General features: G+C 33.9%; 1 pseudogene; it reads left to right on the top strand.

The window, feature by feature from the left end:
• Window positions 1-79,014: 79,014 nt before the first annotated feature.
• Window positions 79,015-139,584, top strand: LOC123775423 (armadillo repeat-containing protein 1-like; annotated as a pseudogene).
• Window positions 139,585-144,179: the final 4,595 nt, after the last annotated feature.

Genomic DNA, 144,179 nt, shown 5'->3' with positions numbered 1-144,179 from the left:
AATAAGCCATTGTTCTGCTATATGAGTATACAATAGTACTCACAAAGAAGACAATATATTTGAATTATGCAGTCCTATAAAGTAGTCGCCTAATGTAGATTGAAACAAGTTCTAACAAAAGCTGAAAAGTTTCACATTAGAGAAATATATGAAAGGTATGTTTGAATAAATAACAAATGTTAAGAATAGTCCAATTCACAATAGTGGGCAATAAAAGAATGACTATATTGAAAAATTAATATCATGTGATTACACATAAATCAAGATTACAATCAGCGTTTGGGATAAGAAATGTCTAAGGATTGCATAATTTTGATTGTAGGTTAACATGACCTATGTTCTACTCTCCATTCTTGTCTAATTCCATGTGATGCTTTCAATTCAGCTCTACCAAATTTATTTCAGTACATCTAATACACCTTTTTCTCCTGTAATTCATAGCAGTAAATCAAAAATTTTCATATTGAATGGCTTTTTCAGAGGAAAAAGTAATGAAATCTTTCCTTGTAAGTGACTTTCTAAATCTGAAATGTATTAATTGTGATGTCATGACTATGGCCAATTTTCAAAAAATTATGGTTATGTGCCACAAGGACTGCATTAGTTAATGTTAATTAAGCATTCTGTTAGCAGGATAATGTATCATGGCCTGTATATTTTCAAATGATATGTCCGTTATTGTTTCAGCATTTTGAAATAGTATACATATCTTATGTTTTTATGGATACTATTTTTTTCCATTAAAATTTCAATGCCTATGTCTGGGAGGAAAGGGCTCTAAGTTCTTTGCTTTAAACATAAAATAAACCTAGAACACTGGATCCTAATTTTATTGTAGATGTGAATCTAAATGTATAAAGACAAGACAATTCACAAGCAAGATGATTTGCACAAACAGCTGAAATGGAGTATGATAATGAATATCTAACAATTGAGCTAGTGACTCAATGACTCTTAGTTTGGTTTCCATTATGAAGTATCATCAAATGGTATTATTTAGTTATTGATTGAATCACATTATGTTCAACAAAAGCACAGTAACCACTACGAAAAACCAATAAGGATGTTCTGAAACAAGTACTTTGTGAAATTTATAGATGTTGTCCACGAAGATAAAAGAGCTCAAGCCACAAAGACATAATTAAGAGGTGTAATATGTGTGGGAAAACAAGGATGCTTTATCTTGTTACCGAGATTCTTATAAATCCAGTTAAAATATTGATAACAATATGCCCACTAAGAAAGCAGAACCTGTAAATACAGAGGACAAACTGATGGTTGCCAGAGGGAAGAGGGGTATGGAGATGGGCAAAATGGGTGAAAGAAAGTAGGAGAGCCAGGCTTCTAGTTAAGGAATGAATAAATCATTAGGAATAAAAGGTACAGCATAGGAAATACAGTCAATGGTATTTTAATAGTGTTGCATGGTGGGGTGCCCTGGGCGGCTCAGTGGGTTAAGCATCTACCAGGTCATGATCTACAGGTCCTGGGATCAAACTTTGAGTCCATGGCTCAGTTGGTTAAGTGTCTGCCTTCCACTCATGTCATGATCTCGGGGTCCTCGGATCAAACCCCGAGTCCTGCTGCCTGCTCGGCGGAGAATCTGCTTCTTCCTCTCCCTGTCCTTTTGTCCCTCCACCAACTCGTTCTCTCTCTCTCTCTCTCTCTCAAATAAATAAATAAAATCTTTAAAAAAATAGTGTTGCATGGTGACAAATGGTAGTTACACTTATGGTGAGCATACCAATAACATATAGAGTTAATGAATCACTATAGTGTACACCTGAAACTAATGTAACATTATGTGTCAACTGTATTTTAAAGAAAGGCAAGAGCAACAATAGGAAATTTATCTAATTAAACCATATCAATGACTTCTAATATTGAAAAACAATAGCATGGCCTTTGTGCAGGATAATAGATGCACTTTGTACAACAGGGTAGAAATATTGACAAATTAGTGTACAAATCAATACTTAGCCTATATGTATTATGTATTCAAAAAAGATTTTTCTTTGCTAAATTAAAAATTATTTTATGAGTTTTGATGATGACTAGAAAAGATAAATAATACCTGCATGCCAATCCATCTTCAGTCCATTCAAAGAGAATTGTGGAGATTAAAAATAACCATGCAATTTTGATCCAGTACTGAAGTAAATTTTGAAAACTTTAATATGAATTAACTGCTTTGTATAATTTTTCAACAACCAAACACACACAAAAAATGGGCAGGAACTGCAAGACTTGGCATTTCCGTTCTAAATTTAACTATATTAAGGCAAAATGAGATAAAAAGGTTATGATTTTGTGTGTTTTAAGTAAGGATATGAAAAATATTTCTTAGCAAAACTGATAATGTCAGAAAAGACTACATCTGTCAGTATAAAACCTTTATCAAGTGAACACAATGGAAATGTTTTTAATATTTTAATAGCTTTTAATTAATAGGCATAACATCATATTTGTATGTAGAATGAGAAATTTTTTCAAAATAAATTTGAATATTTAGTACAAGATAATAGGTTTTTAATGATAATAATTAGCAAATGCACAGCCTTGGAATGTGTTATGCCTCTGCTCCTAGTGTGTAATTTAACCTTAATTCTTAGGAAAGACTAAATCCCTACTTCCTCATTGCATATTTCATCTCCCATATCAAATAACTTTTGCTATTTTTAGACATTTATAATTCTTTGATGGGAATTTTTAATTTTCTCCAGAAAAAGAATAAGAAAAACTCAGGGCACCTGGGTGGCTCAGTTAGTTAAGTATCTGACTTCGGCTCAGGTAATCATCTCAGGGAACTGGGATTGAGCCCCACATCGGACTCCCTGCTCAGCGGGGAGTCTGCTTGTCTCTCTGCATCCTTCTCCCCATTCATGCTCTCTCTCTCTCAAATAAATAAATGAAATCTAAAAAAAAACAAAAACAAAACAAAAAAACTATTGGTATATGTAACCTGATTTACAGCTTAAGCCATTTACTGTGAAACAAATCATTTGTGCTTACTACAAATCTTGTCATTTCTCACCATGTTATTTAAAAAAAAACCCACCAGTATCTTTACAAATGATGATTTTATTTCAGTTATTAACATTTCTGAGTATTCGAGATGCAATTTACATTACATTTGATGAGTTAATGTGTAGCAATGTTGGTAATTTGAAAACTTTCCTCCATGACAACATGTCTATGCTCCTTCTGGGAGGATGAATGGCTATGTGAGGAAACACCAGTGTGTTTATATGCTCAACCTTGTATCTTAAAATATTTCTTTGAAATGGCAATATTTGATCCATTAATTTAATGTTTGAGATAGATTCTAACTCTATATGTGTATCTGGAATGTGTGATAAATTTTATTTACATACGAAGTGGAAATTTTGTGTCTTAGATATTTTAAAAATCAGGATTAACTGAATGAACCAGGAGCTTGCATAATTCATAGAAGACTGTACACCACCAGTAATATTTTCTTAGAAGCCTTTGACTTCTAGGAAGTTGACTGGCTCAGGGATTTATTGGCCCTCTAATAATGTCGGAACAATTTCTGACATTCACTTAGAGGGGAAGTTATTCAGAAAAAGAGGCTTTCTGGGATTTGAACATTATGACTTTCTCTAACGCACTCCCATTCTCTTACCTAAGTATTTTCTCTGTATTATTTTAGAGATGAAATTAGTGCTATTGTCAAGCGTTCATAATTGAAGTGCCATTGTTATTCAGTGTTTATATTATACCCAAAACAATGATGAAAGATTAACTAAGGGTCAAGGCAGAGTAGGTTGGAAAACACACACACGTACACACCTGGCAATTAAAGTTAGAAGCACATAATAAGTGGCAAAATTCCTTCTTCGTGATGAAGTATATACGGCAACTGAATGTAAAAATCAAAAGTGATAGTGACAGAGATTAATTTTGTTTGTATCACGAACATTTATAGCAAACACAGCACCAGGCAAGTTCATAGAGTCAAAAAATTGGAAACACAAAAGACTTATTAAAGCCATCAAGTTCATCTCAGACCCAGGGAAAGCTTGTTTAGGGCAAGAATGATGGATGGTACTCATTCTCAGTCTTCTCTAGTTTGGAATATTTTGAGAAGTGAGGCTTTTGCTCTTCCTCATTTCAGTTCATTACAATCTTAACACATTGCTTTCAGCACACACATGCCCTATGTGTGTACTCAGAGCTCTAAAAAAAAAAAAAACCAAAAACGGATCCCTCGAGCATAATCAGTTCTTTTTGTGTGCCTGTGCCTTTACATAGCTTTTCATACAGTTGGTGTGGCCTCCCCGTATTTTCCATAGAGTTCTTCTAGTTTTTCTAGGTCATCACTAAGGCCATCACTTTCATGAAACATTTCCTCATCTCCTAAATAATTTTTGTTTTATTTTTAATTTTGAACTATTATTTAAACGAATTTTAGACACAGAAAAGTTGCAAAAATAGTAAAAACAAACCATCCCACAACTTCCTTTATATCTTTCCCCCCATTTTTCCCAGTCATAATGTTTTGATTAGCCATAGTACAATTATCAAAAGTAGGAAATTAATATCATTACAATACTATTTAAAAACTTCAGACTATTTAAATGTTGCTAGTTTTTTCCCACTATTGTCCTTGTGTTGAGTACCTGTAGCTAGATATATGACACTGGAATTTTGGAGGACATCATGAAGGAAGTGAGTGCAGATAGAAAATAAGATATAGAAATACTAAATACTGGGGTGATGGGTATTAAGAAGTGCACCTGTTGTGATGAGCACTGCATGCTATATGTAAGTGATGAATCACTAAATTCAACTCCTAAAACCAATATTACACTATATGTTAACTAGCTAGAATTTAAATAAAAACCTGATAAAAAAAAAAAGAAAAAAAAAACCCTAAATACTGGAGGCATTCATCATTTAGAAACTGGGAAGATGAAAATTCTCCAAAGAGACAGAAAAGGACTATCTCATGAGTGCTGGTGTTAACTTATCAGGTACACAGAGAAATGTTGATGATTCAGGAAAGGATTGTTAATTGAAAGAAAGAGGTCCCTGAGTAGGAAACGTGGTATTTGATCTTATTTATACAAAGTATAAGCAGAATGTTCGATCATTTTAAAAGAAGAAAAGGTTGTATTTAAGGGTACAGACCCCAAAAAATCAGTAAATACTAGTTTCGGTAACATGAACATAGAAATTTTCTTCTGTTAGCTTTTATTTTTTTTCACAGCAAAATAAAAAAGTAAAATTATCAACTGAGAGTACTGGGAACGAAGTTGTGAAAATAAAGATATTTAATGCAAGCGATTTTAATGATCACACTCTAATCTCAGAGGCTTAACACAGGGAAAGGCTTTTTTTTTTTTTTTTTTTTTTTTTTTTTACCAGTTGTTGGAATAGTCTTGTTTAAATTAATCTACTGGGTAGATCTCCTCCAAATGGCTTTTGGATCTAGCTGCCCAATATTTAGCCCCATAGACTTCAACATGAGGCTTCATCTAGATTGTAGGAAGAGTCCACAGAGCGAGTGTAGAGAAGGAATTTAAGTTCTTAAGTGCCCTAATTTCATAATCCCAATCACATTTCATTGTCAAGAAGGAGTCTTTTGGAATGTCTCCACTGGACTGTGACAAGGCCTAGCAGCATAGTTTAGGTCTATAACCAGGTATGGGAAATGGCTTTTGTGAGCAAGTAGGGTAGGGTTGAAGGGTTGAGGAGGAAAAAAAAAGGAGGTAGTATACTATTTTAAGTCATTAGGAAAATAAAAATTACTAGATATAGGAAAACTGCTGAGCAGAACTAAAGTCCTCCTTAAGATTTATAGCTTTAAGGTGAGACTATTTAACACAGTGTAATATTAGTTCTTAAAATTATGTTTCATGGTTTTAAAGTTAGAGTAGCAGTATTGCTATGAAAAATTATTGTTATAAAAAATATTGCAATATTTTGGCCTGGGGGGAATAGGAAGAAAGTTGGATGTAATCATATTAGAGTTTTGCTTGGAAGTTTCCAGTGATGGAGGCAAAAGACTTTAAGGAATAAGTAAAGGAGTGATTGTAAAAGTGATCATGGAATTCAAAGAAAGAATGTAAGAATAGAATGTGTAACAATAAAAATATTGTAGAGTTAACAGATTGACGGTACTATTGTGATTAAAAAAAAAAAAAGTTTTGAGTCAGAGACCAGAGGCAATGAGATAGAAATGCAGTTGTGATCAAGTAGTGATTATAATTGGACAATGAGAGGGGGTTCAAGGAAAGGATCATCAGAAATGAAGATATTGGAAATTTCTCTACAGGAATATTGAAATACTATGAATTATGACAGGAGAAATAGAGTGGTAGTGTTGTGGGGGGTGCTAATCTTCAAGTTATGAAGAGAATAGACTGGGGACTGCAGATAACCCTAACTTTCAAAGGAGCTTGGAGTTTTATACACTAGAGAGGGTCATCCAGAGTGACAAAAATGGTGAGGAAGATGCCTATTCCACTTCTAAGTAGCAATACGTTTGAGAGGAAAAACACCCACCATCAGAGCACTGCAAGGAAAGCAAAGTCTCAGGGTACAGTAGCAATTTTGTTTACAAGATGGTGAAGGTACACTGTAAATAAGGAATTTTGCTGATGAAAAAGTATGAGTTCAATGGACAAATGAAAGAGTCATTATTGGCCAGAGGAGTTAAATTGGGTCAGATGAGAGGATTTGCAGAGTTATTTCAGGATGAGAGCCTTGTTGATGAGGGATGATATTAGGGAAGTAATTAATTCTAGCAGCTTTAATCAGTTGATTGTTATTTTACATTTTTTATCAACTATCCCTGGAGCACAATCCCTTTGGTTAAGACAGTGGTTTAACCCCACAAAGCTACACACACACACACACACACACACACACACACACAAACACATAACGTGAAGAAACAAAGGAGATATGCCCTGGGATAGAAATAACATGTTTAATACTTGAGAGGCCAGAATGTCAATCAATAAAAAAGCCAAGTGCATCATAAAGGCCAAAATATTTTACAAAGGGAAGAAATTTAATTTATGTAAGTAATAGAGGATCTTTGTGTGTGTGTGTTTTTGTTTTTGTCAATGGTCTTATTGTGAAGGAGGATAAATTATTATCTAAAATCAAGTGAGTCCTTTTCTTGTAATTATAATCATCACTATTTGGAAATACTAAGGGATCCTCGCAGTGATTTAAAACTTAGAAAATTATAATAGTCTTGTTAAATTTACTAACTGCTATCATAGCCAAAAGAAGAGACAACTATGGTTCAAATAAATGAAGGACTGGTATCATGGATATATAACCAGGGCTTTAATTAATGTTTGTGCTATTTGATCTTTATTAATTGGGATGATGAAATATGGCGTGATAATTAGATGCAATAAGAATAAATATATATACATATTTTGACATAATTTAAATCACCCAATACGGGATGATACTGTACGTTTTAGTGGTTGCAATCATGGCCAGTTCTCTTTCCAGATATAATCAGTTGTGCTAAAATGTTTGTTTCGAAAATGTGAATGGTTCCAACTTGATTGATATAGTAAGGAACTATTTGAACAAAATGAGGATTTTGTATTTGCCTATGTGCAAACTCATCACGAGAACACTAGGTGAAAACAGTACTCAGGTGCTTCAAGCCACACAGGGATTGTACAAACTGCACATGCCTTCCAACATCCCTACCACCTGCTTCTGTTCACTGTGTGTGTGAGAACTTCCCAGCCCATTTCCAGTAACCCTCTTTCCACTGTTTTGCAATAACTCCAAGACATGATTATTCTGACTCTCATTTCCACAAGTCAACCTTAGATCTGGTTCAAAGGGAATGCCACTATTTCTTGTGGTATTTATAAAACACTACTACTATTTTTATTCAGTTCCTATGTTATTTTTTAATTATGTGTCATTGATAAATTTTTGAATGTCATTCCCCTAACCTCATTTCTTTATATAAGGTCTGTGATTTGTGTATCGTGATTTTATGTAGTGTGGTTATTTTGGGGAAGAACTGACTATCCTGGAAATTTCATTCCTCAGCCTCCTTTCAGTGTCTGACTTTGCCTGCTGGGCTGCGAGCAAGCATTAGTAACAGGTAACTTGTGGGACAAAGTGTAGAATTGCAAGCAAACAACCCTCCAACGGTCTCGTAGCCCCCTCATCAACATGGCAAGTAAAGTGCTCCAGACAGCGCCTCTGCAGGAGGGAGGAATCTCTGTCAACGACATCATTTTGTCTCTGCATGAAGGACATTTTCTTTCAAGAAATTTTGGAACAGCATCAGACTTTATATAAAAGAAAAATAAGCATTTATAATGTAAGGCACTGAGATTTTGAGCTCATCTCTTATTGAAACATAACTGTAGTATCTTGACTTTCACAGAAGTAAAAATCAATTGCATGAGCTTCATGTACAGAATGTTCCACCATAGGCTTATTTGAGTTTTTAATATTTGTTTATTCATTTTATCTTGAATGTGTATGAGGTGCTCTGTATCAGAAGTGTTCTGTTGTTCTTATTAAAAACATCACAGTAAATATTAAGCATCTCCCCATCCTACCTTTCCTTAGCTCTTGTCCTTACTCTTAAAGCACTAAATGAGAGCCAGATCAGTCATCCTGTGCAAATCACTGGACAACTTATAGGTGAGGAATGAGGAAAATGATTTTATTTTGTTTATAAAGGAAAAGAGATAGCTGTCCCTCTCCCTTCCTGAGAATCTACTCCTTACTCCAGCTCTTTGGTAGAAAAATAAAATCTCACCAGAAGCCAGATAGCCCCTAGTTCTCTGCTTTCATCCCCTAGCAAGGTCTCTAACTTCCCTGACCTCATTGCTCCTTGAAGTACAAATACCCAGAAGAATAGCATCTCCAGTCTTCCTGGCACTTTGGAAGTTTAACCTAGGTGCCTCCTCTGAGATGTAACCATGGTCCCTCTCCTAGAGATAAGAGAAGTTTTATTATCCTTTTGGATAAAAGCAATTAACTAGACAAATGGCTACAGAGAGAATTCTCATGGTTTGTGAAGAATCTTAGGAGGTTGGGGCTTTTTACAGAAAACACTGAGAAATCCAGGATTTTTTTTTTTATTTCTTCATACCTATTAATGCAGCAGAGTATTATCTCCTCTTTTATTGCCTGTTAACAGATCGCCACAATTAATTTTAGAGCCCAAATGGACTTTTATACTTGTTTCTGATAAAGTTGACAAATTATGTTTTTACTAACATGGGGTTAAAAATTTTGTGCTCCAGAGAAAAAAAGCAAACACTACCAAGGAATTGTTTCTAAATTTTCAAAGAATTACTTCTAGTTTCTGACTTAATATTAATACATATGGCTAACAGCTTTCAGACATGAACTTTGGAGCAGGCACTATTGTAAATGTTATATTATATTATATTAACTTCTTTATTTCCACAACCCAGTAAGGTAAGTATCATTAACAGCCTCATTTTACGTGTAAGGAAACTGAGGAACAGAGAAGTCAAGAAATTTTCCCAATGTCATACAGCAGGTGATGTAGTTGCAATCTGATCCTAATTCTAAATCTAAGATTCCATTCTCTTAATTATCATGCTCAACTTCTCTTACTATAGTACGGTAGTGTGCACCACTGATTTTCTCCCATGGCCATCCAACACACAGCGTTCATTTGAAATGAGATGAAGATTAATGGATCAGTTCAGTTAACTACAATTTTGAGAGTGACAAATGAAAACAATTTATATAAATGTATAATATTGGCAAAATAAACTCAATGAATGGGTTCAAGAGCAAAACAAATACAGGGTGAAAAAATAAATCAGTGAGTTAGAATATAAACCTAGGAATTCAATCAGAAAGTATTAAGAGTACATGAAGAGAATATGTTAAAGTAAAGTAACGTGACATGGAGGATAGAAATAGATGTATTCATTTACATGTAAAACGAGTTTAGAACAAAAGAAAAATAAAATATATGTTCAGGCACATATATTTGAAAAAATCATGACATTTTATTGCCAGAAAAGGAGAAAGGTGTAAGTCTTCATATTGAAAAGGTTGAAGACATGCCAATGAGTGTAGATAAGAAAAAAAATCATGGCTAAAAGTAATAGAAGCCAAATTAGAAAAAATATCAAAAAAATAGATCAAAGGCAAGGGGTAAGTAAAAACTATAAATAATAATTATATGACACTTCTCAGCAAAAACTTTGAATATACAAGGATAACGGGATAATATTTCCAAAATGTCAAAGGAAAATAACTTAAGCCTAGACTTTCATATCAGGTAAAATTATAATTTAAATATGAGGAAAAGAGAATATAGTGAGCATTAAGGGTCTAGAAATTTAACCAAACAAAGAATCTTTTTGAAAATATACTTCAAGAAAATATTTTAACAGAAGAGGGAAAAATGCATAAGGACATTATAAAACACAGGTAGTGAGGGTGACTAAGTAGCTAATCAAGTTTGCTATTATACGAATAAGCAGTCACAAAAAAAGTAATATATATATATATATATAGAGAGAGAGAGAGAACATACTAAATAGGATATATATTATATAAATAGGATATATATTACATACTAAATAGGATATATATAATATATATAGTAGATAGATAAATAGATAGATATGATATATAAAGTAAGGTATTGGCTCACATGATCATGAGAATTGATGTTCAGCTCAAGTGACCAGGCAGAGCAAGTTAATTGTTCCTTTTTGTGCTATCAGGTCCTCAGTGGATTGGAGGATGACCACCCACATTGAGGTCTACAATTTCAAATGTTAATTCTGTTCTGGGAATACCCTCATTCACAGACACAGCAAAAAATAAATTTAAACACATTTCTGGGCATCCCATGATCCAGTCAACTTGACACATAAAATTCACTAAATATAATCAGTAAATATAAAAACACTGAAGATAGATTCTATGTGATAATAACATAATGAGTTTGGGGTTTGTCTTAGTTCATTTGGGCTGTAATAACAAAATGCCATAGTCTTGGTTTAAAAAGTTATTGCTCACAATGCTGGATGCTGGGAAGTCCAAGACTTAGGTGCTAACAGATTAGTGTCTGGTGAGAACCCTCTTCCTGGTGTGCAGACAGCCACTTTCTTGCTGTATCCTTTTATGACAGAAAGAAAGGGAGCTCTGCTCTCTCCCTCTTCTTATAAGGACACTAATCCCATCATGAGGTCTCTACTCTCATAACCTCATCAAACCCTCCCAAGAAACCCACCTCCCAATACCATCACTGGGGACGAGGGGTTCAACATATGACTTTTGGGTGGGTCACAAGCATTTGGTTCATAACAAGGTTAGAGTACGTATAGGGAGGTAAGAATGTGATCACATAACATGTTTATGGAACAAATGTAAATTAATATGGGATAATTACAAATTAACTTTAATTCTTATTTAAGAAATTAGGAAGTAAATTAAAAATCAGTATGTATATAAAAATAAATATATAATATCAATTTAACCACATCTCAAGAATAAAATTTAAAACTATTGATATGAAAAAAGCAAATAAAAAACTAAGAAAGACACAAAAATAAATTATAGCAATACTTTTAATAATAATAGTGATAGAAAACATGACTTCAGATGGATGAAATCTCTGACTAAAGTATTCAATATAATAAATGTAAATGTTTTAAACTCATTGTTAAAAAAGGAGACACTCAAAGCTTGGGACGTATCAAACGAGATCCAATAATAGGATTTTCATAAGAGACTAATTTAAAAACAAAGGATTCATAAATGATGGAAAATGTGTCAGGTAAATATGGTAAAAAAATGCTGTGGTGAAATTTTAAATAAAAAAAGATCTAGACTCACCAAAAGCCCTCAAAATGGGCAAAGAGGGACCCTATTTATCATCAATCGGAAAAATAAGTTAAGAAGGTATAATCACCATGAAAATAAATGTACCAAATAAGATATCTTCTAAATATATCAAGCAACAATTGAACAATCATGGGGAGAAGCAGACAGATGCAACTGCAAATTTTAGCATAGCGCTCTCAGTAGGAGATATAGGAAGCAGGCAAAACCAAGCAATTAAAAAGATTTGAAAAATGGGAGTAATTTGAAGTTCTTCTTTAAGTCTCTCTATGGTATGTCAGTGTGTGTGTATTCTTTTCAATAAGAAATAATAATAATAGAATTTTTCCACCAATAACATTGCTGCTAAGCGAAGTTCATCTAAAGTGTTATCTTCTTATAACTAGGGAACTCCTAATGATTTATATATGTGAGATCTTAAAAAACAGTGGTGATATTTTTGCTTTCAAGTCAATCTAATTAATCACAATGAAAGAAATCAGGTAAAGGCTGTGAAACAAAGGAGATGTATTATGTACTTAAGACAACCAAAATAACAAGAAAAAAATGTCTAAATACTTGAGAATGATATACAGCTCATCCTAATCTGATGATTAATTCTTTAATGTATTTGGTCCTGAAATGCCCGAGTATAAAATTACATATTTTTATTTAAAGAGTTAATTTTGTTAGAGTGTTTCCAACTCTCTCAAATAAAAGGGTATATAAAAATAACAACTGGCAATATAAATTTTAATATCAAGGAATTTGGGTACATTGTAACCTTCCACAAAATATAAATAAACAAAGATTTTACGTTTAGCATAAAAAGTGTTGCTTGGTATCTGTAGTTTTTAAAACTGTCATTGTTTATAAGAATGGCAATAGATAGGACCCATGTTTCTTCCTTATTTTTGACTTCTTTTAGACTTGGCTCCAGTTAACCTTTGCAACTTGTTCAATGAGAAACTCCAGTGAACTGTATCAGCATACACAATTAATGGTTGAGAGGTCTATAATAAATGAAAATGCCACCACTGCTTAGCAATTAGCTTATGGATCATCTCCAACCACTTAGAGACTCTTCCGTCTGCCCCATTTAAACATGCTGGGTGATTTAAATTATACTTAAAGCGAGCAGCAATATTCAATTACCAGTGGGTTCATTGTGTGGAATTGTCACCATTATGATTAACAGCCCTTATGAAAAACAATTAATTTGGTGTCTTGTTGCTAGGTCAACTATAAAAGCTAATTCCCTTGAGGAAAAAATTATGTTTATCAGTTACATACCCTTTTATAATGCTTTGATCTAAAACATTAAAATGATCCCTTTAAGAAGAAGTTGCAGAACTTAAATGTGAAAATATATCTTCAACATTAACTTACGAGGAAGAAAAACTTAGTCATTTATTTTTCTTGATAAGAGAACATAGTGACAGGTAAAAGGAAACAAAAGCTTCAACTGACACAGAAATAAGGTATATTCTTTCATATTTTAAATCTATCTTTGGGAACTCAATTACTGACATTCAAAGGGGGAATGGCAATTGACAAAGGCATTTGACTTCTTATAAAAGAGTTCAAGTACCAAGGAGATATGTTTCATTTTAAATGCATAGCATAAAAAACAAATAACGATATCGTCCTACTAAACCACTGAGTTAAAAAGAAAACAAGAAACAAAGCAACCAGCCTTTTTCAGCAAATGTTTTCAATAGGTATTATAAAAGAGCTGTTCTTGACTTCTTTATAATCCTTTGGATGAACTGAGAGAAAACACCACTGTGTTCTTCAAAAAAATCACTGTATGTTAGTATTTACTCTCTTCCCTGAAAGATGTAGAATTTAATACTATTCTTTCTATGAAGCCCTTGGAATCAAGCCAGTGAATTGGATGGCTTTACAGTGGATGTATTTGTTACATTTATATGTGTGCTTATTTTATTTGAAGGCAGTTATACCTACAAGCAATCTCAATGGGTCTATTTGGGCAATGTCTTAATCTTTCTAGTGTTCACTTATTTTCCAAAATTATTGTCTAATCTTGTTACTTAACCCTTTATGGTATATCTACATCATGACTAATTTTTCTTTTTCCATTAATTAACTTCTTTATTTGGGTCCATACAAAGGTTTCATACATCATGAATTGTTATTGGTATGCATTTCTTATGTGTCTTGACAAAAAAAGAAAGAAAATTTAAAAATTCATAAAACTACCAAACTGGAAGGGAAGTTGAAGGACATTGGGTTTATCCATTACATACATGACTATCTAATACCACTTTGGGGAAATTTTGTGATGTAGTTTCACATGGCAATTTGTTGTCTGTCTTGATCTTATTGAGAAATCTAATCACAAGAAAAAGCCAGTCTCTCACACTGCGTTGTAATTACATCTATGAATGACTCTGGTTTCCATTAGGAGAACTTAAGAATAGTAACTGTTTTTATTTATTTTATTTTATTTTATTTTGTCGTTTCAAGTTTTTGTTTAAATTCTAGTTAACTAACATATGGTGTAATCTTGGTTTCAGGAGTAGAATTTAGTGATTCATCACTTACATATAGTGCTCATTAGAAGTGCCCACCTAAATACCCATCACCCATTTAGTTCATTCCCCCAGCCGCCATGCCTCCATCAACCCTGTTTGTTCTCTATAGTTGAGTCTCTTATAGAGGTTTGTCTCCCTCTATTTTTTCCTCTTCCCCTATGTTCATTTGTTTTGTTTCTTAAATTCCACATATGAGTGAATCATATGGTACAAAACTGTAGCCAACAAGACAGTATGGTACTGGCACAAACACACACACACACACACACACACACACACACACACACACACACATGGATCAATGGAACAGAATAGAAAACCCAGAAATGGACCCACAACTATATGGTCAACTAATCTTTGACAAGGCAGGAAAGAATATCCAATGGAAAAAAGACTACCTCTCAAACTGGATAGCAACATGAGGAAGAACAAAACTAGATCACTTTCTTACACCATCCACAAAAATAAATTCAAAATGGATGAAAGACCTAAATGTGAGAGAGGAAACCATCAAATACCTAGAGGAGAACACAGGCAGCAACCTCTATGACATTGGCCATAGCATCTTTTACTAGACACATCTCCAGAGGCAAGGGAAACAAATGTAAAAATAAACTATTGGGACCTACCTCATTAAGATAAAAAGCTTCTGGGGGTGCCTGGGTGGCTCAGTGGGTTAAGTATCTGCCTTTGGCTCAGGTCATAATCCCAGGGTCCTGGGACTGAGTCTGGTGTTGTGTCAGGCTCCCTGATGAGAAGGAAGTCTATTTCTCCCTCCCTCTCTGCCCCTTACCCCCATTTGTGCTCTCTCTCTCAAATAAATAAATAAATAAATAAATAAATAAATAAATAAATGAAATCTTAAAAAAAAAAGAAGATGGAAAGCTTCTGCACAGCAAAGGAAAAAAATTCAACAAAACTAAAAGGCAATTTATGGAATGGGAGAAGATACATGCAAATGACATATCTGATTAAAGGTTAGTATCCAAAATCTATAAATAACTTACCAAACTCAACACCCATAAAACAAATAATCCAGTTAAGAAACGGGCAGATGCTTCAACAGACGAATGGATAAAGAAGATGTGGTTCATATATACAATGGAATATTACTCAGCCATCAGAAAGAATGATTACCCAACATTTGCAGCCACATGGACGGGACAGGAGGAGATTATGCTAGGTGAAATAAGTCAAACAGAGAAAGATAATTATCATATGGTTTCACTCATTTGTGGAACATAAGGAATAGCAGGGAGATCGGTAGGAGAAGGAAGGGAAGAATAAGGGGGGTTAAACAGAAGGGAGAATGAACTATGAGAGATTATGGACTCTGGGAAACAAACTGAGGGCTTCAGAGGGCAGGGGGGTGGGGGATTGGGATAGGCCAGTGATGGGTATTAAGGAGGGCACGTATTGCATGGAGCACTGGGTGTTATACCCAAACAATGAATCATGGAACACTACATCTAAAACTAATGATGTACTGTATGGTGACTAACATAACATAATAAAAAAATTAAAAAAAAACAAATGGGTGGAAGACATGAACATTTTTTCCAAAGAAATAACTGTTTTCATATTTCTTATTTTTATATAGTATATGACCAACAAATATTTGCTAAATGAATAAATGAATGAATTCATAACTGTTATTCATTTTATTCAGCAATTATATTGAGAACAGAATTGTTCTATGAGATGTACACACAGTGATAAAATATCAGGGTTCAATAATACTGTCCGATAACACTTCCTACTGATAATACTAGGATATCTGAAAATCCATATCAGTATGACATAATAAGACTCAGAAGCCACATGGCTTACTCATAGACCAATTAGTCTGACCAAAATCCAAAAATAGATTTTCAGGTATTTGTGGATGTAAATCAATCAGTGATAGCATTAGGTAGGTTACTAAAAAGAAAAAAAAAAAAAACTAAAAGAAAAAAAAGAAACTACCCCTTTCTCTAATATATAGAACAATATGGTTTATATAATATATGTGGGAATGATATTTTTTTGACACTCAGAACTTTATAAAAATAGCTTGGTTTGTTATACCCAAGTTAGAGTCCAAGAAAGTAATTCTCAAAAATTTAAGGGACTTCCACAATGTAGTACAGAAACTTAAACCAAGAGAATTCTACAGCCTTGTCAAAGTACATTCCTTGGATCAGTGGCATCAATCAGCATTATCTGGGACCTTACTGAAATGCAGATTCTTGGATCTTGGCCATGTAGAATCAAAGTCTGCCTTTAAATGTTTCTCAGATGACAAATATAAACGTATAACGTAACATTTGAGAAGTGCTGGTTTAGTTCTCTGTATACTACATCATGTCTACCGTTACATCAACTTCTTAGACGTGATATAAAATGCTGTGACATGTCTAGAAATGGCAAAGACTGAGGGGTAAAATGCAAATCTGCACACATACAGCTTGGTGAGCAGAAGAGAACAAGGAGTTTATTTGGGAGTGTTTGTTTTACTAGTTTTATAAAGAAAGACGTTTTGGGGTGGAATAGGAGACTCAAAATGAATGACAAAAAATAATGCAGGGAAAAGTTAAGGTTCAGTGTTTTGATGAATTGAGTATATAAAACTAAGACAAGGATTATAAGCTTAAGTGATTTGGGAACTCCTTAAAGATGCTGAATGCAGCTTCCTTCCTTTTTGTCCTTATATACATTCAGACATTTATAGCAAGTATTATATTTGTTTGAAGAGAATTTGCTAATTGCGGCAATTAATTAAAAATACAAAAATGAAAGTGTCAGAGAATATCATTCTGCAGCATGCACTAGAAATTGTAATGTACATGATTGCATTAGAATTTTGTGTGTCACACCAAAGATAGGATACACTGAAGTGCGAGGCCATTTATAAGGGTTTTTGGGTTCTATTTATTTTGTCATTTATGTTGATTATTTTTTCTTTCCCATGTTGATCCTTAATGTCAATATTGTATAACATCTCAGAAGAATATTTTACATAAGAAAATATAAATAAATATAGAAGCATATGCTTTAGTTGGAGTTGCCCTCTATTGCTTCTAGTTTTCAAAATGGGACCTAAAATGTGTGAAGTACACAAAAGAAATTCCCTGTGTGAACTCAAACAAATGGCTGAATCCTATAGAAGGTGAATAAAAGGTTCCTTTTATTCCATTTGGGTGGGGAAAAAGATTCAGAGATCCTAAATGTCTGAATGTATAGATAAGAAACTCCTCCTTTGGCTACAAATTCATACTAAAGTTTCCCCTGGCCCTTTGAGACTCATTTATTCTTGATATTGGTAGATTGTACTAAATCTCTACTGAAAAGTCTGTTCTCAAACAGAAAACAGTGTATTCAAGGAGATAAATTCTAAACCTCTCTATACCACTGTCACCAGCCTTTAATGGCCTAAGGTTGAACTGATCAATCCACAAACAATAATCTAAAAAGTAGCTGGTGCGTAACTTTAAAGGGGGTTTAAGAAGAAACGCATCATGAGACACGTGCTGCAAAAGAACATCATGATACAGCGAAAATCATTTCAGGATGTTAGCTTCCACCTGGTGAGCATGGACTGGAACATTGGGAAATTTACAAGATTCCCATGTCTCATTTTAAAATGACAGTAAAACGATTTATTCTTTTATCTACTTCCTCAAAAAATGTTTACTGAATGAACAGAACAAAGAAAATCTTCACTTTAACGGAAGGTGGGCAGTTTAATGGAATGCTAACAAGTAAAATACATGTTAATATCTAGTAAAAAGGTCTACGAAAAAATTAAATGAAAATGAAGTGATAGACCCAGAGGTTATTGAAAATTATTTACATATGAAAACTAGAAAAGCCACCTCTGAGAAGGTAGTGTTTGAGCCAGGAAGTAAAGGATGATAAGACAGGGAGGGGACTGGGAGGCTTGATAAGTTGGGCATCTGCCTTCAGCTCAGGTCATGATCTCAGGGTCCTGGGATCCAGTCCTGCCTTGGGCTCCCTGCTCAGTGGAGAATCTACTTCCCCCTCTCCTTTTACCCTTCCCCTGCTAGTTCTCTCTTTCTCAAATAACTAAATAAAATCTTAAAAAAAAAAAAAAAAGACAAGGCATGAATCACTGGAAGATCCAGGAAATAATATCCAAATAATATCCAAGGTAGATAAGATAACTCCTTTCAGAGGTGTGAAGATTATGACTCACACACACACTCACACACACACACACACACACACACACACACACACACACACACAGTATCATCTATTGAGTGTCAGGTAGTTAGCCTTTACTTAAAAGTTTATATCTTTCCTGCAATATTATCTCATATATGTTTTAAACAACCCTGAGAGGTATGTTTATTATTTCCATGTGCCCATTTCACAGATAAGAAAACAGAGTTGAGAATTTAAATAACTAAGTGACCTTGAACAAGTAAATAAATGAGCTGACCATTGATCCTAGGTATGTCTAAACGTGAAAAGCCTCTCTTTCTCTTACCAAACAAGTTTCAAATAAGCATTGTATAAATTGTAAGTGCTATAGGAGAGTGTAAGGAAGAAGTTTAATCTAATTCATCCACATATTTCTCTAAATCAAAGTATTTGTAAAACATTTCTCTTTTAGCTTTAAAAATTATAAATAGGAAACTATATATCAAACTAAGTATCGAACATTATTTTATTTGCAGTATGCCAACTCCCTGTTATATTTATAAATCCTAAAGATAATTTTTGATCATTGCATTAAATTTAAATATTTTTCCTATTAAAGAAAAAGAATTTAAAAGCAAAGAGAATAATAACAAGAAACTGTGGTATTGATTATATATCCCTTTACATACAAAAAATTGTCAATGAATTTCTCAGCATTTATTAATTTAAATACTATATGATCATCACTTAATCATGAGGACACACAGAAATGGCATGCTCTCTGTTGTAAAATATACATTTACAAAACACCAGTGTAGGTGGGTGAATGCCAGCAAAATGAACAGACTGTTTCCAAAAAATGTACTGACTTTATAAATTTAGCTATAGTTTCCTTAATGAGGTTGATACTGCCAAACATTCAATACATAATATCAAAAAAAAGAGAAAAATATAGCATCCTAAAGTTCATACATTTCTATATAGATAGAAAAGACAAAATAAAAGTTAGTCCTATAATTAAGTTTTGACTCTGTAGCAGCAATCTTCACAAAAACAGGCCTATCCACTAGTATTTATTGATTCACAATTGCAAGATGTCCAAATGAATGCTATGGAATTATTAGTTAACTGTTGAACCATCCTTATTTGCTTGGAAGAGATGGCAAAGACTATCTGGTCCACTTTCTTAACTTACAGAAGATTGATTAAAAGATCTCACATATATGTATGTATCAATCAATAATATTATGGATCTTGAGGTCCCTAAATGAATACTGGACAACTGTTTGCCTTTAAGGACCAAATAATTTAGTTAAACTCAATAAAATTATTTAATATTATGATTAACATGTTAAAAATAATATATATTTGCTTTTAAGCCTCAATATTTTGTGTCAAAACTTTAAAATAGTTATTTTGCAATTTTCTTTTACAATATCATGCTATAATATAGGAAACACTAAGAAAGCACCATTAATTTCAGATAGTTTGTCATTATATATTAAAAAAAGCATAACAAAATTAAATATAACTTTTTACAATGGAAAATAAAAGGAATTCTTACTGTGGGAATATGAGGAGAATGAGAAAAGACTGCTCTGAAAGGTTGCCTATAAACTGTTAACTGAAATTGTGCCCGACTGAGGAGAGACTCAGATCAAATATATGCATCATGTATAATTTATAGAATTCTGTAATCTATGTTTTCCTTCTCTTGGAATTTTCAGAAAAAAAAAAGATTAAGAATTTTCTTAATTTTGAATTTTACTATGAAGGGTTAGGACCTGGATAGAGAATTCCCTCATGCTTTCGGGAAATTAGACATTATTTTCTGAATAATATTTTTTTCTGTAGTCAAATGATATCCAAAGTTTTTGTTTGTTTTTTGTTTGTTTTTTTTACTAGAGTCACATTATTTTCAATATCATCTAAGATGTGTTATTTCCGACAAAGGACTCCTGGAATTTTATTGTGGCTTAAGGCAACAATGTAGCACAGTTTATTGATTTTTACTGCATGCAGAACATACATTTACACTCTATTCATTAACCTTATAAAGATATTTGACTTAATGAAAACACTTGGAAATGTTTGTTGCTGCATTTGTTATCAACATATCATCCAGTGGGAGGACTCACTAAACCCAAATGATTGCTTGAAATGAGGCAGAACATAAATTGTAATATTTTATTTCAAGAACATAAATTACTTCATTTGAGAAGAAAATGTGTCTACATTATAGAATGTATCTGTATTAGCCATGTCCTTTATTTTCTGCTTTGAGACTTTGACATCTGGGGTCTTGTTGACCCTGGAGGGACTACCCCTCACAGGGTTGGCCAATTCCTAGAGATAGTAAACAACCCACCCATGAGAGCACTTTACAAATCCAAACCAAACAGCCCAGAGTTCCTTGCCCAGCTACCCCCTTTATCAGGCTCTCACACTCTGGGCACAATCCACCAGCCCTACCCACCCCCAAGCAGCCAGAGGACTGTCCCTATACTCCTGAGCCCACTGAAATGATTCAAACTATCCAATACTAAACCCGTTTACCCTGCCTCACTCATTTATTCCCACGGAAACCACATATAGGCTCTTACCAGTTACTCCCCTTCCCCTGACTTCCGACCCACCTGGTGTTTCTCAAGTGACCCCTTAAGTTGTGATGGGCCCCTTACTCTTGGGATCTGTGAACACAACAAACTGTATTTTCAATGACAAACACATTTTCTGATCTGTTGACCTTACCATACCTAAATAATAATAAAATATTATAATATATTGTTATATAATATAATAATATATTAAAACTGTATCATGATTATATTTTGAGGCTATAAAAGTATATTACTATATTTTTAAATTTAAAGAGGTCCTGAGTTACTAATGTTGTGTTGATGTTGCTGTGTTTTAATAGAAATATTTAAGTACTTTTTCTTTGTTTGTTTTGGAGTACGAAAAAGCTAAGTGAAAGATACATTTCTTAAATTCTTAAATTCCACACATGAGTGAAATTGTATGGTATTTGTCTTTCTCTGACTGACTTATTTCACTTAGCATAATACACTCTAGCTCCATTTAAGAAACAAATCAAATGAGCTAAGGGGAGAAAGAGAGAGAGAGAGGCAAACCAAGAACAGACTCTTAACTACAGAGAACAAACTGATGTTTATCAGAGGGGAGGTGGGTAGGGGGATGGGTTAAATAGGTGATGGGATCAAGAAGTGCACTTATGATGAGCCCTCGATGTTGTGTGGAACTGTCGACTCACTATATTGGACTCCTGTAACTAGTATTACGTTGTAAGTTAACTAATTGGAATTTAAATAAAACTTAAATAACCCATTTACCTCAAATTAAGCTAAAATGGCACAGTATACTACAATTTGAGGTCAAGAAATGGGATCCTATTAATATATCACAAACCATTGATGATCTTGTTTCCTAAAGCTTAGTTTCAGAAGTTTTTTTCTCTATTTATTTCACTTATCTGTAACTTTTGTCTTTATGTACCTTTCCTAAGTTTCCATCTGTCCTGTTACTATCTGGTGGAAGTTCAAGAGAGTGAAGATATCATTTCACCTAAAATCAATGCATACCAGAGAGAATTCAAAATGGAAATCTGGAATAAGGCATTGTATTCACAATCTCCAAATAGAACATATTCTTCTTGATCCTATTTCTGTAAATCATGGGGGAAAGAAAGAAAGAAAGAAAGAAAGAAAGAAAGAAAGAAAGAAAGAAAGAAAGAAAGGAAGGAAGGAAGGAAGGAAGAGGAAAGGAAGAAGAAAGAAAGAAGAAAGAAAGAGAGGAGGAAGGGAGGGAGGGAGGAAGGGAGGAAGGAAGATGGAATTAAGTGAAGACAGACTATTTTTTCTTTGAACTTGTTTAAAATATAAATTTGTTAAGATGCTTATAATTTACAATCAAGATTTAATTATTTACAAATTAATACTTTTTTCTGTTGCATAACATAAAGCAAAAGCTCTTTTTCAAAATTTAATAATTTAGTAATTTACCTTTGAGATAGAGTGTGACGTTTACTGGAATGTTAGTAGAATGCCTTAGAATTAGGAAAGTGATAATTATTCAATGTTTTGGCCTATTTGTTACAGAATCACAGTGGTTTTAAAACACCTTTCATGGGCACTTGGGTGGCTCAGTTGGTTAAGCGTCCTCCTTCAGCTCAAGTCATGATCTCAGGGTCCTGGGATCAAGCCTCACATCAGGCTGCTTCTCCTTCTCTCACTCCCCCTGCTTGAGCTCTCTCTCTCTGTCAAATAAATAAATAAAATATTTAAAAAAATAAATAAAAATAAAACTCCTTTCATAAGTCTATTGGTACTTATTTGTTAAGAAAATAAACATTTCTTGACATTTTTTACTCTTACAAGAAAATTGAACCTTCTAGCTATTAGAGGGTACATTAAAACATTAATTTGCCAAGTAAATGCAAATTTCTTAAGAAGGATATACTTAGGGAGAATAAAGTAGAATTTTTATCTTTTGATATATGATGTGGAAGTTAAAAATCATAATTTAAGTATAAAATGTTAATTATTAACAAAACAGAAGATTATTTATAAGCATAGGCCTTGTGTTATATTTTACAGCATCTTACACATGTTACTTTGCCTCACAACTTAGCCAAGGAAGGTATCATTTAACTGAAGTAATTTACTGGTTAGTTACTCTTAGTAGGTCTTAGAAACATTCAGTTTTTTCATAGGAAGTCATTTATGAAAGTGGCTAATAATCTCTTGCAAGGGCTCATTAATTCTGAAATCTCAAGGCAAATTTATGAGTTTGAATTTTAAGGGGCAGTACCTGTGAGTTCTAATTGTATTTTGTACAGTAAACAACATTGTTATATTCATGTTTTCTTCTGTCCCACTAAATATTTATACTTCCAGTATTGATGAAGAAATTTATCTTTGTCTGTAACTACCTAGATTTTTCTATGCTTTTGAATAAAATGGTCCTAAGCACAGAAAGCATTAGTATTTATTATAATCACGTACTTTTAAAATCACCAATTTTTTTGGTGGTTTTTACTATGACGGTTTTGGGAAATCACTTTGGGTTTTCACTATGAATTACAATATTTTCTCTTATAAAACAGTATATTCCTTTTCTTTTTTCCTGTAAGTCAATATTTAATCCTAAGGTCATCTATAAAACTGAAGAATTCAAAGGCAGAAGAGATCTCTAGTGACAACCTGGAAACGGCTTCTTGCTCTAACGTGGTCCCGAGTCACTGATACATATGGAATGTTTCAATGGTTGTTGTTTATTATGATAACCACTTAAATTTAACTCTGAACACTCTGGATACAGGTACCTTCAGGATAATAAGAGGAATGCCAAAAGATACTAAATCTGGGGAACACATTTGGCATATCTTAATGAAATACATATTTTATTCCGAATTTTTTTCAGTAAGTATTTAAATTTGCAAGTTATTTAAAAACATCAGTGTTGGATTCCAGTTTCCCTTAAAACAGGTAAAGAGCTTGCAAGTCATTATTTCTACTCACAACAAGAAAAAGAAAACTGAACAAACTGAAATACAATAAATTTCCTTAGATCCATCAGAGAATTGAGGTCACGGTGCAAGCCGCCACCTGAAAACTGGAGAGACATGTGAATTCAGGGAATACATATCAGCTTACCTGAAGCAGAGGTTACTGGAGCCTCTGAACAGAGACTTTAATGAATTGCTGGAAGCTGAGTGTGGACTAGCTTAAGAGTGCAAAATTCTTGGTTGCCCAGCTGAAGACGGTGCCCTATACTTGGGAGTTTTACTCCAAGAACTCTATCAAGTTTTCCCAATGAAGAGCAGGGAAAAGTCCTCTTTTGTTTTGTCAAGGAAAGGGGAGAGATAACCATTCTTCAGTATATCCACGGGAAAGGTAACCATTTTGAAATAAATCCCAAGTGTCCTCCATAACAAAGACCTATGCAGGAAGAGAAAAGACCTCACCAAAGCCTTATCCAACCTGGGGAAAGGGAAATTTCTCAACTCCAACCCCCTCCAGCCTTCCTAGCTCACCTAAGGAGTGGGATGAAAGCTAAGAAGCACTTGTGAGACTTATAAGACAGGGAAATAGATCCACAGAAAGACTGAAACCTCATATGGGTTTACTTGAATACTTTCCCTCCTTAATACCTTAGCAGTACATCACTCCTGTAGAATAATGGGGGCACAGAGCTGAAAGTGTTTCAAGGCTCACACTCTGTTTAAGAAGGAGTGCCTAGGGAAAACCAAAGACAACAGGAAGACAAGAAAGGACACTGAAGAAAATTGAAGCCTCTGACATCTACAGGTCCAGCAAAGAGTAAGCATAGCCTACCTGCTAGTCAGATGAACAAAGCTTCACATTATAAGACTATCTATCTCAGTCCTTATTACTTGATACATCATGTACAGCTTTCAACAAAAAAAAAACACAAGTCATGAGAAAAGGCAAAACATGCACAGCTACACATATATACACAGAAATACACATAAAAGCCACATACAATTGACTTTAAAGGGAACATTTTTTGATCTTGGAAATTATTTGAATATTAAGTATCATTTTCTAGAAATGTAGGACAAAATTAAAATAAGCAAAAAAATATGTGGGGATTACTACAACCTTAAAAAAAACAATCACTATGTTTGTTTTTTGTTTTTCACTATTATTATTATTATTATTATTTTTTTACTTAACATATTGAAGAATACTTGGCAATTGTAAGCAATACATCATTCAATTTTAATTTATTTTGATACAAGAGTTAGGCCAAATCCTTTTGGAATGGCACATCTGTATAATTATTCAATGCTTTATAATTCATAATTTCTCTACCATCGGTATAGCTAATAGGATGGACAGAAAGAAATAATAAGAATAATCATCTTCATCACTGTCAAATGTACAAAGGCTATAACATTGCAGAGACATTTTCAGTCTAGATTTTCAACTTACTGTTGCTTTTTGCTACAATATCCAGATATCCATCTTCCAGATAAACAGTTTGGAACCTTGCAGTCAAAACCAATAAATGTTTTGAAATACTTTTATTTTAATGCTGTACAATGAGCATTAACATTTTTCAGTTTTAGTTTGTTGAAAAGAAAGTTTTGAAACCATTAAGGAAGATAAAAACACAAGCCAGTCAGGCTGACAAGTATAGCCAAACAGTATGTTGAAAAATATCTACTCTCTACATTCAACAGAAACCCTGAATAATGGGCACTGTTTTATTCTCATGCTTAGTTTCATGGATGATAAAAAATATTTAAGAGATTGAGAGTTTCCAGTCACATTTTGACTTGCCTCACAGTTAATTAGAGGCTACCACTAAATCAGAGTGTAAGGGAAATAACAGTTTTTGTAGTTGTTTGGTTGATCTGTTTTATTGTGTTTTTCTAGGAAGGTCAGAGAGGTTTCTCAATTGCAAAGTACATTGTATAGAAAATAATGAAAGACAGCCACAAGTTTTCTTAGAATTTATCGAACAGCTTTCTGTTGTCTATCATTATGTGCTGTGTATAAAAAACTCAATTCTTATCACTCTTCATCCCATTATCAAGGTCATATTCCTGATATGTACATAGTCATATCACAGATTATTTCAAGTTTTATATGGTTTTGAGTATAACAACTACAGTTATAGTAGTTATCAAAATATTTCTTTGTGAATGATACGTATGGGCTTTGAGGTGTCTTTGGACATGCAGAAATTCTCTGCCCTCATGAAGACATCTGTAACTTTCAAACTGCTTGTATACTTTTACAAAATTAAGTCTGTTCTCCACAAAGATTTCATTGTCTGGGAGTCTTCTGTGGTCAAATTTGAGTTTAGTGTGTCCCAATGAAGTACAATTGTACTTTGAGTGTACAAATGCATTTTTAGTTAATGGGGATAAGTACACAGTGGTTTTAACCTCAATTCTGGAGTCAGACAGACGAGAGTAAAATTGGAGATCTGCCATTTGATTTTTTTATATAATATTTTTTTATTATATTATGTTAGTCACCATACAGTGCATCCCTAGGTTTTGATGCAAAGTTCCATGATTCATTACTTGCATATAACAATTTTTCTTTTGAAAACGCTTCAAACTTTTCAAAAGTTTTGAAAATATTTCTTAGCTTCGCTTCATCCGAGACTTTATGTTTTGTAAAATATAAAGATAATGCCTCATAGAACTGTAAAGAGAAGGGGCTGGTAAATTTTTTCTGTAAAGGGCCAGACAGAAAACATTTTATGCTTTGTGAACTGTAGGGTTTTTATTGCAACGACTCGGTTCTGCCATTGTTGCACGATAATGCACGAATAGGTATGGTTATGCTCTTATGAAAGTGTATTTATAAAACTAGTCAGTGAGCCAGGTTAGTCCCACTGGACATAGTTTGATAATCCCTGTCTAGAGAAAAAAGTTGTTTAGAATTATGACACCCACCTCCCACTTCCAAATATATACTCACTAAAAAACAAAAGAAAATACCACACACACAAAGAAGAAAAAGAAGAAGAAAAAAGAGAGAGAGAAAAGAAAACTTAGAAGAGTGGACTATGTCACGGGGGGTGGGGAAGAAACTGCTACAAGTGCCAAGAAATGCCATGAGCGAAATCAAAGGCAAAAAAAATTAGAAAAATAGGTTTGAAACACACATCACAGTAGTAATTGTTTTAACAGTTAAAGCATAGTTTTTTTTTTAATAAGCCAAAGATCTACTCAGTAGAAAAATCAGCAAATTATACCTACAGATGTTTCACAAAAAATGAAAAACAGTGTTGTCCTTAGATATATGAGAAATGCTCATTTCATTCATTATAAGATGTTAGTTTGTCAAATTGTCAGTTTATTAGTATAAATCAGTTTAGTTTTAAACAAAAAATACATATTTATCTATACATTTAGTATAGAGATAAATACATACGTACTGTAGTCAATTAGTCTTACAAAATGCTAAAAGCCATAGGCCAGGCTATGGACAAATAGGCACTTTGATTTATTGTTGACTCAAAAATAAATTGGCACAAAAATCTGTGGGTGACAATTGGGAATGTCTCCCAATTATACTCCTAAGTATTTAGCTCACAGATATAGTCGATATGTGTAAAATAATGTGTGTACTAGAGTTGAAAGTTAGTGTAGTGATTTTGCTATTGTTTTTTGTTTTGGGGTTTTTTTGCTAATAGTAAAAGTTTATAACACGAATGTATTCAATAAATTATGCTATATCAATACAATAGAATGCAATCATCTTAAAAACTAAAAAAGCTTCGTATGGATTGATATGGATAAATATATAATACATAGTTAATTTCAAAGAGCAAGGTATAATTTCAAAGAGCAAGAATGGTGTGTATAGAATACAATTTAAAAAAATAGAATATAATTCTTCATAAAAAAGAAAAATTATATATACTTTAAAAGTTTCTAAAGAGACATATAATTGATAATAGGCAGTGATTACAAGATCAAGGGTGGGAGGAAGATATTACTTTTCACTGATTACCTTTTAATTCTTATTGAAATCAAATTATAGGTTGGACATCAGGGGTGAGAGGGAGACATTATTTTTCAGGGATTAAATTTTAACATTTATTGAATTTAAATTATGTATATGTAACCAGCTAAAATATTAAATTAATTAAAAATAAAAGTCTACATATACACATACACAACTCATCAACAAATCAAGGTAATTATTTATTCACGTCTGTGTCTAAAATCATATCTTAGACACTGATGTGAACAAATGAAGAAATTTAGATCTCAATAGATTGTAATTACTGAATGCAACAATTACAAATTCTACTGTACTGGAAATTTTCTCATGTATTTCTATGTAGCAAACAGATACCTAAAAAATGAGCTCCTACATTCTCCCAAAAAGCCTAACTTTATCAGGGGAATTGATAAGGGAAGACAGATTTTATTGCATTAACTGGCCACAACAATAACACAAGCCGTAAGTTTTTAGTCTACATTCTGGGACAAAAGTGCCTAGCTTAGGGGCGCCCAGATGGCTCATTTGTTAAGCGTCTGCCTTCGGCTCTGGTCATGATCCCAGGGTCCTCAGATCCAGCCCCCCTTGGAGCCCAGGCATCGGGCTCCCTGCTCAGCGGGAAGCCTGCTTCTCCCTCTCCCACTCCCCCTGCCGGTGTTCCCTCTCTGTGTGTCTTTCTCTGGCCAATAAATAAAATCTTAAAAAAAAAAAATGTCCAGTTTGTTTGACTAATGAATAATAAATGAAGTGGCTTAAATTTAAGAATGTCTAGGTTATAAAGAAAATGAACAAAGAATATACTTTCTTGTCAATGCTAATAATTACTTGAAATGTTATTAGGTAAAAGAATAAACCATGATGTCTGTTATCACTTCAATCACTGAAAAACCTAAGGAACTTTTGTAGTGGAAGGAGTACAGAACGGAAATTCCAAAACCATGATTAAAATCTTAGCTCCACCATGTGGGAAGTGCTGATTAACTTCTCTGGATTATTGTAATAATTTATAACATTAAAAATATTTTTTTGTCACAGAATCACAGTTAGATTTAAATGCATGATGGATATAGAAGTGCTTATCGCCACACGATGCACTCCGCAAGCATTAACTGATATTAGTTGACTTTGAATCAGCATCTATATACATGTAAAGACGGCTTTTTTATAAACTGCTCTGTTACAGTTCCTAGCCAATCAGAAACCAAGACTATATAACCTGAGAGATTATTTGGGCATTTTCTTTGACAGAATCCTTTACTTTTAATGAATATATTTCATTAAGCTTTATTCACTGGTTGTCGATTTCATTCCTTTCCAAAACATTTTTGAGAAATAGTATGAAGAGAGCCTGTATCTCATTTCTGAACTAAAAAGCACAGGGATTCAACCTGAGATTGTAAGGCACTCACCCATGCCACTAATACTCTTACCAGAATCAATAGGCTTACATTTGAAATATTTTCTGCCACTTAAAATACAACTTATTCTTGTAATTCTTAAACATAAATGTCTGTTCAGTTTGCTAAAAATAATTACTACAATAACAACCACCACAAATAATTATACTTTCTTTTCCTAAATCAGAAAGCAAGTCTGGGGGCACCTGGGTGGCACAGCGGTTAAACGTCTGCCTTCGGCTCAGGGCGTGATCCCGGCGTTGTGGGATCGAGCCCCACATCAGGCTCCTCCACTATGAGTCTGCTTCTTCCTCTCCCACTCCCCCTGCCCTCTCTCGCTGGCTGTCTCTATCTCTGTCGAATAAATAAATAAAATCTTAAAAAAAAAAAAGCAAGTCTGATAAATGGTCCCTCTTTATCCTCCATCTATACCCACTACCTTAAAATTGTTGTCTATTAGATAAAAATATATGATCTGTATAAATATTTGACTCTACATAATATAAATATGTAGAATCAATATAAATATAAATATAACTGTAATACATCATCTATATAGAAAGATCTGTCAATGCCAAAAAGAAAATTGAATTCTTACAATATACCAGAATTTAATATATACAATAAATACCAATCAATAAAGCTGTTTATTACTGGCACATAAGTAGACAAAATAATGGAAAAGGAGAATCACTTTATAAATGCACCTGTATTTATACCAAATATGTATTTTGATATATATATATATATATATATATATATATATATATATATATAGTATAATACCAAAATGTATTTGCCAATTTAGTATATATTTAAGGTATTAACTCAATATGTGGGAATGAATGATGTTGGGATGACTAATGGGCATTGTGGGGGAAAAAAATGAACCAAATCCATAACTTATGCAGCAAAAACTCTAAAACTAGTCAAGTATTTAAACTAAAAATTATGAACTATAATAGACTAGAAGAAAGTTCAAGTGACTTCATTTATACTGTTGGAGAGAGGAAAAAAATCTCAAAGCCATGAAGAAAAGATTGAAATGTTCTTTCAATATCTATAGATATAGATACAGATACGGACATTGGCAGAAAAATAGTACTGTAGTAACATTTGCAAAGAGATATATGCAAAGAGATAATATATTCCTAAATGTAAAGATCTTTTACAAATTGATTTTAAAAATTTAAAGAACAAGCAAGGAGTATGAAAAGACAGGCTTCAAATAAGGAAAGATCCGTTAAACTTAGAACAAAACACAGTATATTACTCAGAATAACACAAAGACACTTTAAAAGTACATTGAGATAATGATTTTTACCTATCAGCTTCGTAAAAGCCGCATGTTCAATAATACTTAGCGTGTGTGAAGTGTGAAGAAATAGGCTAATAGGAACATAAATTGGGAATCAGTGACAGAAATTTTATATATTTCCATACATAGAGTAATTTTATTATATATGTGTATATGTATCTATTTATATGCCTATCTCTACATTTATATCTTTACATCTCTATTTAGATTTAGGTCTGTATCTAGGTATATATCTACATCTATGTCTATGCATACCTTCTAACTCCACTATTGGGGATTTATTCTAGATCTACGAGATGCACATTTCACATACAGGAAAGGAGAGAGGTGCACCGGATTGAAATGACAAGGGTACAAGTTTATTCATCCTAGGATGTTCACAATAACTAAAGCCTAGAATCTACTTAAATGCACACCCCTGGGTACCTGTTAAACAAATTGTAGCACATCTTTAAGATCTAGTAGTTTTTAAAACATTACATACACACACAAATGCACAAATAAATGAAGACTGAAGACACTATGTACAGAAAGGTGAAAACCATCAAAACGTACTGTTAGGTTAAGCAAAGTGACCCACAAAAGGTATACCATCCTATATTTTATATAAAACAGTAAAAACACAAACATATACTTTTGTTATTTAAAAAATACTCTTGGAAGTTTGAACAGGAAACCAGCACAAGTGTTTATCTGTGTTGGTGGGGTTCTTGGTTGGGAGGTAAGATCCAGGAGAACTGAGAACAGGTGTAGAAGCGAATGTTCTTTATACCTTTCACCTGGTTGCTTTATTTGGGTCATGTGGTTGCATTATCTACTTAATGTATAATTTATAGAAAAGAAAAACTACTTAAAACCAAACAAAACTGTACAGCTGGCTCAGTTGCTATAAGTCATTAGTTGCAGAACAACTCAGAGGCTTTGGTGGTTACCCAAGACTACCACTTGCACCTTTGCAGGTTCCCTTGCATAGCAATGGCTGGCCTGAGGGTGTTTTTGTCTTTTCCTTTCTGGACCATTTTTCCCTGGAGCCTTTTTTCAGCTAATGTACAAGAATTTAAACTTCTTCAGTCACAGTCACTATAGATAGAAACAAAAAATTGTTAACCATTTTTTTATAAGCAGCATTTTAAAGTTAATTTATGTCCTTTTAGCATTAAGCCTGCAGGACAGTGGCTCCCTCCAAACACTGCAATCGAGAAATAATGCATAGGGAAGGAGAAACAATGTTCACAAACATTATCTAATTTAATGTTCAAATAAATGCTAAGTTGAATTATTATTCCAAAAATAGAGGTGAGACTAGAGGACGCAACTCATTAAATTGTCTAAGGTCGCTTAGACCTAAGTAAGTGATTCAGGCTGGGTGCTACTATATTATTAATTTCTTACCATATTCTTTCTCCAGTATGTTGCTAGCACAGAAGTCTTTACAGAGAAACTCTCTCTTTAATAGATTAAGTTGGTACTATTAATCACGCACAGTTCTAGATGCTTCTACGGAAATAAATGCTTCTGTGGAAATAAATGAAGACCAAACAAATGAGAACGAGCAAAGACTATAAAGTTGCTGTTGCAAGGGAGTCAGCCACCATCACTTGTGTGTGGCAGATGCTCAAAGGCAGGCAGAGTGGGAAAGCTTTACGGTGAGAAAAGGGAAGGCTTCCAGTCTGCTGTGATCAGAGCTTGTTGGCATGGGAAAGCTGGAGCTGGCTCACAAGAAGCTGGGCATCCTATGTGATGGGTTAGGGGACCATGATGAGCTTTCTCTGGTTGACACTAAGTTGGGTCAGAGTACTAGTTTTATACATGATCTGGCTTTTGTCTCTGTACATTTAGTCTCTCGCTGCCCTCAAGAACACTGTCTACTGCGGGAAACCTCTGATCAAGGGGACTAATCTTTAGATAGCGTTCTGCCTTACTTCCCTTAATTAGAGCATTTACTTCACAAAGTTCTAATTGTAAATTTGTTCCTTTGATTCTAATTCATTTAAAAATCTCCCGTCAGTTTTATAGCCCAGGGTTCTTTCTCAAGGGTTAGGAGCAATCCCTTTTAAATGAAATCATCAAGATAGTGCCTTATCTCGTAGTCTCTGTGGAAGGGTAGGAACTTAACTTCGAAATTCCTTGAGCTCCTGGTACCAAATTGTGAAACTACCTTACTTTTCTTTTGGGTAAGGCTAATTAGCAAACACAGATGGTCTGTGATTTCCTCTAACCCGCTCTTAAAACCTGCCCCACCCTTCATTTCAAGGGAATTGAGTTCAGATTCTCTATTTCAAAAGCCTTGAATAAAGTCTTCCTTACCTGTTTGACTTCATCTGGTGCAAAGTTTGCTTTGTCCCTTACCTATGTTTGCTTTGCCACATAAATTTGTCACATAACTTTATTGTCATAACTTTTCCTATCCCATATTTTATTTTTTTAAAAGATTTATTTGTTTATATTACAGAGGGAGAGAGAGAGAGAACATGAGTGGAAGGGGCAGAGGGAGAGGGAGAGAAAATCTCAGTCTCCCCGTTAACCACGGAGTCCATCATGGGGCTCAATCTCACGACCCTGAGATCATGACCAAAACCAAGAGTCAGTTGCTTAATCAACTGTGCCACCCAGGTGCCCCATCCATATTTTAAAGAACAAAATAAAATAGTTAAATATGGAAGGTAGAAAGACTAAAGCAAAAAACTTAAAAACCATATAACAACACATAAATGAACATTAGATGAAACTCTTAACTAGCAAGTTGAATCTTATTTGAATAACTATTTATTTAAAAAGAAAAAAATAAACTTTGCTTTAAAACATCAAAAAAACCATTATTAAATGATAATTAAATGTAGGAGTATAAAAAACTCAGATTAATGAGCTCAAGTTAAGCCAAATAGGGTCTTTTTTTTTTTTTTTTTTTGACATCTTTCTCAAAAAACTATGGTCATTGTGAGGGTTTTCTGACTGTGTTATCCTAGGACAGTTTTTTTTTTTTTAATATACCTAATTTTTGTTTAACATGACAATAGTTTTTCTGTCATTCTCTACAATTCTCTTAACATAATCATTAACAGAATATGTTGTGAAACAGTTGGCCTGCACAGAGAGGCAGCCAAAACAAATAAAACAGATAAATGATTAGCAGGTCTAAAATCGAACATGTGAATATAGGTTGCAAATTGTAACAAATTGTAACATTCCATCATTATATTTAGATAATTGTACAACCTCCGGAAAAGTCTTCAATTTGGGATGTTTTTAAAAAGATTTTATTTATTTATTTGACAGAGAGAGACAGCCAGGGAGAGAGGGAACACAGGCAGGAGGAGTGGGAGAGGAAGCAGCAGGCTCCCAGTGGAGAAGCCTGATGTGGGGCTCGATCCCAGAACGCCGGGATCATGCCCTGAGTCAAAGGCAGACGCTTAACGACTGACCCACCCAGGTGCCCCTAATTTGGGAATTTATCCAGACATTTAGATATCTTAGGGTTACTCAATCGCACCAACATTTATACAAGCAAAAAGTTTAACAAATCTACGTGTAGAGAGAAAAAAATTACTAATAACGAATCATTAACAAGCAAGCATTCCTATATTCGTAGGCGGATGGTGATGTTATTAGCCAGTGTCTGCTTGATCTGATCTGACTTGTTTTTCTTTGTCTCCCAAAGTTAGTGAGATCTCCATCTATGTATTCATTTAATGCCTGGGGTTCTTCATGGCTTGTACAGTCCTACATCAGAATGGACACATACTTACTTCTTTTAGGAATTTAACATCAATAGAAAAGACAGTTTTTTCTTTTTTGTCTAGAATATCATAAAATCAAAATCTAAACGGAGACTCTTTATCAAATGTTTCAGTATCCATAACTATCTATCTTCTTAATTATACTGGACTAGCAGAGGTCTGAGTCCCTTTAATTCACTCTGTCAAATGCTTGCCACTGTTGTCAATTTCCCAGAAAACAGTTCCTCTGTATCTAATCTGTGTCCTTCAAACTGTTGCAGTTGGAGGGTTCGAACTTCTTATTTTGGGGAAGAAAGAAATTTCCAGAATACTTACAATCTAGGAAAAATTCTCTCAATTAAAAAAAGCCAAATGTTACTAAATGCTCCCCAAGTGTCGAATTTGCACTGACTACAAAACATACAATTTTAATTTTTATAATCCTGTGACACAGATATTATATGATATAATTATTATTGTTCCTCTGATGAGGAAGGTAAGTAAACAGCAGAACCCATACTCATTACCGTTATTTAATATTGACTTCCCATTTCCCTGATGTCCCATGAAGTAATTCCAGTCACTGTTGTGGCTGAGCTGGAATGCAATATGTCCTAGCTCATGATAGCCATGGCCTATGTGTCATTTTTAAGTATAGGGGACCTACCTTCAATCTCTCAGTCTAATAAAGCTGCTGGAAACACAGCCCTTTAATTATACAATATAATCAACATTATAATCTATATGCCTCAAGTGTTCTAAGAGATCAGAGTTAGAATCTCTCAGCAAAAAATAAATTAAAAAACAAAAATTAATATGCGAAATCTAAAAAAGACCAAGTGAATAAACAAGTAAAAAGCAGAATCAGTTCTGTAAATACAGATAACAAACTGATGGTTGCCAAAAGGAAGGGGAATGGGGATTAGGTAAAATGGGTGAAGGGGAGTGGGAGATACAGACTTCCAGTTATGGAATGAATGAATAAGCCAGGGGAAGAAAGGGCACATCATACAGAATACAGTTAATGATACTGTAATAGCACTGTATGGTGACACATGGTGGCTACCCTTGTTGTGAGCATAAAATACCTTATAGAGAAGTGAAGTCACTATGTTGTACACCTGAAACTAAGGTAACATTGTGCTTCAACTAAGATTTTTTAAAAAATTTAAAAACAACTAAAAGTTAATATGGTATTTATATTGTCTTTTGATTTGAATCACTATGAAAAATAGTTCTAAATGAAAATATACAATTTTTTTTATTATTTTAAGGGTTTTTCATGTCTGAGTATTTCTTTGGTATTTTATCTCCTCATATTTATCATATGTATCATATTATAATTGGATTTCTCTCCAAAGGCCCACTGAGGGAACATCTAAATTTATTTTAAGAAAGAAAGCATATTTAAACACATTGACAAAACAGGATACATGAAGTGTTCAGATTATTTTACATCTGTGTGAATAAAATTGTGTGGTATCATAAACCCTGCATCATCTCCAAACTTTTGTTAAGATGCTGTTCTAGTGGAGCTGGTATTTTCCACTTTGCGCAATCATCTGAAGCTTCTCCAGCTCAGTTTCTGGTAAAATTACATCTTGTCCTAGGAAGTAAAAAGACTTTGTTGTTCTTTGTCTCACGGCCTCATTCTTCTTTATAGAAGACTTGGGGATTCATCATCAGACCTTTGAAAAAATACACTTATTAAACTTCTTGTCCATGATCCAGTTCTGAGAATCATACATAAGAAGGCTTGGTTTATAAGGAAGGAAGCAACACTGATTCAAGCAAAGCTGAATGGTAATTGATAAGTAACATCACACCCATACAGAAAGGGCCAAGATGAGAGAATAATCCAAGCGAGAGAATTACAACTTTCTGGGCTGAATTGTGGATGTTTAGATGCTGGAAAAAAGAAAGAAACTGAGAAATTCATGTAAGTAAAAAAATATATACATTACAGCGGGGTAAAAATCTGGTCATACATATATAGAATGGATTGATACATCCAATGTGTGCCTTAGAGGGCTGGTTGTTCCTTTAACATTGCTCACTAAAATGACTATCGTTCCCATTCTTGGGCTGATGATATATAATAGTGTTCTGCAGATTGTTTCTCTTGGTTGAAAACATTACATGGGAAATGGAGATTATATAAAGATTTTAATATTTAATATTATGCTATCTATTTTTATTAATATTTTCATTGGAAATATTCTCATTATGTGTTTACCATATTTTCCTAATGTTCTTCAATGAATATGTATGACTTTTTTTTAATCAGGAAAAATACATGCGACTAAAAATTAGTTAATATATACTTATGTTTAAACCTGATAGATGAAACAAATACTGAAAATGAAAGCATTAAAATAATCTTCTTATTTGGGTAATTTAAAAAATGACTAGTGCAAAATGAAGTTAACCTGGTGATTATCTGTATTTTATACCCCAAGTAATAATTTTGCTCTGTGTGCCTGCATGTGAAGTCACAATAAGTGTGGACTGTTATAATTGTTGAACAGTTCTGTATTCAGTAAAATATTGTGGGACTGGTGACAAATTCTTAAGAAGACGTGGAAAAAAACCTGGCAAAATGAATAACCAAGTGACTGAACACATGAATGGATAATGTATTCAGGTTGTGAATACTTGACTTGAAAATAAATGACGTCATGTATGGGTAGGGCAGAAAGAAGTGTTCCAAATGATTGCATGAATTTAGGGTATCCTGGTGACTGGTCTCAATTCTTCTTTTTTCTTTTTTTTTTAAGATTATGGACTCTGAGAAACAAACTGAGGGCTTCAGAGGGGAGGGGGGTGGGGGAATGGGATAGGCTGGTGATGGGTAGTAAGGAGGGCACGTATTGCATGGTGCACTGGGTGTTACACGCAACTAATGAATCATCGAGCCTTACATCAGAAACCAGGGATGTACTGTATGGTGACTAACATAATATAATAAAAAAACATTTAAAAAAAAGATTATATTTATTTATTTGACAGAGAGAGACAGCCAGCAAGAGAGGAACACAAGCAGGGGGAGTGGGAGAGGAAGAAGCAGGCTCCCACTATCTAATATGTGTATGCTCTAAACCTTTCAGATGCTTAAAAAGAGAAAAAGCAAAACCAAAAAAAAAAAAAAAAGAAGGACTTTATCTAAAATAATAACAGGCTGGTTCTCCATGTGGCACATGCTTCTTCAGTCACTGTGAACCCACCCATCTCTACCCCCATACCTCACAAAGGTAAATTCATCTTCCCTGGAAGCAGTGGCAGATAATGGAGAGCGGCTGTGAAACCATTATAGGAGCCTGGCAGGAGGAAAATGCTGGACCTGACAGACATTTAGGTTGGTAGCAGGACTTGTATTTAGATTACCCAAGAAAATATTGAAGTGATACAAGGTTTAGTAAATAATTATATCTAAACTGAAAAATCCAGTATGCCTCTAAATAGAAATCTATCTTCTAAATAATGGAGTTTAAAGAGGAAGATAACAATTTTTGTGGCTTTAGGAAAAAAGATTTGGAAAATATTCAAATAATAAAAATAGTACTGAACTTTAGAGAGGCTTTTTCATTAATGATTTGCCTGAAAAAAAAAATTGATACATCAGAAATAAGTATATTGGAGAAATACAATTATCATATGGAATTTTAATTACATAATGTGATTGGACTGAAAGTGGCTTTCACAACTTAGAGGACTCTCAGATTAACACATGGCAGAAATTTACGACGAAATGGATGGATGTAGAGGGTGTGAGGCTAAGTGAAACATGTCACACTAAGAAAGACAAATACCATGATTTCACTTATACGTGGAATCTAAAAAAAACAAACAAATGAACAAATAAACAAAAAGAATCAGATCTATAGTATAGAGGACAAATTGATGGTTGCCACAGGGAAGGTGGGTAAGGAGATGAGAAAATGGGTGAAGGGGAGTGGGAGTTACAAGCTTTCATGGAATGAATAAGTCATGGCAATAAAAGACACAGCATAGGGAATATTGTCAATGACACTGTAGTAGCACTGTGTGGTCATGGTACACTTGTGGGGAGTGTAGCATAATGTATAAATAAGCACTACGTTGTACACCTGAAACGAATGTAACATTTTGTACCAACTCTACTCAAATAAAAAATTTTAAAAAATATACAAAATATCTCCAAACTGAAAAGAACAAAGAACTATGATTAAATAATTTTGTTTAAAAAGAACAAACAACCTCCCCAGCCCAAAAAACAAAACACTGGGGCAAAAGCTGAGTGATCATTTATTCAATTCACAAACAAATTAAAATGTATAGAACTGATATGCCCTAAAAATAATCACACCAAATTAACATTTAATGATTTGAAATCAAAGGGTGGCTTTTAAACAGAAAAATCTGCAATTGGTTACTAAAACGGAACACATCTAGGTGGCTTAGTTATTTTCTATTGAATTACACTCTTTATAGTATTTTCTATTTTACATTGACTCACAGAACTAAGAAAGCCAATGCTGTGAATGAAAAGATGCAGAGAAACAAAGTCATCATTATTTCACCAATAGGAGTCCAAGATAATAGAACAAATAAAATAGAGCTCTAGTAGGATGAACTATTGATATGATTAAGGTCTGTAAAAATGGATGCAATCAAGATATGAATAAATCTATTCTCTTAATTCACCTGGGTGCCATTTGCACCATAGAATGTTCTTTCTTTCTTTACTTTTCTTGGTAAAATAAAATGTTCCAATATTAGTTAAAAAATTATAAATGAAAAATAAAGCCTATATGATACCTCACTGCTGTATTTTATACTTAATATTAAATATGATATTTAGACCTGTGCTGTTCACTATTATAGCCAATTACCACATGGCTATTGAGCCCTCAAAATAAGGTTAGTCCAAATTATATGTCAGAAGTGTAAAATACATACAAGATATCAAAGATTAAAAAAAGAATATAAACTATCACTAGTGATTGTCATATTGATTACATGTAGAAAGGATAATATTTTGGCTATTTGGGTTAAATATGTTATTAGATCAGTATTACCTATTTCTTTTTACATCTTTAAATGTGGCTATTAGAAAATTTTATTTTATTTTATTTTTTCACAGTCTGCACAGCTTTTATTTCAGTAAGAAAGTAATCAAACCTATAAATGTCTAGAACGATCTAAATTATATATGTGGCTCGCATATATTCTATCTCTACTGGACATCACTGCTTTACAGTGATAGGATGTTAGTTAAGATGTGTTGTTAGTAAAAATGAAAAAAAAAAGAAAAATTTTTTTTAATTCTACAGTCCATTTGATATGATTCAGGACATAGATCTAATCTGATATTTGGAAATCTTTAATAATATAGCAAAACGTATGGACAACAGTTTGGGTAAGAATATATTTTGAAGTTACCTATAGGGAAACATGCATGTAGCATCATATTACACTAATGTATATATTGTATGAATAGTAAATACAACCAAAACTAGAAACAAAAGGTTTTCAGCATTTGCAATTTAAGTGAAGTACATAATTTTATGGAAATATTGATGATTTCAAAATCTGTGAAGCATTTTCTTCCCAAACCTGACTTCTTAGTTCTGTCTTCTTCAATGATCCATCCTCATGTCAACCACTCATCATCTTAGCCAAAGCTCAGACTTTTTCCATGAAATCATTTCATTACTCTCACCTCATAATTTCAGTTTCATACCTTTTGCTCCCTGACCAGCTCCTTCATCTGGTCCAGTTTCTCCCTCTAGTATCCCAACTCCTACAGCCATTCAACACACTAGAAACTAGAATCATGGATCTTTCCACCCTTTTATACATATGCACTAGCTTTATTTCTTCCCACCTTATACAGCTTAAAGTTCATGATAAATCATTAAAATCACTCTCCTGTTAGTGACACTTTTTTTTTTTCAATAGCTATGAGGAAAGCAAAATCGCCATTACCATAATAATCCCTTATCTGGAAAGCGGCATTATCTAGAGCTTTTTATATTATTACTCACTTAAGGGCTTTAGTTTTTGAAAGAAACATTTTACTTACACATCTTTGATTTTGTTTTTCTTTACTAAAATAGAACTTTAAAAAATCACATTTATTGACACATAATTTTCACATTACTTCCAGCACTAAGTGGTAAATATGACTTCCTTCTCGCCACGTGGTTCATAATGAGCTTCATAAATTAAAAATCAAAGTCCTTGAATTACTCAAGGTAAGAATTTGCAGAGAAATTAAAAATGGTGTTTTATACTTTCATGGAACTATTATGTAAGTAGTTGCATTTATTGAAAGGTTGCTGTTGATTATTTCAAAGGTGGTTTAAACGATTTTAGATAGGGAACATAGCTTTAATGATTTTAGATAGGGGACGTAGGGGGCATAGACATAGATAGGGCACATAGACATAGATAGGAACATAGACATGGGACATATCTACTGATTTTAGACAGGGGACATAGCTTTAGTATTATTTTGTGTGCCATATAACACATATGGAAACTGCCCCCAAGTGGGTCCAGAAGTTTTGCTCATTAACTAGCACATGTAATGCTTGGTGTTACATCCATAAACTCAAACCCATGTTCTTTCACTGACAATTTGTTGTTGCAATGATCTTCATTAATCCAGTATTTTCTTTAAATTCTTTAAATAGCTTTCTTTTAGGACTCATATGCCTAAGAACCAAAAGGTGTTAGCATATTCTTTAATTCAATATAATTAAACTGGTATTTAGAGAGGGATTCTGTGTGGACGTTAATAGGCTAAGTGCTGAAAATGAAGAAAATTACTCTGATCACCCTGGTTTCTCCTCTCAAGGAGTTTATAACCCAGATTGGCCTGGAAGAAAGACACATTTACAATTAGCCTGTGACTTTAAAAATTAAAATACACTGGTTATGTTCAATGAAAAGAAAATGATTTGCCTTAAACTCCTTTATTTGGCAATGCTTTGAGACTATTTATGCATTCAGTTTTTAATAGTGACTCAAATTCAGTGTGGTGCAGAAGAAAGAAAAATAACTTTTGAATTTGGCAGATTTGAGTTTAAATCAGTTTCTGCAAATTGATGTCTGGCTCTGAACAAGATTTTAACTTGCAGTTTTTGTTTGTTAATTTTTAAAGTGTAAATAGATATCGCTCTTTCAGGGTGGCTGTAAGAATGTGTCATGCACAGTGCTTGGAAGACATTTGGCACTCCAAATGAGGCAAACACTTCTCTGACATTTATGTTTAGGTAGTAACAGATGTCTATTGTTAAGATTCTTAGAGACATAGAACTTAATATAGAAAAAAGAAGAGAAACAGATAATGTTCCAAAATCTAATGAAACTGTACCAACGACTACTCAACATTGGAGTGTCTAAGGATACTAGGGTAAAAACAATAACTACAATAGTTCAGATAGAGGAGAGGGGGAAGAAAGGCTTTTCTTAAGGGATTCTCAACTACTTTCTTACTACCTAAAGAATGAAATATAAATCCATAGAAGTCATAGAATTGTAAAGTAGAAATGACTTCATACATTACATAATACAAATTCTTATTTTACAGCTGATTAAACCTAGGTCAAGAGCTTTTGGATTAATTGCTAAAGTCAATATAGTGAGAGAATTGAAGACTTGCTATTTCCCTCCGTTTGCCAAGACTCCTTATAAGACAACAAGCCACTTCCTTAAAAAAGAAAACACACACTCAAACATAGATAGACAACATAAACTGGGGAAAAAAGAGTAAGAATGCTACAAAAAGCTGAAACAAAGAAGCTTAAAGAGAACTTACAGGTAAAATACAGGTAATTATAAACTCCATATTGTTATATTTATCTTTACAACTCTTTCCAAATGGAATTTTCGTAATATTCATCTTAATTATTTGATTAAGATCACTCTATTTTTAAAAGTTATTTACCCTTTTATTAATGTGATATTTTTCAGGCCATTTATTTGGTAACTGCAATTATTTATGCTTAACATATAATCAAAGAACCATTATTCCCTACAGACAAAATCTCAGAATTGCGTCTTCATAACAGTCTTAAAACAATGATTTGCCACACATATATGTCATATTTATAATTAAGCTACACACAGAAATCTGGGTCAGTTTGTTAATGAGGTACTCTATTCAAAACTCCTAAACGTGATACTGAGTATCTGTTTTGTCTGAACTATGGAAAGAGTCAAGTTCATATTCAAATTCAATTAAAAATAACATCTAAATTTAACTTTAAAAAAACCTCCTTTCATCATAATTATTTATAACTAGTAACAATGGGACATGCAATCATCAGTATAATTTTATTGGTTAGAAAATATTATTTAAAACGTGTGTATTTGATATGAAATTCTTTACAAAACTTTACTAGATGTAATTTTAAATTTTAATTTTTGGAGCAGTTTTAGTTTTACAGCAAAATTGAGCAAAAGGTACAGAGATTTCCCATATACATCCTTCCCCTAGATACACACAACCTCCCCCATTATCAACATCCCCCACCAGAGTGGCACATTTTTAGTAGTTGATGAACCTGCATTGACATATCATGATTACCCCAAGTCCATAGTTTACATTAAGGTGTTGTTATTCTATGATTTTGAATAAATGTATAATGACATGTATCTACCATTATAGGATCATGCAGAGTACATTCAGTGTCCTAAAAATCCTCTCTACTTCACTTATTCATTCCTTTCTCCCTTCCAATTTCTGACAACCACTGATCTTTATACTCTTTTCATTGTTTTGCCCTTTTTAGGGTGTCATATAGTTGGAATCATACAGTATACAGACTTTTTCAAATTGGCTTCTTTCACTTAGTAATATATGTTTGAGTTTCCTCTAGGTCTTCCCATGACTTGATAGCTCATATCTTTTTAGCACTGAATAATATTCCATTATTTGGGTGTACTACAGTTTACTTATTCATTCACTTACTGAAGGACATCTTAGTTGTTTCCAAGTTTTGGCAATTATTAATAAAGCTGCTCTAAATACCTGTGTGCAGCTTTTTGTGTGAACATAAATTTTCAAGTCCTCTGGGTAAGTGCCAAGGAGTGTAATTACTAAATTGTATGGTAAGAGTATGTTTAGTTTCATAATAATCTTTTAAGTGAAATAACTTGAACTTATCAAAAGAATCAAAAATAGCATCTCTTAGAAGAGGAGTAATATTTTCTTTTCCTCTTTCTTTTATTCCATCTTATTAAAAAACAAAGACAACAGAAAATGAGATATCCACTTTCCAGAGATGATGAACTTTTATGGTTGACAAAAACACTTGATCTCCTGTCAACCTTATGCTAACAACCAAATTGCTTGGCATTAAAATTGTATGCTATTCTTTTTCTAAGATATAAATCATTTGAATAGTCTCATGGATTAAATAATATTCAGAAGAAAATAGCCTAAAGATAATATATCTTCACCAGGTCCTACTGAAATGTATAAACCAACTATATAATATTTTTAATCCAGCACATATTACACAACAATCTATTCTAATTGAATTTAATGCACTTTAATTTTCAAGAGAATGTTAACTTGCTTAATTGATCTTTGATATATGTGGATATTCTCCAAACTACTCACATGATGTATATGCCTTACGGTAGGTTCTTTCAAGGGAAAATAACCTAGCACTGTATGAATCATAATATAATTTCAGGTATGATAAGTAACACTCATAAAAGATTAACTGAGGAATATGTAATACATTTATTCCTGCAATAGTCTATTTTTATTGTGTAACCTCACTGGACCAAAGAATTATATTATTGATCGACTACGTTATTTTTTGCATCTTTCTCAGATCTGAATTGTTTTAAATTCAGTTTCCAAAAAAATAATAGGCATACTTTTTCTGATGCAGAACCATTCAAATATCCATAAAACTAAAAACTACATCTGCCTTTAGTATGTTATTCAAGATACTGCCCAGTATAAGTATATTTTGGTTTGGAAGATTTATGGAGGGCATTTCTCTCAAAGGTCAGTATTAGAAAAAGCATGGTCTTCCTGAGAAACTTGCGATTACTGGTTAATAACAGGTCTTGTCGACATATAACATTTCACTTTCTAGACTTGTTCTGGAAATCAGTAAGCTCATATTCAGCTTATTTTTCAGCTCAAAAGATATATATTGTGTAGCACCAGATATTACGAATGGATTCATATAATTTACAAATTAATTAGTGATTTTAGCTTACTCTAATTTTATTGTTTCCAAAATTAGAATATTTCGATACTATGATTTTGTAAATCATCTTGATTTTTCTTTATTCAAGACAAGAAAAATGTAATAAATACAATATCAAAATCAAATGGTTTGATCAAAATATGCTTACTCATTTCGTGTCCACAGTAAATATTTTAAGACCGAAACTATATTTTATTTTATCCTTTCAGTGTATATCCACTGACAATTTTGATGAATTATTAAAAATGTTGGACTATTAATCAAATGCTCCTTTTCAAGAAAATAGGACTGGTAGATGAGTCCTCAAATTCATCTCATGCCTGTGTGCCAGAGATTTACATTGACTTATTTAAAAAATCTTGAACTTGCTGAAGCTATATACTCAGTAATGCTTTGCACAAATAAGTGCTTCAAATATTTATTGAATGAAACCCAAAGTGATAAGATAAATTATCTAATTTTAGTTTATTTGAAGATGAGTTTGAGAGAGAATAATCTGTGATATCTAATACATTACAAAAATAACACAAACATTTCACTGGCATATTTGTATATGTTATAAAATTCTTATTCTTTTAATTTTTACCTTACAAAGATTCAGGATGTGTTAAATTCCTAATTATATAACATTTTCAGCAATGAACTTACTTATTTCTTGGTATATTGTAATATAGTAGCTTTGACTCTGTGGATATAATAATATATTTAATGTTTTATGATGATCTTAGCTTTCTTGGTTTTGTATCAAGATAATCATAATAGTCAAAATAAAAAAATATTATAGCAATTATGTATGTTTAAACGGTCAAACTGAAAAATGTTGTGGGGATTATGATGCCTTAAACTGTCTTATAAAACTAAATCAGCTTCTTTGTGCTTAGTCCTGGTGACACCACTAATTTGTATGCTGTGAAAATTGAGCTTTAATGCAAAATTAAAAACCAAATAATGTATTAATAAATACACTACTAATATCTAACCCTCCACTCAGCTATCAGATGAAGTTTTAAACATTATGAAACAATTACACGACTTTTGAAAACATCAAATGACTTTATGCAATGTTGTTGAAATAGCAATCATCCCAACACATGAATCTGGCCAAAAAAAATGTCAAAGGGCATGAGGATAATAACTTGTATGTAAAAAACAAAAAACAAAACAAAACAAAACAAAACAAAAACCAAACCCCTAGTGAAATAATCAAGAAATTTCATCTATTCCTATTTCTTAAGGTAATAGATTTGTGAGGAAAATATATGTTGAAAAGCATTATTAGTTGCTCATGGCTCTCAGAGTTTAGAAAATAACTTGGTTTTTACCCATTGTTTGCTCTGAAATTCAAGATTGGAAATTTTCAATAAACTTTAAAGAGACAAGGAACTAGAAAGGGTAAAGTCTGAGAACAAACAATACATTCAATTATCACTATTCTGGAAGAGCTAAAGTAAACTAAGATCAGAAATGTGGAGGACACTTCACAGAGGTCATCTGAACAGGTTAGGGTGTAGCCTCTGTAATGAATGGAGTCATGGACCATGTTTTTCTCAGAGTGTAATAGTCACTGAAATTACTGTAGCTCAAAACATCTTAATTTATAGATGTGGGCTCAGTGATTATTATTCATGATGTTTTGCTGAATTTATGGCATGTGGTATTTTTGTGTGATATATGCTATAGATCCTACAATTATTAATGAAATTATCATATATGGAGGGATAGAGTACATTGTACAGTGTAGAGAAGTATAGAGAGAGGGTATGTCATAAAGAAGGTTGGATCTTGCTCTTCTCTTAAAAGATGAACGGAAGGTAAAAACAAACCATTACTGCAAAAGAAAACTCTTGGCAAATGTACAGAATTTTAAAAATAAATAAAATCATGTAAAATAAAATAAAATCAATGCATGGGGTTTAAATCTACTATTTGGAACGGGAGAATAAAAGTAAGTCCAGCATGAAGAAAGATTTAGATGCACTGCAAAATCAAACTACTTAAATCATGTTTGAAGAGATCATTTCAAAGGTTTTAGGAGATTTGTCTTTAACTAGTCCTTTAATCTGAGTCTCAAATTATTTTTAAAGCAGTTAAAGTGCTAATTATAAAGATATTATTTGGTTTGTGTAGTGTAGTGTTGAAAGGATACATATTAAAGCAAGTTTGGACCACATTATAAAAAACCTTAATGCCTGGGGAATCTTTCTTTTAAACTACTTTCAATGAGTTCCCATTGAAGGAATTGACCATGTCTATGGCATGATCAAAGTGAAATTTGAAATTTAGTTCAAAGACGAATCAGTCAGAGGCAAATATGTTAAGTGACAATAGTTGGAAACTTAGAGAATTAAAAACAAAAACATTTTAATTAGAATCTGAAGGCCTATGGTTGAAATCTGATCAGTCAATGTGCTATCAGTCAAATTACTTACACTACCTTCTATACAGAGATTACTTTTCTAGCTATTTTATGCTAGCATCAAATGGGCCGATATATCAGAGCACACACTGTACAGTTTATGTTCATATATAAATACAATATATAGTTTTATGGAGGTAGAGAATATATGCATGAGATTTAAAAGATGAGTTTGTTAGAGGGCCCTTATCAATAGAACTTAATAGCTGACTAGATAAGGGAAAGGATAAAGGAAGATGGATAGAATATTAGCGAATTTATCCCCAGGTGTAAAATAGGATCTATAGTTAATACAGTTAGTTGCTTATTCATCCCTAACTACTAAAAATAATGTAATCTGAGGTCAAAATCATATGACAAAATATATGAGATTGTCATTTCCATCAGTATGGTGAGGACATTACTATGGTAATGTCATAATTAGAGATTTTCAGAAAGTAGCTTCCTGGAAGGGAAAAAATAATAATAAACTTGTGCTGACCGTTTAAGAATGCAGAGTGATTTGGGGGATACACTGGATCCTGGAGTTCATTTCACTTGCTTACTCATTCTGTTTCAAGGTGACCTCTTCATGCAGATTTCCTCGATTCACCTTTTTTTTTTTTTTTTTTTTGGTCTGGTAATGTTGGTTTCATTGAAAAAAGAAATAACTTTTTTTTTAAAAGAGAATTATGAAGAACTTTCTTATACTTTAAAAACAACTTTGAATTGTGAAGAAGGTGCTTAAATTGGAAAAGCGGCAATGTACAACAAAAAGAAGATGAAATGCTACAAGAGTAATTAAAGGAAAAAGTCTCTTTAAGTGTTGCTTGGGAGCTATGGGTACTTTGGTTCCAAAACTATGAAATTTCTTGACAGTGAAGAAGGAGGCTCTGGGAAGTGGGGTGGATAGCAGATGGTGCTGGAGGCATGCTCAGATGGGAAGTGCGTAAACTGAATGCCCTTTATGATTTGCTGCTACTTGTACAAAACTAGTTTAGTGGATCCACAAGGTAAGCAAAAAGAAACACTGAATTTTATAACAGATTAGTATAAAATTATAGAACTATGGCTATAAAAAATGTAGAAATACATGAAAATAATTGCAAAGTTTACACTTCACTCTTAATTTCAAAAAAGCATATAATTATCATAATCTGTGAATTTAGAATTTCTTTTTTTTTTAAAGATTTTATTTATTTATTCGACAGAGATAGAGACAGCCAGCGAGAGAGGGAACACAAGCAGGGGGAGTGGGAGAGGAAGAAGCAGGCTCATAGCGGAGGAGCCTGATGTGGGGCTCGATCCCATAACGCCGGGATCACGCCCTGAGCCGAAGCCAGACGCTTAACCGCTGTGCCACCCAGGCGCCCCTAGAATTTCTTATTTAATAAACCTATCATAAAAAGAAACATATATTGAGGTTAGACACACATACGTGTATATACACAATGCGTATATACAAACTAGAGCAAATTGTAGTCTTAAAGCACTACAATTTGCTCTGGTAAAATATTACCATCTACTTCACAGTCAATATTTATCTGACTATAAGGTATAGGATAGGAAAATATATTTTATCATATAGTGATAAAGATTAAAAATACAAAATTATTAAAGAGATTAAAAGTATATATTTGTGGAAAATGTGAAAGAAGAAATTTTGGGACAAGTGCTGCCTCTAACAGATAAAAGCAATAATCTCGTTGGATAATCAAAAGCATTTTGTTATGCAATTGAATACGCCCGATTTATTTTATAGAAATGATGTAGCTTTCCTTTCTGTTTTGAATGAATGTACAAATCAAATAATGGCTCAGTAGTTTGTTTCACTTTGCTTGTACAGGCAAAAGATATGCAAATATGAGGCCCCTATGTAAAACAGCAAAGTAAATTATATCCCTGGTTAAATATTTCATATGTATTTAGTAGCACAATATTGCCATAAGCATTAACTCGGGGACATAATACATATTTTGCTACACAAGAAATAAAGGGGTACGAATGCTCAACACAGAGAAATTTCTAGTTTTGTCATTGCAGAGGATTCTCTACTGGGGAATACGTGTATTTGGCACAATTGTGTAAATATATTAACCAGATGTCAAGTATGAATGACTATTTTCTCAATGACATTGACATTTAAGCAATGAACTTAAAGTATTTTGGAGCAATAGATATTACACCAGAAGTGACAGTTATTTTTTTGCTTTTCTGGAATCTTTCTTATGACAGCAGCAACACATCATTTTAAGTTGCCTATGAAATATATGCACAATATCCCAACTCCAGGCTTCCTGACCCAACAAGTAGAAGGGTTCTGCGGTCTAGTCTACCTTCGCAAAATCATTTACTCAAGCCAGCATTTTCCAACACTTTTTTTTTTTAAATAATACTCCATGAAAAGAAAAAAAATAGAACAATTCGTAAGAATTTGAGAGATATTCATACTCCTTCACCCTTTTGGAAATTTAAGAGGGCGCGCGTGCACACACACACACACACACACACCCAGACCTATAGGTATTTCTAGTTATTATAATTCTAGTTATATATAATTACATGTCTGAACTTATACCGTAAGTTACAGTTATGGTTACATGCATGACTTGTAGGAAGCAAACCTCCTGTATTTTCTTTCATCAAAAATTCTCAAATTTCCTTTAAAGACACATTACCTTTCTGCTACCTCAGAAGTGGCTGAGACCTTTGGTAAATGTTCAAGTAAACATTGATGGACGTGGTGAATCCTCCCGTCCTGATGAAAACGGCAGTTTACATCAGGCCAAAATCAACCAAAGTGGCGAGGCTCGTTGGGGCAAAATCGTACCGAGAAACCGAGGTGGTGTCAGGAGCACAGGAGGGAAAAGCGGGGCACTTCAGCGGTTCAGGAAGTCACCTCCTGCTCCTTGAATCCTAGAACCCTGTGCACAGTGGTCACTAAATTTAATGAATTGCAGTAAAGTATTTGAAACTAATAAATGCAAATAGGCTCTTGAATTTAAGGGATTATTTGCAAAACCCATATATTAAGGAATATATTTTTCACCAAAGATTTTATTAAGTATGAGCACCTGTCCTTCATAGATGAGTTTGATTAAAATCACAGACTACTAAAAAAAAAAAAAATCCTAGTGTTTGGATTTATTTGATTGCGCCATAATACCAATCGCTGATATGTTACATTCTAACTCTGCAAATTATAAAAAGTATTTCCATAAAGAGTCCACTTTCTGCAAGTATTTGCAAACTCATCCCATCCTTCATGAAAGGGAAGCTCTGTGTCGGCCAGCCGTGAGGAGCTGCAGGGAGAGGCTGCCCACTATTGCCGCCCCGAGCTAACTAGGACAGCATCCCTTGATGAGATTATCCTCCTTTGTCAACAGTTCTGTTTTTTCTTACGTCGTTTTGGAAAATAAACCCATGCTTTAGAGCTCCCCATGTGGATAATTTCCTCAACAACTGGAGAATCTCAAGATTTGACTATGTAAGAATCCCTAAATATAAGCCTGAATGTTTGTCTGTGTATATATTTTAGGAGAAAATAATTCCTTTCCCAGGGTATGAATGCCTTCCCTTTAAAAACAGAAGGTGTTTCAGATTTCAGCTTCCATTTCATAAAGGTATGTTATATATGTCATTCTTATTTACAAGAATTTTTCTTTACAGTTCAGTGTGTACTCTTCTCCTGACTACACTGAATAGATGTTGATGAATAAAGAATCTGAAGATGTTGGCTTCAGGGCAAATGAGATCAATCTCATTACACAATATTGTTAAGAAAGCTGTTAGTTTTATACAGGGCGACCATTTTATGTGACATACAGTAGACAAAAGGTTAAATACATATTGTAAATTTTTAAAAAATAAAATTGTTTCAAATTAAAATAGATTCACGAGAGAATGCGTCCTTTCAAGAATAAAAAAAAAAAAGAAAATTTACAAGCAATTTGTGCTTTAGTTTAATTCATTTCACCATATTGAACTTCCAAGATGGAATAAATGGTATTTTTAGCAAATTTAAAGTAAAGCATTAACTCTATCACAGCATTCTTGCTGGAGATTAACTTTCATTGCTCCCATTCATATTCTGAAAGATATGAAATCATCATGGCTTTTATCACAACATGATTACAATAAGATATCATTTTGTAAAAAATCAGAAGCAATTTTCTTTCTTTCTTTCTTTCTTTCTTTCTTTCTTTCTTTCTTTCTTTCTTTCTTTCTTTCTTTCTTTCTTTCTTTCTTTCTTCTTTCAGTAATCTCTACCTCCAACGTGGGGTTTGAACTCATGACCTAGAGAGCAAGAGTCACATGCTCTGCAGACTGAGCCAGCCAGGAGCAACTTAGAAGCAATTTTAAAGCAGTTTTTAAATTTTTCAATTTTATAAGAATCGGTATCTTCACTAAGTTGTCAAACCGTGAAATGTGGAATTATGTGGGTGAATTATTTCATGTAGTTTCCCTATTTATATTGACCAGATTCATACTGTTAAGAGTAAGCAGAAATCAGCTTGACTTTGATTTTATTGATGGAGTTTCAATACATAACTACATTTCTATAAAAATAGAAAATTATTCTGAACCCCAAATACAATGTGTTACATATTGTATATTATGCTAAAATATATTAATATGTATGGTGGATAACATATATGAAAATACAATGAATTATTATGCATTGCACAATATTTTAGGAACATATAACATTAAGGGTGCCTTAATTTTGGAATTGATGTTTTTAGATAAAACAAAGGCATCTACACTTAAAAAATAAGTCTTGTCAAGGATGGGCAGTTCACATTTTTTTTATCTCTTAACTTGCATTTAAACCACTGCATTACACCTGTTTTTGGCACCTGGCATCAGTTTCTTTGTAAAATTGAACTACCTATCATTTTTAAACAAGCAAAAAGAAATGATTTATTAAGCATGATAAAATTCATTCTGTATCTAGATTCATCATAAAATTATAGGTATGTCAATATAAATTTGATGTTGTGAGCTGAAAGGTTTAAATGCCATAAGCTTTCTTCTTGATGTTGAGAAAGAATAACTATCCAGGTGTGGCGATATTTTCAGTTAATGTTTCTGCAGAGGTAATTAAAGGCTTATCAAATTATGACAAAGATGTAATCATATGTTAGGTCACAAAGAACTCATCCAAATCTTGCCTCAAAGAAGTTTGCTAAAGTTATTTTTAATGTGAACTGGTGTTCAAAACTGAGGTTTACCATCTGGGCCATGTCTAGTACCATTTTTTCTTAAGTTCACCAAGCTCTTCGCCATCTATGCTGGCATTTCATAGATATGAGATATATGTTAATGCAATGTGCAAGATAATTCATGTAAGCCAACCATTCACCTACTTCCTTTATATGACTGAAGTTTCTTTTCAGTCTAAATATGTACCTTTCTGTGCTCATTGAATTGCATAGTGAAAATGCAAAATTCTGCTTTGGCTTGATCCTTTCAATGGAAGTTCTTATAGAAGGGAACAAATTACTAGAAGTTAAAAAGGATTAGAATCATTTGAGATAGAATTTGGTATTTATATATTCATTTAAAGCACACTTTTATTTTTATTTTTTAAAAAAGATTTTACTTATTTCTGTATTTTAGAGAGATTGAGAGAGAGAGAGAGAGAGAGAGAAAGAGCAGGCAGGGGAGGAGCAGAGGGAGAGGGAGAGAGAATCTCACACAGACTCTGCGCTGAGGGCAGAGCCCCTATTGGGGCTCGATCTCAAGACTCTGAAATCATGACCTGAGCTGAAATCAAGAGTCTGATGCTTAACTGACTGAGCCACCCAGCCACCCCTAAAGCTACTTCTAAAATGTTGGTTTTATGTTGGACTGCTAGAAAATAGCAGACAGTTCAACTGGACTCAACCTATGAAAGCTCTCTGTGGATAGGATTTGTCACATATCAGGTAGAGATATTTAAGTGAATTGGTGCTAAATAAAGGAATGAGGTAAACTGCCATCTAATATGGCTTCAAAGATGTCTATGTGATGACAAAGATCCTGATTATTCTGAGTAATACTGCAAGACTCAGCTAATTTATCAGAATTTTTCATTACTTGGTATAAAAATACATGTTTTTGGAAACAGCCCTTTATTCTACTGAATTTTTTTCAGTCTGGATTTGAATGTTGAACATCATGTGACTGTACTGGTATAACAGCATAATGAAGCATTTACATAACATGAAGCTCTGGGATTTTTTTTAAAAAAGGAGATAAAATCAATGATTATTTCTGTTGGGGGATTTAGTAATGATTGGAAATTTTAGTTATATCTTCTACTCTAGAGAGCATTCTTGGGAGCTGCAATAATTCCCCAAAGGCAAAATATTATAAGAAGGATGCTCAAATTGGATCCTGTTTGAATCAGAGTTTGATCAACAATATGTCAGAGAGGAGGTCAGTGGATGGACTTTTCTTTGCTTCTCTTCATTTGTACTTGACAGAAATTATGCTCTTAAATAATATAATGGAGATGAGTGTTTCCCAAAGTTTTGGTGCATTAATGTAGGTCTTGAGAGATGATTTATGAAATATACGTAAAATGTGTATGTGCATATATATCATTTGCCATCAATGAGTTTAGGAGACACTCTATGCTATCCTACTTGAAGATTTAAATACACATTAGCATATTAAGTGCTCACTGAAGTCATTCAATAAATTGTTGAAATGCACTTGGGAAGTATTGATGTAGATAATTACACAAAGAATGCAGTTTTTTTGTCAATATTAACTTCTGATATTTATTAAGAAATCATTAGTATTCTAATCTTTTTAAAGTAGATGTCCCATAAACAGCTACCAATTTATAATTATTCCGATAGCAAAGTACCACCTTGAGGCTATATCTTAAATAAAGCCTCCAATGGGGAGTAATACTTGATTTATCTGAATTACACCTGAACAGCTTGGAGACCTCCCATAGTTAAGCAACTGTAACAGCTTGCAGACCTCCTGCATAATATAAAATAAAATATCCAGAGTGCTGTAAAAAAGCGAAATGATGTAAGTCTGTGAACTTCTTCCTATTTCTGTTTTATTTATACTGTTTATAAAAGTAAATTACTTGTTTGAAGTACTACTCTTGAAGCTGCCTGAATCTCTATGGGGAAGTACTCCTGTGAATCCTCTTTTATTAGTATTGGTTGATCTTTAGCTCTGGGGATGAGATCAGCAAGGTTAAAAAGCTTCGCTTTCTAAGGGGAGAGTCAATCTGATTTGAGAATAGAGAGAGACCTAGTAAGAGCCAAACCTGATGGAAATGATCTCTTTTAAAAATAACCCTGCATAGTGTACCCAGGGCAGCTACATTCCTGTAAATAGCTGGATAATGCCGTCCTTTATGCCTCAGCTGCAAAGAACAACTGCGAAGACATCTAACAGGAGTTTGGACTAATTTTGCCATCATAGAGAAAGTCTTTTCTTTTCTTTTTTTTTTTTTTTTCCACCCACTTTCAGTTTTGGTTAAGAAACACTGATGATGTTGGGTCGCCTAGGTGGCTCAGTCGTTAAGCGTCTGCCTTCGGCTCAGGGCTGATCCCGTTGTTCTGGGATCGAGCCCCACATCAGGCTCCTCCACGGGAAGCCTGCTTCTTCCTCTCCCACTCCCCCTGCTTGTGTTCCCTCTCTCGCTGGCTGTCTCTCTCTCTGTCAAATAAATAAATAAAATCTTCAAAAAATAAAAAAAATTAAAAAAAGAAAGAAAAAAAGAAACACTGATGATGTTTATTCTGATGAGTTATCTTAATTCACGAGAGTAATTCATTTTACATTTATAAATAATTTTCCTATTTCTCTTATGTGACAAGAATACATACCTTATTTTCTAATCATCATTTTAACTGGGTCAACATAATGGCATATCTTCTCCTAGGCAATGTCACTGGTTTTTATGTCTTTAATAACACAGAAACAGTAATTTTTAGCCTTGTTGGAAATCCTTACAAGAACTGGATGAAGGTTATGATTATTCGTTCCAAGGAAAAAAATAGATTGAAAGCCAATTTAATGAGTTACCAAAACCTCAAATTAAGAAGCAAGGAGGGGAAGAGGAGAGAGGGTAGCATTAATCCTACTCACCCTATTCTTTCTCTTTCTCTGATGGAAAGAGGATAAATGATAGATGATAGATAGATAGATAGATAGATAGATAGATAGATAGATAGATAATGATCAATGCACACGTACATAGTACTGTGCATACTCACAAATTTTCCTGAGTAATATTTACAATGTTAATTGTAAATACATAACGGAATACTCAGGTCATCTAAGTGTCTGGGATTTAAATGACAGAATTCAACACCTTCAACCAATTACCAGTATGAGTGAGTTTTATGAAATTGATCGTTTTAATGGCAAAATTCTCTTCTATGTGACCAAATTGATCAGTGGTTTTATTTATTTCTTTATGTATTCCCTGTTTTATCTTACTAAGATTTAATACAGACTATACCAGATTGGAGAAAAAACAGAATGATATCTTGAAAGATTTCATTAAAATCCACAAATTATCATTTTTCCTAGGGAAAAAAAATGTTTACCAATTAAAGCTTTGTACATTTACACTGTTTATAAAAGGAAATTATTTGTTGAAGTACGACTCTTGAAGCTGCCTGGGTCTCCATGGAAAGGAGTCCTGAGTTCTCTTTTGCTGGAAGTAGTTGATCTTTAGCTGCAAAGCTCTCATGGAGACATGGCCTTAGAAATAGAGAGAAGGTCAAGTCGACCCTTTTCAAATGAGAAGCATGAAGGATGGGGATGCTATTCTAGATTTTTATTAGTCAAAAGCAACTTAGCATCACCCTCAAATGTCATGTGTGAATAGTTAGTACCTCTCACTCTTCTGATTCTGTGCTTATGTTCTTTCTCTTCCCCCTCTTTCTCTAACTCCTAATTTCCACCCCATCAAATCCTAGGCTTTATGGATCTCAGTTCAATTTGAGCCACTTTGTGAAGGGTTTCTCTGGCAATCCAAAAACTCAGATCGTAATTTTCAACTTATTTTCTGTATTTCTATATAATAATCTTAAAATCTGATGCTTTACACCCAAGTACATATATTCACATATTTTTAAAACAATTTTCCTGAGTGTAAACCTTGTCTGTTCAATGGAACTATAAAGTTTAATAGAGATTATGAGAAAAATTTGCTTTATCGCAATGACTTTGTCACTTTTTGTCATATAAGGGTTTCAAGTCTGATTCTAGAATGCAACCATTGCCATGAACTATGCAAACCTATGAAATCAAATTCTCTATTCCATTTTCTGTGGTGAAGATCCAGTTGGAAAAAAGTTAATGTGTCTCTTTTTCTTTTAAATATTATATTTCTATTCAAATTTTTATATTTAATATAAACTCAAGTACCAAGCAGAGCATTTCCCAATATAAGGAGCTGATTGGAATTTGATGTATGCTATAGAGGTATTTCGAATTCTTTAGGGATTGTTTTCTTTCCTTCTCTTCAACATTGTTGAAGAGTATATCAAAATGTGTTAGTTTTTTTTTAAGGATATATAGATACCTTTGAAAAATGTGAAATGTGAATTCAACAAACTATATAGCAAAAATGAAAGCAATAATGAGAAATTAGATGTAGGTGTCTCTATAAAAACTACCATTTTTAGAGAAAATCTGACACAGAATTTGTTTGAAAAGAAAGTAAAATGTAATAAGGTATTATGAAGAAAGTATAGAATTCAGCTTTTCAGAGATCTGTTTAAATAACTCAATGAGACACTTACCCTTTTTTAAAGTTTTTTGTGACAGACATTTATCCCTATATGATGATTTAGAGTAATTTTCTGTGAGAAATGACTCATTTCACCTCTTTCATATAATTGATATAAAGGACCTTATTGTTTACCAACTAAATGTCTCAGATACTTATAAAACATGTACAATTTATCACACTCTCAAAAAGCAAAAACATTTCTTAGAATAAGTACAACCACACATTTTCTACTAAGGTGAGTAACAGTGAAAGAGATGTCAGCTCATTCAGAGGTGTCAGAGATGATGTCTAGCTAATAGCCTTCTGCCAGACCTACCATCTTGCAAGAAAATATCTCCTTTCAGCCCACCTACACAGTGCCAAAGTGTTATGTTTGTTCAATTAAAGTTATTTCCTAAAACAAATCTGATTATCCTCATCTGCTTCCTTCAGTTTCCTGTTAATTAGCCACATAGGTGTTGAGAGTATTCTTTTTTTTTTTTTAAGATTTTATTTATTCATTTGTTAGTGTGAGAGAGAGAGCACAAGCAGGGGGAGAGGCAGGCAGAGGGAGAAGCTGGCTCCCCACTGAGCAAGGAGTGGGATGGGGGACTCAGTCCCAAGACCCTGAGATCATGACCTGAGCCAAAGGCAGATGCTTAACTGACTGAGCCACCCAGGCATCCCATGTGTTGAGAGTTTTCTTATCTCAATTGTCACTTTCTGTCCCAGGCATCTAGTCTTCTTCCTCCACCTGTGTTCTTGAAGCCATTCCGTCTTAGCTTCTTCGGTGCCTCCTCTAATCCAGCATGGCCTTCCTCTCATCTCCCTCAGAGCCTACCCACTCCCTAGTCCTTAACTCCTTTCCATTTAAAAAACACACCCGTTTCACCTATTTGAAAAAACAAAACAAAGCAAAAACAAAAACATCTACCCTTGATTGTTCTTTACCATGTAGCAACTCTATCTTTTTTCTTTCTCTTCAATACTAGACTCCTTAAAATAGCAGTATCTGGAACTTCTTTCTTTTCTTTTTTTTTTTTTTTTAAAGATTTTATTTATTTATTTGACAGAGATAGAGACAGCCAGCGAGAGAGGGAACACAAACAGGGGGAGTGGGAGAGGAAGAAGCAGGCTCATAGTGGAGGAGCCTGATGTGGGGCTCGATCCCACAACGCCAGGATCACGCCCTGAGCCGAAGGCAGACGCTTAACCGCTGTGCCACCCAGGCGCCCCAAGGAACTTCTTTCTTTTTTAAACCTCCCATTTATTCATTATCCTTCTGAATATGTTTTCCTCTCATCACTGTAGTTTGTTTTAAAACATTGTCAATCACATCTTAATTTAAGTCAAATTTAACACGTTCTATACATGTGACATGACCTCCCTTAAACATTTGACCAATTTAGGCCAGACTCTTAATCTTAAAACTCTTCTGACTTGAGCATCAGTGGAGCTCCAGTTCTTCAATTTGCCTGCTCCTTTGCAGTCTCTGTCTAATATTACTATTCCCAAATATTCTTATTTTAATTTTAACTGTTGTCTTATCCCTGGGTGACTTTTTACTCATAGGCATTTGTATTAGTTCAAACATGCCATTTACCTCTCTAGTTTATTATTTCCACAACCTTGTCCTCTCTACACCCTTATTGGCTCTTTTTCCTAAAATGCATTTACTTACTTTAGGCAACTATAAAAACCTCTGTTTGTAACTTAATGGGGACTATTTTGTTTAAGAATTGATTAGAGTGATGAATATATTATTAAATTGTTGTTATATTTTTCCTTTACTGTTCTTTTGCCCAGAGACTATAACAAATATTCTTCTTCAAAATTTCATTGAAAATACAGTCTTTCATGGATATTTTCTTGATTTTAGTAGGGTTAAAGGATCACATATTTTTTTACTTTATCCTTTAATATGATTTGTTACTGTTTTGCAGTTGTAAGCTTCTAGCAATGAGCCAGCGCAATGATTGAGTGTATTGTGCATTGTATCTGGTTAAATCATGAGACAGTATTTGGTGCTGAAGATTGAAGAGAAGCTGATGGTAATCATGGTAAGTCTTTAACTAACTCACATCCTTGCGTCTCTGAACTAGCCCCAGCTATCTGCTCCAGATTAATAAATTTAAAACAAAGCAAAATATACATCATATGGACTTTAATGTTACCTTTTATAATATTTGCATATTCTTAATTATTTTTAGAGAATGTTCTCATAATTGTGCTGATGTATATGAAAGAAGATAACTATATCAAATTAAAATTCTCAATTCAATTAAGTGAAAACTTTAAGTAACTTTCCTCAGTAGTGGCAAGACTCTCTTTAGAGTGCAACTTCATTGCCTTTCCCTGAATCTATGGTTGCACATGCCCCTTATTACAGATCTTCATTTTATTCCTTAAAATGTATAATGAGAAGGTAATTCACCCTTAATGAAATGCCAGAAAATGTATACCAGAAAGTATTATGAAGGAGAAAGTGTCATTTCAAATAGGTACACCTACTTTCTAAATGACTAACAGTAGGGAACTTCTAACTCTCAGGTAAATCAAAAAATATGCAAATTGCTTTCTTAAATTCTTTTCTTGTAAAATGGATGGTAAATGTCAGAATAACCTTGTACTTGGAAAAAGTGGTACAGGGATAAAGTGTTAAGTTTCAGAGCAACTCGTTTCTAAACATTTCACAGTACATCAGCATGTGTTGGCTTAAAATATACCAACCGATATTTAGCTCTTAATGATACATAGAGTACACTAATAGTGACGGGACAAAACAATGCATAGAATTAAATGTGATTGCAAGGTTCTCTCTCTCTTTTTTTTTTAAATCTTTTTGTAAATAATAGTTAAAATGCTTGGGATTGGAAATGACCTTTAGAGTCAGACAAATAATATGGATTGCAACCCTGTTTCTACCATTTATTAGCCATGTCATCATGGGTTAATATTTCAACTCTTGGAGATTCGTTTTCCTTATCTAGAAAATATGCATAATACCTACGTTTCAGAATTGTGTGAAAATTAGATATTATATACACAAAATATGTGCATGTAGGTCCTCAGAAACTTTCAGTTATTATTATTATTTAGTGAATAGCAATTTCAAGAATAAGTGTTTGTTAGTGAAAATACTTTTTTAAAGAATAACGTGTGGATACCATAAAATTGACAGAAGTAAAGATCACTATTTAATGCACATAGGCATATGCATTTTGAGCAATGTGTGGTTAAAATAACATTCTTAAGGTTTTGGGGAAAACTGCAACTATAGTGTCAATGCTTATCTTTGAAAGGGATTACAAATTTCAAGGTAACAGTTTGTTTAGATTCAGGAAAAATGAAATGCCTGTTCAATCTACCCATAGATACTTGGAATGAAATAGGTTTTTAACAGGAAAAGGATACTTAATAAATGAAATTCACATTGTTTACAATATTCTTACAAAAATGGATTAAACTGGGGCGCCTGGGTGGCACAGCGGTTAAGCGTCTGCCTTCAGCTAAGGGCGTGATCCCAGCAATCTGGGATCGAGCCCCACATCAGGCTCTTCCGCTATGAGCCTGCTTCTTCCTCTCCCACTCCCCCTGCTTGTGTTCCCTCTCTCGCTGGCTGTCTCTATCTCTGTCGGATAAATAAATAAAATCTTTAAAAAAATGGATTAAACTATAAATACAGACCTTGTTGCAGGTTTAGGGAAATATATGTTATTTCATGGACTGGCATATGGGAAATCTAATATAATTATAAACTCAAGCCAGGAAAGTATTCTTGTCAGATGCTGGTGGGGCTTTTCTGTCTCTCCACCATTCCCACCCCCGGTATAAATTACAAATATAGGAATCGAAGGAATTCCAGTAACCAATAAAATCCAACGGATACACCCTTACTGCATATGTTCATCCGCATTCTTCTACAGTATGGTCAGGCAGGAACAAAATTCAACACACAGGATTTACATAGTCTGGTCAAGAGGTCAAAATGTGCATACTTGAAAATGCTAGTTTTGAGTGCTAGGGGTCAATTCAAGCCTGCTTTGCATGTACGTGGGTGCAGATGGTATGGTATGAGACTTTGATACTATACATGTGTAAAAAAAGAAAAAAAGAAAAGAAAAAGCGGTAGAGGCACTTTCCAGAACTCTTCCTCAAATTATAATGTGCCTTGGAAAGTGGGATCCAGTACCTAAGATACTCAAAGTTACTGAAAGATCAGAAGATAAAAGTTGAGATTTAGATAGTATTCATTAAACATCCTCATTGGTGGTTAATTAAGGAGGCGGAATGCTGACTTCAGAGAGGGATAAGTCTACCTAAAAACAAATATATAATTGAAGAATTCAAGGATAGGAAGAGAATGGAACATATAGGGTGATGGGGGAATGATTTCTCACATAAAACTTCTGGGGAAAAAACATTTGCCAAATTATCTACCCATCAAAATACAAAATACATACAAAAAGAGCATTTTTCTGTGCTTACAGCCATGTAAAGGATAACTGAATGCTACTTGTTTAGGTAAACAGAACTATGTATTTTACAAATAAGGCATAACTTAATCATTGGTATTTGAGTTTAAATTCAAAGGTACTGAAGAACTAACCTAAGGGGGGGGGGAAGCATCTATGTCTAAGCTTCTCTTGTACAAATACAGTGCTTCCAAATTAATTTTGTACTTCTGGATGACCCAGTAAATTGTGAAATTGTGACTCAAGTGGTAATTGCTAAAGATAGACAAATTATTGCTTAAAAAGACAAAATAAAGAAAGAAAGAAAAGAAATGCTGTGCATAACATTGGCAAGTTAGAACAGTTTACTAGTTCAGTGCAACTTACAGTAAATTAACCAAAATGGTGGAAGAAATTGAATATGTAAATGCAAATAATTTTGAAAAAATCTTTGCCTTTACTATTATTTATTATGTGAGGTTCAATAAACTTTTCTATGGTTTATTGGGTTATTATGAACTGCCACAGATGAGGAATGATACAGCTACTCAAAGGGGTTACCTTTTAATTGCCAGAGCTTTTTCTATGTTGACTTGGAGTGCAGTCACCATGGCATGAAAATTGGGAAAAGTAGATAAAAAATATATCATGGAGTAGAAATTTGGATTTTTGCACTCAAAATCAATCGATCTGTACAATTTTGCTTTTGGGTTTAGATATGAAAAATTATATAACTAATTGGTTTTTATCCCATTGGAACAATATTATGACCACAAGAGCTGTGATATTAATATGAAGTTAGGTAGGTAAACCATGGTTGAATAAATGTTCCAGAGGTGGAATTTCTGAAGCTGTGGCTCATCATACTGTCAGACAAATGGAGCATATACTTTGATATTTTCCTTATGAAAGTTGTCCACTGGGGCACAGAGTTGTAGTCTTTTATTTCCAGCTATAGAGTTGACCCTATGGTCACATTAACAAACATTTGGAAATAATTGTATCCTGGATTGATTCTTATCTGTATTATAGTTAATTACAACAGTGCTTTTATGATTTTTAAAGATGATGAATATTGTTATTGTTATTGAACAACATGACGGAAATTGTATGTTGTATGTGATATTATGTGGTATGTCCTGTGAAAGAGAAGTGAGGCTGGAAGCTAAGAAGACAAAGGAAAAGAGAGCGATCTTCAAAGAAATAGATGACAAAAGATATATAAAGCAGGTGGAAAGACAATCTTAGACTTCAGAAAATTGATGGCATTTGGAGAAAATTGGAAATTCTGTAATGGAATATTCAATATGTGTAGGAAAATGGTAGCAAATATGTTCAAAATTGCATAATGCTTCAAATGCTGTGTCACTCTGTTCTAAACAGATCATTTTTGTTGGCAATTGGTTCTCCTTTATGTGGTGATGCAAGAACAGCAGATTCTTTCATCTCAAGTGGCTATTATTCCTTTTTTTTTTTTTTTTTTAGGATTTGTTTATTTATTTGAGAGAGAGAGAGAGTGAGGGAGTAGGGGGAAGGGCAGAGGGAGAGGGAGAGAGAGAATCCTCAAGCAGACTCCACACCGAGCAAGGAGCCCGACACAGGGCTTCATCCCAGCACCCTGAGGTCAGGATCTGAGTCAAAATCAAGAGTTGGATGCTCAATCAAGTCACCCAGGCGCCCCTTGAGTGGCCGTCAGCTTTGTTATTATCTGTATCCAGCCCACGGAAGGGGAAAGAATGTGTGAAGAAGTCACACCTATTTCTTGAAAGCTTTGGCCAGAAAAAGCACACCACTCTCTTCATACTCCTTTGGCAGAATTCAGTGTATGATCACACCCAACTTCAGGAGAGGCCGAATCTAAAGTTCAAGAAGACAACTGGATTGTTGGTGAAAGTCTAGCAGTCAGACCTATAGTGACATAAAAAGGGCACATGCCCTGGAGCTATTACAGGAGTAAACTACATCAATGAAGATCACGTGTACCTCTATAAATAAAAAGGGGGAGCATCTTTCTGATATGAACTAGACAATTTAAAAAATAACACAGGTAGAAAAAGGAGCGGGTTTAGTCTGATGACCTGAGTTCAAACTTCACTGTTTAAATTGTTATTTGCTTTTCCAGGTCTTAGTATCTATATGTAACAAAACAGTTTTTCTATACTTCAGAAGTGTTATCCAAGTCAAAACATTCATGAATTCAAGTGTGTTTTTTCTTTAAGTTAAGTGAAAAAGTGATATGTAAAGAGAAAATCTTATTGAAAATAAGGTTTGTGGAAAAATTAATCATCAACAATGTAAGAGCTTGATTTCTCCCTGTCCTGCAATACCAGTATTTCCTAACTAATGGCCTTGAGATAGTCCTGCTTAATATGGATAAATTGGAATGAGAGTAAATTTTGCCTTATGGTAACATGTAGTTTGAAAGTCAGTTGTTTAACCAGTAGCATGATATAAGCTTAAGACGTTCTATTTGCTTGATTTCCCCTGTGCCTATAATGCAGATTTTTATACTATTCCTCACCAAAGAAGCCCAGGGCCTCCTGGGGAGTAGCAAGTCCTGGATTTTGGGGCAGGGAAAAGGATGTGCCTGGGACATCCTATTTCCAGAAGGCAATATCGCTCTAAATAAATACTAAAAAAAAAAAAAAAAAAAAAAAAAAAAGGAATGAGAAAAGATTCTATCTAGAAAACAGATATGAAATGTGATGGAATTGGCAAAGTCTAAAGTGAAAACTAAGTTCAATGACATGTGCTTGAAATATAAGACAGATTCAGATCAAACAGATCCACAAAAATTACAATTCATGCTAATATTTTATGTAAAACATGATGTATCAGAATACAGAAGTTGAATGAATATCTATGTGTGTGTCTGTGTGCTTAGCAGTAAGTAAAGATTATTGGAACAATGTTACTCTTTAAAAAATTGGCTCTAGAATATGTGTGTTCTTAGGAGGTGAAGTTAGTGGAACAGGGCCGACGCAGGACCTAGTCTGACCAACCATCTTGAATACATGACTTTCAAGATTTCCCTACAGTTCATCTCTATCTCAGCTGGTGATAAGGGTAAACAAAAAATGGAAGAGCACATAGGGGAAGCTTAGAGGAGCCAATCCAATCAGTGGCAAACACGATTTCTACTCCCATCCCATTGACTAAAACACTGGAAGGAAGCTGGGAAAGAGACTTACTCTGTGCCAGAGAAGAGAAAGACGTCATAAGCAGCCAGCAATCTCTACCATATAATGTGATTTATAAATTGTAATAATCATAATACATATGTGGTTGGTGCTAGATAGCCAATTAAACATGCCATTGCTAATTATTGGTATTATAAAGAAGTGTTGAATAATATTTCTGGATTTGGGGTTATCAGGACATCATGCTTATGGTTGTAACTCCACAGAGTTAATGTACCTTATCTATTAGGAGTATGAGATGTGAGACAGGGTTTTTCAGAAGCAAATGACAAAACCTTTAAGTAAATTAAACTGTACCTTTGAGAATATAATGACCCAAGATGAAGCAATTTCTGAAAGCAAGCTATGTATTTTTCATCCAACAGAAACAGGTTAATTGTAATTAGGGAATTTCAGATTGCTCATTTATTGGAGAGCAGATTATGTCTTGATATGAAGATCGGGGTGTGGGTGGTAGGTGTTTGCCAGATTGAAGGGATAGGGAGAGCTCCTTAAAATGTGAACTCATAAACTTGCAAGATCCATTTTTGTGAAAATCCTGAAAACTTTAAAATGTTTTCATCCTCATATTTCTCTTTTAATGGAAAGTTTAAGAAGAAGATTACTTTGAATAAATACAGTATCAACATCTAAACCATGTCTATCATCATTTCTGCTTTTATGGAATTTTCGCATACACAGAATGCCTATAAATGACACTTAAATATACACATCTGATCAGCTATGAAAATATATTCCACAATATTCTATTCATTCTTCTTGACATTTTCTGCTCCTTCTTCAGACTGCCAGCATAATCCCTAAATCCCCTTCAACTAGCCCTTGTCATAACTTGTTTTTACCTGCACACATTTGTGTTGATTACTGAGCTCTCTTGTATTCCTAATTAGACCGTAATCTCCTTTAGGCAAAGAAACACATTTCCATATTAATGGATGGTCCAACTATCCAGTAAAATGCTATGAATCCTCAATGATTCCTCTTTATTCTAACCCATTTTTGATAGTTTCCACTGTCATATTATTGACTCAGATTTTTGTGCCCTATTTCTAAAGCTGTCTCATTTTATTTTATCTGAAGAGAGGGAAAAATATGAAACCCTTGTCCTAATGGTAATTATACATATCCCTAATAATACAAAAAAGAAGAAAAAGCTTATAAAAGAAAGAAGTATACAAATGACCCCTAATGAAAATCACAAGTAAAAGTACTTTGTCCTGCGTACTGTCAAGAGAAAGTCATGCTGTTCCTTGAAGTCTTAACCCTATGTCATCTCTGTCAAATTTTTATTATTTTACATCTTTTGATCATTCTATTTGACATAGTTTGATTGACAATGTACACAGCACCCATATTTTAGTCAAAGAATACCTGGATATAAATGAAATCCAAAAAGACCAAACAAAACAAAGGAAGAGTAATTGAATACAAAAATGCGTTCTGTAATTTCTAGTACATTGGTTTATTTGCAAAGTGCTTTGTGACTTCAAATTCTCAAATTTTGTTAGGGAATAACAGAAAAATTAGGATTTGTAATTTACAAATGTGTGATAATTCCATGCCTGCTTTGGTATGTAAGTTTCCATACTTAAATAATATATTGTCATTTCAAATTATCAATATTTTTATTATCAAAATTTAAATTATTATTATTGTAACAATTCTTAGATTAGATGATTTTAAACAATTATCCTTGAAAAAAATTCATCTATAATATCTTACGAAATTAACCAATCCACATATATGTCAGTCAGTGTCAAACCAGGAGACAAAACTATGTTGTAATTTAGACATGTAAAATTTAATATAAAGAAGCTTAACTGTAAAAGGTGGCAGATCATTCAAGGGACAAAAGAGGATTCCCAGGAATAGATAAATAGCACTTACCCACAGCAGCCACTGCCTCAAGAGCTAAGGACAAGTACGGAAGGAACTGAGATTCAGATCTCATTTTAGGGGGCTTGGCTGACCCAGGAACAGGCCTCCTAAGAGGGTGTGGTCAGGGGGGTCCACAGTACCTGTTTCACTGGGAGCAGAGAAATGAATTCGAGGTGGCTAGCAGGGCATAGTCTTTTCACTGTGCCCTTGCTGGGTCAGTACCCATTGCTATATTATGTACCACTTAGCCTCCCATACATCCGTCGCTGACAACTGCGCCGCAGGAGAAAAGTTATACAGCCCACTGATTTGCTCTGGCCTTGGAGTGTCCTTCTAGCGCCCTCTATTGACAAAGGATAACATTTCACAAGTAGGGCAAAGAGAAGTGGATATGAAACCGTGAGGAAATAAATGGAAAATTGGCACAGATCATTCCTTTGGCTGCTAAGTTACTGCATACACTCCTGCATACCCATTTACGTTTCACATAAGTGCTGTCCTTCATACAAGTGAAGAAGCTCTCACACTTCATTGCCCAAGGTGTGAAGACACAGTCCCAACAGTCATTGAATCTGTCTGTGACTATGTTAATTACTCTTCAAATCCAGTCATGGTTTCATTGATTTAAAACTAAACTCCAATAACTTTGTTTACAAAGTAGTAAGGGGAAGAAAGAAAAAGTAAAATAATTAATTTGCAAACATATACACATAACAAGAAAGAGAAAATAAACAAAATCATGTCTTTGTTTCTGAGTTTTTCTACTATCCATTCCATGTTTCCCTTACCCAATTAGGATGTCAGCTGGATTGAACCCAAACTTTCATTCCCAAAGAGTTTGAGTCCTTTATAATCCTGAATTTGAGATTCTGTAGTTTTTCATTAATTGTGATTATTGGACACGGAAGCACCGAGAGGATGTCCATAGAGTTCCTTGGATTCCAGACATTGTCCTCCTTGTCTTTGTTTTTTAACGAACAAGTCAATTTCCTTTGGTAATTGTGGTCAATCCAGCCAGTAGAGTGGTCTCTATTTTGCCTGTTGTTTCAGTAACATAAGGATCTGCAAAAAGCCAGATGGCAATCTCATTTTAAAATTCAATGGAATTGTTCTGAAAAATGTATCAGAAAATCTCCCCCCCACCACCCCCACCATTGGGAACTAAGATGTCCAAGCCAACGGAATGAAAAGTTACCAGGACAGGACTTTTTTAAAAAGGTGTGTGAAGGGGTTATTATGTTTACAAGCTAGAGATACCACTTCCACTTTATTTCTTGATTTCCAGACTTGTTTATTTGGCTATAGATGGGACAATCCTATGTCTCTTTTTCAAAGTAGGTGATGCATTCATAGAACACTATTTTTTTTCAAGGTCTTAATCTCCCAACTGTTTCCACAACTGAGTTTTAATAAACCAGTAAAATTTTGTGTTAATCCAGCAGATTCCGGATTATGGGAATCAAAGAAGAATTTGTTAATCTCATGGACATGTTCCCATCATTGTACTTTTTTTGTTGAGAAATAAATTATTGATCAGAAGCAATGTTGTGCAGATGCCATAACAGTAGAAAAAGCATTCCATCAGTCCATGGAGGGAGCTTCAAGAAGTATGTATTAGCTGTCTATTACTGCTATTGAAAAGTAGCATAAATTTAGTGGTTTAAAACCATGAGTTTATTAGCTTACAGTCTATAGGTCAGAAGACTGATATGAATTTCACAGGGCATAAAATCAAGATGTTAGCAGGTTGTGTTTTTTTCTGTAGGTTCTAGAGGAGAATCCATTTCCGTTCATTCTGGTTGTTGGCAGAATTTGTTTCCTTGTAATTCTTGGACTAAGAGCCCTGTGAAATATTAAGAAATATTCCTATTTCTCAGTAGGACCATCCTTTGTTCAAATGAGGCAACACTAGGTGGTTTCCTGCATGACTCCTGGGTGGGTGCTGGTCACCTGAAAAATCAAACCATAATTAGAAGCTTGAAATTTTCAGCTCCCCACTCCCAACCTCTCCAGAGAGGGGTGAGTAGCTGAAATGTGTTTAATAATTGATCATGCCTATGTGAAGAAGTCTCCATAAAATCCCAATAGTATGGAGTTTGGAGAACTTCCAGGTTGGCAATACATCCACACAAGGAAAGAGTCACACCCCAACTCCGTGGGGATAGAAACTCCCATGCTTAAGACCCTTCTAGACCTCACCCTATATAACTCTTCATCTGACTATTTATCTGTATCCTGTATCACATTAATAAATCAGTAGACATTAAAGAAGTATTTCTCTGGGTTCTGTGAGCTGCGTTAGCAAATGAATCAAGCTGAGGATAATGTTGTTGTGGGAACCTTCGATTTGTAGCCAAGCTGGACAAAAGTTGTAGGTAACCTGGGTACCTACTCTTTGCTATTGGCATCTGTAGTAGCAGGGGGTGGTCTTGTGGAACTAAGCATTTAACCTCTGGGATATGACACTATCTCCAAGTAGATAGCATTAGAATTGAGTTAAATTGTAGGACACCCAGCTGCTGTCACAGAGAATTGCTTGGTGTGGAAGACAAACCTCCACACATTTGGTGACCAGAAGTAACGTGCTTTGTGTGAGTAGTAAATGAGACACACAGGAGAAAGACTCACAGGAGTCTTTTTGTTTTTTTTTCCCCTTAAGAATCCCACTTTCTTTCTAGCTATAAATTGAGAGTTATTTCCATGTTCTAGAGGCTGCCTCCTCCCATGACTCATGGTCTCGTTCTTCCATTTTTAATGCCAGCAATGGTCCAGTCTTTCTCATGTCACATCTTTTTGACTCTTCCATAGTCTCAGACCTCTCTCTAACCTCAGCTGAAAAGGTTCTGGTTTTAAGATCTTCTGTGATTAGATTGATTCCATCAAGATACTCTCCATTCAAAAGCCTATAACTCTAATCACATCTGGGCATTCATTTATGATGGAAAATCCTACCATGATCTGGTAGTAGGTTGACTTTTTAGTTTCTGAAATAAACTTATATGTTTTCTTCTTTTTCATTGAAACTAATATTTTTTTCTTTCAGTCAACTAACAATCTGAGACCTTGTATATATCACTGAGAAAATAGAAGCCATCGAATGTGTTTCTTCATTTAATCACTCACAATTCTACAAAGCCAGCACTTCCACACACACTATTTTGTACTTTTTTTCAGGTATGATGGAGAACATATTGTTCATCCTGGCAAGACATGACCTCTACTTGTGCATTATATTTAGAGACCCAGCATAAACTTCAGATGGTTCAAATGATAAGAATTTATTGATCTACTCTGGGGATCATATTTAAGAAATTGTTAGGGTTCCATTGTTTTGCAGCCAAGTGTTCTAAATCATGTCTCTACCTCTATATCTCTCTTGAGTTTCAGGTTTCTGCATTCAGTCTGTTGTATATATTTTCCTGTTTGTACCCAGCTTGTCCCCAAAACACAGTTTCCATCTTTCTACGAGGTGTGCTGTTCTTCCTGATTCTCCTTTGCTGGGGAGTAATATAATTACATGAGAAACTCAGAAACTTAGTGTAATCTTAGATACTTTTCTTTCACCTATCACATTCAATCAGTCTCCCTCTTGCCCTCCTACATCCAATATTAATTCTAGTTCCAAAATATTTCTTGAATTTATTTGCTTCCAACCATCAATATTAAAATTGTCCTATATTTTGTCTCTGAAATCTCTGGATTGTTGCTATCTCCTTTTTCTTTTCTCCAATACTCATATCCTCAACTCTATCCTTCCCACTTTGTCCGACTGACTATTCTTCTGCTTCATACTTCACAGTAACGAGGCTTATTGCATATTCATCATGGAATTCTATGTTGTGCCATTATTTATTTGGAGTCCTTGCTCCAAGAAAACTGTGCTTCGTCTATTGACCTAACCTACATTCTTCAAGATTCAGTTCTGGTATCATCTTGCAGGTGAGTTTCCCACATAGCTCTCAGATTGGGTAATGTTCCACTAGTGTGAAAAAGTAAAGCATTCCTCTCTTTGCATTTTACTGAAATTTAACATTTAGCTAGCAGTCTCAATACTCTCCACTAGATTATAAACATGATTAAGGAACATGTCTTTTTATATTATATTGCCAGCGCTTACTTTCCCCAAAGTGTAAAGCAACATTTGCTTTGTTAGCTTTTACATATAAAGTTAAAACAAATTGTTGGTAAGCTTAACCAAGCAATGATTTGCATGATTTGAAGAAACTTAAAACCTGAGACTTTCCAGGAAGATCCATAGATTACATAAGACTTGTTTTTCTAGCTCCACATCCAGATTGCACATTTTACAAAAAGAAAAAAAAGTCTCTTAAATAGTATCAATTTAGTGCCTTTTAAATATGTAAAAATTTTTATTGTTAATGTAAAATAGATACTAAAATGCACGTTAGAAAATAAAAGTGTTAACTCTATTCAGAAATATTGGATTATAAAAATTAAGCATCTTATCAAAGCTAATGCTTACATTTTATATCTCATAAATTTTTTTTCTAAATATTGGAACCTGTTACATGATGTTGCTTGACTAATTGCTGATTACAAAAATAGCCTTGTTAACATAGGTCTTGAAATTATGATGGCTTTTATTAAAATAGGAATCTACCTATGTGTGTAAAGACACATATGGAAGACAGAAAAATTACTGGTGATTATTCGTTTTTAAGAAAAATTCCCTACAAAATTATTTCAGCCAATGCAGAGTAAAAATAAAGGTACTAATGTAATTATAATACAATATCTTGGGTAGAAGATTTATTATACTTTATAGAGTTATTTCCTAACATTTTCTCTGGAAAGATCATGTGCAAACAGTATACAATTTCCTGCTTTTTAGGCATATATTTAAGTATTTATCATTTTCCTCCATCTAAATATACATGCAAGTGCTTTAAGCAAAATAGAAATATGCAAATCCAGCTCTTCTCAGAAAAGATAAACCAGGACTGTATTTTTTAAAATAATTCCTAAACTTATAAAATATTAGAAGAATGATTGTTTCAGAATTCACTTTAATATAATTTGATTGGCATAATTTAAATGTCAAAATTTTGTTTAAATATTGCAATTCAAGACTTTTGCTAAAACTAATCATCGTGATAGAGAATGAGTTGTTTGCTTCTCTCTCACCACCTTTTCTTTCTTTCTTTCTTTTTTAATGTGTGGCTCACCCAGTGATTACCTCAAGTCAAAACCAAGGCTTTGAAAAGGGGATTTTTAGGGTAAAAAAAAAATACTCTGTATGATATTATAATGATGGATATATATATATCAACATACATCTGTCTAAACCCATAGAGTAGCAATAGCAAGAGTGAACCCTAATGAAAACTATGGACTTTGGGCGTTTGTGGTGTGTTTATGTAGGTTCATCAGCTGTAACAAATGTACCACTCTGGTGGGGAATGTTGATAATGCAGGATGCTATGCATGTTTGGGGGTAAGGAGTATAGAGACGTATCTGTATCTTCCCCTCGATTTTGCTATGAACCTAAATCTGCTTTAAGGAAAGGGGGAATTCTTTTTATTTATTCATTTATTTGAGAGAGAGGGAGAGAGCACAAGCAGGGGGAGTGGCAGAGGGAGAGGGAGAAGCAGGCTCCCAGCTAAGCAGAGAGCCTGATACAGGGATCTATCCCAGGACCATGATATCATGACCTGAGCAAAAGGCATATGCTTAACCGACTGAGCCACCCAGGCACCCCAAGGAGGAATTCTTTTTTAAAAATGGAGTGAATGTGCTAATATATAAAGAATGAATATAGGCCAAAATGGACATTTCTTTAAAAAAATATACAAATAAATACATGAAAAGATACTCAACATCATTAGTCATGAGGGAAATGCAAATTAAAACAATAATGAGATACTACTTAGGCCAAATCACAATGTTAATTGAATTATTATTATTTTTTTCTTTCTGTTCATCCATGTCCTATGGCTTCTGTATTGGAATTTCCCTTGGCCATCTGGGCAGGATATGCCTAATTGCAGGTCTCTGTTGTCTCCCGCCCAGGATTCGTCCCCCTATCCCCTTTCCTGTGGGACCCAGGTCTCACAAAACTATCTAAGTGCCTATCAGAATATGACCCAGCAATTCCACTTGTAGATACAAACCCAAGAGAAATGAAACATATGCCCACATGAAAATTTATACATGAATGCTCTTAGCAGCATTATTCATCATCGCCCAAAGGTAGAAACAACCCAAATGTCCATCATTGGATGAATAAATAAAATGTAGTGTATCTATACAATAGAATATTATTCAGTTATAATAACAAATGAACTATTTGATACAGGCTACAATATGTATGAATTTGATATCATGGTAAGTGAAAGAAACCCAATACACATGACCACATATTGTGTGATTCCATTTAAATGAAATGTTCAGAGCAGGCAAATCTTTAGATACAGAAAGTAGATCAGTGGTTGCCTAGGGCTGGGGGACTTTGGGGAGAAATGAATGACTACTAATAGTGAATATATGCAATTCAGCGAATGTACTAAACACATTGCTGGATTGTTACATGTGTGAATTGTGTGACACATGAATTGTATCTCTTAAAAAAAAAAAAAGCAAGGGTTTCCCATGGTCCCATGTCTTTCATTGTTCTAATTTTAGTGTTTCAAGCCATAGCATATGATAAATTCACATTTACTTTTGTATTAATTCAGGCCTAAAAACCATGTATATTCACAGGAAGTTGAATTTTTGCCTTCATTTTGACTGAACCATAATTGTCATCTACATTTGTGTCTGTCTGTGAGTTCCCTCCCATATCATATTTCAAATGTTCTTTGACTATAAGTTTCAGAACTCTGCGCATTTGACAATGTTCAGATCTCCTACTTGGCAGGTGTTCTCAGTATAGCCAAGCCTTCAAAAACTAGCAAACTCCTATCACATACGGGAAAGATTTCCCCAGATGTCAGCCTCTTAAAAAACCTTAAGCTCTTACATTGTCTCAGTTGGTCTTACTTGACTGACTTACCTATTTGATTATACCTTCATTTTAAATAATGATATAATCTTCCCTTTAGCCCAATTGTATAAATGTATATGCCATTGGATGTACTGTAACCACTTCTGGGCTTTAAAAATAGAAACAATTTGCATAAAATTATCTACGAGATTTTTTTCTCATAAGAATTTGACATATGCTATCATAATAAAAACAGCATGAGAACAAAGAAAAAGGTTTGTATAGGTCAGAAAACAAAACAGAAGAAAATCTCACTGGAGACTGACATCCAGCTAACAAGTCCCTTCAAGTCTGTAAACACCTCTGTCTTTCGGCTTGCCGATTCAGAATCAGTAAAACTGTGTTCAGTCACTGTGCCTTCTAACAAAATTATTTCAAGCAAAGTACCCAAAGGAGCCAGAGGAACAATAAGGTTATTCTCATAACAAGATTGACTATCAAACCTGAAAGAGAAGGTAAAAGTCTCTAAGTTCGTACTGCAAGGACTCTTTCCACATGCATGTGTACTCCCTGTTGTCCCCTAAATGTCCTCACTACGCAGCTTTTTTTTTTTTAATAGCAGGATTGCCATTAACCTGTCAGCCCCTGAAAACCCTAACTTTGCTTTTTCTGTTTACCCTCTGAGTTTTTATGAAGACAAATTAGAGCAATATAAAACAAATGTATGTGCTTGAATTTAACCAGTTCTTTTCTATTTACACTGCTTCGAATGTCGTCCAGGTGAATTTCACCTTTTTGTGACTATTAAAATCTGCTTACTGGAAGATTTGCAACAGCTACCCCCTCTCTTTTATTTCCCACTATAGAGATGTACACGTGCACATTGCACACACACTCACACACTGATTTACATTTAGAAATTAAAATGAAATGCATTGAAAGTAGCGCCTCTCCTATGTATAGTATTGATTTTCTAACCACTAATAGAAAGTTATGCCAACATGCATTGAAGAAGTTGAAGGAATCCCTCTTCAGGTAATTTGTTTGAAAATAATATATTTGTTTCTAAATATATGCATATGTATTTTTTTTGAAGTGGCAGAGGATTGTTATGAACAACAGTGAGTCAGCATCTTCACTTAGCTAAAAACCACATAAACTTTAAAATGTATTAATCTGCTTGGTTGGATCTCCACAAACACCATAGGCTAGGTAACTGAAACAACAGAAATTTATTTCTCACAGTTCTAAGATGGGAAGTCCCAGATCACGGTGCAGCAGAGTTTGTTTCTGGTCAGGCCTTTCTTCCTGGCTTTCAGGTGTAAGCCTTCTCTCTGTGTCCTCACATGGCCTCTCCTTGGTGTATGAGCATGGAGCCAGATCTTCCTCTTGCTTTATCTTCTTATAAAGTAGTCAATCCTATCAGATTAGAACCCCACCTTTATGACCTCATTTAAACTTAATTATCTCTGTCCCATAACCTCTATCCCAAATACTGTCACCTTGGGGGTTAGGGTTTCAACATATGAATCTTGGGGGGACACAATTCAGTACACAGCAATGTCCAAAAATGAACTTCTAGTCTTCCCACAAAAACCTAGGTGCTCACTATTTTCCACATATAAAATTAATGGCAACTTTAGCCTTCCAGTGTTCTAAGGCTGAAAACTTTGATCCATTGTGATTCTGTCTCTCACACTTTGCATGCCCTCTGTGCAACTCTTATACAATCTTCCCCCAGCTCATCCTGTTCCAATTGTATTGGCTATCTTGCTGTTCCTTGGATATGTAGACAGACCGTTTCCTTAAGTCACTGCACTAAGCTATTGCTTCTGCTGGAAGACATTAGCCAATATTCTTAGAGTATATGCTCAAAGGAAGTTATCTAGACATAGTACTTAACAGGGCAGCTTGTATCCTCCCATATTCATGATCTTTTCTTCCTACTTAACATTTCCTTGGGACCATGGTACTTATTGTCTTCCAGTATGCTATATAAATTTCTAATTATTGTCTAATGTTTCTCATCTTTCTCATCTAATTATCATCTTTAAGAAGATGTCTACCCATCCAAGATTTAAGTTCCGTATTACTGATATACTCCAAGTGCCTAGAAGAGTGCTCAGTACATTAGAGATGCTCATAAAATATTTGTTAAGTGAATGAAAGGTTTCTGATCCAGATGTTCTGCTAACAAAACCCAAACAATTCACTTCTAATTGAAAAGCTGTATTTGTTTTCTATGTTTTATAACATGTAACCTCACCTATAGTGGCTTAAGACAACATACATGTTAGGATTGCTGTGGGTGAGGAGTCTGAGTGCAGTTTAGTTCCATACTCTTCTCAGGCACGCAGGGCTGGGCTGGTTTCTCATCTGGAGGCTTGACTGGGGAAGGATTTGCCTCTAAGTTCATGTGGAATGGGCGCAAAGTTAATTTCCTTGCAGTGGTATGACTGAGTATTCCCATTTGTTGCTTGTTTGGTTGAAATCTGTTCTCCTGTCCTAGAGCCCACTCACAGCCATCCACCAGACAGCCTTTTCCATAGGCAGTTCTAAATTTGGAAGTGTGCATCTTCAAGGTCAGGAAGGATAATGTCTCTCACCTCAGAAAGCCCTAGTCCCTTTTTAATGTGCTTTCACCTTATGTTGTCAGGTCCACCCCAAATAACATCCCTTTTGATGAATTCAAAGTCAAGTGATTTGGGACTTTAATTACATATGCACTATCCTTTCACTTTGTCACAAAGGTAACTTAATCAAGGGAGTGACATGCCATCCCATTTGCCATGTAACAAACCTTAATCACAGGAATGACATCCCATAAGAGTTGCCACATTTTCTTAGCTAGAAAGCAGTCACAGGTACTTTGATCACTCAAGGGGGACAAATATGTGGACATCAGGAGGCAGAAAATCATTGGGGGTCAATGTAGGGTCTGTCTACATGCAAACTAATTGGTTCTTATAAACCAGCTGCAAATTAAGACATTTGTTCTATGTTAAAAATCCTTTTTAAAAATATTTATTTATTTATTTTAAAGGGTGGGGGGTATTTTAAAGAGGGAGAATCTCTAGCAGGCTCCCTGCTGAGTGCAAAGCCTAATGTAGGGCTCAACCCCAGGACCCTGAGATCACGACCTGAGCTGAAACCAAAAGTCAAATGCTTAACTGATAGCCACCCGGGCACCCCTCTATGTTAAAAATCTTAAATGTTTTTAGACACAATGTTTTAATTTGGGTTGTGTACTTGGAAATTTTAATTTATTCTTCTCTCACACCCACAGATGCACTCAACTAAGTAAAACAAAATAAAATTTAACAGTGCATGCATTAAAAATATGTATTGAAAAAGTTGTGGTCTTTAATTTAATTCCCCTGATTACAAATATCCTTAGGTGTCTCTAAATATGCTTATGAGTGATAATTGCTTCCTATTTTTTACCCCCCTTTTAAATTGAATTTTCTATTTGTATGAGCATTTTATCTACTGTACCCTAATTTGCTGTTGGTTATATAGTTTTTATAAATATCTCCTTAAATTTGGTAGCTTATATTTTAATTTTATTAAACTTTTTTGTTTTTTGCTTTCAATGTAGTCAAATTTATTAATTTTCTTCATTAGTCACTGCATTTTGCATCTTTAATTTTTTCCCCTATCCTTAGATTGGAAAGCTATTCCCATTCATTTTAATGTTTTAAAGATTTGTTTTGATACTCTTCATTTTTCTGGACTTGATTTCTTTGTGTGTTGTGAGTTACAATTTTTTTTTTCTTGCACATTGATGATCAATTTTTCCAGTTTCATTTACTGAAGGACTTTCATTTTTCCAGTTATCTGCAAGGGTACCTATGTCATATATCAAAATACAATATACATTTGGGACCATGTCTGGGTTTTCTATTCATTCTATTGGATCTTTTGCTTTCCCAGCACCATATTACTTTAATAACTAAATCTTTGTAATAAACGTTGATATCTATTAGGGTAGTTTTCCACCTATTGCTGTTATTCTTCAAAATATTTTAACTACACTTAGCAATTAAATTTTTTATATATATTTTAATAAAACTTTTCAAGAGCAATAACAAAATAGCAGTATAACCTTGATGGCATTTTCATCAGAGCTGTGTTGACTCTATAGTTCCCTTTGGTAAAATTCTCATCTTTCTATTATTGTCTTTATACCTACAAATTTCTCAATTTATTTAGATTTCTCCATTTATTAAGGTTTTCTTTGTCTTTGAGTAAAGTTTTAATATATGCCATGCACAGAACTTGCATATCTTTTTGCTCCATTTATTCCCAGTTACACTATATATTTTGTTACTATTATAAATAATGCAGTTACCATTATGTTTCAAATTATTTATTTCTGGTTTGTTACTTGAAATTGACTGCTATAGTTTGATCATAAGTTCAGTTCTCTTGTTAAACTTTCCCATATTTGTTGACATTTTTCATTATAAATATTCTTTTTAAGTCTAAAAAAATAATATAAATATTTTAAATTGATTGGATATTGAATTTAATCATGTCCAAGTTGGGACATCATTTTCAAAAACCACTTAAGTAACAAAAAGTAAGAGTCAAAATATCAAATGTTGAGAAAGTGTAGATCATCTGAATTTCTTAAATTTTGATGCTAAAATTTTAAATTAGTACAGCTCTTTTGGAAACATTATTCAACCACTTTAAAAAAGTTATAAACACACATCCAAGAATTTCACAATTGAGTATATTTCCAAGAAAAAAATTAACATCTGAACTCAAAGACATGTATAAGAGGACCCATAAAAGCAGTGTTCATAATAACAATGAAAAAAGCCCCTAAGTTCCCATTAGCTGTATGAAAAAAATTACTTTATATTCACACCATAGATTATAGAGTAGTAAAATTAATGAACCAACATGGATATACCTTAGAAACATAACATATGGGGGAACAAAAAAGAAAAAACTTTCAGAGAGCAACGTGAGTAGGATAATCATTTTCAAAATTTTACAAATAATTGTAACTTTGTAAACATGCAAAAGTAAACAAAATACAGGTGAGAGCACTTGAAAGGGAGCAAGAGAAAGAGAGAGAGGTGAAGATAGGGAGAGAGAGAGAAAGGGAGAGAAAGAATGTGTGAAGATGTGACATTGTATCTACTACTTAATAACTGACCAATTAGTTGAGCTTTGTTCCATACATCAGCAGCATAAGCTGACATATCTAGCTCACGGTGGCCTAGTAATGGAGAAGAACAAGCACATTTTGGTCCTATTCCCTTCTTACCAGAAGAAATTTCATCAGGACAGTAAAAATAGATTTGTAAGTAAGAATATTATTGAGTTGAATCTCTTGCCATGGCTCATGCTTTAATGATTTAGGCAGCTTAACTGGGAAGAGGTGTGCAAGATTGCTACATGGCTGTCAACATAGAAAGCACATCTTTAACACATTATTTGGTTTGTTGTGTAATTATAGAGAAAGTCTGAGTCAACAGAGCTTGTTTGAGTTAAAGAATAAATTCATTCGATTCTGTTAACCGTATAAACTGAGCGTCTTTATGTGCCTAGCACTCTGTTCAACACCCTGAATGGAACACCGCTGTTTGAACCTCTGTCCCCTTCCCTAGGAAACAACAACTCATTTGGCGACAACAAAACATCAATACATAAAACAATTTGAGTTGACCATGGAGCTGCTTTTAATCAGCCTAACACAGTTGCTGGAAGCATCTACAGAATTAGTTTTGCTCAGCCACAAGTTCAATCCTAAAGTTAACATCATTGCCCTTGCTTATGTGGTTCTGGGCCAAGGTAGGCAAGAGGCTAACAAAATTTGTCCAATTTACTCTAAGCAATTTGATTTAACTGGCAGTTGTTACCTTTGTGTCCCATCTCCTGACGGGCAGCTTTAGAGCTCTGCAATATCCAGTCAGGCTGCGTGCCAGGGTGTCAGGACCCAACTGTAACTGCCCTGGCTCTCCCTGCTGTAATCTCTATGAACAGCAAACAGATTAACATTTCACAGTCAAAACACAAGGCAGTGGCTAAAACTCCAAGTACTCCTTTGTGTGTGTAGAAGAAACCCTTCACTCCTTTGGACAACAAACTAAAAGACCTTGCTTGTGCCCCAAGCCTGGCAGGAAGCAACACATTTCTCCTTGAATTCGAAAGGATGGATACAATTTATAAATCTAAATGATTTGTAATTTCCAATGTGGTGTACATAAAAAATCTAAATCTCGCATCACCAATTGTGATGGTTCTGAAGCGGATTACGTTTATTCAGAAGGCATTTGGCTACTAGTGCAAGCCTGAAAATGTACTTGAAATTGTTCAGATGAAATAGTGCATGGTTGATTATTCTTTCACTTAGATGTGTAGTCCTAATTTATGTTTGTCTGTATTTGTAATAAGGGTGGATGTTTTGTTGTATTGTGAAAGCGTGTATCTTTTTTTAAGGATATCTCAGTTCCACATGCATAGCTTACTGATGAAATGATGATAAACCAATACACGCTCTGTGGAACCATTCTTCTTTCCAAAAATTAGGATTGGCTTTCTCATTGCATCTGACTATCGTAAGAATTTGGTCATAAAGATCTATGGATTGGGAACATAGCTACTCAATATACAATTGTTGAGTAAATCACTGAGTAAAGATTTTTGCAACTGCATTTGCCACAGGTTTATAGCATAAACTATGAGAGCCTATTCTGGTATGTTTTTCTTTTCTGACTTTCCTGAATTTTTCTGGCTCAGTCCAGAATTCATATAATTTAAAATTTTTCAATACATATATAAATATATGTACTTTTTACTGTTCTAACCATCAAATAATTGAATGTTAAAATACAAAAGACATTTCAGAAACAGTTCGTCATCAAGAATCATGGTCTGAATTTTGGTCATTATTTTCTTTATTATCTTTATGATATACATACAATCACAATCATTCAAAGACTCCTTTTTTGTTTGTTTGTTTGTTTGTTTTAAGATTTCATTTATTTATTTGAGAGAGAATGAGAGAGAGCCCGAGCAGGGGGAGGGGCAGGGAAGAGGGACAAGCAGACTCTTCGCTGAGCAGGGAGCCTGACTCAACCTGGGGCTTGATCCTGGGACCCTGGGATCATGACCTGAGCCAAAGGCAGATACTTAACGCACTGAGCCACCCAGGCACCCTCAAAGACTCTTTACAAGTGGCAGTGTATTAGTGTCCTAAGGCTTCCCACAAATTTGGTGCCGTTCTGAAGGAGACTTAAAATACAAAATCGAAGTGTCATGGGAGGCACCCTCTCTCCAAAGTCTCTGGCAGGAAATCCTTCCTTGTCTCTTCCAGCTTCTGATAGCTTCATGTGCTCCTTGGCTTATGGCAGGTAAGTCTAATCTCTACTTTTGTTTTCATATGGCTTTCTCCCCTGTGTCTCTGGACCTCAAATCTCCCTCTGTCCTTCTAAGACACTTGTCATAGGATTTAAGGAACACTCTCAATCTGAAATGATTTCATCTCAATTACCTTAGTTTAGTTACATCTGAAAAACCATTTTTACAAATAAAGTCACCTTCACGGGTTACTGGTAGACATATCTTTTGAGGGGCCACAATTCAATCCACTATCGGCAGTAAAGACTATAAAGGGACATCTATTTTATTGGAGGAAGAGTTTTAGTTAGTAGCAAAAAAATGGGCTATGTTAGTAAATTTAGGAAATATCTGTAGGTCAGCCAGACTATAAAGGGAAATGAGGGAAGAACACTGTTGAGAGGGCTATAGGGGATTTACATTCCTGCAGCTGTAAGAATGAGGTGAGCCAAGAACAAGGTTCAAATTTGAATAGATGGAGGGATTCCAACAGTCATTGCATCAGGAACCATTCCTGATTATGTAAGTTACAGGAGCCTTCCTCACTTCTTGATCATGATTATATAAAGAGAAAAAGCATATACAATCAGTTGTAATTACAAGAAAAGCAACATATGGTTTAGCTATCTTAAACATGGAAGCAAATCCAGAGATGAGTTTCAGAGATATGGGTGCAACAAAATATGAGGTCACACGAGAAAGGTTTTGAATAATGAATCTGCTATGAAATTACAAAATTGATCAATCTCCCATTGATTTGGTTTATATTCATTAGAAATAAATGGAATATTTGTGGATTGAAGTTGCCTTCTTTGTCTGATGTGATAATGGACAGAAGAAAAGAAGCTAAAGGAAGATAATTAACTACATATGACAATATTGAACCTGAAAAATTGGTTACAAATCTAGGCCATCCGATCATTTCAAGAAGACTAAGTACTTAGAGAGGTAAGTAGACTTGCACAGCAATCTTGCACTTTCTTTGCACAACTTGATTCATTTGAGAGAAGGCTAATTTTACTGAGAGACTTGTCCTTTTTAAAAGGCATTGTAACAGTCAGATATATTTGTGTATTTAAGTTTGCTGTGAGAGTTGACCCTCTCCTCCACCATTCTGACTGCCACGGTTATAAGAGTTTCTCGATGCAATGCTAGTCCCTGATTCTATTTCAGGGCCTGTAGACCCTTCTCAGAGGAAGGTATTGTGAGAAAGAGAAGAGTGAACTTGTTCTGAAGTACTGGACTGCAACAGAAAAACTCAACAAAGTCTAAAAAGGGAAAGAGATTACAACAGTGTTGTCTCTTATAGCTCAGGATATAAAATCTGTTGTGAAATCGGAGGTCTCAGTCTTTGCGCAATAACTTGCTCAACAATCATGTAATGTTACTACGTACCCAGCCTATGGTGACTGTAAATTGTCACGATAGTCAGATAAAGGGAGAAAACAAAAATCTTTGTTAAGCCTTTGATCATGGATTAAGTCATGCTCTTACAGAAGAACCAGAATTAATATTATTAGTAAATTTAAAAAGAGAGAAATATCAATAAACTTCTATAAATTGATTATTGCTAAAAGAACACGATATGATACAATTTATGCCATGTTAAAAGAACTTATGTTATCCAAATAAAATGAGTGAAAATTCATTAAAATAAATCAGGATTAATCATGACTTTGAAGTTTTAAACAGATTAAGTAATAAACATTATTTGATTTGGAAATGTGAGTTAAATTTGCTTTTCTTTATGGGGCCCTCATTAATAGGAAAATGCATAATACTATTAATTTATTTGAGGTAGGAAATAGTTCCTTGCTGAAAATATCGTCTTTAAAAAAGTGAGAACAAAATATGATCCTGATATCATTTTGTGTTATTAAAATAAATGCATTAACTTATTTATTCATATGATTTCATTCAAAATCTTAATTACAGGCAAGATTTGAGAATCTACTATATTGAAGATAATTGCATTAAGAACCAGGGGGAAATGGAAGTTAGAATTTGGATAAAACTTCTCCTACATGAATATTCAAGTATCTGTACTGCTCTGGACACAGAATAATTTATTATTGGCAAATGAGTAGCATGTATAGTAAGGTACATAAAAATGTGATGACTGCCTAAAGAAATAAAATAAAACATGTTGTCAGAGTAAGACACCCATGTCTATTTTTTGAAAAAAAAAACCAACCTTTCTTTTATATTTCTGAGAAATAAAGTGATTTCTTTCATATAATTAGCATGATAATGCTAAAACATATCAAGTGCAATACACAATGGTTGATTTCCAAATATTTATCAAAAATTACTAAGAACTCAGGTGCTGTCTTAACTGCTTTTCTGCACTGGCATGTTGCTGAAAAAAAAACTCTATGAAGTAAAATTATTTTTCCTGTTTCATAAATGAGGTTAGTGAAAGAACTCACTTGCCCAAGGTTGTACAGATAGCATGTGGAACAGCAAAAAGACGGTGACAAAGGAAAGAAAAAGAGGACACATTTGATAAAGCACAGTGAGATACAACAGAAAACAGGATTTTTTTTAAGCTCTCAGACATTCATTTAAATAAATTAGGTAGGTTTTTCAGTATCTCGTAGGTAGTTATGTTTCAACCTGCCTTTTATTTCTAAAATGAATCCAGCCAAATCAACTAATATAAATAATAACTAATGTAAAATTTTTATAGTAGATCTTACCAGCTTGTATGTACCAGACAACTTGTAGAAACTGAAATAAAAATAATATTCATGGTCAGATATCTGTTAAAATATATGCTGTTCAAAACACATCAAACAAAATTATCAAAATTCCCTCAGGGCTATTTATTATAAGACATTATTTTTAAGAGTTTCAAACCATTTTCTTTTATAGTTACTGAACCTTTGCAACACCCCTTAAACAAAGCAAGGCTTTGTATTCATTTAAAAATGATAAATCTAAACTTACAGAAGGTAAGTGCTTTCCGCAAATCACACAAAACAAAACAAAGAAAACAAACAAGGAAGGACCTAAATGCAAGATCCTTGAATCCATACTTATTCCAGAATCTTTTACACTTAATTCTTCTGAGGGAAAAATGTCTGGCTTTAGCCATGGAAGCTGCTACAGTAATTGCTTTCAGGAGGCTGCATAAACATTTGGAAAATTTATTATGTAACAAATACTTACTATAAGAGGGATCAATGCAAGGTGTATTCTATAATGTATTCTAATTAAGGGCTTGGAAAAAAAATTATGAGCACTAGATAATTTCCTTAGAGGGAAAGTTAAATAAAAGATCTCAATAACGTCTGAACTATAAGTAAAAATTAAAAAAAAAATCTACCAATGCTTCCCTAATTTAGTTAATTTTGGAAAGGTAATCCTTTATATGTGATTTATAAAATACGTATAAATTTATAAGCTTGGCAAGACACAGTACCAGAAAATATACCCACTCCCCCTCCAGATGCTGTAATATTGCACAGAATGTTATAAAAAATGTTAAATCAAAGCAGATTTATTATTGTCTAGGACTCTGGGTCTTTAAATTTTCTAATATGCTTGTGCCTAAATAATTTACCAAGCAGTTTAAAACCCAAGATTATATCTCCGATCCAATAGATGTGAATCTCTCCCCGTCCATTTGTAATGAAGAACAGATTAAAGATTTCACTAATGAAAATGATTGAGATTAATCCAGAAAAGCTGGGACAGACCTTCCCAATAAATAAGCTGGCTTTAAACACTTAATCTGATGAGGCTAGGGAGAGTTTAATTAAGATTCTATCTCAAATTTATCTAATATTCAAGAGTAAAATATCTGCTAAAACAGATTTCTCTTTAACATGATTTTTTCCTTCCTCCTTGGCTCTGACTAAAAAAATAATTTAAATTGGAATAGACAAAAATCATTCCATCAATTTTATTTTCTTTGGTAGGAATCACAGCTGTGAATGAGTAATAAAACTGCTCACTGACTTTTGGAAGGTCTCCCACTTGAGATTGAAGGTAACATAGTATAAGTGTTGTATACCTGTTTTATTCTCTGGGTGACTATTCAATTCTAATAGATAAATTAAAGGCTGTAACTTTTAGAGTAACAATGTTGACTGTTACTTGATACTCAAGTTAATGATGCCAGTGGATGTCCCGTAGTAAGCAAGCAAAATAAAGGTGGTTACTATGCTTACATTCAAATACACACTACTAAGTTGGAAAGATGAGAAACAAGTCTACAAAAATAGTAAATTCTAGTTAAAAGAACAAAACTCAGATTTTTACTGGCTGAACTCTCTAGCTGCTAAATACTGTACTCTCTTCTAAACCACTAACAATTTATTTTAATCTTATGTTTATAGAGTCTATGAATGAACAATGTTGATTCATGATAACACTTTTCAAATTTGGGAATCCCAGAAATTTTCTGGGGAAAAAAAAAGCGTGAACTTAGTGTCTGTTTACTTTCCCTAAAACAGAGATCTAATATGTTTTCTTTTGTTGAATTTGACATTTAGATATGATGCATTCTACATTAAAGAAAATATTTATACATTAACTACAAATGTACCGCAGCCCTTGGACAAGTCAGGCAAATAATATGAAAACATCCTTTTCATCTTTCTGATGCACATTTTCCCTCTATTCAAGTGCAGTCCTTCATACTATAGATACAGATCAATATCCCCATCCATTATCTCTTCTCTCTGTTACTGAAGAATGTCTTTATCTCTACCAGATCTGTTAAATCACTACCGATGTTTGAGTGAACTTCATTAAAAACAAACCCAAGCAACCAATAAACGATAAGTCTAACAAAAATCCTTCCTTGAACCTGTATCTTCTCTGATTTATATGCTGTCCTTTCCTTCTTTTTGTAGGCAATCTTGTTGAAGTGTAACTTGGAGTCCCTTCACTTTTTATTCTCTTTATTTTTCATGCCTTCTTTTTTTTTTTTATTCTTATTCCACTGCAGTCTGGCCTCTTCCTCTACTATAGTACTGGAACTGCTGTCGAGAGGCACCAATATCCTCCTGATTTACAGACAGGTCGCCATTTTAATCACTGTCCATTGCTTTAAGTGCAGGGTTCCATATTCAGGATGTATGATTTGTATTTACCTATGGTAGATGTAAGACTGTAATTTTCTTCTGCTCTGACTCTTACTTCTGAGTCTCCTCCTCAGGTTCCCCCTCTGTCCATTCTTTAAGTTGTTGATATTCTTTTGGTTTCTTCTCATTCTGTACATTTTTACTGCACGAATTTCTTCATGTTTATGGTTTTGACTATAAACATGACTGCTCAGTATAGTTATTTGGATCACGGGGAGATAGCTCAAGTTCCAATAAACATTCCAATACCGATGTTCATTAATAACACTGATCCTAAAAACCCAGCAACCACTTATTTTACCCATGAAAAGTGTCAGACCATATTATCACTTTTATATATATATCTTTTCATTTTCACAATGATCCACCTAATAGATTGCCATGAGTTTTAAATGGGATATTTCTGGCAAGAAGTAAAAATTAGAACAGTGACAGCTTCATCATAGGAGATAAAAAATGAATGTCTACTAAAGTATAAATATTTTCATTATTTTTTCTTAACTATTTTTGATCTGAACTTTTTATTTTCTCTTTGGCCCTAGAGAATATGAGTTTTTACCTTAAGTCCTTTATTAAAATGTTGATAGTTGTTTTACTACATAATCGAACTATTACGAAGAATTTATTGAAAACTTCTGTGCGTCTATATCTCTATCTATCTATCTATCTATCTATCTATCAATCAATCATGATCATCTATCTATCCAATCCATCTATCTAAGCTTTAGTGAAACCTTGAATAGGAGGCTCGTTTCCCAAATTTTAAAAAAGTTTTATTTATTGAAGTATTCTCTATACCCAATGTGGGGCTTGAACTCATAACCCTTAGATCAAGAGTCGCATGCCAGCTGGCACCCCTCTTCTCCTAATTTTTAAGGTAGAGGGTATATCAACCATTTTTGATCAAATAAAATAAATTAGTCTAATGTGTTTTGTCTATACAGTCTGTCAAAAATTGAGAGATGTGTTAGAATGTCCACTGCTATCTTTTGAAGTATAATTGGCATATAGTATCTTATTAGTTTCAAGTATGCATAATAGTGATTCAATATTTTATATATTATGAAATAACCCTCATGATAAGTCTAGTTGCCATTTGTCACCATACAAGGTTATTATAATATTATTGACTAGATTCCCTATGTTGTACATTAATTGCATCCCGTGACTTATTTATTTTATAACTAGATGCTTGAATTTCTTAATTCCCTTCACCTCTTTTGTCAGGCCCCAACATCACCCCTCTGGTAACCAATAATTCATTTCTTCCATCTATGAGTCTGCTTCTGTTTTGTTTTATTTGTTCCCTTATTTTGTTTTTTGGATTCCACATATAAGTAAAATCATGCAGTTATCTGTCCTTTTCCGTTACTTATTCCACTTGGCATAATACTCTTTTGTCATTCCATGTTGTCACAAATGGCAAGATTTCACTTTTTTTGGCTGAGTAATACTCTAGAGTGTGTGTGTGTGTGTGTGTGTGTGTGTGTGTGTGTGTGTAGATCGATTAATCTATCTATCATTTGTGTATACCACATGTTCTTTATCCATTTATCTATTGATGGACACTTAGATTGTTTCTCTACCTTGATTATTGTAAATAATGCTGCAATTAACAAAGAAGTGCATATATGTCTTCAAATTGATGTTTTCATTTCCTTCAGATAAATACCTAGAAGGGAAATTGCTGGATTATATGGTATTTCAATTTTTAACTTTTTGAGGAAACGCTATACCACTTTTCATGGTGGCTACATGAATTTACATTCCCACCAACATTGTGAAAGAGTTTCATTTTCTGCACATCCTTGCCAACACTTGTTACTTCTTGTCTTTTTTTGATAATAGTCAATCTGGCAGGTATGAGGTGACATCTTATTTTGGTTTTGATTTGCATTCCCTGATGATTAGTAATTTTGAAAATCTTTTTATGTGTCTGTTGACCGTCCACTGCTATTTTGTTTCTAGCAATTAAGTATCTCCAAAATTGAGCACAGTATATTTTTAATATTTTATTGAGATTAAATTTACTGAATATAAAATTAGCCATTTACTTTTATTTCTTTATTAAGGTATAATTGACATACAACATTAAATTAGTTTCAGCTGTATAGCATAATACTTTGATATTTGTATATATAGTCGACCTTTGGGCAACATGGGTTTGAACTGTGCAAGTCCACTTACAGGCACAGATATTTTTCAATAAATACAATACAGTATTGTAAATGTATTTTCTCTTCCTTATGATTTTTTCAATAACATTTTATTTTATTTAGCTTACTTTATTGTAAGAATACAGCATGTGATAAGTATAAGTATAACATACAAAGTATGTGTTTATCAGCTGTTTATATTATTGGTAAGGCTCCCAGTCTGTAGTTGGCTATTAGTATTTAAGTCTGGGGGGCGAGTCAAAGTTAGAGTGTGTATTCAGTTGCACAGGAGGTTGCTGTCCCTACCCGCTGCATTGTTCAAGGGTCAACTGTGTTGCAAAATGATCACCAAAATAAGTCTAGTTGATATCTGTCACCATACGGAAGTTACAGAATTCTTTTTTACGTTGAGAACTTTTTTCAAGAATTTATTTAAATTTGTTAGTTAATATATATTGTATTATTAGTTTCAGATGAGAACTTTTTAAGACCTATTCTCTTACCAACTTTCAAGTATGCAATACAGTATTAACCATAGCCACCGTGCTGTACATTTCATCCCCATGACTTATTTATTTTATAACTGGAAGTTTACCTTTTCACTCCCTTCACTCATTTCACCCACCCCAAATTAACCATTTTGAAGTGAACAATTCAGTGGCATTTAGTACCTTCACAATATTGTGCAACTACCCCTCTATCTAATTCTAAAATATTTTCATCATATCAAAAGGAAAACACATACTCATTAAGCAGTTACTCCCCATTTTGCCAAGACTCAGCCCCTGGGGACCACCAATCTGCTTTCAATCTCTGTGGCTTCATCTGTTCTGAATGTTTCATGTAAAAGGAATCACATAGGATGTGATTTTTTTAATGTGACTTTTTTCACTTGAAATGATATTTCTGAAGTTCATCTACACATTGGTATGCATCAGTACTTATTTTTGTGGCTGAATAATATTCCATTGAATACATGTATTAGAGTTGGTTTATAAGCTGCGTTGTTCTTTTTCATAAATGCTTTTTATCATGTTGAGGAAGTTTCCTTTTTATTTCTATTTCAAGCTTTCTGAGTGTTTTTTTTTTAATATAAAAGAGCATTGGATTTTGTTAAATGCTTTTTAATGCAACAATTGTGATGGTTATATGTTGCTTTTTCCATTGTTATATTAACATGGTGTTTTACATTGATTTATTTTCTTACTTTTGAATCATCCTTACATACTTGGGATAAATCTCACTTATGGTATATAGTCCTTTTACTATACTGCTTCATTTGCTAATATTTTATTTTATTTTTTGCATTTATATTCATAAAGGAAATTTGACTACATTTTTCTTTTCTTCCAGTGTTTTCATCTGACTTTGTATGAGGGTAATACTCCCCTCCATGAATGAGTTAAGAAGTATTTCTTTCTTTTCTAGGTTTTGGAAGAATTTTAAGAGAATTAATGTTAATTCTTCTTTAAATGTTTGATATAATTCACTAGCGAAGACTTCCCAGTTCTAGACATTTCTTTGTTAGGACATTTTTGATTACTGATTAAATCTCTTTACATATTATATGACTATTCAAATTTTATATTTCTTTGGTAATTTGTGTGTTTCCAGGAATTTGCACATTTCATTTAGCTTGTATAATTTGTTGCCATATAGTTATTCATACTACTCCCATATAGGTTTTTTTCTTTTCTTTTCTTTTCTTTTCTTTTCTTTTCTTTTCTTTTTCTGTGAGATTGGTAGTGTAACTGAACTAATATGAGCTTGCTTCTCGGTGAGTCACAGTAGAAAACACCAGGTAGAGTTGTTGCAAAGTAAACCTTATTTGCACCAAATAAGGACATCAAGGGAAATAACTCCCAAAGGGGAATAACTTCCAAAGCCATGACTCCTCAAGCAAGGGTGGATGGGTTTCTTTCCCTTAGGTAAGGGTGAATAAATAGGGGAGCCTTGTCATTGTACTTAGATGTGGGCATAAGGTGGCACATATGCTTTAAGGAAACATGCTTATACAAATATTTTATGTTATGTAAATGAGGGTTGTGCTCCTCTTTGGGTGAAGAATTTAGTATTATAATTAAGCAAAGGTAACTGTCAGTCTCTCTGTGGGTCCCTTCCCCACTCCATGGGTCTATCTACTCAGGCATGAGTGAGAGGTTGAGTTCAAACTGGTCTAGGTGGTCTGGGCCAGCTGGAATTCTTCGTCCAGGTTGTTGGTATTCCTTGAAGGGTAGCTTTGGTTTCCATCAAGGGATGGAAACCCTTTGCCTGAGTTAAGAGACAAGATGGAAAGAGCTTAAGGAAAAATTTGGGACAAAGGTTGGTAGGTACAAAAAGTGATTGATTTGATTTATTTGATTCACTCAATTGTTTCTCTGTTATCTATTTGTTTACCTTCACTATAATCATTACTGTTTCTTCCATTCTGCTACTTTTTGGTTTTATTTGCTCTTCCTTTTCTATTTCCTAGAGTTCTAAAGATATTACTAATTTGAGACCTTATTCTTTTTTAATGTAGGAGGGAGAGAGAAAGAGGAAGGAAGGAAGGAAGGAAGGAAGGAAGGAAGGAAGGAAGGAAGGAAGGAAGGAGGGAAGGAAGGAAGGAAGGAAGGAAGGAAGGAAGGAAGGAAGGAAGGAAAGAAAGAAAGAAAGAAAGAAAGAAAGAAAGAAAGAAAGAAAGAAAGAAAGAAGGAAGAAAAGAAAGAGAAAGAAAGAAAGAAAGAAAGAAAGAAAGAAAGAAAGAAAAGAAAGAAAGAAAGAAAGAAAGAAAGAAAGAAAGAAAGAAAGAAAGGAGAAGAAATAAATGGAGGGAGGAAGGAAGAAATGCAGGGAGGGAGGGAGGAAGGAAGGAAGAAAGGAAGGAAGCAAGGAAATAAGGAAGGAAGGAAGGAAGGAAAGAAGGAAGGAAAGGAAGGAAGGAAAGAGAAAGGGAAAGAGAAAGAGAAAGAGAAAGAGAAAGAGAAAGAGAAAGAGAAGAAAAACAAAACTTGCATCTTAGCTCTGTATGCATTCAACACTGCGCAGCCATTTCTAACCCTGTCTTAGCTTTTACTTACTCTGAGCCTAGTGATCAAAGGTGAAAACTTAGGGTCTTCTCAGGTCTCCACAGAACAGGCATTCTGCCTTGGATGTGTGCATGAATTTTTAAATTTTCCAGTACTCAAGGGCACTTTTTGAATATCCATGAGGAAGTTTCTGCCATGCTTTTCTCTCAGGCTGTTGTTTGCCTAAGTTTTAATCTTTTCCCCTAAAGAGCTGTGGGTTGTTTGCTTGCCTTAAAATGATTTCAAGAAATATCTACCACTTTTCTTCCATGATGAATTCCAAGTTAGGTGCAAGAAGATGAGCACCTTGCGTCAACACTTAAGTCAGTCCCCAAATAAATTAGAACAAACACAAGCCTGTGTGAATAAGTTCTGCTCTGTTTTGCTTGACTTTTGATGTTTCTGTGGAATAGACCCTTGGAGAAACCTACTCCACCATTTTTGCTGATGTCGTTCTTGATCACTCTATAGCTTTCGATGTTCTTTCATTAAGTTCAAAGGAGTTCATGATGTCTTTGGTTTTTAGGTGCAATACATCTTAATAAGCAGCTATGTACTTTGTGTCATAAAATATATTTACTCTAAAGCATTATTTATCTAATTTTAATACAACTTCACAATTCTACTTATTTTCTTTTACCTTATGCTAATCATTATCTATCCTATTGTTATATGTGATTTTTTCTCTTACTTTACATACATAATAACTTTAGGTTTTGACAAAATACAATATTTTTTCTTGAGTTTATTGCATTTAAATTAAATTGCATATAAAGATTTTTTTTAAATCTCACCATTAGCATTTTACTTTATGTTTAACATTTCCCTAATTCCATGCTATTTCGTTTTGGTAGCAGTTACATGCCATCAAATTTCCTAGAAGTATCGCATTTTCTTTTTCACTTTCTTGACAAATCTCTTTACTTTGTTGACAAAGCTCTTTCTAATCAAGCTATCGTTACCAGTTCTTTAACACCCTACACTGTAATGCACTATCTCCTGAATATCAGGCATACAGACACATACGTGTACACCCATAAATGTATGCATACACATATATTTATATTTAAATGTACATTATATCATATATGTTATATTCAAATATGCATATACAAACATGATTTTATTTTCAAAGAATTCCCTTTTCCTCTTGTTAATCTAAATAAAAGACACAGAAATAAAAATAAAGAAATGCAAATATTTAACTTATCTTCAATTTCTCATTTTATATGATGAAATAAGTCCCTTAAATTTATAGGCTAATGAACCTACCTTATAGGACGATGCTCCATTAATCATCCTAAATAGTCTTTTTTTTCTCAAAATTACATTATCTCATACTTTCAAAATTAAAATAATTTGTAATATATGATACCATCAATCTAAAATTTGGGGCTGTATAATAAATCTTACAATGAAGGTTGGCTAGCACTTATATATGTTGTTTATTAAGGACATTGTGTTTAAACAACAAAAAACACGTAGTGTGTTTTCAGTGCTCTTAAACATTTTACTTCCTTTCCTTTATTTTATATCTTAACCAATTGATTGCCATTTAACATTTGTAGACATACCTCAGAGATATTATGGGTTAGGTTCTAGGCCACTGCAATGAAGCAAATATTTGAATGAAGCTAGAATTTTTTGAGTTTCCAGTGCATATAAAAGTTATGCTTATACTATACTGTGGTCTATTAAGTATACAATAGCATTATGTCTAAAAAACAGTGTATACACCTTAAATGAAAAATACTTTATTGTTAAAACATGCTAACTATGGGGCACCTGGGTGGCTCAGTCCTTAACCATCTGACTTAGGCTTGGGTCATGATCCCGGGGTCCTGGGATGGAGCCCTGCATCAGGCTCCCTGCTCAGTGGGGAGCCTTCTTCTCCCTCTCCCATTCCCCCTGCTTGTGCTCCCTCTCTCGCTATCTCTCAAATAAATAAATAAAATCTTTAAAAAACACATGCTGACTACCATCTGAGCTTTTAGTGAGTTGTAATATTTTTGTTAGTGAAGGCTCTTGATGTCTGCTCACTGATTGGGGTGGTGGTTTTTGAAGGTTGGGATTTCTGTAGTAATTTCTTTTCTTTTCTTTTGAGAGGGAGAGAGGAGGAAAGGGGCCAAGGGAGAAGGAAAGAATCTTAAGCAGATTCCATGACCAGCACAGAGCCTGATGCAGGGCCTGATCTCATAACCCTGAAATCATGACCTGAGTGGAAATCAGGAGTCAGATGCTTAACCAACTGAGCCACCTGGCTGCCCATGTAGCAATTTCTTAAAATAAGTAACACCTATTGCTACACCTATTGACTCTTCCTTTAATGAACTATGTGTAGCATGTGATGCTGTTGGATCGCATTATAGTCATAGTAGAACTTCTTTCAAATTTAGAGTCAACCCTCTCAAAACCTGCTACTTCTTCATCAACTAAGCTTAGGTAATATTTTAAATCATTTGCTGTCATTGCAACCATCTTCACAGCATCTTTATCAGAAGTAGTTTTCATCTCAAGAAACCCCTTTCTTCGTTCATCCTTAGGAAGCAGCTCCTCATCCACTCAAGTCTGATCACGAGATTGCAGCCATTCAGTCCCATCTTCAGGCTCCACTTCTCATTCTAGTTCTCTTGCTATTTATACATCTGCAGTTATTTCCTCCACTGAAGTTCTGAACCCCTCAAAGTCATCAAATTCAAAAGCCTGAAATACTGCAAGAATTACCAAAATGTGGGGCGCCTGGGTGGCACAACGGTTAAGCGTCTGCCTTTGGCTCAGGGCGTGATCCCGACGTTCTGGGATCGAGCCCCACATCAGGCTCCTCGGCTATGAGCCTGCTTCTTCCTCTCCCACTCCCCCTGCTTGTGTTCCCTCTCTTGCTGGCTGTCTCTATCTCTGTCAAATAAATAAATAAAATCTTAAAAAAAAAAAAAAAGAATTACCAAAATGTGACACAGAGACACAAGTCAGCAAATACTTTTGGGAAAATGGTGCCAATAGACTTGCTTGAGGCAGAGTTGCCACAAACTTTCAATTTGTAAACAAAACAAAAAAACGAACACAGTACCTGTGATGTACAGTAAAGTGAAGTGCAGTAAAAGGAGGTATGCCTGTATTGAAGACAAACTTGAGAGAAACAAAATTGCAAATAATTTTAATATCAAGACTGGTGTTTGCATTTTAGGAAACTAAGCAGATTTCTGCCATTATACTCTTTACTTACTATGTGCAATCAAAACTAATTACTAATGCAGCATCTCATTTTGTTTTATAGCTTTTACAAACAAATTTTAGTATAAATATTGAGTCTCTTGGCCTAAGAGGTATAAGAAGAAAGGAAGGGATTTTGAATAGTAGGAGATTCTCTGATTATTGGAAAACTACCATTGATGCAAACATAGAGGGATATGAACCATTAAAACAATAAGCCCATTAATGATTATCATCTCTTATGTTGAGACCTGGTTCCTAGGGAATTAGCCACATGGCTGGCCACTAACTAGAACTCAGTGATACTCTGCTAAACATAATTTTTCTCTGTTATTTAAATAGCAATATATTCCCTTTTGACAGATTTTTTCCCCCACACTAACACTGATTGATAATTGATAGGCAGGTTAGTTATACTAAGACATGAAAAGGATTTATTTTATTTTTTCCCAAGGATTTTATTTATTTACTGGAGAAACAGAGAGAGAGTGAAAGAGAGAAGGAGCAGGGGAGGGGCAGAGGAAGAAGCAGACTCCCTGCTGAGCAGGGAGCAAGATGCAGGGCTCCATTCCAGGACCCTGAGATGTTGACCTGAGCCAAAGCCAGACATTTAACTGCCCTAGCAACCCAGGCACCCTGAGAAGGATTTAAGATGTCTTCTGACTCATCTAAAACTATATACACTTTGCTTATAGATTTTAAGTATATCTTTAAAAAATTATATATTTATTTGAGAGAGGGAGAGAGAGAGAGAGAGAATGCATGGGCTGGGAAGGGCAGAAGGAGAGGGAGAGAGAGCATCCTAGGCAGACTTCCCACTGAGCACAGAGCCAGTCACAGGGCTGGACCCCAGGACCCTGATATCATGACCCTAGGGAAATCTAGAGCTGGATACTCAACTGACTGAGCCACCCAGGCACCCCTAGGTTTTTTTAGATTTATTTATTTATTTATTTATTTATTTATTTATTTATTTAAGAGTGAGAATGAGACAGAGAGGGAGAGCACCACTGGGGAGAGGGGCAGAGAGAGTGGGAGAAGCAAACTCCCCACTGAATAAGGAACCGTACATGGGGCTTGATCCTGAGACCTGAGATCATGACCTGAGCTAAAAGGCAGACACCTAACTGACTGAGCCACCCAGGCATCCTGTTAAGTATATCTTAAGACAAAATACATTGTGTTGCCTCTGATTTTTTTGAAATTAATTACATGCGGATGATATGCATGGCTTCATCATTAGTCAGAAAATGCCATTGTATTCAATTTTCTATACCCTGAATATTCTGAATAAATAAATGTTGAATATGCATGCATATGAAAAACATGCTTTATTATGATGTATTTTCCTGTAAGAAGAATAATCAATGATAGAGTGTTACCAACTCCTATTCTATCTACTTATCAGGCAGTTGTAATCCTATTTAGTGCTCCAATATAAAACTCATTAAATGAATCAATTTCAGTGGAATGCACTGAGTGAAATCTATTTTTATTTATTTTTTTGTTATTATAATCATATAAGGACCACAATATCAGATAGAAGAAATGTTTGGTAAATCTCTGGGTTGGGCACTCTGCAACTGTAAGTAGTACACTGCTTTTAGACAACCAGAATAATTTATGCAGAGAGAGTTTTCTGCTTCAATACACGATGTTGAGAAAACTGGTCTTCACAAAGCCATTGATTAGTTTTTTTGCCAAGATGATATCTACTTTTCAAATCATATAAAACATTTCATTATGAGCTGGTGGGAGTCCTAAAGATAATCCACTATAAATCCCTCATTTAGAGTTGAAGAAACAGTTAAGAGGAGGTCAAGTTATTTGATCATGTGGAAGTGTCAAGACTAAAGTCTTGATCTCATATCTCCCAGTCCAATGATTATTCCAACACCCCATGAAAATGACATAATAAGGACACATAAAATAGAATGTAGAATTTTACTGGAAAAACTTAAGGAAACTTGGGAAAATATAGTAGCAGAGATTTATGGGAAAGTTGAAACATGTTTCCTTTTAATCCCTTTAAAAGGATTTTAAAAAGTTGCTTCCATTCCAAACTCTTCTTTTCTTCACTTATATTTTCAAGTTCTTAGATATAAACATACCCAATTTCTTCTTTCTTATCCTCTTTTTATGATGAAACAAGGTTTATTAATCATCGACTATGTCAACTACCCTTTATTCAAGTTTTTTCAAGATCCCTAAGGTGCAAAAAATGTTATGTTCATTTTACAAATGAAAATATATACTCAGAGAGATTAAGTAATTGGTCTGATAACAGTTACCTAGTAAGTGATAGACTCAGGATATTAACCTGAAATTCTTTAGACGTTGTCCCTAATTTTATCTCATTTTATTTTTCTTCCAGTTTTAATGAATTATAATTGAATAGAACATTATACAAATTTAAGGTGTGCAGCATAAAGACTTGATATATGTATATGTTGTGAAATGATATCAAATCATTATGTTTTCAATTAAAAATTTTTGCCTAAAAATCTTTTAAGACATTGTTCTCTGCATTTTATTTTATTTTGCCAAGATGATATCTACTTTTCAAATCATATAAAACATTTATTTTATTTATTTTTAAAAAGATTTTATTTATTTATTTATTTTAAAGAGAGAGAGAGAGAGAGAGAGAGCACAAGCTGGAGGAGGAGCAGAGGGAGAGTGACAGAGAAGATCTCAAGCCGATTCCCTGCTGAGCATGGAGTCCTACTCGGGGCTCAATCTTATGACCCTGGAATCATGACCTGAGCCAAAATCCAGAGTTGGATGTTTAGCCAACTGAGCCACCTAAGTACCCACTCTCTGCATTCTCAATATACTATCCCTGTTTCCTGATTTTTATACCTAGGCTCATGAGGCATCATGGGAAGTGAAGATTTTTAGAACCAATAGATGCATTTGTCTTTCTTGCTGCACATTAACGTTTTATAAATATTTGAGCAGGCCTAAGTCTCTGGATATATTTTGTGAGTCAATGTGGTTTTCTTTAAACACCTTATTTAATGTTGAAATTGATTATTATCATGTGTCTTCTAAAAGAGTGCTTCATGAATCATCAACATTAAAGGACCAATTCTTAAATTTTTAGACCTTCGCAGAATGATGTATTTGTAAAACACAGCAGAAATTTTATGGTAATGTAAAATTGCTATAACAATTTCCAAGTGATTATTCTCCTTGCCTGTACTTAGTGCCATTGTAGACTAGTGCCACAAAGTTATACAGAGCAGAGTTGTGTCTCAAGAACTTGTGTGTACTTATCAGCTGAAGATCACATGACACTGCAGATTCCATTATAGTAGGCCTGTGGTGAGGCCAGAGATTCCGCATGTAGCAAGTTCCTAGGTGGTACTGTTCCCTATTCACATTTGGAGTAGCAATTCCTGCAAAGCAGAGCCTGCAGCAATGAGTCAAGTGCCAACACTTTATTTGGGAGTTCTAAGCCTACGGGAGTTTGAGTGAGAAATAGTGGGTAATGAAGGAGAAAAGAAAAGAAAGCAATGAGATATTGTTCTTTACCACATTCCCTGCAGGGAGTTAAGAGTCAACAAGTTGCCCTGAAGTGTATTTACACGGCACCAGCTTTTTCATGAAGGTTGCAAGGAAGAAATCAATTTTTAAAGAGAAAAAGGAGAAAGGATTATCTTCAAAGCTGGTCAGTTTTTACCCCATGGACAGCTGTCTCAACCATGCTTTTGCATATCATCTCTGGCCTCTTGAGTTGGCTGCTCAGAATTCCAGATCCTTTATCTCATGATGGGGTATTTCAGCCAAGTCCAAAAGCAGAGGGGGCCATTTGAAGCAAGTAAGGTAATGACTAAGAAAAAGAAAACAGAATGATGTCTGAGAAGGCACACAGCAAGGTTGTGACCAATACACATTCCAACAAATAAATTATCTCCTTCCAAGCTTTATTTTCCTCCAGAATATGTGTTACCATCTGATGACATATACACACACACACACACACACACATATATGTATGTATACATATATAAATATGTAAAACTTGTTTTCTCTTTATTGCTCTCTTCTCTTATCACAGTGTATGGCACTTGAGGTCAAAGACTGTCTATTTTTGTCCTCCAGCTCAAGAATAATGCTCAACACATAGTAATTGCTGAATAACTCTTTAGCAAATAAATATGTGTATGAATTTAAAAAAAAGGAAGTATTATATGAAGAGATAAAGTCCAAAATTGAATAGTTAAAATGACCATTCTTTAATCTTGATTATATAATTTTTCCCTAGGGTGAGACATTACTATGCCAATTTTTCAAATCGGGGAGCTACACAGAAATTGGCCTGATGAAAGCTTTGGGATTAGCATTTCATTAGCTATTGCAGTTTAACTAACTAAAGCCAAAACTTTTCTGGGTTTGTGTTTCATACAATTTGTAACAAATTATTGAGCTTTTTGGAAAATAATGCTTCCCAGTCTAAAAGAAAGTGTTAAATTTTGAAAGCAATAAACACATATATTTTCCTGAATTTTGCTATTTTCTTGTGATTTAAAAAGCAATTTCAATCATTTCCAGTATTGTCAGTAGAGAGCTTACTAAGATTAATGTCCCCGTATACAAATTTTCAAAAATGGGAATATTGTCATTAATTTCAGACACTTTAATATCATTCTATGCCCAAGTTTGCAAACCTTTTACTACAAGGTGGATAGAAGCCGATCTTAAGCTACTTTATCTGGCACTTTAAAGCCCCTTATTTTGACATTTTATAGTAACACTAACGTACTGGACATTGTAGCTTTATGCCACTATGAACCTCCTTTTCATTTTGTTTAATAACACACTTAGCTACTTATTACATTTGTATAGTTTCTTTTTTTAAAGATTTTATTTATTTGAGAGGGAGAACATGAATACAGTGGAGGGAGGGGCAGAGGGAGAGAGAGAAGCAGACTCCCAGCTGAGCTAGGAGCCAGACATGAGGCTCGGTCCCAGGACCCCAAGATCATGACCTGAGCCAAAGGCAGACATTTAACTGACTGAGTCACCCAGGTGCCCCTCATTTATATAATTTCTGTTTCCCAATAGAGTGACAGAAAAATCAATTCAAATTTTTCTGTTTTCAGTTTTTATGCTTATATATTCCTTTTATCAATTTTAAAATGTGATTAATTTTTTTTCAATATTCCGGAATATAGGATAAAATCATAGATCTTATTTCTATATTTTATACTTCTCTCTCTCTTTTTTTAAGATTTTATTTATTTATTTGACACACAGAGAGAGAGACAGCCAGCGAGAGAGGGAACACAAGCAGGGGAAGTGGGAGAGGAAGAAGCAGGCTTCCCAGCGGAGCAGGGAGCCCGATGCGGGGCTGGATCCCAGAATGCTGGGATCACGCCCTGAGCAGAAGGCAGATGCTTAACGACTAAGCCACCCAGGTGCCCCTATTTTACACTCCTCTTAGCACCAGACAGAATTATTCACTCACTTACTCACTCATTCATCATTAATTGAGTGATTACCATATAAATATTACAATATAAATTACTTCTGGGCAGACAGAAAACTTTTATCCCCTTACACCTAAACAAGAGATCATTTAGCATTCAGTTAAGTACTGTAATATAGAGAGATACAGGGCTTATTACTGCCAAATAACAGAACTGTTTCAAAAAGTGAAATATTTGTAATGAAAATTCTTTTAGCTTGCTAAGGAACTTCTATAACACATAATTGGTTATGTCTTTTCTTGTTAAGAGGATTACTTAAAAATAACTTTATATTTAGTTTCCTTCAACACATCTTGTGGTATAAGTAACCTATTGATATAAAACAAGCTGATTGATATTTGCTTTCACTTTCCTTCAGTAATCTACAGGAAGGAAATTTCAGAGATTGCATATTTTAGTCCTAGATTTTTGCATTTGGGTGTTTTAATAGCTTCTTTTTATCCACTGAGATTTCTTATCTTTATTTTTCCTTTATCTCAGGATTATATGGGTCAGTTTATATGGCTATAATCATTGCTCTAAAATCTTTTTCTGCTAATATCAACATCTGGGTCATCTTAAGCCTTTACCCCACTGCTCAGCTTTTCTTGTGAGAATTCCTGAGTATTCCTGATTCTTAATATGCTGTGCACTTTTGCCTTGTACCTTGAACATTTTGAATATTACAGAGCAGATACTGTTATATTCCTCAGAAGAGTGCTGACCATTTTGTTTAAAAGCAGATAAGTTATGTGATTAGACACATACTGCATATTCTCTTTTGAATGACAGATCCAACATCAGTTCTTCTTCTTCTTCTTTTTTTTTTTCAACTGTCCTGTACCTACCTGGCTCAGACAGAGCCAGAAATTTGGCAGAGTTTATATGTAGAAACCAGGCTCCTTGTCTTCAGCTCTCATATTTCCAAGGTCCCCATCCACTTTCTAGCATCTATATAATAATGATTTTCTATGATAGTTTTAACCTTCTCATTTCTGCCAGCTGCCTACTTTTTGTACAATTTCTAATACCTTAAGGTGATTGTAGTTTTTGTTGTTGTTTTGTGATTTGTTCAGAGTTTATAGTGGTTATCTATGGAAGGCTTGGTCTAGTAGGAGCTTAATCTGTTACCATGGAAGCAGAATCTATAGCTAGGAAATTTTAGGGAAAATTTTAATAAGTTTTAGAAGGTCTGCTAACAAAACAAAGCAAACAAATAAATAAGCTTCACTTTAGAGGGATATGGTATGTCTGTTCAGTTGAGACAGAGTGCGAGTTTCACTGATACATTACGGAAAAATGAAGAGAACATACAACAGTATGTCATGGTGGAGACAGATACATATGAATACAGAAAATACCTGAGGATCCTGATTGTTATATTTCGAGTGAAAATTTGACATTTAAAAATGTCAAATACATTCTAAAATAATGGTTTTTCATGTCGGATATTTGTGTATTTGTAAAGTGCACTTGACCTTTGTTTTGGAACACAGATTAATTATTTGAGAGCAATTTAATCCTTTCAAGGCTTACATAAAATAGGTAGGGCAAGAGCAAACTTCAGTCCGGGGATAATTTTTTGCTGTTAATGAGGCCATAGCTTTCTGCATACTCTATCTAATGTCCCATGTATTTGCTACAAGTTTTTTCTTCCCTTGCTGGGGGGGGGGGGGGGGGACAGAGACTGTTTCCAGCCTTGTAAGCCCTGGTGGTTATTGTATCCTCTGAGCACTCCTTGCCCCAGCTTGAGCATGCATATTCACAGATACGTGCTGCTCCATACTCACCTGAGGTCTACAAGGTAATGCTGTGTAGATCTGAGCTTGCTTCTCTGCAGAACTCTCCCCTCTCTTCTCACTGCTGACAGAGATCTGTTCTGTGAACTCTGAATGCCTGGTAACCTGAACATCTCACTTCCCTCTCCTCAGTTCGAGACTTCTGGGTCTGTTTGGATTACTGTCCCGGTTCTGTGGCCTGGAAACTCTCTAGGCAGTAACATTGGAAACTGTATGACAGTTCACCTTGTTTGTTTTTATTCTCTCTCAGTCCTTGTCCTGTGTTGCCTATTATACAATGTTTGAACCTATTTTTTCATATATGTGTCCATTTGTTGCTATATTTAAGGCAGGAGATTAAATTCAGTCCTTATTACTTCACCATGGCCCAAAAAAGGAAGTCTGAAACTATGATCAAATTTAAATTTGGAATGGGCTGTATGTTGAAAGTCACCTTGAGATAACGGCTTATTAACATTTTCCATTTTATTTTCCATTAATTAAAATGAAAATATTATATGTACTAAAGCAGCTGATTTCTGTAACAGAGGAGAGAAGGTGTTCAGCCTCAGATACCTAACAGATTTGGAAGGATTTTGTGCTGCAATTTGTGTGAAAGGTAAATGTTCTTAGCTCAAATCTGTAGGAGAGAGTCTGCACATGCCCTGGAGCAGCTCTACTAGTTTGAGAATATTCTGAATCAAATTATTCTTTAATTTTGATAGAAAATGTGCAGACACAGAAAGAGCCTGTTACATTTATTACGTTAGCTGAGTTGTTAGTGGAGACATTTTACCCTAGTCTATTTATTACAACAGCAGCCTGCTAACATAGCTCCCAAATTCAAATTGCCTCCTCTAATAATCTAGTCTCTGGGCAGCCACCAAATCTTCATATTTTTTCAGGCAGCCACCAGTGCTTTTTTCTTTTCTTTCTTTCTTTCTTCTTTCTTTCTGCATTATTTTTGGTACAGTAAATCATATTTTGTTACCTCTTCGCTGAATAGCATTCAGAACCTTTCTATCTCACTTGGAAAAAAATCCAAATTATTGACAAGACTAATACCCTCCATTATTTGTCTGCTTTTTTCAATTACTTGATGTTTTGTTACTCTTATTATGTCTTCTTTCAAATTAATGGAGTTATTGTATTATTCTATTGCATTTCCTTGTTTGATTATTAGCTACACCTACATGTGTTATAAATTTGTAATTGCCTTAGATTTTATAGTATACGTCTTCCACTTATTGCTGTCTTTCTTTAAGTAATATTATACCTCTCAGGTATAATGTGTGAATCTGACAGTCCTGGATTTCCACTTCTCTTCTTCCAGCTTATGGGCTGTTATTAAAGCAAGTCCTTCAGGAAGAAAGGAAAATAATTCCAGATAGAAATCCAGTCTACACGAGAAAATAAAGAGCACTGGAAATGGTAAATACGTGGGTAAATTAAAAAATGGATTTTTGTTATTTTAAAAATATTTTTAAAAGATAATTGGGTTTTGTGAAAAAATAGTATTATCCTGCCTCTCTTATTCATGTCACTTAGCATGCTTGCTGGCCTACATTCAGTTGCTCGAATATGCCAAAAATTTCCTACTTTAGGCTTGAGGAGACTGTTTTTCCTGCCCGAGATATGACATCCACATTACACACACACACACACGCACACACACACGCATGCACACTCACATTGCTGGCTCATCCTCTTTGTTTGTAGTGTCTCAACCTAATTCTCATGTCCCAAAAGACCTTCACAACTCATCTCATTTAACCAATATCCCACTTGGTATCCTTTACCTCCAGATTCCTCAGTTGTACTTTGCGCAGTTTGTAATGATATTTTTGGTTTGACATTTACTTTTTTTATATGTCTCTCTACTAGTTCTGTAAGTTCCATGAGAGTAGGAGTTATGGTTCTATGGTCATATTTCCAGAATCTAAACAATGTCTGTGATTTTATGAAGTACCCATTGAATAATTTTAGAATGTGTAAAAAATGCCCAGAAACTAGATGAAAACATTTCCGTATAAGTTCGTGTTCCTATTAAGACAGTCTTACAAAAGTCCTGTAAACTACTGTCCCAACCTACTCTACTGCATGCAAGGAGCAATGTGAAGTTATTTAGATTCTACTTACTCAGCATCGTTGTGTTCTATCTACAAAATCAGCATTACAAAATAGGCCAGTACATTTTATTTTTAACATGTCTTCAGAACCTAGAAGAAAGACCATATCCTTTTTTTTTTTTAATCCCTTGAGCTTCTTTGAAGTGACCCTGTCAACATCTCTCAGTGTTTCAGCACTTAAAGTTGTTTCTTGGTCTGTTGCCAAAGGAAACACCGCAGGGATTTACTGGCAACTTCTTTAAAAAATATACAGAACATTTTAAAAAGTAAGTTGTACCTCGGAGCAATTCAAATCATTGTGTCACTTGTGATGAAAAGACTATGTGCGGATATGTCATTATACTTATACTTAGGGCTGATAATTGGTAAGGTTTGACATTCAGCTGACTAGTTAACCTCCACAATGGGATGCCAATGGACATCACAACCATAAAGTCTCAAGCAATGTGATTTTTCCACAGTCAGTGGTTGTAGATGTTCATATATAAATATATATATATATATATATGAAACCTATAGCATAGGAAGAGATGAATAGAATGTTTAACAAGATATAAAATGAAAAGACAATTTCTCAATCTATTTTTTCATCTAAATAAATTGTTTTTAGTCATTATTTTTACAAGTATTGTTTAAGTGTAGTCTTCTTAATTACACTCACAGATATTATGATTTTAACTTTCATAAAGCAATTAGCTTTAGGATTGTTAACAACAGATTATGCTATACCTTATTGGGATTGTTTGAGTTCAGCTCTCAGGTACCCAAATTGACATGTATTTAGAGACTCTTCCAATGATGTTGTGACCCATTTGAAAAAATTGGAAAATATTAAATATATTTTGCTCAACCAGAACTTGATGTTATATTCTTTTTACATGTATAGATTCTGTGCAGAGTTTCTTCAAGCTAGAGTCTGCTATTTTCACTTGAGAACACTTTATTTCATCACCTAGATAATTCTGTGAAAAATGTGTCTATGAAAAAAAAAAAACAACCTAAATTATGTGCAAGTCAGTAATCCGGGAAGACACTTCTGCTGGAAAAATATTTTAATTAATTAATTACCTAAATTATTAGTAATATTAACATCTGGTAGGATGGCAAAATTTAGGATTAAATGCAAAGTTTCATGAAGGAGCAAAAGTCAGAGCTAACATGAAAGTTCTATCTTAGTAATATATTACTTATACATTTTGAAACTCTGTTGGAAATCTGTCAATTATAGACAGAAGAATACACAGAAATTTATACAATCATTAATTTAGGTTTAATTTCCTGTGACATCTATACAGAATGTGCGAGTATGCTGATTTGGCATGGAAAATAAGCAGAGGCCAGCATTACTCAGTAATGACTACAAAGTTTGTTAAGTGGCAAATAAAATCAAATTATGTTGATTGAATATAAGCTTACCCAGGGCCTACCTTTCATTGAACCAAATATTTTATGAAATTCTACCACAAGTATCTGCAGGACACTCTGGGATTCAGAGCAGTCACATATTTAAATTTTTTTTTTGTCTACTTTTTACAGTGGTTATCAAAATTTTGATGAGCATAGAAAGCCTCTAAAACTGTGGCTTTGACAAATTCTTTCTTCTCCTGGGAGAGAGCATGAAGAGAAAGAGGGTTTTTTGTTTTGTTTTGTTTTTTGTTTTTATCATCTCTTTATATATAAGAACATTGGATTTTCAGGGAGTTGGAGAGGAAAAACACAACTCAAGCTAGCTTTATTTGTGCACTTTAAAAGCTATATGGTTCTTTAAGCAATATCCTGTCTCATGCAATGCATTCCTTCAGTTAATAATAAATTTCTGAAACACAGCCTCTGGTTATCAAAGACCTTGAAGAAGCAGCAGAAACAAAGGAAAAAAATTATCTCTCCCAAGTTACAAGAACTTACCTTCTCAAAAAAATTTTTCATGTTGCTGAAGTAAATTTTGCTCTATTAAATTTGTTGTATTCCATCTAATTGTATAGACAGGCTTTATTTAATATACAAAAAATTTGGATTCTCCAAGCTCTATGATTTTATTATTCAGTAGTGCAGATAGAAATATTAATATCAAACTTGTGCTATATACATCATTACCCACACTTAATAGGCTTTTACTTGATATTTATAATTGAAATGCTTTAGCTGATGTATACTTGTCAGAAAAAGGATTATGTTTTCTCTACTAGGGAAAATTAGTTCATTAACATGTGTTATTTTGTTGTTGATTAATAATTTCATAGATTTGTCCTTTATAAATATTTTGCCTTGGTGTCTGAATATTTGTTTTATTTTTCCCAATTTGAACTGTTTCAATATTTGACTGAAAGTAAATATACACCTAAAATTAAAAGAAAACCAAAACATTTAAACAAAAATTAGGGCAAAAATCTGCACATGTCCAGTGTCTGAATATTTGCCTCAACATTCAGTGTGATACTCATACTAGAAAACACCCAGACTTTATATTCAACTTGATCACAAAATTTAGGCCTAATTTATTAATATGGTGTTAAAGGAAAGATATATACTGTTTAGTGATAGAACCCAGTGTTCAAACTCCTTCTCTGCCCCGTTTTTGTCCCTAAGATTTGAAACAATTATTGAATTTCTCTGAGTTCTTCCTGGTCTATTAAATCAGGTTGATCATGTCATTCACAATGGGACTTTATGAAGATTCAAGAAATATTTCAAGTGTCTCTAATTGGTCCTCTAATGTGATAACTAGCATTATCATTGATTCTAATTCATTATCTTCATTATATCCAATTCCCTATGAGGTTTGAAGGTAGAGAAAGTATAAAGAAAATGCAAGGCACAACTTCAAGGTTAAAAGGGAGTAATAAGAAGGAAAATTTTGCAGATTATTTTATTTTATGGGCTTGAGTGATACTGATTATCATTTCATTTGTTAAGTCCAGCAAGTATTTAAAAATCATGGATAACCACTAAAAGAATGTAAATAGAAAGCATAACCCAAAATATAAAAGGATAATTGAGGGAATTCGGGAAATATTTATTGTATCAAAAAGCAGTACAGTAGTGCCCCTTATTCATTTTGCTTTCTGTGGTTGCAATTACCTGCAGTCAACCATGGTCTGGAAGCAGATGATTCTCCTGATGTATGGTCGGAAGGCCATTAGTACCCTGACAGTACATCACAATGTCTATGTCATTTATCTTACTTCATCTCATCATGTAGGCATTTTATCATCTCACATCATCACAAGAACAAGAAAGGTACATATAGTACAATAAAATATATTGAGAGACTACATTCACATAACTTTTATTACAGTATATTGTTATAATTGTTCTATCTTAATAGTTATTATTAATCTCTTACTGTGTCTAATTTATAAATTAAACTTTATATATACATAAGTATGAATATATAGGAAAAAATATAGTATATATAGGGTTTGGTACTGTCTGTGGTTTCAGACATCAACTCGGAGTCTTGAAACATACCACCCATGGATAAGAGGGGACTATTGTAGAGGAATAAAGAATGTTCAGGTAAATCCATAATGTTTATATATTAAGCAATGGAAATCCAATATAATAGTATGATGAAATAAGTTTTTCTAAGCTTGTATTGTTTTTCTGGAACCAGCTGGTGCATTTATAAACATGATGTTTATATAAATTCTAGTAGACTATAAGATAAACTACCCAGGTTTATGTCCAAAGGCAGAATGATGGTAAAGTTTAAATTAATTGTCTAATTCAAGATTACTGAGCAGTTCAAATGTTGCCAAATAATGGTAAATGTTGTAAGAACATTTATTTTGCACTACGGCAATTAAAAGAGGTCATACTAGTTATGGTTCTCCAGAAATACAGAACCACACAGATATGTGGATAAATAGAAAAAGATTTCCTATTAATGATTAATTTATATAATTATGATAATTGGCAAATCCAAATCCACATTGTGGGCCAGAAGGCTCAAGACTAAGGAGAGCCGTGGCACAGATGAAGTCCAAAGGAAATCTGTGAGAGAATTTTTTTCTTTTTTTCTTTTCTTTTCTTTTCTTTTCTTTTCTTTTCTTTTCTTTTCTTTTCTTTTCTTTTCTTTTCTTTTCTTTTCTTTTCTTTCTTCTCTTTTCTTTTCTTTTCTTTTCTTTCTTTCCTTTCTTTTTCTTTTCTTTTTTTTTTTTTTTCCACATGGAGGAGGTTCGGTCTTTTTGTTCTATTCTAACCTTCAACTGATTGAATGTGACTCAGCACACTAGGGAGGGCAATATGTTTTCTTATATTCATTAAATGTTAATCCCATCCAAAAACCCTCTCAAAGAAATACCCAGAAAAATGTTTGACAGATATGTGAGTAACCTTTGGCCTAATCACGACACATAAAATCAACCATCCCAAATGTCATCAATTTAGGTGGGAAAAAAGAAAAGGAATAAAAGAGAGTCTTTGTGGATGTCCTAGTGGGAAGTAATGTTAGAAAGGATTACTGGTACTCCAGTATAATATTTATTCCAAAAATAATAGGGTGACATTGAAGAATTCTGAACTATGAAGGTAAGTTGAAAGACACTGTCTTACTCTTATAAGATCCTTTGTTGGAATTGCATTATATTGATTCATCGAAGTGGAAAAAGAAAATCTTGAAACAAGAAATTAAATGTAAAGGATGGTTTGAACTTGAGACCATTTTTTTAAAGCACTTTCCTACATATTGTTTTCATACTACTGTTTTTGAGTTCCCATTATAAAATTCTTGATATATTAGTTCCTTGCACTCTACAATTTCCCATTTGAAATATCACCCTGTAGTTAATGTGTATGACATTCTTAGGCATTTTCTATGCTTTCCCTCTTCAATATTCTCAGCAATCCAATCATGGACTTTTGTACTATCTTTATGAACAAGGAAATAAATAACTAACTTACCTCCAAACCCACAACTTTAGAGCCTATCTAACTCTAAGTTAGACAAATGTATTAAAAGATACGGGAAAAGAAAAAAAAAAGGATCCTAACATTCTTCTATTTCATATTTGACTTGGAAGAATGAATATCAAAGAATAAATGACTAAAAAAAAAGTGGTTTGAGAGTTTTCCTAGGAATATCTATTTAATGTGAGATGAATAGTCCTTAAAGGCAAAGAAACCAACGATCATCACTTAATACAAGTAGCAGGGTTATGTTTTAATGCTAATGTAGCAAAAGTTTAATGTTCAACTTGAAATAGCTCTCAATACGTTTTAGATTCATACTCAATGTTTTGATAATGGAAAAAATAGTACATGCAAAAAATGAATATTTTCTTAAGAGTTCAAAAGCAAAGTTGCTATAATTAGATCCAGAATTGAGGAAGGGACATAACACAATGGAAAGGCTGGTGTCAAACATCAATTCATAGGGTCAGAACTAGGGCTGGTCAAACAAGATAGATAAACAGTCTATACAAACATGAGCAGAATTATACTTAGGGTCTAGTTAATAGTAATGTAAATAATAAATAGGTAAACAAAAATGGGAATGAAACTAGCATAGTATCAATGTACCAAAAGATCTGCATTGAAAAATTGAAAGTTGGGAAGTCTTCTGGCTTCCAGTTCCACATGTAAGGATTTAAAAACCCTTCCTTCATTTGTATCTTTCACTTTTATCCTGAGAAACTATGGGATCTTTTACAATATATTTCAGTCTCTTTGCCAAAAATCTATCAGTTATCACCTGATCAAAATCATATCTGTTAGAACCTAACCTGGTTTAAATGCAACCTCCTCCTCAGGAAACTTTCTCTGTACATTTCTCTTTGCCTTTTTCTGAAAAGTTGTCTTCTTTTTTTTTCCTTTAATTCTATCATCTCTAAATTTGTTGTTACAAATCTCACTTACCAGCAACAAAATTAGCAGACTTATGGTTTCTAATCCCATTTTTTAGGAGCTTGAAGTCACCATCCTGTCCTAAAGACAAATAAAAAGCTGAACAGACTGAAAAATCAACAACTCTTCTTGGATATGTAAGAGACGGCAGAACACAGGGCAAGCCATTGTCACCAAGATTGAAAAGAAAGACAGGCAAATACAGGGAGTCACGGCTTACTGGAGCAGAGATTCATAAGAGGAAACACAATAGGAGCTAGTGCCCAGATAGGAAAATCTGAACTGTAAATGACAAATTGCTAGAAAATCAGTATGGGCAACTCTGAGAGTTAAAAACTCAGGGGAACCTGGTCATAGGGGAGCACACACAATATGGTGAGATTTACTTACAGGATCTCAACCAGGTTCCCATGGTAAATATTGAAGATGAATCTAATGCTTCCAGCAGAAGAGGAAAGGAAGCCATGCTGTAATATACTAGAGAACTCTGTTCTTAACTAGGCTTGCACTCAGGGGAAACTAGTTGACCAGAACCTTACATACTGGGGCAGTATCAGGGACTAACTGACCTGGGGGAAAGAAAATAACCAACTCCAACTCACTTTAGTTATCCTGTCCCATTTAAGCAGGGAGATAACACTTAGAAATACTAACAAAGTTTGTAATCATAAGTCTATGGAGCACTTTCTATTCCCCTATACCTCACCACCACAATACTAAAAGCCTATTTACAGCAGTTTCTTTTACTAGGTACATTATGTCCAGCCATCAAGAAAAAAATTAGAAGGTATACCAAAAGGAAAAACAAACAAACAAACAAACAAAAAACCAAACCAAACCAAAACCAAAACTCAGAAAACAAAACAAAACAACAACAACAACAAAAACCACACAGAAGAGACAGAACAGAGATATGACAGAGATGTTGGAATTTTCAGACTAGGACTTTAAAATAATCATTGTTTTAAGGGCTCTACTGGATAAAGTAGACAGCATGCAAGAACAGATGTGTAGTGTAAGCAAAGAGATAAAGGTTCTAAGAAAGAACTAAAAAGAAATGCTAGAGATCAGAAACACTGCAACAGAAATGAAGAGTGCTTTTGATGGACTCGTTAGTAGATTGGATATGGCTGAGGAAAGACTCTCTAAGCTTGAGGACATGAAAATAGTAACTTCCAAAACTGAAAAGCAAAAGTGAAAAAAATAGACTGGAAAACAAAAAAGAGAATATCCAAGAATTATGGAAAAATGTTATAAAAGGTATAACATGTATGTGACTGGACTACCTGGAGGAAAAAGAGAGAAAGGAGCAGAAGAAATATTTTAATAATAAGAACTGATAATTTCCCCAAAACTTATGTTAGACATAAAACCATAGACACAGGAAGCTCAGAAAACACTAACCAAGATAAATACCAAAAAAAAAAAAAAAAAAAAAAAAAAAAAAGCCCTACATCTAGCCATATCATTTTAAATTACAGAAAATCAAAGACTTAAAAAAAATCCTAATGGACACCAGAGGGAAAATACCTTATAAACGGAGAAACACAGACTAGAATTATGCCTAACTTCTCCTCAGAAATCATGCAAGGAAGAAGAAACTGAAGAGAAATATTTAAAGTGTAGAGAAAAAAACAAAAAGAAAAACTAGAATTCTGAAACCTGAGAAATTATCTTTGAAAAGTGAGGCAGAAATGAAGACTTTCTCACACCAACAAAAATTGAATTTGTTGCCAGTAGATCTGCCTTACCAGAAGTGTTGAAGGTTCTTTAGAGAGAGAAAAAATAATATAGGTTGGAAATTTGGATTTACATAAATTAGGAAGACCATAAAAGGGAATAAGTGATGGTATTATAAAAACTTTTAGGGATGCCTGTGTGGTGCACTCAGTTAAGCACGGCTTAGGCTCAAGTCATGTTCTCAGAGTCCTGGGATTGAGCCTCGAGTGAGTGTCCGTGCTCTGTACAGAGTCTGCTTTAGATTCTCTCTCCCTCTCCCTCTGCCCCTCCCACTAATGCTCTCTCTCTTTCTCTCTCACTAAAATAAGTAAATAAATATTTTTAAAAAAACTTTTATTTTTCTTACTCCTAGTTGAACTGAGAACATTTGTTCAAAATAAAAATACCAACAATCTATTTGATGCTTATATAGAGAGAGAGGCGTATGTATGTTTACACATAAGTGAAATAAACGACAGCAATTACACAAGATAAGGGAGGGAGGAATGAAGGTTATTTTGTTATTAAAAGATACAACACCCTTGAAGTAGTATAGTGTTATTTGAAATTTGACTTGGATTAGCTAGCTGTATGTGTATACTGCTAAGAGAGTAGAGAAAATGGAATCATATAAGATGATTAATTAAAACTAAAGTTGGCAGGAAAAAAGTGGAAGACAAAAAGAAAAGGAACAAAGAACAAGGCACTCAAATGGATACAGATATTAACACAACTATATCAAGAATCACTTTTCACATTAGTTGTCTAAATGCACCAATAAAAGACAGAGACTGTTAAAGTAGATAAAAAAAAAAACAAGCCAACTATAAATTATATACAGAAACTCATTATAACTATAAGGACACATAGATTGGATAGAGAAAATGCACCTTGCTGACATTAATCAAAAGAAAACAGTAGTTATATTAATTTCAGATAGAGCAGACTTCTAAGCAAGGGAAGTTATCATCGATAAAGAAGGGTATCACATAATGATAAAGAGGTCAATTCTCCAATGAGACATAGCAACCTTTAATGTGTGTATGTATTTAAAATATAGCATCAAACTTTGTGAGGCAAAAACTAATGGAATTACAAAAGAAGTAAATGAATGCACTATGATAGTTGGAGACTTCAAAACCCTTCTATCAGAAATGGACAGATACAGCAGGCAGAAAAACAGTAAGAACACTGTTGAACTCAACAACATCATCAATCAATTGAATATAATTGACATCTACACACTACTTATCCAACAACAGTAGAATAGAGCACCAACCACCATTTGGATATAATTGACACCTATAGGTGATTTCATTTAATAACATCAGAAGACATATTTTTCTCAAGCTCACATATGCTATATTCAGCAAAATAGACCATAAAACACAACTTATCAAATTTTAAATAATAGAAATAAAATAATTTCTGCTTTCAGTCTCAGTGGAATTGTTAGAAATTTATGTAATTAGAAATCAATGAAAGAAATATAGCTGCAAAATCTCAAAATTCTTGGAGATTAAACAACAGACTTCTAAATAACAAATGATAAGAAATCTCAAGAGAAATTTGAAAATCTTTTGAACCAAAGAAAACTGAAAACACAACTTATCAAAATGTGTGGATCCATTAGAAGTAGTGCTAAGAGAGAAATTTATAGCATTGAAAGCATATATTACAAAATAGGAAAGATCTACTAAAACCAATCATCAACATTTCCACCACAGAAAACCAGCAAAAGTAGGACAAATTAGATCCAAAGTAAGCAGAAGAAAAAAAATAATAAGAATTAGGGCAGAAATCAATGAAATTGAGAATAGGTTATCAATAGAGAGAATCAACAAAACTAAAAGCTGGTTCTTTGAAAAGATCAATGAAATCAATAAGTCTCTAACCAAGTTAACCAACAAAAAAACAGAATGAGTACACACATTACTGATAGCAGAAATGAAAGAAGAAATATCATTGCAGATTCTATGGACATTAAAAGGATAATAAATAAATACTATAACCAACTCTATGCCCACAAATCTGACAACCTAGATAAAATGGACAAATTGTTTAAAAAACACAATCTGAAAAAAAAAACTCATGCAAGAAGGAATATATGATCTGAATAAGTCTACACCTATTAAAGAAATTGAATCCATTATTAATAACCTCCCAAAACAGAAAGCACAGGGTTCGGATGAGTTCTGATGCTGGTATAAAAAAATTATATACCATGGTCAAATGAGATTTATCTCAGGTGTACAGCGCTGGTCCAATATTAGAATATCAATTAATGTAAACCATTACATCAACAACCTACAAAAGAAAATTCATATGATCATATCAACAGAAGCAGAGAAAGCACTTGATAAAATCCAATAACCACCCATCTATGATTTAAAGAAATCTCAGTGCACTAGGAATAGATGACACACTTCCTCATCTTAATAAATAATATTTTTACAAATATATTTTACAAATACTTTTACAAACATATTTATAAAACATTGACAGCTAACATCATAATTAATAGTGACAAAGTCAAAGCTTTCCCACAAAGATCGGTTGCACGGCAAGATGCCTCCTCTCACCACTTCTTTTCAGTATAGTACTGGAAGTTCTAGCTAGTGCAATAAAACAAAGGAAAGAAACAAAAGGCATATTAAAGGAAGAAAGAACTAAAACTTTTTTCTTTTCTTTTTTTTGCTTGCAGATAACATGATAGACTATGTATAGAATCCGAAAGAAAAGACAATAACATCCCTGAAACTAATAAGCAATTATAGCAAGGTTGCAGGAGCCAAGGTTAATATACAGAAACCCATCGCTTTTCTATATTCCAGTATCGAACAAATGGAATTTAAAATTAAAAGCAAAATACCATTTACATTTGTGCACAAAAATTAAACACTTAGGCATAAATCTAACATAATATGTACAATACATATATGAGAAAAACTACAAAATGCTAATCAACAAAATCAAACAACTAAATAAACTTAGAGATACTCCATGTCGTTCATTAATAGGAAGACACCGTATTGTCAAGATGCCAGTTTTTCTTAATGCAATTTATAGATTTAATGCAACCCCAATCAAAATCCTAGCAGGTTATTTTTTGATATTTAAAAACTGATTCTAGAGTTTATATGGAGAGAAAAAAAGACCCAGAATAGCCAACACAATATTGAAGGAGAAGAACAAATCAGTGAACTGACACTCAAGATTTACTATCAAGCTGCAGAAATCAAGAGAGTGTGATATTAGCAAAAGAAGAGACAAATATTTCAATGTAATATTTGAATAGAAAGAGGATAGAGAGACCAGAGGTAGAACCCCACCCCATAAATATAGTCAACTGATCTTTAATCAAGGAGCAAAGGCAATAGAATGGAGAAATGATAGTCTCTTCAACAAATGATACTGGAACAACTAGACATCCATATTCAGAAAAATGAATTTAGACCCAGACCTTATACCGTTCACAAAAATTAACTCAAAATGGATCATAGACCTAAATGAAAAATGCAAAACCATAAAACTAGAAGATAACAGGAGAAATTCTAGATGACTTTATGGGTATAGCAATGACTCTTTGATACAACACTAAAGGCACAATCCATGAAAGAAATAATAAATTGGGTTTCATTAAAACAAAACAAAACAAACAAAAAACTTCTGCTCTATGAAAGACAACGTCAAGAGAGCAAGAAGGCCTGCCAGAGACTGGGAGAAAATGTTTGCAAAAGATATATCTAGTAAAAGATGGCTATCCAAAGTATATAATTCTTAAAACTCAACAACAAGAAAACAACTTGATTAAAATATGGGCCAAATTCTTCAACAGACAACTCAACAAAAAGGTATATAGATGGCAAATAGTACATGGAAAGATGCTCCACACGTATGTCAACAGGGAAATTTAAATTAAAACAATAGTGAGATACAATACACACTAGAATGGCCAAAATATGGAACACTTACACTGCCAAATGCTGGTGAGGATGTGAAGCAACGAGAACCAAATCATTGACAGTGGGTATGAAAAGTGCTCACACCACTTTGGAAGCCAGTTTGGCAGTTTTTACAAAACTAAATGTACTCCTTCCATATGACCCAGCAATTATGCTCCTTGGCACTTACCAAAGAATTTGAAAACTTTGTCCATGCAAAAACCTGCACGCTCATGTTAATAGCAGCTGTATTCATAACTGCCATAACTTGGAAGTAAAATCAAGCTATTTTTCAGTTAGCGAATGTATAAATAGACTGTGGTACATCCAGACATTGATGTATTATTTACTGAGAAAAAGGCATGAGTTATCAGGCCATGAAGAGTCAAGGAGGAACCTGAAATGCATCTTCCTATGTGAAAGAAGCTAATCTGAAAAGTTTATATACCGTATAATTTCAACCATGTGACATTCTGGAAAAGGCAAAACTATGGACATCATAAAAAGACGAATGGTTGTCAGGGATTAGGGGTGGCAGAGGAATGAATAGGTAGAGCACAGATTTTTAGGGCAATGAAAGTATTCTGTATAATAACAGAATGATAGATACATACCAGTATATACTTTTTCAAACCCATAGAATGTACAACACCAAGAATGAACTGTAATGTAAACCGTGGACTTCGGATGATAATGATGTGTCAGTATAGGTTCATCATTTGTGCAAAATACCACTCTGATGAGGGATAAGGATAATGAGGAAGGCTACCTATGGTTGTGAAAGCAGGGAGTATGTATGTGAGAAATATCTACACTTTTCCTCAATTTAGATGTCAATCTAAAACTTCTCTAGAAAATTTGTCTTAACAAAAAAAATTGTTGTTGAATAATTCGACTCATCTGGGATGAGGTTAGTAGGACTTTCCTACATTGACGTGCAGGGTCATGAACAACAACAACAACAAACACTGAGCTCGCTTCTGGAGAAGACTGACATGGAATTTGTGAGTTATGCTTAAGGTCACAGAAAGAGATAAGGCAAAAACTAGGTTTTGGATATGAAAGCCATGCTAGAATTACCCTTGTTTTCAGTGTTTGTTTGTTTTAATTTACAAGGATATAGCACTCTATGCTCTTGTGTATCCGATATATTCTATCATCTTCTGTCTGTGATCCTGTCATGTCAACACGGATTCAGTGTTCATTTTTGTGAATTGCTCAGTGGGTAGCTTACAGAAACTGAAGTTGAGTGTCAGAAGTGATTAATATGGATTCCATTTTTGATAAAATAGTTAGCAAAATGCCTGATGTGTAAAGGCCCCTGTTTTTTTTTTTTTTAAAAACAAGCAAACAAATATATACAAACAACTAAACTTAGGGAAAATCACATCATCCAATATCTAGACATTATATTTTGGTAGCATATTGATGATAGTATGCTTTTTATAGTGTACTTATTATGCCCAAGACTGTGCAAGCAAGTATGTTTTGTAAAAAATAGAAAAAAAATAGGGATTATTATTTATTCATTCATTTAGTTATCTAAGCCTGGATATTTTACAATACAGCCTAATATATACATGTCTATTTGTACATATTTATATTCAGTTTACAATCAAAGTGAGAATAAGAGATATAAACATCAGTTAGGACATCTTTAATGTAACTATCTCATTGCAAATTTAGGATACCTAATATCAGGTATTTATTGAAATAAAGTGGGGAACAGTGGAAGAGAGAGACATAGAGAGGACACGTAGTTAAAAAGTATGGTAGCATACCAAGGTAAGAGGTCAAATTTATGGGTTGTTAATATTTCTTGTGTACTGTTACATCAGAGAGAATTGGAATTACTGTACAGTTTATCCTTCTAACTAATCTAGAAATTTTAGAAGTTACTTGTTAACATAAAGTCTGTTAGTGATTGCTAAAATAATCATGCAATTACCTAAATCTCTAGCCTCCACGTTGAAAAGAAATTTAAAATCCAATAACAAAAGTCAAACTTAAATTAATAGTAATGAAATAATGTTTGTGTTTTCTTCTGATTTTCAAATGTTTGCACACACGTATATGTATTATATTTGGGTAGACTAATATATCAACTACATATCTTTTATTAGAATATAATTGACATATAATATGGCGTAAGTTTTAGGTGCATAGCACGTTGATACATTTATATACTGCAATATGTTAATCACCATAGTGTCAGCTAATATCACCATTGCATCACATTATTATCATTTCCTTTTTGTGGTAAGAACAGTTAATATCTAGTCATTTAGCAACCTTGAATTATATAATACAGTATTGTTGACTATAGTCACAATGCTGTGTATTAGTTCTCTGGAACTTATTCATTTCCTAACTGCAAATTTATATTCTTTCACCAAAATTTCCTCAATTTCCCTACACCCCAGCCCCTGGTAGCCACCCTTCTACTCTGTTTCTATGAGTTCAGTATTTTAAGATTCCACATGTAAGTGAAATCATGTAGTACTTGTCTTTCTCTGTTCGACTTATTTCACTTAGTATAATGCTCTCAAGTTCCATCCATGTTATCTCAAATGGCAGGATCTCCTTCTTTCTCAGGGCTGAATACTATCTATCTGTCCATAAATTCTTTATTTGTGTATATATATACACACAAGTGTATATATTTGTATATATGCATTTGTATTTGTATTTATTTATACCTCTTCTTTATTCATTCATCTATTAATGGAAACAGGTTGTTGCCATATGTTGACTATTGTGAATAATGCTGCAATAAACATGGGAATGCAGCTATTTTTTCAAAATACTGTCTTCATTTCTTGTGAATATATACCCAGAAGCAAGATTGCTGGATTGATCATATGATATTTTTATATTTAATTTTTTTGAGGAAACTTCATAGTGTTTTCATAGTGGCTAAACCAATTTACACTCCCACCAGCAGTGTACAAAGATTCCCTTTTCTCCAAACCTCATGGTCACTTATCTCTTGTTTTGATGAGAGCTATTCTAATATGTGTGAGGTAATGATATCATATGGTTTTGATTTGCATTTCCCTGGTTATTAGTGACGTTGAGCATTCATTCATGTATCTGTTGGTCATTTGGATATCTTCTTTGGAAAAATGTCTATTCAGTTCCTCTGCCCATTTTTTCATTGTTTTTCATTATCGAATTGTATGGGTGGTTTATGTACTGTGGTTATTAACCCCTTACCTGATATGTGGTTTGCAAATACTTTCTTCCATTCTGTAGGTTCCCTTTTCATTTTGTTGATTGTTTCTTTTGCTATAAAGAAATATTTTAGTTTGAAGTAATCTCACTTGTTGATTCTTGCTTTTTTGATTGTGTTTTTGCTGTCATATTCAAAATATCACTGCCAAGACCAATGTAAAGAGCATTCTCCTGTCTTCTATGAGTCTTATGGTATCAGGTCTTATGTTTGAGTCTTTTATCCATTTTTTAAGTCTTTTATCCATTTTGAGTTATTTTCAAGAGTGATGTAAGTTAGAAGGCAATTTCCTTTTTCTGCATGTGGTTACCTACTTTTCCTACTATCATTTATTAAAAAGAGTATTATTTCTCCATTGATATTCCTCGTTCCCTTTTCAAGTATAAATTGACTATATAGATAGGATTTTACTTCCGGACCCTCTTTTCTATTCCTTTTGTCTATGTGTCAATGTTTAAGCAAGTACCGTACTGTTTTGATTACTACAGCTTTGTAATATAGTTTGAAATCAGGACCTGTGATGCCACCAGCTTTGTGTTGTTGATGTTTCCTCAGCATTGCTTTGGCTATTTGAGGTCCTTTATGGCCCCATAAAAATTATAAGATTGCCTTTTCTATTTCTGTAAAAAATGTCAATAGAATTTTGATAGGGATTCCATTGAATTTATCTATTTATTTTTTTAAATTTTATTTCAATTCAAGTTAGTTAACAAATAGCATAGTTTTGGTTTCAGGAGTAGAATTTAGTGATTCATCAGCTACATGTAACACCCAGTGCTCATTCCCACAAGTGCTATCCTCAATATCCATCACCCATTTGGTCCATCCTTCCACCCATCTCCCCTCCAGCAACCCTCAGTTTGTTCTCTTAACTATAGAGTCTCTAATGGTTTGCCTCCCTCTCTGTTTTATCTTATTTTTTCCTTCCCTCCCTCTATGTTTATCTGTTTTGTTTCTTACATTTACATATGAGTGAAATCATATGATATTTGTCTTTCTCTGACTTATTTTGTTTAGCATAATACGCTCTAGTTCCATCCATGTTGTTGCAAATGCAAAATTTCATTCTTTTTGATGGCTGAATAATATTCTATTCTCTCTCTATATTCATTGATGAATGCATAAAGAAGATATATATACAGTTATATACATACATATAAGTATACTTATATAAATATATATACTATATCTTCTTTATGCATTTATCAGTCGATGGACATCTGGACTCTTTCTATAATTTGGCTATTATTGATAGTGCTGCTATAAACATTGGGATGCATGTGCCCCTTCAAATCAGCTGTTTTGTATCCTTTGGATGAATACCTAGTGGTGCAATTGCTGGGTCGTAGAGTAGCTCCATTTTTAACTTTTTGAGGAAACTCCATATTGTTTTCCATAGTGGTTGCACCAATTTGAATTCCTAACAATGCAAGAGGGTACCCCTTTCTTTTCATCTTTGCCAGCATCTGTTGTTTTCTGAGTTGCTAATTTTAGCCATTCTGACAGGTGTGAGGTGGTATCTCATTGGGGTTTTGATCTGTATTTCCCTGATGATGAGTGATGTTAAGCATTTTTTCATGTGTCTGTTAGTCATTTGTATGTCTTCTTCGGAGAAATGTCTGTTCATGCCTTCTTGCCAATTTCTTAACTGGATTATTTATTTTTTGGGTGTTGATTTTGATTAGTTTTTTGTACATTCAGGATATTAGCCTTTTATTCAATATATCATTTGCAAATATTTTCTCCCATTCCTTCAGTTACCTTTTAGTTGTGTTGATTGCTTCCTTCACCATAAAGAAGCTTTTTATCTTGATGAAGTCACAATAGTTCATTTTGCCTTTGTTTCCATTGCCTCCAGAGACGTGTCTAGTAAGAAGTTGCTGTGGTCAAGATCACAGAGGTTGATGCCTGTGTTTTCTTCTAGGATTTTATGGTTTCCTGTCTTGCATTTAGGTCTTTCACCCATTTTGAATTTATTTTTCCATATGGTATAAGAAAGGTCCAGCTTCATTCTTTTCCATGTTGCTGTCCAGTTTTCCCAACACCATTTATTAAAGAGACTTTTTTCCATTGGGTATTCTTTCCTGCTTTATTGAATATTAGTTGACCATATAGTTGTGGGTCCATTTCTGTGTTCTTTATTCTGTTCTATTGGTCTGTGTGTCTGCTTTTGTGCCTGTATCATACTGTCTCGGTGATTACAGCTTTGTAATACAGCTTGAAGTCTGGGATTGTGATTCCTTCCACTATGCTTTTCTTTTTAACATCACTTTGGCTATGTTGGTCTTTTCTTATCTTTATCCTAAAACTCACATATACATTATAATTTAAAGTATAATAAATATGTTACTTATAAATGATATCATTAAGTTTCTTGTTTCTAAATCAGGAATACATTTAACCCGTCCACATTTGAAAGTGAAGATCTAATTTGAATTTTATATCCAATGAAACTGAAGTTTTCAAATATATAGAGGATATATCCTCTATATATTTGAAAATTAAAATATGCTTTCAATTTTGTTTTAACACTTCTGTGCTCTTGTGAGTCTTCACTAGCATAATGAGGAAAAATTGTTGAATTTATAGCTAAATGTAAATATCATTATTTTTCTTAAAATAATTTATGAAGTTTATATTACAATATGGATATGACTGAGGCATTAGTTGCTTGAATAATCCTTGATAAAATGATCTGATATTCTCTATCTAGTAAAGTTGAAGAAAAACAAAATATAATGCAAATGACCTTTGAGTTAAAATGTCAGAATATTTCTCTACTGGATCTAAAAGGTGGAGCTAAAGTCTGCGATTGAATCCAACCCAACAATCAATGATAGAACATAACTAGACTGAGTTTTAGGCACTGGGTCTAGGTTCCACACCAGCACATGCAGAGTCCGCTGGCACACCTTGTGAATATTTAAAACTAGAAGTTGCTATTGATTATTGTAAACTCTGGAAGCAGCCTATCTGACTACATAACCCAGCTTTTTCAGTTATTGATGGAGTAACTTTGGGAAAGTTCAATGGCTTTTCTGTGAGTCATTTTCCCCATTTGTAAGATGACAATAGTGCTTCAGAAGGTATCTGTGAGGATTAAACTATTTAAGCTTGAAAGAAAACTTAAAGCAGTATTTAGCATAGTAAATCTTCAATAAATAGTGGTAATAGTTTCACTGTATTTATTATTATTATTATTATTATTATTATTATTTAGTAGTACCACCTTCTCCTGATTTGCTACACCCCCAAAAATACCTAATTAAAAACCTAATCATCTCTAATTGAAGTTTGTCTAATAGTATCAAGGATATTTTTTACTGCTAAAAAAAGTAAAACCCAAAAAACTTGAAATGTATCTAGAGGGAGGCCAAGTTGTTTCTCCTGATGACTTCATGGCTCTGAAATTTCTTTCCAGAGACACAACAGTGTGAGCCTTGACCTATGAATCAAAGCATTAAGTCGTCCTATTTATTCAGTCTTTTATCTGAATGACATGAAAGGATCAATCAGGTAGAGAAGTGATTAAAGCTGTTTCTTTCTGTATATATACCTAGGGGTAAAATCAATGAGCATCCCCAGTTAATAATAAAAAGTGGTAAATGAATAAATAATCACATACATTTTTGAAGGAAGCATGTCTCTGCCTTGAGGTAGTTGTCTGTCAATTATTGATAGACTGATTCCTGCACATGAATATTTTGAAGCATATCTTTAATGCTCAACTTACAAGACAAACTTTTCCATTTACTTTTGGATAAGTAACTGTCTTTTTAGTCTCAACATTATTTGTGTAAAAAAGGTCCTAAAGAACGGCAGGGAGATCAAAGCTTATTGAACTTGCAAAACAAAATAGCCCGAAATGTTACCACTGTAAAGTCTCATTACCATGTCAGTCATGTGAAGAAGTGAACTCTACTTCCAAAAAACTCTTTTCTTTTCCCTGGTGTGTAACTGATTTTTAACATGAGCCCAGTGAAATTTTTACTGTAATCAAAACTAAATGTAATTCATCTCTGCAGGAAAAGATCAGGTACATTATAGAACAGCAGAAAAGGTGAAAGTGTGTAGCAATAGTTACACAGGGTTCCTTTTTTTTCCCTCTACATTCATCTATTATAAATTGATCCATTATAAGTTTTGTGTCTAATAAACAGTAACCTATGCTACAGATAGAAAAAAAAAACAAAAAACAAAAAACACCTTGTACATATTATATGTTAAAGGCAGCAATTTAAAATCAGGTAAGTTTCTGATCATAATTCACAATACAAGAGAATACTTTGAGATCTTGATTTCATTAACAATTCAGACCTGAAGTATATTATCATGAAAACACATTAAAAAACTAACATTTTATCAACTTGAGATATTATTTTAGTGTAACACTAAGTCATGTCTCATTTTTCCTGGTCCTAATCATTAGAGGACTCTAATCTTGATATTATCTAAAATGCTTAAATTGCGTAGAATTCATAGAACTCATTGTGGCAAAATTTAATGGATACCAAGGATATAAGAGAAATAATTAGGCATGTTCCACTTCAGGAAATTCACTCCCTAGTGGCTTATGGCAAACCATGATTTTGGAAACTAATTGAGGTTGAAATAAAGTCCTCAGTATCTGCAAATTCCTTACAGCCTTCTCAGTCGTGGGTATGATTAATGCTTAAATCACATATGATTTACAATTAGATATTGCCCAAAAAATTGAATATAGCTATTTTTCCTAAGAAAGTAAATATTGAAGTCATTTTTAGAAGATTTCAAAAGAAAAGTAATAGATATAAAAATAAAATGGAACCAAAGAAAAGTATGGAATTTTGAATGTTTAATCTGATCCTTATCCATCCAAGAAGAGATATCCTTTTGGGATTTGGTAGTTTGCATATGCAGTATCTTAGTGAGATAGGAAACAAAGATTTAAGACTGAGAGTTTACGTGTACAGATGTTAGTTTCATCCATGAAAGTATATGAACTAAAAAAAGAAGAGAACAGAGAATAAATATATCTGGGGGTCCCCACAATGTACAGGCAAAGCAAAGATTAGCTATAAAATTTGCTGATTTGGAGAAAAAACAGGTAGTAAGAAAATGGATATAGAAGGAAACCAAGAGAAGATAGAATTTTAAAACCTCAGTTGGGGGAACAGGATATATATGGCAAGAGAGGAATCAATGGTGCTAAATATTGCAGAGTTAAAAGTAGGAGGCACAGAGAAAAAAATAGATTTGTGAATGAAGTGACTGGGATTTAAGTAGGCAGGTAATATTAGAGGGATTTCAATTCATTGAGGACTGATTATGAATGACAAAAATGGAAATAGTATTGTTTCTTCTTTTGGAAGTTTAGTGAAGAAGAGCAGGAAGAAGAATGGAGGGAAACTTAAGCAGAAGGCAGGTTATTATTCTGTTTTTAGCATGAGAGACTTCCAACAATGTTTGTAAACAGAAGGATCAAAGAAGAGAGAAACTTTGAAGATAGGAAAAATGAACTGTTTAATAATATGAAGTCTAGTGAGAAGTAAAAAGAGAAGCAGCCCAGCTTACAGGTGAATACGCGGGGAAGTAGAAAGCATCTGAGGAAGAAAACAAGCCTAACATTTATTCAGTGCCTGTTTTGCCGAGGACTGGGTACAGATACTTAAGAAGTCCAACTTCATTTAGACACATGCTTTCCTCACTATTCTCTAAGGTAATAAAATGTTATTGCTCAATGTTTTTAAAATAAATACTTGATTTAGAAATATTGGTTTCAAGAAGGAAGTTACTCAATTTCAAACATTTCCACCAATAACTCACTCAAATTCATTGCTCACTCTTTTTTGTCAGTCAGCCAACATTTATTAAACCCCTGTTATGTGTCAGACACTATTCCTGGCACAATGAATTAAAAGGTAGAGAAAACAGATGATCTTACATCTCAATGATCTTATATTCCACGTAGGTCAGATAAATAACAAATATTTGGGGGGAAAAGAAAATAACATAATATTCTGGCCTTGACAATTGTTAGGAGGAGGATAACATATGTAATATGGATGACAATGGCTGTAGAGCTATATTCATTAGGTTTTCTGAAAGCATGTTGTCTGAGAAGACAGTTGATTTGAGATCTGAGTATAAGATCTGAGTATAAACTATTTAATTTTGGAGATAGAGCATTCCTAGAAGAAAGAATCTATCAGGTATGAATTATCAGAGAAGATAAAAAGAATGTTTGAAGTATTCAAGAAACAAACAAAAAGTCAGGGCTGCTGCTATACACACGCACACACACACACATGCACACACATACATAAATACACAATACTAGAGTTAATTTAAAGAGAGAGAATTTAGATCTTAGGCTGGAGCCAGAACATGTTGAATATTAGCCATGAGAACCAGTCAGATTAGGGATATATTCTGAAGCTAGAGAAGATATAGAGGAATCAAAGATGATGCCAGGTGGATAGATAGTGATTACAATTGAGAATCATTTGAGTTGGAGAAGACATTAGTAGACAGCATTTTGATGGAAGATTTTTAATAGAAATAAGTGGTACTTTTTGGACATGGTAATTTGAAGATATTCATTGATGAATACAATGAAAAGAATATGGGGGTAGAATTTTGGTGACTATTGGGGAACTGAATGCCAGCAAAGAAGACTGAGATGGGACAGTGAGATAAGAAAACAAAATACAGTATCCCAGAAGACAAAGAAAAGAATGTTTCTGGAGGGAAGGATGGGGATGGTAATCCTTTCAAATGTTACTGAAGCGTTTACAAAAATGAAGAGAGATTTTAGGGCAATGAAACTACTCTGTATGATACTATAATGGTTGATACATGTCATTATACATTTGTCCAATCCCCTGGACTGAACAACACCAAGAGTGAACAGAAATATAAACTATGCACTTTTGGTGATAAGGATGTGGCAGTGCAGGCTCATCAGTTTTAACAAATGGCCCACTCTAGTGGGGGATGTTGATAATGGGGAAGGCTATGCATCCATGGGAGGAGAAGGTATATAGAAAATCTCTGCACCTTCTGACCTATGTCACAGTGAACCTAAATCTACTCTAAAAAACAGTCTATTAAAAAATGAACACAAGCCATTCACTATTAACCTAAGCATGAAGATGGCCACCTACAACCTGTTTCGGTAAAACTATGTGAAAGAAATCTTACTTGGAGTTGACTTAAAGATGGAACAGGGAAAATTAAACTGCAAGCATGGAATATAAACGTATCTTTTTAGAAATACTGCTATGTGATGGATATAGGTTGGCAGAGGTAACAAGCACATATCTGGTTATGAAAGAATTCTTCCGAAAATTAAGTGCATTTCTTTGGAATGTGACATGAATAGAAGCTTTCTATAAGGTAGAATGAATATGTACATGGGTTTAAAATATTAATAATGGCAACCTTCTACAGAGCATTTCATGTGTGCCAGATACTACTCAAAATGGATATAGGTCCTCTTATCAGTGTTATGTTGTTTATTCACTATTTTGCTGAGGAGGAAATCGAAATATAGAAATTGGAGATACCCAAGTTTATGTGGCAGAACTGAAGAATAGAAACAGTTTATAATCTGAGACAGGAACACAAACAAGAAAAGATGGAGAGAGTATCCATTTATTATATCCAAAGAGTTGAAGGAGTCAGAATGAGAGTGGGTGTTGAGAAGTGCATCTGACCCATTGCTGAGGGACGTGAGATTAAGGAACAGGTCACGAAATTTGTACCATGAAGTAAATTGAGGTTGTCATAGCCAAGCAAGAAGAAAGATGTAGGATGATCAATACAAAGATGGTACTTTGCATTGCAACAGGAATGGAAGTAGGGAGATAAGAAAGAATATAGCTAAAAAGGAGGTGCAAGAATTGAGAGCAGTGCTGACAGCTGATGTTTATACATGGATATTTTGGGGGTGTTACTTTTTTTAATGTTCCTAGAATGCATTTACCTGAGTAAGACAGGTTCTTTAAAGGTGAGTGGCCAGGATATATTGGACTGAAGAATATGAAGCAGAGATATATGAGTGATGTTAGAAAGCTACAGTGTTACGGAGCTTAAAGAAAGTGAAGCAGTGTATGAAAGAGGAGAAAAGTTTTCACAGAAAAATTATCAGTTAAAGTAGGCCTTAAAAAAATGCACAAGGATTTAATTAGCAGTGATTAGGGGAAAGCGTATTGTAGGTAGAGAAAGCATCTTTAGTACCTCATAAAGCCATTCATTCATTCATTCATTCATTCATTCATTCATTCATTCATTCATGCAACATATATTTATTGACCTATTATGTGCACAGGACTTTTAAAGTATTGTAAACTAGAGCATGAAAGAATAATTACAATACCAACATAATTTACAAGCATTACACGAAAGTCAATGCCTTACAGCAGATATCAGAACGATTATTTCAGACTTAAAAATCCCATCTTAGAGAAGTTGGTGCAATAATATACAGAGCATAGTTTACACTGAAGAACCTAAAACAACATACATATATATACATATATATATATATGTATGTATATGTGTATATATAATATGTATATGTATATATATGGCATGCATACTAGAAACACATTTATGGTTAAATGTAGTCATATCCCATATTTGTATATATTTTAATATACTTTTGATGTATTCAGTTCTTTGAAAAAATGTATGCCTTACTGCCCTATGTTTATGTATTTATAAATATGATTAAATATGTAGCATAATTTAAAATAGCTCAATTTAACAAAGCATCTATTTACATAGTAATCATTTCACAAAAATGCATGCCCCTTATTGGGACTCTAGACACTACTACTTACTACATCCTCCCATGACTTTTGAAATTGACTAATTTCATCTGAGGTTTAGGAGCAAGTTTATTCAATTATTTTCATTGTATTCAGGGTTTAATGACTTTAATTTTTTTAAAATTAGATTGTTTAATAACCCACAAACAAGATTCACACTGCATTACAGATTTATTTACTTTTTGTTTTCATTTTACTTAACAAGGTGTTTTAACCATTTATTCTATTTAATCATGTCTTTGATTACGGGTGTTTTGTCATCTTACATCTAAGCATATATATTACATGCTCTAATTTTTCTTCATTGATAAAAGGATTATAACTTACACTGATAAACAGATTTAATTTTTAACTAAGTATGATCATTTAACTTCTTTCCGCTTCCAGGCAAAGTATCAGGATTTATATTTAAGTACTTGAAATTGATTTTATATCTATCTAAATTTATCTTTTCCATAAAATGGTTTATTTCAAGAAATAAATCATCTAATTGCCTTTACACCCCTTCATTTTTCACACTTAGGCCACTTAACCTCCAAATGTTGAACTCTGGCCACGATTTGTGGATTCAAAACTATTGTTCAAAACTATGTGTTTGTTTTTTTTTTCAGAATTATTGAATTTCTATTTTCATCTGGTCTTTTAGTTCTACCAGCTGGACAATAGCCATGATCAAACAACCTGGCCCTTACTTTGTACTCAGTTTCTGATAACATTGCCTTATGTTATTGCCATTTGCCTGAACACTTGACATATTCTATGACCTAATTTCTTCAGCAGGAGATATTCCTTCTCATCATCTGACCTGATACGTTCTTAGATTGTATAACTGCTCCCTACCTAGGACACATCTACTATTGATCTTTGCTATTTCACTGTGTCTGTGCCCTCTTTATATCTCTTCTTTGCACAATACATAAAATAGGGATAATAGCAGTGCATCCTTTTTGCAAAGAATATTAACAAATTACTTAGAAATATACTGTAAAAAATACATGGGAACTCTTTTCTCAAGCTGAAGGGAAATGACCCAAGGTGGTATAAATTTAATTTATAAACTCACAGAAAAGAATAAAGAACATTGTAAATGATAATATGTTGAGATATACAGATATATATAAATAATACATATGTAGATATGTTTTAAATGCATAACTATTAAAGGAAAACATAATATTAGCTCTAAATAATGTTAACTCTAAATGAGATGAAATAATTTAGAGTAGATAATTCAATGTATGGTATGACTAGGATTTAGAAAAATTTGTGTAAGTAGTGTAAACCAGTGCTTATTTTCTGTAGAAAAGTTGAGGTCATCTGGAGAAGTTAATCTTGCTTGTATATGAGGTATATTTTCATAATTTTTGGCATAATTTTTATTTTATCTTATTTGACAGCACTTAACAATTAAAGACACCATATTTTGACCTGGAATTCTTAAGGCAGTGGTATAAAGTGACACGTTTGTTTTTGCAGAGTGTAAGAATTTCTCTTGATTGCTGGTTTGCATTTTTTATCATTTGATATTTTAGAATCTTGACATATTTGTAAGTTGAAGTAAAAAATAAATGTGCTGATATGGAGAGATAGATAAGAACAGGGTTTGTTTTTCAACTTTTGTTTTTGATCTGCGGGAAAATAGCCTGAAGTTTTAAAGGATAAACTCATACCTCCCAGATATGCTTAGTAAAGAACAAAAATGTAGTTAATTTTCTATTGCTTAAATATTTCCTAACAAGTTCTCAGGACAAATTAACTGATAATTTAAGGATTATTTGGAAAATAAAGGTTAAGAAAAGGACAATCTTCATACCCAAATGAATAAAATAAAAAAATTGTTTGCTTTTCAATAAACTTCCATTTTTAAACAGTTTTTGATTTATAGAAAAATTCAGAAGCCATTATAGAGTGTTTCCATATACCCCTCCCCTATTATTAACATTTTACAAAGTATGGTACATGAACAAAGACATGCATTATTATTAACTAAAGTATCTAGTTTTTTCAGATTAATTTAGTTTTTACCTAATGTCTTTTTTCTCTTCCAGGATCCTACCTAACATACAATGGGATTCAATAAATATCAAATAATGTTAATATAAAATATTAACATGCATTAATTTAATCATCTTTCTCCAAATATTTATGAACCACCTACCACACACTAAGTGTCATTAGAAATAAGCAAAAGAATGGTGCAAATCTTTTTCTGAAGGAGCTGATGCTCATCAACTCATAGAATGGATACATCCACATGAGATGTTATACAGCACTGAGTCCCATACCCACATTTAGAGACCAGGAAACTAAAGACCAGAGAATTAGAAAACAAATGTCAAAATCTCCAAGTCCTAGGCCCTTGGTATAATAGAAGTAAAAAGACCTATATTAAAAGAATAGTAAAAACCAAAGAATGATACAAGGGATAATGTTTATGTTATCAGAAAGTACTAATAATGTTGTGTGTATAAAAATGTTTTCATTTAAAGTAATTCAAAAGACACTTCTATATTATTTTGAAATTACTATTTTGGTATCCAAAGTGATGTCTTTGGTATTAACAGAGATCAAGATGCTCACCAGGACTCGAAATATATTCAGATTATCTAGTTGTTTAAAGAAATAAGTCGGCTTGATTTGTCACATTAACTTCCTGCTAGAAAATCCTGTGGGTTTTTTTGTTTTGTTTTGTTTTGTTTTGTTTTGTTTTTTGTCGCTAAAGTTTTCTCCCTATAGCTCTTGTCAAAATATTTCACGTATAATCACAAAATCTTGGCCAAATATCTCATACCTGTCTTCAGTGTTTCTGTTCCAAATAGTTGCTAGTAACACTCATCAAATATTGAATAAGCAATATGCTAGAAAAATCGCAACACATTTAGTAATCACCTGTTTCAAATATCGTGGTCCCAAAATAGCAGTTAGTAGAATACATGTAATTTTATAACTAGTGTGCTTGGTTGGCGGTAATACTAAAATCAACATTTGGTAATAAAGTCATTTCTGTCAATATGTGTTACTTTTATCAAAAACAATACATTTATTATGTCTGGAGGAATTCTCGCAAACCATATATTGGGACAGAAAATATGTAAGTCTATGGTAGATACCTTTATATATGGTTCTTAGTAATTAATTCTTTTCACTCCTCATTAAGAAATTGTTCCTCAGATGTTCTACTCTTCGTCATTCGGCTCCCTTGGGGTAAAGAGAAAATGGCAGAATGGAACCATGTGTGATAATTCTGTTTCCAGGAATGCAGCTTTGGAGCCAGATGGATCTCTCTGCCCCCACAGCCTCTTTCTTCTCTGAAGAGCTTTCATCACTATTTATTTGGCTTTGAGGAAAAGAGGCTCCCCCTGGTGCAAAGACCCATCTTTCTGTAGCAACAGTACTTAGGGTCTCAGAGTAATACAAAAGAAAACAGAGATGCTTCTGTCTCAGTGAATCCCTTATGACCATATTGTGACTTTATAGGCTACACAGTGTTGAATGTGCTGTGTAGTTAAAGAAAGTCCTGTTCCAAGACAGAGAGGATCAATCGTGTAAAATGATGATACCAGGTCAACTAATAAAGGCTGAACAATGTCGTTTGGATTTATTGACATGGAAAACAATAGAGCGATTTGGTGGAATGGTGGGGAGGGGTCTATCTGTACTGGTGTTTGGGGGTGACTTGGTAGTGAGAAAACTGACCTCTTGAGTGCAGAATGCTCTGTCAAGAAAGCTCTCTATAGAGAGAAGGGGTAATACCATAAAATGTGGGTTTTGTTTTGTTTTGTTTCGTTTCATTTTGGATGTGAGAAAATATTTCAATGGCAGAGGAAACATTCCAGTTCATCATAGGCAATCAGACTGATACTCTGTGATTTACCGTAAAAACCGAAGTTCTGCCATATGCTATTAAATGAATACATCGTTCATCTTATAAGCTAAAAAACCATCCTGCTGGTATTATTAGCCTTATTAGGGTGTACTGGACCTAGTGACTACAATATGCCAAGTGCGACATGATGTCACTTCCATAATCACTTACAAAGCTCTGTGACTTCCACTTGCTAGCCTTCTCTTTCTGATGGCAATCTCTCTTACCCTCTTGCATGCCCTGATGAAGCACGGAGACTTGTTGTAAATTACTCTATAGAGAAGTCCATGTGGAAAGGAACTGAGGGAAGTTTCCAGACAATACTTATGAGGGACTGACATCTCAGTTCGAAAACATGGGAGGAGCTAAATCCTGCCAATAGTCAGGTGATTAAGTTTGAAAGTGGAACCAATCTAGCCTTGTGAAGACTGCAGCTAAACTGCTCACAAATTCATGGTTCACAGAAGCAATGAGGTGATAAATGTGTATTGTTTATACCTGTAATTTTGGGGGGGTAATTTGTTTCACAAAAATAAATAACTAATTGTCCCAGTGACAAACGTATGCTAGTGACAATGTTCATCATGATGTGCCATGATAACACTTTTTCCCAATTATTATTACCACAAAATAAATTGCCTTGCTCCATGTCACTATTTCAAGAATCAAGAAAAGAGGGGAGCCTGGGTGGCTCAGTCCTTAAGCGTCTGCCTTCGGCTCAGGGCGTGATCCCGGCATTATGGGATCAAGCCCCACATCAGGCTCCTCCATTGGGAGCCTGCTTCTTCCTCTCCTACTCCCCCTGCTTGTGTTCCCTCTCTCGCTGGCTGTCTCTATCTCTGTCAAATAAATAAATAAAATCTTTAAAAAAAAAAGAATCAAGAAAAGAACCAAAGTATAAAAAATTAAGTTGACAAATACCTTCTTTCCAAGGGGTATTTCCATTTAAAAAGACTAAGTTAATAGGAAAGACATTTTAAGTTCAATAAATATTAAAATTAAATTGCATTGAAAGACACCCAATCTTCCTTCCAAGAAGCAGCCCACCAACCCTGATTGTGAGACATAAATGTACCTTGAATTTTTACTAGGGAGTAAAATGATTCTTGGAAGATGACAAAGGTTCTCTTCACTATGACAATGCCCATCTGCAAGTTATTTCAAGGTTCTGAATTCTCATCTCAGCAGAAAATTAATTACAAGAATATCTTAGCTTTTAATGGATTTTAAATGATCTAAAAACCCTCTCTGTATTTTTAATATATAATTCTTTTATATTAATAGCAGAACAGATATGAGGAATAAACTTTATGAAGCATACAGCACATCAATAACTCTCCATGTATTTGAAGTCTTCTGCTTACATTTTTTAATGTATGCTCTGAATAAGATTAATTTTCTCATAAGAAGCATTTGCAATCTAGCTGAAAATACTTAATAGAAATTTGTGTTATTTCTTTAGAATGAATGCAGACTAATTTTCCTATTCTTGCTTGTTTAGCATAACTTTTTGTTCAAAATTTATCTGAAAGTCATTTTCATAGCTATAATACAAATATTTTCAAGCATAAGATAATGTTTTGTTTAGTAATCTAAATGGCAAAATTATTCTAATCAGTGGCAGTATTATATACAAAAGTTCCAAATAAGTTATGAAACACAAGAAAGCATTGAGGAGTGTTTACAGTTAATAATGATTTGGTAAAAATGTGTTTTTGTTAGATGTTGCAAAACTGCAACATTATGCCAATGACAGATTTCACCAAAAGCAGACAAAATTTCATTCAAAGAAAAAATCAACTATGCAGTTTGACCATGGGTCATCTATACCTTATTTTTAGCATTCAATAAAATGAAGATAATAAATATAGTAATAGCTATCTCAAAGGATTGTTGCAAGAAATAAATGAGTTATTGTTAAGTAGAGTGTTTCAAAAGTGTCTGGCATATGTAAAGTGCTTTATGTATCATCATTATTATTCTTATCATTTCCAGTAGAATAATTATGGCAAGGAAAATGCAATTGTGTTGTTTGGTGCAAGTACGCATTCAGATATATTAACCATGAAAATGATGTAACACATCAAAAAGGTACATGCTGATCTATGTACAACTTGTTGTATGGTTAGTTTAGAGTAAGAAATATACATATTTTCATTCAATAAATAAATAATGATAGATGGATAGATAGATAGATAGGATGCCTAATATACTCCAGAAAATTGTCTTGACAGAGTAGTGTGAAACAGCAATAAAAAATTCTTTTTGAGCTTATGTTCCATGGAGGTACATACAGAAGATAAACAAGTAATACTATATAGTACGCCAGATGATCACAAATGTTAACAGATATAAGAAGAAAGACAAGAAAGTAAAGGAATCAGAAGTAGGAGGGTGGGGAGGAAGACTACAGTTTTAAAGAGTGATCAGCAAAGACTCATTGAGGAAGAAACATTTAGTCAAAGACAAGGAGATGAGGAGGAAGCCATGTGGATAAGGAAGAGGGCCCTTCAGACATAAGAAACTGCCAATGCAAAGGCCCTGACGTAGAATGATGTCTGGTATGTTCCAGGAAATTCTAACAAAATATCTTTCATTAATATGTAATGCTAGATGACCATAAAACTTCTAATACCTAGTGTCCATTTTAGATATTGTTTCCTCTTAAATTCCTAGTTCTTTTAAAATTCAAATCATAATATTTATATAAAAAGTTTAACAAATTTATATAAAAATTTAACAAATCAAAAATGTATTTAACATTTTGCATTTTACAATACATTTCACATTTGTTGCATAATTTAATCATCTCAGGACACTTGTGAGATAACATTCCCTTTATAGAAAAAAAGATAATGAGCTAAGATGGGGTAGGTCATTTGATCAAAGTTATCCAGGATATTACTGAAAAATTATAACTATAACCCCTATGAGTAACTAAAATTACAGTATTTTTTCTTGTTGTACAACAGTTCCAAGTTATCAGCAAAGCTAAAAATGAGATGTGTGATATTCACTACATTGAAAGATTTTTCATATTGATTTTATGAAGTGTGTTCATATTTAAACCAAGACACTAAAATTTGTAATTTTGTGTCATTTCTTAGCCCAACTTCATCTGAAAGAAACAAAATATTTTGGAAAGAGTATTCTTACAGAACTTAATGGTTGCATTCTTAAACTCTTGTATTATAGGTCTTATTTTCTCTAGTAGTATGATGGTAAATATATTAAGAACAGAAGGAGCGCTGCATTACAACAGGGAATAATCAGATAACTGCACATGCACACGCACCCCCCACACACACAGTTGAGTTGCTTGTTCTGACAGCACTAGGCTTATTTCACCCTCCAATTTTCATCTGTGAAAGATGGGGCAATATATTTATATAAAGACTGAGCTGAGTGGGGCGCCTGGGTGACTCAGTCAGTTGGGCATTGGACTCCTCGTTTTGGCTCAGGTCATAATCTCATGGGTTGTGAGACTTGGGCTCTGTGCTCAGTGGGAAGTCAGCTTGGGGATTCTCTTCCTCTGTCCTTCTCCCCACTCATGTTCTCTCTTTCTCTTTCTCTCTTTCTCAAATAAAGTAAATAAATTTTGAAAGACTGAGCTGTGACATTTAGGCTCATACAGAACCTTATAAACCAAGTAGATTCTATACTTGCCATAGGTTAAATTTTATTTACTATGGAAACAAAATGCTGAAAACTACCATTTTTTAAAATTCCAAGTTGTATAATAGAATGTAGTGTTACAACTGTATATGCTGATATGATATATTAATTAGCTGTGATGCTCTCTCTGTAAGAATATCTTAAATTTACTAAGAATGCTAGAATTTTATATTATCAATCAGAGACATGATAGAACACAGTAATTATTTTGGTATATTTTTCATAACCATGTGAAAAATACATTATTAACTCATTAGAAGTACATTATTGGGCCATGACATTTTGTAATGGCTTTAGTAATTACATTGTTTACACAAAATAAGGTAAGTCACAATATAAGTGAATTTTATATATTACATGTTATATAAAGTGCAAGGAATAATCACTAATGTATTTTATGACTTCTTAGTAAAAAGGAAAATTATACAAAATTGTAATCTATATGAAATATTCCTCTTCAGTTTTGGAAAAACATTTAATAGTATAGTATTTCCTCCTTATCCATATGGGATATGTTCCAAGACTCCCAGTGGATACCTGAAACCACAAATGGTACCAAACCCTACATATACTATGTTTCTCCTATACATTCATACTTATGATAAAGCATAACTTAAAATTAGCACAGTAAAAGATTAATTAGAAGAACAAATAATAAAATAGAACCATTATGACAATATACTGTAATAAAAGTTTTGTGAATCTGGTTTCTCTCTCAGAATATGTTGTACTGTGCTCACCCTTCTTCTTGTGATGATGTGAGAGGATAAAATGGCCTCATGATGAGATGAATTGAGGTGAATGACATAACCCTTGTGATGTAGTGTGAGACTACTATTGACCTGACCATATCTCAGTAGGAGGATCATCTGCCTTTGGACAGGGAGTGGTTGACAGTGGGTAACTCCAACTGTGAAAAGTAAAACCACAAATAAGGGGGAACTACTGTATTCATGAATTCTTCTAAAAGACACATTTGCTTCATATCAACTCAGATATATTGCTATCACATTACTATCTACATGTGTACTCTGAATTTTAAAAGTGAGTATGTACATAATACAAATTAAAAAGTCCTGTAATGAGGAGTGCCCAGATGGCTCAGCCAGTTAAGTGTCAGACTCTTGATTTTGGCTCAGGTCATAATCTCAGAGTCGTGAGATCAAGCCCTGCTTTAGGCTCTGTGCTCAGCAAGGAGTCTGCTTTAGATTCTTTCTCTCTCTCTCCCTCTCCCGTTGCCCTTCCTCCTCTGTTCTCCCTATCTAAAATAAATAAATAAATCTTTAAAAAATGTAAAAAAATAAAATAAATAATCAAAAATCCTGTCAGGAATGAACTGTATTTACAAATAACACTTAGAAATTTAGCCTTTCTACCTTGGGTTGAATTTCTTCTTTCAAGCAGATGCATTCTCTTAGAACCATTTCCATCATTCATTATATATTGACTCACCATTACAGTAGACATCTGTTACTTTGTGCTAACCACAATATTGGACATATGTTTTGTCTTCTCAGCATACATGCACTATATTTTTCTATTGGAAACATTCCTATTTTCCTTTCCAAAGCCACCAAACCTCATCTCATCCTCATGGTTCAGGAAAGTGGCCCAGCAAGATTCAATTTCAAAATACTTTCTGCAATTTGGGGAAAGAGAAACCTTGTTTCCATTTGGAATTATAAAGTGAATAGGACAGAGATTTAGAGATCATCTTGCCAACTTGGAATAGAGGAGGCCTCCCTGCCTTCTTGAGGATGAAAGCAATATAGGGAAAAGTAAGACTTGAGAAAATGAAAGTTTCTGAAGGCAAATTTGAACTCCTGGAACCTGTCATTCCTGAAGCTGAAACCCTATGTTTTCCTTTCAGTGAACCTACAAATTTGCAGTTTGATTTCCATTTTTATTGCCACAAAGGAAGAGTCATAAATAGTTTGGAAATACTGCTTACTAAAGTATCTTTTAAATAGAAACATTTTATACAAAGGAAACATCAAATTCTCGTCGGTATGAATTCTTTGGGAAGAAACTGGATCAATCAAGTCTTTACGTATTATAAGCCTTCTAATTCTACGCTATGATAGATAGATATTATAAGCCTTCTAATTCTACGCTATGTTTTTCAATTTGTGGATCACGGTGTGGTTACAATTTCAACCACAAGATCTTTGAAAATCTAATTGGTTTCAATTAAGATAAGTTACCATAAGCTATTTCCACTGCTTAGATGAAACTGAGAAAAACTGACAAGTTTTTTCAATCATAACACATAAAACCATCCATAAAATAGATCAATCTCAGCTGTATCTAGCTGTATTTTCTGATTTTGGTTTTATATCAGGTTTTCAACGGAATATTAATATAGTGATAGTGAACACACAGCCATGCAATTGGAAGACTTAGAGGAAAATCTTATAAACCATGTGAATTTGAACAATTCTCTTCACACTCAGAAGTTTTAGGATTTTTTTTATGTAAAGTGATATTATTTAACATCAAGAGTGGTGGCTGTGATTGAGACATGTGAGAATACCTTGTGAACTGTTAAACGCTATATGATTACATGTATGTGTGTATATATATTATATGTGTGTGGCCATATGTGTGTTATGTATATGAGTATGGAGAAAATTAGATTTTACAGAATCCCAGAAATTTTTCTAGATTGTATGAGGAAATGATATACTGTGGGATTTAAGAGCACTGTCTCGGTAGCCAGATATCCTGGGCTCAGGTCACATCTCTGCCACTTACTACTTATATAACCTTGCACAAGTTTATCTCTTCTTAGGGCCTCCATTCCCTCATGTGTAAATAATTTTCATTAATAATTTAGTTAACACAGATATAAAGCTTGGAACAGTTTGACCTTTTCTTGGTGTATGATTAGCCCTCTATTACTATTAACTTTTAGTTTGAACAATTATTAGGTAATTCTCTGTTGTGGTTTGCTCAGCCCTTGACTCAGATTCAGTTTTCTCAGATATGGTCCTCTTAGGTTTTTCCATTATTTGTAATCTGGACAATATTTGTATACTTCTTCCATTTTCCAGAATGCTGAACATGTCAGGCATGACATCAAGGCAGAGAGCCCAGAGAAAACAAGTTGTCACATTCTTGCCCCTGGAAACAATCAGGTTTCTTGGATAGGTGACAATTTCTCCTTTGGGTGACATCAAGGGGCAACATATATTATGTTTGCTTGTTTATCACTGGGTTTTCCCTGGTAGATGATGAGTTCCTTAAGGGCATGAGTCTTTCTAAATTTATCAGAGCAAACCCAGGGTCTTTGAAAAGGAGTTAGAGGGTTAAAAAAAGGAGCCAGGCAGGGTGAGGAAGAAGAGACTTGGAAGAGGAAGTGGAAGTTGCAGAAATTTGCACTACTCTGTAAAGTATTGAAGCTGGAATGAAAAAAAAAAAAAGCCAAGACGTATTGCTGACACTGATAATTATAATTGAGGCAGAGTGTGTAAAAAGACAGTAGTAATTTAAAGGTGTAGTGGAGGTGACATTAATAATAGTAACAGTAGAAACAATTGGTGTCAATGTAAAAGAACTAATTTTTCCTTAATCTTTGAAGTCAATGGTGGTCTTGCTAACAGTCAGATATGTTTGAAGCAATTGGAGCTTCTTCCCACTGCTCTGGAAACCAGCAGAAATATTTGAAATCATGCAAGTTAAAATTGATCTTAGTGAAACTTTGGTGGTCAACAAAGGAAAGAATTTGAAAGGCCATATTTACATTAAGGCATCTGGGATATCTCTATCTACTGTACTATCTATCTATCTACTGTAGCTGGAGACTACAACTCCAAGAGAAACAAAACTGTTGGCTTCTGGCATTCTTCAGTCTTCCAATATGGCAGATGGTGATAGTTTCAATGAAATGAATTCACATAGAAGGAAAACTCAGATTTTTCTGGGAAATACATACAAACATTCCAAAACAGTGGTTTTGCACATAGATGGTATTGATGATACATCTCAGAGAACTCTCTGTGAAGAGGATTTGTTAAAAATTAAAGGTGTTTATATCTGTGTTTTGAAGTCTTTTATCTCTGTGGTAAAGATCTCTCTAGTTTCTTCTATGCTTTTTTCAAGCTCAGCATGCACCCCAATATTTAAAGTAAGTAGCATTATCAATAATAACCAAACTATAGAGGGAGGCCAAGTGTCCATTGACTGATGAATGAATAAAGAAGATATCATATATATATACGATACGCATATCATATACACACATAATGGAATATTATTCCACCATCAGAAAGAATGAAATCTTGCCATTAGCAACAATATGGGTGAAACTAGAGGGTGTTATGCTAAGCAAAATAAGTCAGTCAGAGAAAGACTAATACCATATGATTTCACTCATGTGGAATTTAAGAAGCAAAACAGAGGAACATAGGGGAAGGGGAGAAAAAGAGAAAGAAGCAAACCATAAGACACTCTTAACAGTGGAGAACAAACAGTTGCTGGAGGGGAGGTGGGCAGGGTATGGGCTAAATGGGTGATGGGTATTAAGGAGGGCACTTGCTGTATTGAGCACTGGGTGTTATATGTAAGTGATAAATCAATAAATTCTGCTCCTGAAACTAATATTACACTATATGTTAACTAACTAGAATTTAAATAAAAATTTGAAGAAAAAAATTAAAGGTGTTATTAGATTTACTTTTCAAATGGCTGTTCAAAGTTGTGTGGTATGGATCCATCCAGATTTGAAAACAGAGGCTTTGCATCAGCAAGAGCATCAACCCAGGTTATGAAGGCTCAGCAAGTTGTGAAAAGTGAAAGTGGAGAAGAAATGCTGGTCCCATTCCCAGACATGCCTGCGGAAGTAAAACAGAACACAGAACTACCTGACTACCTGCGTAAGGATGAGAGCCCACAAAGAGCAGGACAAAGCATTGTCTTAGGTTGACTCACCTGGAAGGTAAAGTTCCTGCCAGAGCAAAGCCGCAAATTTTTATCCAGATCATTTTACTGGTGACTTTAGTTTGGTTCTCAAGGACTGTGTGAACGAACAAGGGGCCAGTTTTCCATTGTTGTGGTGAACTGTCAAGTGCATGTTGCAATAAGTTATCATGAAAATTTTTTAGATTACATGATTGTGTATGCTGTATTTTACATTTTATTGGCCAGTTTGCCCCACTCAGTAGTAAAAAGGACAGATGCTACAAGTGGAATTGCTTTGTTATAAAGGTCTTATAAAAAAGTTAAGGCAACTGCAACAGCATTTTTTGAAATATTGTAAAATAATAATAGGTAATATAATTTTAAAAAAGAAGAGAAATCAAGTCTGCTTCATTACTTCTATACCTGGAATAATATCTAGAACAAAGAAGGTATCAAACAAATATTTAATGTTTAACTGCAATTATAGTAAGAATATGGGAATGCATTCATTGAAATAAGTAAATGTTTACTATGCACCCACTGTTGTTCAGAATGATCAAAGCTTAAAAGAAAAAAAAAAGAACGATCAAGACTTTTATAGGGTTGCAAATGAAATGATTTAGTTAGAAAGCAGGAGAAACTTGCATTTGGGCCAAGGGCACAATATATGCATAATACAGTAGGAGGTATGATTTGAGAATTCTTAGAGTAAGTGATAAATCCCAGATTGGAGGAAGGAAGCAGAAATTTCTCCAGCTATTTTAAACATCACACTTTTTTTGCTACAAGTAATTAGGTAATTGAAAAATCCTGGAAATAGCTAGAGAAGCAGAGTCTAGGCTTGTCCTTAAGGAACAACTGCTGAGTAATACCACCTACAAGCTGGAGCAACACAGGAGCGTCTACATCCGCAGTAACCGGGAATGGGTAGGAATTAGGAAAGGATTGTTGCATTCAAGAACATACCACTGTAGAGGTGAACCAAAAATCTGGGAACTGCTGATATTGTAACAGCTGTCTGTCACCCAGGAAGACAGTGAATGAACACCTGAGCACTGCAATAGAGAGCCTAATATCCTCAGCACTGAGACTAACAGAATGGTACTCTCTCTTACATTCAACCCCTCAAAGTTCAGTAAGTACACCCAACTGGCACAGTCAGTAGACTCCAAGAAAGTTGAGTGGGTACCACAGACCAATCCCCAAATACACAACAGCTCTGTTTTGATTATTCATCTGCAAAAACCCTTCACCTATACTTGTTCTTTCCAACAATAATGATAACAGTAACAACAAATTTCTGTCAAACACGTAATAGTCAGCAGGCAGTGTTTATAAGCTTAAATTATACATTCTATGGTATAAAAATATGTAGATTTAATTATAGCAAATATATTGGCAATTTCACACACACAAAACTCATATATTAAATGACTTGTAGTATTAGGCATTGTTTAAACAATTGGATGTAATTTTTAGAAAAGTAAGTAAAAGTGTATATTGGTTGAAGTTATAAACATATTTAGCAGTAAAGCACTCAACAAGTACAAAATGGGAAAACATTGTAATTTTAAAATGACTGCCATTTATTTTGCCCTCATACTCCAGGGATGTCATCTCTTAGGGTACTAGTAGCATGACCTCTGTGTCTATCCCAAGCTTACTTCTCCCCCATGTTGAATGAGTGTCCACAACTTCCTAGGGACTATTCTGTATGCTTAGGATGTGTCATAGAACAAAAGATTCAAAAACTGCCACTCTGAACATGTAATTTTCAGTTGGGAGAAAGATTAAATGAGTAACAAAATAAATAATGAAGTGCAGAGTATATTTGGATGTGATAATGTAAAAAAAATAAAGAGTACAACACGAAGTAAACTTGGGGGTGCAAGAGGTGGGGCTGGGTTGCCGTGTTAAATAGGGTAATAGGGTTTCAGGGTAGGCCTTCCTGTGAAGGTGAGGCTTCAGCAAAGATAAGGGCTTGAGGGAATTATTTAGAGGAAGAGAATCCTAGGTGGAAGAATAGGTCAAATAAATGTCTTGTATGTTTGCAGACAGACAAGAAGGCCAGAATGACTGCCTGGAAGAAACTGGGGTAAGCAGGAGAAGGAGATTAGAATAGACAGGTGCTGGGAACCCATCTTGCAAAAGACTTGAGGCCAGTATGTGTACTTTGGCCTTTATTTTAAGTGAAATAGCGAATGGGGAGTTTTGTTTTGTTTGTTTTTGTTTTTTAACTGAGAAACAGCCTATTTTCATAAACATTTTTCAGTGATATTGCCTCTATTCCTGATAAAGTACTGGAGAATGACTTACCTAGCATAACACTGGACAAATTGGACCACAGAGTGCTTTCCAAAGGAGGTTTGCCCCTTATACCTGTGCCATGAGGAAAAGGATAGGATTCATGTTCTTTCTGGGAGACTAGACACCCAGATGATAAAGAAAAAATGAAAAGGAGAGTGTGGGAATGAGGAAATGGCATCCTGAGGAGTATTTTCTTTCCAAAATTTCTAATCAGATAAAAGAAGTGAATGAGGGGTACAGATCAATTTATAGTATTTTTTGGGGAACTCACCCAAATAGAACAGAACATTAGGACTGAGGAAGAAATATTTTTGACCAGCAGGTCCATTCTCGTCTGTTCTTCTGCCAATAAATAAGGACCCTATCCTGTTGGGAAGGCCTGAGGTTATTCAGTTGAGTTAGTCGTTCTAATTCAAGTGAGTGCTACATGGCCATTTGGCCATGCACCTAAACTCCATCTTCGAATCCAGTTTTAATTGGTAATGGTTGTTTATTTTTTTTTTTTAAGATTTTATTTATTTATGTGACAGAGAGACAGCCAGCGAGAGAGGGAACACAGCAGGGGAGAGGGAGAGGAAGAAGCAGGCTCCCAGCGGAGGAGCCCGATGTGGTACTCGATCCCGAACGCCGGGATCACGCCCTGAGCCGAAGGCAGACGCTTAACGACTGCGCTACCCAGGCGCCCCGGTAATGCTGTTTAATCTACATTAATCTAACTTCTCATTGTTGGGTTGTTTGTAAATTGGGTTGGGGTTTTATTCGTTAATCATTGAAATCTGAACCAAATGAAAGCATAAATATTCAAAAGTAGAGGGCAGGAGGGCAGAAGGAGTCATTTGGAGGAGGCAAGAAGGAAGTGCTTATCCTCCAATAGGAAAACTCTCCAGAGGAGGGCATTATTATCAACTCATTGAATAGAGGAATTTGGGTTCTAGGGATACATTTGCATTGAGTTCTCCAAGACAGTGGCATTTGAATTTTCCCAACATCAAAGGTGCCACATGGATTAGCTGGCAGCAGCAGTCATACCAAGTACCAAAATATATTAAGACACATCTCTTTAGAACTGGGAACCATAGGACACATGAGGTAAAAGGAAAGATGAGAGTCACTTTGGGAGTCTCTACGATATTTTGAAAAGTATGATGAAACTAGGTTGGAAAAACTTGGGAAAGCTGTCATTTATATTTTAGATACCTGATAAAAGTCTTGGCTGTCACCCCTCAAGATATCACCAAAGAGTAATTAAAAGATTTCATTTGAGGTGAGCAGAGAAGTTTGTAATTTGAGACATATGTTGGAGTGAGCATATTTTCAGTGGGGAAAAAACAAGCTGACTTGTAAAATGATGTAAAAGTGTTAACCTGATACAGAGAAGAATCTCCAGAAATATGTCTTGCAGTTTGTGTCTAGAAAAGAATGGAATATATGTACAAAAATAAGTTGGAACAACATAGAGGAAGTAAAACAACCTTTCTAAACTTTAAATGGATCCTTAATTCTGTAACCCTACAGTGTAGTTTCAGAATTTATTTATTTTAGTTTGACTATTTTGTTATTGAAATAATTTCTTGGGATATTAATGTAGAAGGAACATCTATGTTCAATTGAAGCAGGAAAGGATTGGGATTGGACAATGTTTACAGAGTTATTTCAGTTTAATGGTTCTCGAACTTCTGTGTGCAGAGGAATGATGTGGGAACTTCTTAAAATTTCGAATCCTAAAGCTTTAGCCCCAGGGACTCAGATTCTTTTGAACTGGGATAAGGTGCAGATATCATTGTAATGAGTTCTAGCCATGAATCTAATGATTCCAGTGTGTGTTGCCCAGCACATGTTGAGCAGCGCTGTAGTAGTGTAAATTAGAAAGATGAGCCCTGAACTTGGGGGTGGCAGTGGGAATGAAAAGAAGACAAGAAATTAAGAAGATATTTTTAGTGTTCAACTATCAAGGTTCACCAAGTAAGCATAAGCACTGGATAAAAGAGGACCATAAGTAGTTCTAACAACCCAAGCCCTGGCAATGAAGAGAATGCTGACATTCTTAAAGTGAATAAAAACTTAAGGAGAACTACATGATGGAGCAGGAGGATAAACTTTGCTTTAAGACAGCTGGAATTTAAGATGGCATACAGCAAGTGAAATACAGATGTGCCCACTAAGTAACTGCTTTAGGACCAGGGAGAGTGATGACGGTGAGAGACCTCCATCCAGCAATCTTTTGCGTGTAGTTACCAAGTGAAGCTGTAAATGTGGTAAAGGAACTTGAAGCTTGGAGAATCCATACGGTGAATGGGGAAGGCGAAGG

This window comes from Ursus americanus, chromosome 8 (genome assembly GCF_024610735.1).
Source record: "Ursus americanus isolate L20-20 chromosome 8, mUrsAme1.1.p, whole genome shotgun sequence".
In the NCBI taxonomy this organism is placed as follows: domain Eukaryota; kingdom Metazoa; phylum Chordata; class Mammalia; order Carnivora; family Ursidae; genus Ursus; species Ursus americanus.
This window is presented reverse-complemented; position numbering and strand designations above follow the sequence as displayed.